The sequence below is a fragment of the Lepisma saccharinum genome, chromosome 3, assembly GCF_977018435.1.
Source record: "Lepisma saccharinum chromosome 3, izLepSacc3.1, whole genome shotgun sequence".
Classification (NCBI taxonomy): domain Eukaryota; kingdom Metazoa; phylum Arthropoda; class Insecta; order Zygentoma; family Lepismatidae; genus Lepisma; species Lepisma saccharinum.
In genome coordinates, this window is record NC_139231.1 from 2,056,615 (window position 1) to 2,185,246 (window position 128,632).

General features: G+C 40.3%; 1 protein-coding gene across 1 annotated transcript; it reads right to left on the bottom strand.

The window, feature by feature from the left end:
* Nucleotides 1-16,568: 16,568 nt before the first annotated feature.
* LOC145985694 (sodium/potassium-transporting ATPase subunit beta-1-like) lies at nucleotides 16,569-112,428 on the bottom strand. Its single transcript, XM_083119763.1, has 7 exons — nucleotides 112,237-112,428; nucleotides 108,606-108,749; nucleotides 107,123-107,236; nucleotides 70,664-70,821; nucleotides 67,584-67,664; nucleotides 58,200-58,362; nucleotides 16,569-17,115 (listed from the first exon to the last, which is right to left on the bottom strand). The coding sequence occupies exons 1-7, from the start codon at nucleotides 112,340-112,342 to the stop codon at nucleotides 17,018-17,020; spliced, it is 864 nt and encodes a 287-aa protein (XP_082975889.1). The 5' UTR covers nucleotides 112,343-112,428; the 3' UTR covers nucleotides 16,569-17,017.
* Nucleotides 112,429-128,632: the final 16,204 nt, after the last annotated feature.

Genomic DNA, 128,632 nt, shown 5'->3' on the forward strand with positions numbered 1-128,632 from the left:
ACACTGGAAAACATAAAGATCGAACTTCAAACGGATGCCCTGCACGCCGCCATCGCCGAGGTTCAAGCAAAACTCCGAACGCTGGAAAGCTTCATAGACAACCTGCCGTCGTCGGGGGAATTGAACGCCATCGTTAGAAGCGTAGCCAACATCAAACTCCAGCTCGAGACTTATGAGGATTTTGAGAAAATTCAAGGCACCGTAGACCACATCGAGGATACCTTGGTAACCATGAAAAGCGATCTCTCGAACGTTCACGAAGCTCTGGAATCGAACTCTGGCCACCGTTCAACAGCAGATCTCTCAGCTGGAAAGTCTGAACACCGAATCCGAACTTTCGCATTTCTATCACCTGATACACGACGTACAGAACAAGTTGGAAACACTGCAGCGATCGACGCCCACCCAGGACGACATGGAGCAACTACAAGATGCCATGCGTACCGTGGCGAATGCCTCCGAGCTGGATGCCGTGAAAAAGGCTCTGCAGTGGCTTCAAAATACGGTGGCCACCATGCGCACGTCGCAAGAACTCAAAGCCATGAAGAGAACCGTGAACCGAATGCTCAAATCTGACGACGTCAAAAACATCCAAGCCGAAATAGCGCAACTTTGCCCACCAATCAGAACGTCGCTGACCTTCATGTGCTGTTCGCTGAGATCAGGACCCAACTCCAAGACCTCGCAACCCAAACTTCCAAGTTGAGGCTCGTGGAAAGCTTGCAGCAGATCGTCGCGAACGTCAAGCTCAAGATCGACGCCGTCGAAGCGATCCAGGAATCGGTCTTGGTCGACTTAGGCACCAAGCTTCATGATTTGAAAGAGCAATTCAAGCAACTGTACGTCGATGTGAGGATCAAATCCGGCTACGACGAGGTTGCTCGCACTATCGGGGAACACCTGGAACCCGTGCTGAGCAGATTGGACGATTCAGACTTGCGTCATTTGTTCTCCGTCGAGATTGTCAGGCTTCAGAGCGTTCCGAATGATCGAGGGCATTGGATGTACGAAGGCGCTGGTCACATTTACAAATTGTATTCTTAGCCCCAGTCTCACGAATTTTTCCTCGACGGCACCGTTCGGTTTCTCAAATTTAGATACTAGAAAAATGGAAAACATCCCGAGGTGCCGCTCTTCACCATACAAAGAAAGGATGACGCATTCAGAGCTCTCCAAATACCAATTGCATATTGGGACGATGCGACCAACAAATATAAAATTTACGAGGATCCTTTTTTGACGTCGAAAGTGGGGACAGACTATTCTTCTAAGTCAAACAATTGTACCCCGAGGATATCCCGTTTTCCGTAATCTTTTCCTTCCGACGAAATCTCTCACTCAATGTTTAGGCAAGCCATCGTGGACGAGCTGCACAAACCAGTAAGTCGCAAATACGAACGCTTGCCGGTGGTCACCAAAGGCATCGACGATCTGTGGCAGGCGGACCTCGTCGAAATGAGCAGCGCTAATTTGAAGAATTTTCACAAAGTCAACAAGGGTCACAAGTACCTCCTGACCGTCATAGACACGTTCTCCAAATTCGAGTGGGCCCTGCCGTTGAAAGCCAAGACTGGCGCGTGCGGCGCGGAAGCCTTCGACTCGATCTTCCGGCGATCCAGCAGACGGCCACACTTCCTGCAGACGGAAAACGGGAAGGAATTTCACAACTCGACCTTTCGCGAGTTAATGCGGAAGCACGACGTGCGGCACTTCTCAACGTTCAGCTACCTGAAAACCAGCATCGTGCAACGCTTCCATCGCACGTTGAAAGCACGCATGTGGAAACGGTTCACGCTTCAGGGTAACTACAATGGGTCGACGTGCTGCTAGAACTCGTAGACGACTACAACAACTCGGTCCACCGCAAAATACGCACGAAGCCGGCGAACGTCCACGAATCCGACGAGGTACGTTTGATGTCCACCGTTTAATGTCCCAAGTAGCGACCTACGACCAAGAAACCGAAATGCAAAGTAGGAGACCAGGTGAGGATCAGCAAGTTCAAACGCACATTCGAGAAGGGGTTCACCAGAAACTGGAGCACGGATCTTTTCACCGTGGTTCGAGTCATGACGGGGACGAGGCACACGTATCTAATAAAGGATGCTCGCGATTAAATCTTGAAAAGGCGATTCTACGAGGAGCTCTTGAAGACGAAACATCGGAACGCTTACCTCATCGAGAAGATTCTGCGCAGGAAAGGTAAGAAGCTGCTGATCAAATGGCTCGGACTCGAGGAAAGAAGCTGGATCGACGCGGACGAGGTGATCGTGTGGCCGGCACATGGGACGTGGTGAGGCGACTGCCCGATTCCTCCTCGGAACGTAAGACTAGGAAAAACGGCGAGCTGCTGCCCGACAACATCCGCTGCCTCGTCGTCGGACCTACGGGATGCGGGAAGACAACGTTGGTTGTGGATAACTTCCTGCTTGTGCCCAACTGGCTGGATTGGAAGAACAAGCACCTGTACGTTTTCTCCAAAAGTTTGGAGGAACCCAAGTACAGCCAACTGGCGAAACTGTACGAGGGACTGGGCATAGCGAAGTTCGCTTCGGAAGTAATAACACTGGACTGCTGCCTCGAAAATTCGGTAGTGTTCTTCGACGACGTGATCCTGGAGAACCAGAACGAGATTCGAAACTTCTTCACCCAGGGTCGCCATAGGGGTACGGACTGCTTCGACCTTGCACAGACCTTCTCCAAGATTCCCAAGCAACTGCTCCGGTACAACACCAACCTCGTGTGCTTGTTTCGCCAGAATGCCACCAACCTCAAGCACGTGCATGACGATATACGTGGGCGGAGATTTGAGCTACAACAACTTTCCGAAATTCTGCGCTGGAACCAAGACGACTTTGGATTTGTGACGATCGATATGACAAGGAAACCGAACGACGGAAAATACAGGAACAAAATCAACGACTTCACGAACGTTTCATAAACATCGCGACGTTGTATAAAATAACATAACGTCCAAACGATGTGGAAACGCAATTCGCAGACAACCTGAAGCTGCGCGACTACCTGGCGATACGTTTCAAGGGGTGGATATCTGAGAATCGTGGAATTTACGAAGAGAAAAAGCGCCAGGACCAGCCTATCATCGATGCCATCAGCGGATTCGGTTAAGAAATCAAAGATGTCACCGAGCAAAACAAAGAGCTGATCAACGAGCTCGTGCCGCTCACTGCTTGAAATTATATCGTACCCAACACCGATATCCAGCATTCACAATACTCCGTTCGAACTCGCACCGCCGCCGAAACGTCAGTCGCTAGGTAGCACCTTTTCGGACAAGCTAGTCGAGTTGGGTACGTTGGCAAGGGATTACGTAAGCACCAAGAAATTCGACAAGGACGAGATTTACGGTTTGTATCCGACCATAGAGTTTGTGTGGGTGGATGATGTGAAGAAGCTCGTGGACAGTTTGCTGGTCATCGCAGGCGAAGAGAATGGCGGTAACCATAATTTCCACAACTAGAAGGTGGGCATCAAGCTCGCCAACTTCATCGTGAACGACAATAAAGGCATGGGGTACCTCATCAAGATCATCAACACCATACCTCTAAAATTTTGGAACGTCGCCGAGGGTCGAGGTCTTGTGAACGATATTATCAACAAGCTGCACTTCGAGATTCACCTGTCAGGTTACCAGTACTGCGGTTCGGGTACCAAACTCGAACAGCGACAGTAGGGTAATCAGGTATGTTCAAAATAACACTTGGTACGAGGCCTATTGTTTTTATTAATTTAACTACAATGGAAAACCTATTTTGATGATGTTTTTGTCGATTTTATACTATTGCAAATCTGTGTTTTTTCACCTCACACTTGGTACGAGTGTCATAATTTCTTTCGAGTTAAAGTACGTAACACCTACACCCACCTAAACCCACGCACACCCACACGCACGCACACCCACACCCACCCACGCACACCTACACCCACCTACACCTACACCCGCCCACACCCACACCCATTTACTTCCGGTCTACTTCCGGTCTACTTTCGGTCTACTTGACAGACACCTGTGGGTTTTTTCCAGTTTTTTTAGTATATAAGTACATATATTTTAGGGGTTCTAAGCCCACACTTGGTACGAGGCCTATTATTTTTATTAATTTAAGCACTATGGAAAACCTATTTTGATGATGTTTTTGTCGATTTTATACTATTGTAAATCTACAGGAGTTTATTTTTCCTGGAGGTCTGAGACTCACCAAAACTCATATAATACTAACTATCCTTATCGTTGCGATGTAAAAAGAAACATGAGTGTCTGTGTTGTAAGTAGAAGAGCCAGAAAATCGCATGTCACAACTTTTGATGTTATCTGTAAAAAGCATAACAAGAGCAAGAATCATGTCGAAAATAAACTTGTAGAAGGCGAGGATGATGAAGCCTCGAGGATGGCAGTTTCTAATTAGCTCCGTATTAACCAACTAATTCTCTTGCCTTCTTAAACCCAAAGGTTTAGCAACAAAAGCCTTCCACCTCTCAATTTTGTATTTAATTCTGTGCAAATCACATGCCTGGAAGCTTGCGTGTATCACCCTCACTGTTTATTCAGCTTTTGACCTTAACTATTGATCATGCATTTTTATTGCATGTTTCCCATGTCAACACAAAATATATATTTTCTCTTGGATTAATTTTAACAATGAGGATGAGAATTTAAGAAGGAGTAGAGAGAGAGAGAGAGAGAGAGAAAGAGAGAGAGAGAATACCATAACAAATAGCTTCTAAAATTTTAAGATGTATCCTACCATATTCTACATATTCAACGAATTAATTTGATTACAATGCAACAACATTTTATTATTACATCATATGTTTCAATATTTTCATAGTCATCCAAACGTTTGACAAAACATTTTTTTTAGTTACGAAGATAGGAAGAGAAAAAAAGAGTAGTTGAATAATTTCGAGAAGTATTTCTTAATAGGGGACAGTGTTTTTAATTTTTTTTTTTTAAATTTCTCTCTTTCGTGTAACCACTATGTTATCGATGGGAACAAGGCAAGACCAACATTACCACTATGTTATTGTGTTGAAGGGGATTTTTCCATTATCAATTGTGTCCACACACAAAACATAGTACCTGTCTGCATCCATACCTAGATCAAAAGATTCGAACCATGTCTCAGCCCTTTGTAACTTATTTAATTATTTACCCTTGTGCTTGTATTTGCTCTCTTCGGGTTTAAGAAGTCTAGAGAGTTAGTTAGTTAGTTGTTTCCCACTGCACTATTTGAATTTTGAATAATCACATGTTAGTTTTAAACGCATCGTTGACATCCTGTCTGATCATATATGTATTTGGGTTGAAGTTTCGCATCTGACCAAAACATTTATTTTCTTCTTTTTCTTGTTATCTGCTTTCTATAAAGAATATTAGAAACAACACATTTCCATTAACAGTATTTCATGTTATGCAAAACATTTAAGTTTATACACCATCGGGGGTGTGATTGCAACATTACCACTACGTCATCCGACAAAAGGCCAGAATCGGTATTGTTATATTTTATTGCTTAGGTCATTTCTTTTTTTAATATGTACAGCTATAGGTGAACATAGTAACTTAAGCCCTCAGAGTCGTAAACCAACAAACTGTTAACTGCCTTGTGTTAGGAGAGGGGGGGGGGAAATTGTAGCTGTTGGTGCAATACACTTTGAAGTTTTGTTTTATAAGTGCCACACATCAATTTCATCATAATTATCATTATTCATCCTCATCGTTGCCATTAGCCAAAATTGCCTCTTCTTTTTTACAAATTTTCGTACTGATATCCGTACCCCCTGGGCCTTAGCAGATTAACAGAAATCGTCTGAAGTTTGAACTCGTGACCCCTCCCAATACCGTTGCAAGCTTATTTGTGATTATTCTCCTCAATTATTCAAAGTGCCTTATTTTCGCATATTCAAATACACACAAGTGAAGGGGATTCATATCACATTAGTGATTTTAAATTGTATTCTTGGGGCCATGAACACACTTTCTAACATTGTTGCCTGATATTGAAATAAGCGAAAACACACTGCTATGCATAATAAAAAGAAACATCCATTCATTGCCAAATTGTACACCTGTATAGGTCGAATTTCATAAGCCTCGTCTATCTCATTCTAGAGACTGCATATTTTGTATACAGTTTATAGTGTCAACACAACGCAGGTTATAACTCATTATTAAGTCTGTTAAAAAAATCGTCAGTCCATATGAGATTCTTGCTGTGAACTTTTTATGATGTTTAACCTAAACAGGATTTGAATCCCTGAGGGAGCCAAGTACTGAGCTTTTGCATTCCATGTTAGCAAAATCTTTATATTTATAACCTCAATTTACTAATCGGGAAATTCCCTTAGTCAACCAATCAGCACATTCACGTAACCTCCTATAGAGGAAGGGGGCGGGGGGGGGTGAGCATGACATTTCCGAACCAGTATTATTGATGTGACATTCTTAACAGGTTAATGCCCACATATAGCTGTAAGTGCATCAATCTTTACGCAAACACTTAGGAATGTTTGGAATGGAAAGAATTCTCGTGACAAAACAAGTAATCGAAAATTCTTTTTAACCAAGCAATCAACACAAATCTCTCTTTTTTATAGAGAAAAGGGAAGGGCATAACATTCCCAAGACAGTATTATTGATGTAACATTCTTAACAGGTCAATGCCTTAATGTTTACACACATACGTAAGCGCATCAATCTCTACACACACACACATACATACACATACAGGAATATTTAGAATGGAAAGAATTCTCAGGAAATTCCCCTTAGCCAAGCAAATCACCAGTTACATGACCCTCTCTCTCTTCTTTTATAGAGAAAAGATAACGTCATGACATATCCAAGCTAGTATTATTGACGTAACATTCTTAACAAGTCAACGTCACGTCTACACACACGCACACACACTCGGGGAATGTTTGGAATGCAAAACTATTGATTTTGTCTGAGTAAAACAACTAGGTTACACGAGAATTCTTGCCAACATTTCTGTGTTGCAGAAGTTTCTTTGGAAAAATAATTGCAATTAAGAGATTATTAGCCCCGTCTAGTTCGCTACACTTTTAGACATATGGTGGAGTGCAGGTGCATCCCAGGGCCAGGCAAGTGCAGTAGAACTGTGTTTTTTGAACTTCTGCAACTATAAAAGAATATTTATACAATAAAATTGGAATTTAAGCTCTTGCATAAAACAAATTTTCAGTTTTTTACACTTGGAAAATCAGCTAAAATCATGATTTTCAGTTAAATTACACTAAGAGAGCTCACTATGAAATTGTTAGATTGAGGGGGAGGGTGTTTGCTCGGTCCCCCTCTCTGACTACTGAATAGCACTGCAAGAACACGTCCGCACTCTTCAAACACTCTCGCAAAACTGGCTTATCTGTAATGCAAAACCCCTTTAAATAACCTAAGCGCGGACCGCGTTGAAAACACCAGAAACATTGAGCCAATCAGAAAACACCCATCACGTCATAATCCAACCAATCAGAAAACAACACATCTGATACAGGGTCATCATAATATTGCGTAATAACTTGTTGCGCAATATGATGCAATAATTTACCCTTACGAGCTATCGCAATATAGCGTAATAACTTGTTCCGCAACATGATGCGATAGAAGTAGACCAGAAGAAGACCGAAAGTAAATTTGCGTGGGTGGGCGTGGGTGTATACTTAAAAAAACTGGAAAACTCACAAGTGTCTGTCAAGTGGACCGGAAGTAGACCGTAAGTAGACCGTAAGTAGACCGGAAGTGGACCGGAAGTGGACCAGAAGTAAATAGGTGTAGGTGGGTGTGGGTGTGGGTGAGTGTAGGTGGGTGTAGGTGTACTTTAACTCGAAAGAAATTATGACATTCGTACGAAGTGTGAGATGAAAAAATCACAGATTTACAATAGTATAAAATCGACAAAAACATCATCAAAATAGGTTTTCCATTGTGCTTAAATTAATAAAAATAATAGGCCTCGTACCAAGTGTGGGCTTAGAACTCCTAAAATATATGTACTTATATACTAAAAAACTGGAAAAACCCACAGGTGTCTGTCAAGTAGACCGAAAGTAGACCGAAAGTAGACCGGAAGTAAATGGGTGGGTGTGGGTTGGTGTAGGTGTAGGTAAGTGTAGGTGTGCGTGGGTGGGTGTAGGTGTAGGTGGGTGTAGGTGTGCGTGGGTGGGTGTGCGTGGGTGTGCGTGGGTGTAGGTGGGTGTAGGTGTTACGTACTTTAACTCGAAAGAAATTATGACACTCGTACCAAGTGTGAGGTGAAAAAACACAGATTTGCAATAGTATAAAATCGACAAAAACATCATCAAAATAGGTTTTCCACTGTGCTTAAATTAATAAAAACAATAGGCCTCGTACCAAGTGTTATTTTGAACATACCTGATTACCCTACTTCTGACTGGAGAGAGGCGACAAGGGAGTGAATCCCCTGGACTCTGCATGAAAAGATCACGATATCGACTACAATGCTCACACCGATGTCGTTGCAAGTCACGATGCCGACAGGAAGTTGGAGTATGCAACTTTCGGGAGACGCCTCGCTGGGTGAACGGGTTGCCGCGTTGGGCATGACCATCGCCATGATCACAAAACGAAGTTGGGGTGGGACTGTAAATAAATAACACCCCGTGAAAATGGCGACTCTTATAATCGATCTACCACCCGACCTGCTATGTATGATATTCAAGCGCACGTTGAACTGTGGTACAAGGATGTCACAAACCTTGTCAAGCTGGCCAAAACAACTCCGGAATTTCACTTGCCGTGCAAGATGATCCTCTTGGATCAACTCCGGGAAATAAGCGGAATTAGGTAGACGCTCTTTCGAGCGGCGGGGTAAAAATTAGACGACAGATCAGACGAACTTGACGAGTGGAGACAGGGGAGAAGAAAATTTACCGACGACTGGTACGCGTCGAACAGGGAGACCGATGATATTATCAGTCACCTTCTTCCGTTGTCCGAAGCGAGAACCTTCTTCTTCCTCTCCCGCGATATATAAATAATTACCATGAAGCCGAAGGGTGCGGTCTACCAGGTGACCTACGAAAACCTCAAGTCTCTCGGAGCTCTTGAGGGATTGCTCACCAAGAAACAGAAGGAGAAGAATCGTTCCTGCTAGGTCAAAGGTTATGCAATGAAATTACTGCTCAGCACCTCTCAGTTGAGGGGGTTGCAGCGTTCGCGAAAGCAGCAGAAGACTGGAGGTTTCATATTCAGCATACCGGCTATCCTGGCCGCTCTGGGCGCCGTGGGTAACTTGGCCGGCGGAAGCGACGCCATCGCCAAGACCGTCATCGACGCGAAGAAGAGCAAGGCTGAGCAGGAAGAGCAGAAACGTCACAACCTAGCCATGGAGGAAAAGGGGAAAGGAGTCGGCAGGAAGGAAAAGACCAATCTCGAAGCTCTGAGGAAGTTTAAAAAAAGAAGAGCCGCTGTCCAACCTCGACATTGAATCTCTGATCGAGCCTCTGGGAATCAAGAACTCCAGGGGCGTTTTCATGTCCCATTCTCTACGCTCCGTCGTGAAGAGAAGAGAGTGCGGCGTGGTCAACCTGGACACTTACGAAATTTCGGGTACTCATTGGATATGCTACCACAAGCAAGCGAACGACAATGCTTTCATTTTCGATTCATTCGGTGGTGTGCACCTGCTGGATTGGTAAAGTACCTCGGTGCTTCCAACCTCTACTAGAACGACGAACGCATGCAAGGTTTCGACGAAGTGAACTGTGGTCATCTCTGCGTTTCCATGCTTGTCTTCCTGTCTCGAATAAATAGCCCGACGATCGAGGATTTTCAGAAAGCGTTGTGGCATCTGAAACACGATGGGGGTGTTCCATCTTATTAGCGAGACTTCGGTTTTGACATCATCTATCCCAAATCCATCGCCCTTTGCTCATTCTACAGCATGTACCTGAAACCCACCGTGACAGTGCATAAAAACACCATCAAGGTCGGCAGCGAAAAAATCAGCATCACCCCCGGCCAGTACAACCTGTCTACCTTACAGGCCCAGTTGCCGAGAAGTGTGCTGCTGTAGCAAAACTCTGTGACCCACAGGGTGGAGCTGGTGTTTGCTACGAAAACCGTGGACCGCAGAGCTCTTGGGATTAGAGAACCGTAACAAGCTCGAACCTGGCATCAAGCACATCGGCGCCAACATTCCTAAATTTCTGGCCATCGAGACTCTGAACGTACACTGCAACGTGGCGGAAGGCATGAACACCAAGTCCTCGGACTGCATCCCGGGCAGCCACAAGCAGACGGGGATCATCGCCACGTTCAAAACGAACTCGGAGTTCATGGAGCCAATCATCTACACTCGCTCGTCACCGATATACTTTCCCGTGTGCCGCAACCGCATAGACAACATAGAGTTGGCGGTGACCAACGAGAAGGGCGAGGTGGTGGATTTTGCCGGAGCCACGACCACTGCCGTCGTGGAGATCAATGTGTAATAAATAACCATCATGGAGCAAATTGAAAGTTACGAGTTGCAGTCCTTCCCCCCCAACCGTCGCACGTTCGCGAACCTAAACGAACCGAACCGAGAGATCGATTCGACGTGGACGTCGGGGACGGCTTCGTGCATCCGCACAGAGGCGACCTGTACGTCAAGTTCGACATGGTGAAGAGAGACAGCGGCAAAGTTTTCCCGACCAGCGCGAACCTGAGGCTTGTGGACAACTTTGTACCGTTCCTGTTCTCGCAGGTGGAAGTCAGGAAGCATGGCACCGTCATCGATCGAGTCGACTGCCCCGGGATTACCTCGACGGCCATGCTAATGCTGAAACTGTCCAAGACCGACGCCACATACTACCAGGCGGGGGGATTCGAAGCGAGCGCGAAGATTAAAACACGAAGCCACTTGGTGCAGTTTGCCATGCATCTGCTGCCCGGTTTCTTCTCCGACTTCGTGGAGATTATGTCCAATGGCGGTTTGCGCGTCACTTTCCGCAGAGCCGCCAACGACAACAATCAGCTCAGGCGCTACAGCACCTTGTATCCGGACGGGACCACTCCGCTTCCCAACACACTACCCGACGCTGCCAAGTGGCTCGTAAGGTTCATGGAGCTGCACATGCCCGTGGTGGAATACGAATCCAACTACGCTCTCAAATACAAAGCCGACATCCTGAAAAATCCCCAAGTGCCCATCCAGTTTTACGGCTACCAGTGCGTGCAGAAACCTGCTCCCGGCAATCATTTTGAATTCGACGTGACCACGCAGTTCAACAGCATCCGGTACGATATGCCAGAGTTCGCGGCCGTGCTCTTCCAGACCGGGAGGGACGACAACCAGGAGAAAGATTCCAGCCAGTTCGACAACTGTAAGATCAAGAACGTCTACCTCAAAAATGGCAGGAACGAGATTTTCCCGTGCGAGAACTACAACCTGAACATCGCACACGACGACTACCTGAAACTGTACGAGGCGTACACGACCTACAAGAGGGTGTCCTCCGGCAATGTGGACGTGTACTACACCCATAACGGGTTCATAGCTCGCAGACCCATGTTCGTCATCAACACGTCGAAGAGGAAGCAGGTAGTGGTCAACGATCGCACCAACATCAAGATTGTGTGCGAGTTCCACGATGGTCTGCCCACCATTAAAAAAATCACAAATTTGTACTAAAACACAGCATTATTTTTTCTTCACTATAACCAAAAACTCAAAAAGTAACAATTATTCATACTACTTTTACACTATCAAATAATTTTCGTACTAATACTAAATAATTATCACTAAATTTCTTCTTACACTGACATTTTTTTTATCTAATTTGTAATTTTTTTAAAAAAATGATCTACTATACATAATATGTACAAATATAATTATAATTTTATAATTATAATTATCTAATCAAAGGCACTTATTGGCACATAGGAAGCAAAATCTTGGAACACAAGTAGGAAATATAACATGTAGCAGGAAAATCGACCAACAATGCATCAGATTGTTGAGAACATCTATTCCTGTATAAAAATAATTTACTTGTGCAAACTTAGGACCTGCAAACAATGAAGATCCAAAGATGGGGGGGGGGGGGGGAAAGCAAAGAACAGAGAAGCTTGGAGGCGATTAGTGGAGGAAGCCAAAGCCCACAATGGGCTGTAGAGTTGAATGGTAAGGTAAGTATGCAAATACATCATACCTAAGAACACTCCACATAGCTCGAATATACAGCTGTTAGCTCTAGAAACTAACCAATTTTTTTTTCACATCATAGAAAATAATAGTAGGGGTTTGTAATTGTCAATAAACAAACAATTACTTAATTTTTCATACTCTTAATTGTACTCGTCTCTCTCGTCCCGAAACAAGGACAAGTTAAGAAACTTGCTTTTGACGCATGAATTCCCCCAATTTCATCCGTGAAACTGAGAGAAATTCCCCTCGCACAGTCGAAATACCTCGCAAAAACAGGAACTTTCACACAACTCGTCTTGATTTAGAAGGTACCATTGGCCCCCTACTGTTGTCACATGGATTACAGCTTGGTGCTTATTCAATTCTCAGAAGTATTCGAATTGTACTGTGTTTTGCAAATTAACAATCTTTTCATTTTTTAAACAAATTCTTATAATTACCAGCATCATTGAACAGCCATGATAATTCTATAGTTAGAAAATAATATATTTATGAATTACATGGTGTATATTAGCAATGATTATTAAAATTAAGAACATGTCTAAATGTGAGTTAACAAAAAAAATTAATCATTTTCGCAACACGACTGCAGTCTATAAGACATCGGGACAGGGATTTAGAAGTTTAGAGCGTCGCAACGTAAGGTCTTATTAAGAATGACAGGAGCCTTCAGAACCACATCCACCCTGGCAATTTTGATGGTAACAGGCATTATTAGAATTGACAAATACATCATGAAACGAGCAACCTGCTACTGGTACAAAAAGGGGAATCAGGGAAAAAATACAAGAACTCTTGGGAGAATTTGTCGAAACCGCTAACGACATTAACTCGAGACTTCAATGTCAGTGGCAAGATGTCTACGTCACAGGGAAGGAGGCTCTACGGCTTTCTTCCGAGTGTGCAGGAGATGCTAAGGATGACCCATTTTCAGCCAACAAGGGGAATGATAAATTTTCTGACCGGACATGGCCCGTACGGACAATAACTTTCCAGATTCAACTTAAGATAAGGGGAATCACTACACTGTTTGCCCTCACACACAGAACACTCCTGAGCTAGTGGCGCCACCACAGGGAGGCAGGGGGGACATTGCCCCCAACCTCGGACCGAAATTAGTTCTAAGGGGGGCAAGGAGGGGCAAACATTGACGCCAAGTGTACCTGCAGAGGGCAATACCGCCCACAACTAGAAATTCTATACAAATAAAAAATGCTTTTCATAAAATTTTCTTACTCGCCTCGCTCGCAATGCCTCCTGCATTTCTTAGTCTTATCAAGTTCAGAACCGTAGCTAGGAGGCAGCGGGAGACGGCCCTGGGCACCGAATGGTCTAAATGAAAATAAGTTGTATAACTCATTGATCGATTTGTGGTTTTAAGTCCACTTTACGGACAGGAAGGCTAATCGAGACTGGAACCACAGTGTAAATTGGGATGCCAACCACTGTGCCATGTGCCTCCACCCAGGACCATTTGATCACAAGGCGACGATGTTACCAGTACACCATCGGGGAGGCACAAAAGTTGTAAAAGCGAGAATGCATTGGCGTCCCGTGAAATTATTTGCGCCCTATTAAATCAATATTGATTTCAGCCTGAAAGAAAATTGGATCCAAAAATTTTCTTGCTCGTTTCGCTCGCAATTTTTCATTGTTATCTGCAATGCATTGTAAATTACCAGACAGCGAAATAAGACTTGTCTTAATTGATTTTATTCTAAATGAATGAAGAATTGTTTTAAGGAAAGGGAGCGTGCACATTTGAGAGACAATTTATATATTGATTGATTGATTTGCTTTATTTTACTTCGCTTCTTGTGCCACTTTTGGCTCGTTTGCAAAGGTGGGGATGAACGATGATGTGATGAAATTGATGAATGGACACTCACAAACATCCATGCCCAGGCCAGGATACGAACGTGGGACCCTTGGCGTCGTAGCGCGATGTGCTAACCACTCCGCCACTGACAATTTATGTAATTTTTGCTGTTGGTTTATTGTGAGATAGATAAATTGGTTGTGTAATGTAGGCCAATTTAAATAATATATGATGTATATAATAAGTATTAAAGAAACTTTGAATACGTTATTTAGTGACCACGTCGCTCCATGTTGCATATGGACGTGTTGAAAAAATAATTCAAATCGTTTGTTCGAACAGAAATGCTTTAGCACCAATTTCTACCTCTTTTTGCATAATTTACGATAGTAATAACGTTTTTGATACTACTACTACTACTTCTAGTACTACTACTACTAATAATAATAATGTTGGTCCCGGGTTCGAATCCCAGCTTGGGCATGGATGTTTGCGAGTGTTCATTTATCAATTTCACCATATCATCACTCATCCCCATCTTCGCAAATTAGCCAAAAGTGGCACAAGAAGCGAAGTAAAATAAAGCAAATCAATAACAATAATAATAATAATAATGTTATAATAATAACATTATCATTACTAGCTTTATGATTATTAAAATTATTATTATTATTATTTTAGAATTATTATTATTAAAATTATTATTATTGTTATTATTATTGGTACGTTTATCCCGGTACTTGCTCCCCCCCAGTAAAAAATTCGTGGTTGCGCTTCTGTCCTGAGCATAAGCTTTTTAAGTGCCTGTATGAAAACATCAAAGTTAACCAACTAAGGAGGGAACTACCGCACCATGATATATATCGTCTGATCCGATCGGAACACCTTGGACGTCTGAACGAACTAGGGGACATTGTGTCAAGGGAAGAACAACATAGATCATACGTCCTAGAAATACGTAGGGAAATCCCAACACAAACCCGGCCTCGGCAACTCCAACAAGATGCTCCTCCAAGATCAGAAAGGATTCAACAACGCAGAAACATTCATCCATAAAAGCAAAAGGAGGTAGAAATAATCCGTACCGTTAAAAGAAGCTTCCTGCAGCAAACGCTACATTATCCCAGCTGGAGGACAATTGCGGCTCAATTGACAAAAGGAATCTGATGGCAGCCCTACAAAGAGTCGTCTGAGAGACCCATAAGATTCGAGCCCAGAAACACTTGACATAAAATAAACAATCAATTGAATGTATGAAAACAAGACCCAAAACAACTCAATAATTAATCAACAAACAAAATCTAACATCCGATTATAAAATTAAGGAACTAACGAAATAATTAACACAAATAACTAACATTAATACATAATTTCCATAATTCCCGGCATCCCAGGGAAACCCTCCCTGATGCTTACTTCCGGAAACTCACCTTTCCTTGCCGAGGCCTTCCCGATAGGATAAACATAGCTGGTTCTCAGCGGGAAAAAAGTATGTTTTTAAAAAATGAAAAAAAATAAGAAATGAAAAAAATTATAAACTACTTTCACACTTAATCTGAATCTAAACCAAAAATAAATTTTCACCCTCACTCTTAAATAACTTATTCTAGTTCATCCACTTTATATTACTTAATTTCATGAACCCAATAAATGTCACTCACAGACGCAACCATTTACAGTAATTTGTATGATGACTTATTCATTAAACAGAACATACATTCCTCATTTACGAATAACCTAAATAAACCTAAACACACATTTCTAGAACTGAAACAAAACTAAACCCAGATACTTAGACCATAATTTCAAATTTCAATTTAAAATTAGAATTAAGATAAAATAATAATAGGTAGTACAAACTGTGTGTACATATAACCGACCTTTTTCTGGATTCCAGAATAGGCCAGGAATAATTGTATTTGTATTGTATTCACTTACTTGTAAGCTCAAATAAAGTTTGTGAATAAATAAACGGGGGAACCGTAATTCAGAAAAAACTGACGCCCTGGTTTTTGTTTAAAGGCACCAGGGCATAAAGATCATACCCCTGAATGTATTCGGAAGAAGGCGGGCTCGTCTGGGGGTTCCCCCTACGTGAATTCATATACACGTATTTTAATTTGTTATCCATATTTGCATTCGTCTAAAAAGGAATTTTTAGTTCCAATTTAGATTCTTACCATTCATACACAGCAAAATATAATTTGTTGAAATTGAAAAACATATTTTTGTTGAGTTTTTGGTTACATAGAAATTATTATTTTTGCGTGCCACATACAACTATTTCCTATTTATTGTAGATTGTGACTATTGGTGGGGAACGGGAAATTTAAACAATTACGACCGATTTTGTGAGGATTATAAAAAAGTAGATGATGATGAGGAAGAACTTGTTTGTTGACTATGTTATCCCAAGATAAAATATCGTTCCCTGCTTAGTCTATCCTATTGTTAACGAAATACAAATTTAATAATAATAAACTTATTCAAAACAAACATAAAAATTCAGCTGAGCGTAAAAACGTTACAACAAACATCAGACATTCTAATGTGCCAACTATCTATTCTAAATTAATAAAAATCATACAATCACTGTACATAAATATTGTCCTGCTTCATGATGTTATCGACCTCTCGGAGTAGGAACACAAAATTGGACTCGCTGCTATTATTAAAATAGCTATCGCATTATATATGGGTAGCAATGGCGACACTCATCTTCGCCATCATACACAAATGACAGTCTCAAATATGAAAGCACAAATAGTTATACGTTCTCTTTTGGCACTTACTTTATAAGTACTAGACTTGTACTATTGTTTATTGTTTTACTGTAGAAACAATTCGTACACTAATATATCATACATGCACACATTCAATGAATGTGTTCTATAAAAAATGAAATATGTACCAAAACTATTTATACTATCGTCGTTTTGATGACATTAAAAATCATTCTTCAGTTCTCGCTGAATAATCTTGTTCACTAGGAAGCACTTAGTATACGTCAGTCTATGTGAATCGTGAAAGTTACTGATCCATCCTCCTTGAAATAATCAATACGGATATTCGATGAGAAAGCCCCACATTTTATCGCTGTCTTTCCTGAAAACAAATGCAATCATTAGCCCTTCGTATATTAGTATAGTTTTGATATCTACTCAGAGAGATAAGAAGTAACATGTCTTCGTTAGCAATTGGCAATATAATATATTTTTTTAGAAACTCCACCTACAAGCAGGCCCGAATCTAGAAATATATTTGGGTGTGTTCCCACTAACTGTCTCAATAACATCAACACGAGTAATAATAACAACAGCAATAATAATAATAATAATAACAATAATATTTACTTAAATTTAAAAGAAATATTAATTATACGTAAATTAATTAATATTGTATTGTTATTATTACATGAATAGCTAAAAAGCTGGTAAATGAACAGCACGTAGTCATTATCAAGCTTACATGTAGTTGAGATCGCTAAATTTGTATAAAAGCAACTGCCCTGTAATGTAAATAGATAAAGAATTTAATATTTGAAGACTAAAATTGGTAAACGCTGTAAGTGCCACAATAATTCAAACACCGTTTTCCACGTTAAACTGTGAAATGTGTCATGCTTTATAATGTGGTAAACGTGAAATGTGGCTGGTAGCCCTCTAAGTAGTTCAAAGGGCGTGTAAAGAGGTCACTAGTGTGATCGTTCTTACGGGCTGATGTGCGGAACGATGCGATTTCCCAACACTTTCGCTTTTGGCATTTACAACGTTTACTACTTTTAGTCCTCATTTATTGACGAAAAGTAAAATTCCTGATTAATATTTTATTTATATTATCATAAGTAGACTGCATAAACCTTCTTTGGTACAGTCAAAAGCTAAGATAATGGTAAGCAAATTATCCACCGCTATTTTCATTAAGTTTTTTATTCTACATCCTGTGTTGTTTTAAGGAATGAAACTATGTTGCTTCAAAGCAGGCATTGTTAGCTGCTTATTGACGTCTTTATTTAAATTGATGACATTGTGTAATTCAGACCGAATGAAAATGGTGGTGGACAATTCACCTCCTGTTTCTTTCGCCGTGGGGTGTACTGTCCCAATGCAATACTTGCCTTCCAATAAGTTTGGTGGAAATAAATGACCATCGATTATACCTAGCATAACAAATGATAAGCAAGCATATTTTCTCTATGTAATTTTAATACTTGATAAGTCTTTCTGTGGGGGGTCCGGACCCCCTTCGAACCCCTTAAATAAGTCCTTTCCTCCAAGCACACTAATACCTTCGTATGTTTGTGTGTAGAGGAACGTGGGAAAGACGGAATACTTAATGTATGACTACACGGAATGAATACGAGACAATTTTTTTTCGTAGATCCATTTATTGAACCCTTCTTCACATATAAAGGTAACTGAAACAGCTACAGTCGGATTGCGCACACTTTTCCGGTTTTATCAATGGTATCTGATAAGCCGTTGACAAGCTGTCACAATGTACAGGATTGCGCACAAAAAAATGAGGCGATGTTGTCAGATGTAAAATGTTCTCAAGCCGTTCTCACTTCTGTTAGTTTGTTTGTGTGTGTGTGTGTGGACTTACACGTGTTTTTGCAGTCATTAACCTAACCTAACCTAACCTAACTTTTGAGTTTGAGTAAATTGGTATGATTTACTATTGTATTTCTAATTTCTCTCTCTTCTTGTCTAAAGAGAAAAACAGTTTTGCGCACAGACTTTAAAGCTATCAAAGTGGCAACGTTCGATCAAAATCTGTGCGCAAACCAGGTCAGTGAGATTTGTGCGCAATCCTGGATCTAAAGTGTGCGCAATTCGGTTGGGGCGGACTAAAACTGACAAACGGAGCCGACCGTAGGGCACTCGTTCGAGGCCTCGCGCTTCAGGAGGTCCCGCGCCAGATAAAAAATTAATTGTTTATAGCCCCGTCTACTTCCCTGCACTTTTTTACACTCGGTGTAGTGCAGGTGTATTCAATTCCCGTCCGGGAGAGAAAATCAGCAAGTGTAAATGGTTCTAGGCCGTAAAGAACCTTTTTATGTTTAAAGTATTTCAATTCGGTCCAGGAACCTTTTTCCGGATGAATTTAAATACGGTCCAGGAAACTTTTTTCAATTAAACAATACGCAACTTGTACCGAATTTTAATTGTGCGTGAAAAAAGGTTCCGGTCCTGCAGCGGAACCCAATAGAACCTATTAAAATTTATGGATTCCTGGACCTTCAACAACCTTGGGGAAAGGGCGAGCAAAATAGAAAAACTTGGAAAAGCGTAAACTTCACGGATTCGTCTCAAATTCAACTGTTTCTCTAACACTCACTTCATAAAGCAATCATTGCATACGATTTGGTCATGAATTACAAGGTAAGGACAGTACCGAGTAGCATTTCAAAATCGGAAACAGTCAAATTGGGAAATACATGTTTTGCGTTTTCGTGAAGTGATTATGAAAGCAAGGTATACGCTATAATTATGTGCATTTCCAGAAAAAATATTCTCAGTATTGATAAAAGTATAAATTATATAATAATAATTCGTCTTGGTGTTCTTTAAAATATTTAAAGTACATGCGTAATGTTTACAATATTGTTCCTTTTAGAAGAACTATCGTAACATACCCTTCGGCATGTGGGATCGAACTGGGTGATGTAGCTCACTGATCATTCATCCTCTATTCTGGAGCAACTCGCTACGCATGGTGAGCTTGATGGTAAGGTGCGAGAGGTAACAACTATACACTTAAATGGCAAAACCTGTCTCTCACTGTGGAAGTGCTCCCTCGAAGTGTTGAATCACGAACTGCTTAATTAACGAGGTGTCCGATTGTAGTGTCAGCCTGAATGCCCAGACTCCTCTCTCCTTCTCTTGACTATTAGCTTCCGCTTCTGCCCCTCTGACCGATAGATTAGAACTGACCACTGATCTCTCTCTTCCCAGATATTTATTCAGATTCATTTTACTAAACAAATGCAGAGTCAGACCTCTGACAAGACATTTCTTAGATGGTTCTAGCAATTTCCTGTCTAGAAAAGGTGATGGCTAAATTACTGGGATTTTAGAGTTCGTTGTACGTTACATTTCCAAAGATTCTACGGATTGTCACGCTATTGTATTAAAGATTCTCTCCGTATACCATATAGCCCCCGTAGCGGAGTGGTTAGCACATCGCGCTACGACGCCAGGGGTCCCGGGTTTGAATCCTGGCCTGGCAAGGAAGTTTGTGAGTGTCCATTCATCAATTTTATCGTATCATCACTCATCCTCATCTTCGCAAATTAGTCAAAAGTGGCACAAATAGCGAAGTATAACAAAGCAAATCAATCAATAAACCGTATATCAGAACACTACATAATAACTAGGGAGACAAATTTATGGTAAATAAAAACTGAGGAGAGCGGTATATACCAGCGGTGGAAAAAAATGGCACACACTTTTTCATTATGAGAGGAAACAACATACAAAAGAGCTACTTCATTTTTATATACTGTACACATACAGAAGTACTTAGCTGTCCAACCAAAAAGAAAACATCAACACAAAATCACTTCATTTCTAAATTGTATATATCAAGTGATTTATTCATTGCATGTATTTAAAGGATATCCTTGCTGTCCAACAAATAAAATAATAACAACTGCACATACAGAAACACATGATGAAAATCACATGATGATAAACAAAATTCATTCACGACTGAACACAAAAACCATTGTTTCCCTTGATGTGCGGGAACAGACTAATCTTATCGCTGCTACAGCTAGCAAGTTCAATGAAACTGGAAGTTGAGTAGACATTCGGGGGAAGAAAGGAATGCAGCTTGACAGGAAGCGAAGTTTTCGAACTCAGATGTGCATGGGAAATCCAAATTTGCAACGTCTTCCTGATGTGATCGAAGATAAAACGTTCTTCAGCTGCACGTTGTAGGAAACTTTAGGCAAACGTATCGTTACAAATCGACAGTTTGCGCGCACAACCTCGATTGCCGTTTTTTGCGTGTTTTCTACTTAATTTGATGATATTTCACTGTTATTTCGCGAAAAAGCGTTCATTTCGTGGAAAAGCACACATTTCGCATTACTTCGCGAATAAAACTCATGCATCATTGGAGGTGTAGTTACGTGCAGAATGTTCAAAATTGCATCTTTTTTTCACATTTCGTGATTTCGCGCATCGCGAAAATTCAATGTCCCTAATAATAACCCATTGAACAGATAACTAAATAATAGCAAATGGCCATATTTTTGCCACCGGACAGTTTTGTGTTAATATAATGTAAGAGAGCTTTGCTACATGCATGGACGTTCGCAGATTTTTTTTTTCCCACGGAGGGGCAAGCAAGGCATTTTTTCCGATAATAGTAATGCCTCATCATAAACACTGCTTCAGCCTGAAATAATCATGTTCCTTCAACGCAATTATAATAATTAACATAAATTCCGTGACTGAAATTAAATTATGTGTGAAATATATAATTTTTGAGTGAACATCCATTGTCCAGGGGAAGGGGGCGTGGCCCCTTGCCCCTGTTTCCGGAAGTCCATGGCTACATGTAAGAGACAAATGAGTTTTGTTGTATACATACACATACACACACATATACACATTGTTTTTTACTATAGAACCCTTACGAGATCGGCGAGGTGCTGTTTGCGCGAGAATATTAAAAAAGGAGTGCAAACTAACCACATTTACACCAAGAAATGGGGGTACTTGCCCCTGCCCCTGCCCCTGGCGTCCAAATATATCTGCGGCTCTAAGAATAACCGTCCCAATCTGCGTATAAGAACTACAAGCTCAAACCAAGGGAGAATTTCGGCGATAAATGTTCAACAGTATTAAAGCTACGTGGCGAGAGTTTCTTCTCCATCACTAACTTAACTTACCTTCAAGGTTAGGATAATCCCGAACTTTTACGATAATCATGTTGCAAACAGTACAGTCAGTCGAAATGTTAAACTTCAATTTTCGATTCACTGTTTCTACATAAAATCTTCACCGTTAATGTAAGATGAAATTGCAACTAGACATGAAACAACTTCTTGATTTCTGCACAAGTCAAGACAAACCTGTTCACACAGTCCTACAAATGACGTCAACTGATTCAAAGTAACCTATGTACACTTCTTTGACAGTTGGAGGTGGATGTGCGACTACCTATCATTCGATGGGCTAAACGCTTCTCCCATGTGCCAGGAACCAATGATTTATGGAATTATACTTCCTACATTAGCATCCGTGGTGATCAGAGGGTAATAAAAACGGAGTTACTAGCCTGATGGAGCCGTGCAAGTACATATAAAAAAGACGAAATGGTGTGTCTCTAAAATTATCGCCATGGGATCGATATAACACGTTGCTTCCGTGGATTTATCAAACAATGTGTTCAGTGACTTCAAATCTGTTGTGGCATTGTACGTTTGTATATTAGTGGTATGCAGTTGCTAAATTTTTGTTGGATTTATGTACACTGTACAGTATTTAAGTGAATGAGAAATTTCGGGAACCCAATTCCACAAGTTACAAGCGCAAATTTTAATGGACTGTGGATTTGTTGTTGTTTTCATTCTGCAAATTTTGGGGATGAATAGTGATAAGATGAAATGAATAAAGGGCAATTACAAAGACATTTTTCAAATGTAGAAAAGACTATAAGAATTACTGAATGTATGTCTAGCTTTACATCACATAACCTTTTTTTGCTAGAGTACGACCCCTGTGTATTCCTTATAGAAACACTAATTTTCAACAACTTAAAACAATCAGAATTTATCATACATACCAAACAAGATATTTTGATTGATTTCATCAGAAATCACAAAAAACAAACCACTCAACAAACTGCATTACAAATAAACGAATGTAGCAGAATTTATGAAAAACATAAAGAAAAATGTTACTAAAATATTCATTTTATTCTGTAGTCGAATATTTTGATGCATATCTATAATGAATTTTATTCACTACAGAGCGAAGCTCAGCCTTAGGCTACTCTGTCACCTAATTCTGTATAAACTCGTGTTTCAATTCATAAATCTCTCTCTCTCTCTCTCTCTCTCTCTCTCTCTCTCTCTCTCTCTGTACATAAACACAGGCAATGTATCCTCAAGAACTGAAGTTACGTAAATATAAGTTTGCAATAATTGCTATCACATGCTGTGATAAAATGTAGGGTACACAGATATTTTGCCCAGGATTTTCGAAAGGCGTACGTATACTTTTTTAGTAGTGACCACTCATTTTAGCATCTTATCCTGCCTTTGATGTTCTTTTATATATATATATATATATATATATATATATATATATATATATATATATATATATATATATATATATATAAATCTGGGGAAAGGGGGGAAAGTTATAACCCCCACCAACCCGCCTTGGACACGCCATTGATTGTACTTTTCTTGGTTCAGTAATTCATTTGCAAGGATGTATTGCATATGTTTAGGATTTGTAAAATTCCAATTCTTAGAGAACAATACTCTGTCACTTTTAAAATGCAAAATTCTTGTATTGTTACAAAAATAGGATTTCTGTTATCCATAAGGTCAGTGGCGACGATTGGGCGGGGCGTGGGGGAGCAGTTGCTCCCACTTTTTGCCACTTTTGCCTCCGCAGTATGCTAAATCTTATCTACCAAGGAAAATAAGTTGTCCTTGCCCCCCAGTTTTGGCAACTTGCTACCCTTGTTTTGGAACCCAATCGCCGTCACTGCATAAGGTGAACAAATAAACCAAATCAAATCTATTTCTAAGACTTCTACACCAATATGTTTATATCAGGCTATATTTAGGATGGGGATATGTCCCTTAGGAATATTACGGTGAATTTAATTTTCTGAAATATAGAATAGCCTCTCGAGTGTTCTCTCTCTCTCTCTCTCTCTCTCTCTCTCTCTCTCTCTCTCTCTCTCTCTCTCTCTCTCTCTCGCTTATTTCTTGCCTGCTTCTTTGTCTCCTTCTCAATTCACCCTCTCTTACATTCGCACACAATTTTCTCCATCTTTCTCTCTCTTCCTTTCTACATATCTCGATTTCTCTATTACATTTTCCTTGTATTTTTGTCTTCTTTTGTCTTTTCTTTCTTTTCATACATACCGTATCTCCGTCTCTGCTCTCTCTCTCTCTCTCTTTTTAGTTTCTGTCTCTCTACTTTTTTGTCTTTCTATAATGCCCAGTCAAATGAGAACGGGTAACCACGCATTGAACTGCTGTTTACGAACGATACTGCCATCTGTTGGCAAGGATGGAAGCAAAGTGACAATTTGCACGTACACATTCGTTGTTTGTTTATTGCGCAGGAAGTGAGGTTAGCGATACGTGTATGGTGCCATCATTTTGACCCCAGAGTAAAGGGAAAAGCCAACAGAGGGAACACGTGGATTCTCCCCCGCCGAAGAAGTTCAGTGGTGTACATTCAAGTTCCGGGGAAGTCATGATGACGTTCTTCTACAACTGCAAGGGTGAGCTGCTTGTCGACTTTCTAAGAATGGGGATGAAATAAATAGAATGGCAGAAAAATAGAAAGATGAAAAGTAAAGAAACAGCACCAGGGGGAGAAAAGTGAATATCGCACGGACAGGCACACAGAGAGAAAGAGAAACACAGAATATAAATTTAAAGTGCCTCCCCGATGGCGCAGTGGTAGCGTCGTCGCCTTGTAATGAAGGGGCCCCGGCTTTAATCCCCGGTGGAGGCACATAGTGCTTCCGATCCCACTTTAAACTGTAGGTCCAGTCCCGATTAGCCCTACTGTGCACAAAGCGGACTTACAACACCAACTCAATCAATCAATCAATATAAATTTGATGTCGAAACTGGCAATAAAGAGTATTTGAAGAGTGGAAATACGTAATGTGAAAAAATAAAAATCGGAAATCGAAATGGTTTTCATTGCAGGCTTCTACTAGCCAGGTAATTAGAAGTTTAAATACTCATATATACCTCTCGTCAATAAATTATTATTATTTCATCAGATGTACACTTAACCACCCCCTTTCAAATGACATATGTAGGGTGACCATAATATTTTCAACCATAAACGGGACATCCCAAGGAGATCAGTTTACTCCCCCCCCCCCGCCCTTTCTGAATAATCGGTTAGGCCTCATTATAAAATTATTACTGTGATAAACGTATTGTTATATTTATTAAAGGATGAATCACATAAATGATATAACAACATTATGCCTTGTTTCCATTATATGAAAAACTCAATATGCTGACCAAGGCAGAAGTTTATTTTATTATAAAACATAAAATAAACGTAACGTTTGAACCTTCTAGCAAGGTCTTTTTTTCAGACTCTGCACCAAGTACAAATGTAACAAGGTACAAAAACAGGACGATATATATACACAAACATTACTCCCCTCCAGACTATTACATAGTTGTTCTGGAACATTCTAGCAGGTGGCTTTCCCTTGTCAACTGTACTTTCACCTAAAAGGCTAAACATATTTTCTTCCATCTAGAATGTGGTTGGACTCTTTATCTCACGCTCTTTTTTCTTCATTCTTCTTCTTTCTTCTCTCCTCTTTCTCCCTTGTCCTTTCCACTCTTTCTAACACCTTTTTCCATTCTTTGTTTATCTTCAGTCCCCCATTCCAGTTCATTGTGTCTTCTTCACCTTTCTTCTCTATTTCCTTGGCCTCCTTCCATTTTCTCACTAGTATTCTCTTCTCCCTTCCTATCTGCTTAGCCTCATCCCACTCTATGGGGTGTAAGAGGTGCTCCTTCCACGTAGTGCACCCAATGGTCAACCTCACTTCCACGTAGTACAGAGGAATTCGAAAGAAACGCCTCCCTTACGGTTATGCAACCCGGTATTTTATATCGTCTAGTTTCGCCTGGTAGAGTAGTTCCCGAGAGGAGCAGTGTTTCCAAACCTATAACCGTAGTGTTTCCAACCCCGTATTGGTTGGTTGGCTGTTGATTTGGTGTTTTAAGTCCACAATGAACAGTATGTCTAATCGGGACTGGACCTACAGTTTAAAGTGGGATCCGAACCACTTTGTGCCTCCACCGGGACCCCTTGATTACAAGGCGTCGACGCTACCACTACGCCATCCAAGCCTGTATTGCTTCGTAGGAGACGAAACTTTCACGTAACTTCTTCATTCGTGATTTACATTTGGTTTACAGACTCACATTACAGGACACTCTTTTCCTGTATTGCATGTTTTCTGGAGCATTTATTTTTCCTTCTGTGGAGAAAATTCTGTTATTATTTTACATCTTATTTTTCGCAGCTTCTCTACCATTTATTGGCTAATCGCAACAATGAGGATGAATGATGACTCGATGGAATTGATAAAAGGACAGTCATAAAGGAACCATGGGGAGCTAGATTCATATTTTTATTATTACTAATATATTTCTCTTCTTTTACTTTACTTTTGGCTAGTCGCAACGATGAGGATTAGTGTATGATAAAATTCATGAAGGAACACTCATAAACAATCATACCCAGGCCGGGACTCGAACCCGGGAATTTCGGCAGCGAGATCAAAAGCCGACGGCTTACCACGCTCGGGCACAGCGGCGGCCAATTATTATTAGTGATATTGTCTCAAGTAGTGTATTTTTCCACCATATTCTTTCACACAATCATGAAACGGATGAAAATTAAAATGTTAAAATACCTGCCTACGTTGTTTTTTTTAGCTTGCAATATAAAGCCCTACTGCACGAAGCTAAATTGTGGGAATACGAAACAGAACCAAGTTAACATATCTTGGCCGTGGAAAGTGTTAATAGAAAATCTAGAAAAGAGCCATTTAACAGTTGCCTGATTGCTTTTCCATTTGTTGTATGGGAAGAATTGTCTGAAATGTGTGTGTAGTGGCAGGCAAAAGAGAACACAAATATCTAATAGAGAGGCAACACTGTCATTGTTCTGCACTGCACAGACCACGCGTCTCATCGAGTGGGCGGGGCACTGTGGGTGCGAGCGAGCTGCTGTTGCTTCTGCAAAGAGAACACTCACAAACAACTGAATGACGCTCCGCTTAAAATCTAGTCAATCGAGAAAGGATTTGTTGAGGAAGTGAATTGAAATATAAACGCCAGAATTTGGTCTAAGCCTATAATGGTTACTAGCAATAAGAGCTGATCAATTTTTACATGTGGAATTCCGTAATGAACGAGGCAAAAGGCCGCACTCCACACCTTTAGTCTGGTAACACTAATAAATCATCTCATTATATGCGTTCGGTTATGCTGATAGTCATGTTTAATATATTACCTTCAAACATAAACAATATCATGGACTCACTCAGAGGCAGAATTCAATTTTACGCTTTACTTTCCTGAAGATATTGTAGCAATATAATCATTCCGCTCTATTTTCGTATTCTCAATTGAACTCGCACTATTTTCCCCCCTCCCTTCTCCCACCTTAAAAATTTTTGGGTGAGAGGCTACAAACTATACTAAAACTGAATTACAGACAATACTTTACGACTCAAAGTGACGTGACCTAGAACGTAGTGAAAAATCACTGGTGCAAAATTCAACGTAATGATGATAAAATGAAGGTAGGAAAATGGATGTGCTAGAAAGTTTTACATACATACACACAGTTAGCTCCGTGTAGAAGATAGTTCTTCACATTTTTCTCTTGAATTCACGAAACTGTAAAGCCATGAACGCGTTAACCCCCTATAATCACGGAGTCCTAGGTTCGATTCCTGGTGGAGACACAACTGCCTAGTGGTTCGGATCCCACTTTCAACTGTAGGTCCCACTTCGGGTAGCCTTTTTGAGCATGAAATGGAATTAAAACAAAATTGGAACACGGTAACCCATCACAACACACGCGCAGAGAGCGTTGAACTTAATGACTGACAACTACATCGAACTTTCAGCGAAGCTGGAATAAGGTCTATTTGCCATGACAAATAGTGTGAATTTTCAGTCTCGTGGTGCTTTCTATACGAAGTGCAAGCAAGTTATCTAAAAAAATTCAAATGTGAGGGTGAGTCGAGCTATGTTTCATTCAATAAGACTCTTCACTTCAAACATATTTTGCTCTATAGCTGTCGATTTCGAATGGGCATCTAAGACTGGTTGCTTAGCGGACCGGATTTGGAAAAAATCACGGACTGTCATTGTTCCAATCACACTACAGACATAGCAAAAATTGATCGCCTGAAGATGAGAGAAGAGGTGATCTCTTGATATGTCTCGAAATATATAGATAGAATATATAGTCAATCAAAAAGAAAAACAATGGATAATGTCCAATTAAGTATAGAAACGCTGTTAGAACCTGTGTTCATTCACAGAGCAGAAGGGTTATTTTGACAAAATTCTGTTTCCCGGCTGGCTGCTTCGGAGAAGAGGGCGTTGTGAAGTTGCCGCTTCTTGCCCAAGCGGTAGACCTAATTCGTTGTTTGGCCACGAGTTCCTTCGTAGGTAAACGCGGCAACAGAGGATCACTGCCATAAAGGTGGTTCCCGCGCCGGCTGAAAGAGCGACGGAAAATTAAAGAACCATTGTCACTAACTTCAGACAGACATCTAATCATTTCCTTAGGTTTCGAAGCTGATCCGAAGGGACAACAAATACCAAAAAAACGTCATGAATTAAATGATCGATTGGTCCGTCCTTCTGTTGATGGATGGCAATCCATATTAACAATAATAATCGTAAGCTTATCATTAAAGAGTCAACAATCAAAGCTAATACGCATCTATTGATCAGAAATTACTAGAGGGTTAAAGTTGTTTTTGTACCTCTTTGTTATTTTAAGTCGCTCTTCTGCCACTTTCGGCTAATGAGGATGAGTGACGATTAGATTAAATTGACACCATGATACCAATACTGAAGCCGTGACTCGAACCCGGAAATTTCGTGGTATCGGAAGTGGACCATTTAACGCGCTTGGCCACCAAAGAGAACCTTCTCTGCGGCCAAGCGCAGTTAGTGATGGACTAACAATCCAGACACCGAATGTTCCGGGTTCGAGTCCCTTCACAATCTAAGACATAACACTTTATCAAAACTTTATTCACCTCTCCTCCACCTCAAATTTAATACTCAATCTTCCCAACCAAATTTCCAAGCCAATTTTAGACTTCCTGTTGATATTGCTCCCTCCAAAAAAGCAATCTAAGACGTAATAGTAATACACAAGAGTTGGGATTCCCTGCCACCAAAATAATTATCAATCCAGCTACCTGAAAATCCCACCAACTTCATTAATCGCCCACCATAATTTCCCTATCAATCTAAGGCCTAATATGTAAGAGTTGGATATCGCCCCCCCCCCCACCAATATTACTTATTACCCGTAACAATTCCCCTGACAATCTACAAATTACTATTTGTATAACAGCAATGGCTAATTGATAACGTAATTAAACTTGTTCCCTGTTTACTCAGTCAAATTTCCATCACAGTCTGTGCCATAATGCCCCTCCCCCTGGGCACCACTGATTTAGAACTGTGACAACGTGATAGGTGTAATGTAACTAATAGTTAAGTGTTAGGGATGGGTGCATGTGTGCTGCGCATTTGAATTTTATGTGAATCATATCTGTCAATAATGTGAATATTAATATTATAGAATATAATATAATGGTGCAGGTGTGTGAAAAAGTAACCATGAGCACCAAGGTATCAATAAAAAAGAATTGGAAACATAAGCTGCATATGGAGATGTGTGTAATTAGTTTTGTTCTGGGATGTAGCAAAGAACATCGGTTAAACCGTGCGGGGTTTCAATACTGTGTCCACCCGCCGTTGGATTCAAGCACTGCATCTAGTCGACGAGGCAAGGATTCCACGAGCAGATGTTTGGTCTTCTCCTTAAACTCTCCCAAACATCAAACACGTGAAAATGTTTTCGATTGGGAGACTTCGCTGGCCAATCTACTCTTGAAATTCCTGGGTGCTGATTAAACCAGGTGGTGTTCGCTTTCGATGTATGGACGCTGCTGTTGTCTTGATCGAAAGTCACGTGCGAAATCTCATCTTCAAGGTGTCTCTCTCGCACGCTGGGAAGCGTGTGGTTTTCCAGCACTGCGACGTATTCCTGCGAATTCATTCTCGAGGACACTTCCACCAATCCACCTACTCCAGACGAACTGACCCATCCCCACACCGCCACGGATATCCTGCCACTCCTAGCATGGGTAGAAATGTTCTCGGGGCCGTAGCGAGTTTTGTTGCGCCTCCAAACATAAACCTGACCATTTTCGTCAGACGAAAATACTTTTTTGTCGCTCAAAATTACGTTCTGCCAAAATTCTTGAGGAGCTGGTAAATATTGTAAAGAAAACTGATCCGTGCTTCGTGATGGAAATGCGTCATTGCTTCATTCTTTGCCGCTCGACGGTGCCGAACTGTTGCAGCATGGCACTCCAGTTTCAACTCTTGGCGAATCTTCGTTGTAGCCATGAAGGGATTGCCCTCGCTCATCTCAATGATGCCTGCATCTTCTTCCCTGGTTGCCTTCCACGGCCGGCCTTTGTTGGGTCTTCACTTCATTCCTTGGTCACCTTCTTCCTCGTAACACCGAATCCAACGCCTGACGCATGAATCGTCCACACCAAGGGTCGTAGCAATCTGTAGTGCAGCAGATCCGCCGCACAACAACATGCGGACTATCTTCTCTCTTGTAAATTTCGAAAGTAAGGCATGATGAAATGATATCGTAAAGGAACATTCGGACCGAAGGGACATGCTGCACGTGGCACATACCTCTTGAAAACACCTTATCATTGGTGCATGTAGAGTTTCACGCCCATTCCGGTGCAGAAAGTTTCATTTTATTGGTTCCGTTGCAAGTGGCATGCTCAAGGCATAGATACGAGTAAAACTGCTGCAGGATCTCGAACGAAGCACCCACCGGGGCTCGAATTAAAGCCAAAGCGTGGTGGCAAAAGGCAACCGTGAAGTTACTGCATCTGAGATTTACGTCAAGCAGGGCCTGCGTGGTGTGTGCAAAGAAACTCACGCTTGCTTTAGGAAATAAGGATACTATTGAATCAATGCAATATAAAAAAGTATATACCGTAAAATATACATTATTATTGACTCATGCATTCCCTGAAAAAAATGCATTGTTTTCTCGCACATTTCTGCCCGCAATGAATATAAATGTATAATCTATTAAATTAAGCAGGTGCATGCAGATTTAAAAATATTGATAAGATAATTCAATTGAATTGAATTGAATTGTTTTTTTTTTAAGTCCACTTTATGCACACACAGGCTAATTGGGACTGGACCTACAGTTTATAGTGGGTTCCGAACCACTATGTTCCTCCACCGGGTATCGAACCCGGGACCCCTTGATTAAAGGTGACGACTCTACGATTGCGCCATAGGGGAGGCCCTAGTCCTCTTACGGAGATAATTCGTTCGGAGCAATAGAAATGCCCTATCAAAACAATTGGGGAATATTATTTTCAATGTGGATATTCTTCGGAAAATATGTTTCTAACAACAGTTTACCTAAATAGTGGGGACTTGGGGTGAGAGAGAGGGACGGAGTTGGAAGAGAGAGAGAGAGAGAGAGAGGAAAAGCACACAATTTTCTGTTCAGTGCGAACCTTTGGGATTGCTTTTTCCTAGCGCACCAAAAACACAATACGTATAACCCAAATACAACCCAAACCTTCAATGGCAAAATTGTGAGTCAATCACTCAACTGGAATAAAAAGTACGGATTTAAATCTAGGCCAGAAGATAGTTATTGCGCTACCATGTGCCAAAGAAATCCACTTTGCCCGCGAGAATTGTCATGCCTGAGTGATATGTAGTTTACGTTAGTTGTGAGAGTTGCTTCAATTCCATTGCCTGCCAAGAATAATGATAGCGCTGAAAGCATAAAATACAGAAATGTGCATGTTTGACGAGCTATGAGAAAAGCAGATCCTTGTGTTTTCTTTTCAAAATTTACTAATTTTATGTCAATTTTTACATATAGCCAATGGCGACAGAGGATGAATGATGCTTCAGGGAAATTGATGAAGATTGAAGAAACAACGAAAAAGAAAAACTCATTATCAGAGGCTAGGACCCAAGAACCCTGGCTACGCAGCATGTTATGATATTTAAATATATCACGGATTGCTGCTAAATCCATTCCTAGATATTTGTAATGAATGAACCCCGCCCCCGCTACGAGAAAAAGAAAGACTATAGGATGTGAAACATTCACAATGTAATTGCATTGCTTTACATCGCTCTTGGCTGTATTCCAAATGTAGTAAGAGATCAGCGATAAGTTAGATTTTTTTTGTGGCAAGGTATAAGTGTATTTGAGCGCAAGGGCTACCTATTGCATCATTTATAAAGAGTTAACTTCGTCGTTACACTAGCACCAGGCACAAATGCATCAATTTCTATTTCGGTTATTTTACATCACTCTTCTGCCTCTTGAGTTAATCGCGATAATACGGATGAATTATCAATTTATAAAATTGTGGCGGGACAAACTCAGTGATACATTCATGCCTGACCAGAGTTCGAATCTGGAACATATGACCTCGCATTGCTAGAAAGGCTGGCAGAAATGTATCGGAAAAGTGTAGGAGCACCAAGAACCGGTTTCACCCAGCACAGACAATGAAATCATTTACAGCGACTCGCTGTGGCAGTGTTGCTCGTCACCCCCTTCCCCTCACTCGCAGATAGCATAGCCTTCTCAGCACGCACCTGCTGATGGAAGAGTGGAACCACAAGCAAAACAACCTGCGCAGACCCACGACTCCTGTGCACCGTACTCCCGCGAGGAAAGGCGGGGGAGAGTGGACCATGCTTCCTTATGGCCCGAACTGAAGGGAAGAAGGGAGATCTGCGCGGGTACTTTTCGTCCCAAGGATTTTTTTCGTTTTGGTCGATCTATACTTTTCGTTTCAGGCATATTCCGACTGGAAGGTTTCTGGCACCCCTCCGCCCCCTCCCCTTCCCACCATGGTTAATAAATGAGACCCTTGCACTTTCAAAACCCTTATCGCAAGAAAAAGCTGGCATCAATTTTACACCACCATACAATAAGATTTACACGGGAAACATTTCCCAACATATTTTCTTGATTCGGACTAAGGGCAAATTAAAAATAGTCAAAGAATTAAATTACTGAAAATATGGAAAAGCGCGATACCGAAATCTGTAATGAGTGCGAAGGGAAAATCGAGAAAAGGAAAAAAAAAATAAGTATAAAAGTATTCGAATAACCAGATTAAGAGAGAAAGTTATCACTGCTCGAACAATGCAAATGAAAAAAAAAACGGGAATACGAATTGAAATATACGACAATCGGAAGTAGGCTGAAGGAAGCAAATTTTAATAAACGTGGAAAGAAAACATAATGAAAGGAGCGCTGGTTCGATTCGCGACGGAAGCTCATATTTGTTGTTCGAATCCCACTCTACACTGTATGTCCAGATGCATTTACACTTAAAACAAACTTCGTGGAACTTTTTCCACATCAGATGTCGCCAAAAATTTAAAAACAAAAAGAATAACTCTGAAGGAAAAATGCCGAAAGCGTTATTGCAAAATGAAAAAAAAAATCTTCACATATTCGTTCGGAAGTGGTAAAAGAATAATAAAAAACTCAAGCATAAATGTTAATAACACTTGTTATTATTACCAGAGACATTCTCAAAATAAACTTCTTGTCCGTTAAAATCAAATCAAGAGGAAAGCAAGATCTCCACCCGGTCGCGTGAATCTGTGGCTAGATTCAAGAGTTGGAAACACTACGCTTCTCGCGAGCTGATATTCCTGGCGAAACTAGATGATATAAAATTCCGGGTTGCATAACCGTAAGGGGGGGCGTTTTATTCGATTTTGAGTGTACACCCTGGACTGCAGACTAACGAGGCTCTAGCGACTGGCCCCATAATTTTGTTTGTGTTGTCCTGTGTTTTATCCATATTTGTTCTGAGTGCTCCTTTACAGCCTCAGCTTTTAACGAAAGTTAGAAGATTTTAATATTTTATGATTTTAGTTCTGCAACGTTCGAGTTGTTATGTGTAACGATAAGGGACTGGACCCCGTATAATGTGACGGGTGCAAAATAGCCTTAGTGCTGACGCACCCAAAATTGTAAATTCAAATTCAAATTCAAATCCCACTCTATGTCATGTCCTGTTTCTCTCGTGTGTTTAAATATTGCATGTACGACTTAAGAGAGAGAGAAATGCGATGTTAGCTCTATGCTGAAGTTGAGTAATGCCAGAAGTATTTAGCAGAACCAATCTTCTTGAGAGCAGCTTTATTCTTCACCAATCGTTTAGGAATCTCCCCGAAAAACTTAACCCAAATATGAGACACACAACTCTAGATTTTCCTTGCGAGTTTCTGTCAAGACGCAGGAATTTTAAATTATTCTTGCTGTTCCTTAATAAAGAAACTGCATGCTCATTCACTGCTCTACAAGTGACGGAACACACACAAAACAAAGCATGTTTTTTTAACATGAAATGTCTCTCAAATTTAGACTTAATTTCCAAGATAATTCCTAAAGTTTTATCAAACGGGACAAATAATGTTTTCTTTCCTAATAATATGGACGACCGGGACACGCCTCTGAAACGGGACATGTCTCAGTCAAAACGGGACGTGCGGTCACCCTAGACATTACGTAACATTACGTTACCTGCAGCATACTAATCCACTACTAAATTCTTAGCTTCCAAACAATGTACATTAAGAATTATATATTGTTCATAACATGGCTGAGCACGCAATAATGTTCAAACACGTTGCTTAGCAATTTTGTGGAACCCATTTAATAATTCAAGATAGACGCGAATGGGTGGTGAAATATTAGCTAGTTGCGTAATATATAGTTACAGACAAATTCAAGCTTAAATTGTGGATTTAATCATCGTTTTTATTGTAAAAGTGTTCTGTGTTATTACAAGACAGTACATTTATTGAAACGTAAGTTAATATTAAATAATCTTGTGATTTAGAAGATAAATCAGTGTTAAATCTGGATAGCATGGAAGGCTCTGGGCCATCCAGATAAAGTTTCCTGCTTGTAAGAAATTCAACAAATTTCATTCAAGTGAGGGAAAATGTCTAGCGAGGAAATTATTAATCAAAGCAGAGAGGACGTCCAAATGGAGATGAATGAAGTAGTGGAAGTAAAAAAGGATACGTCTTCAAATAAAAGCGGAGAAAATATGGATGTTGAATTGGTTGCTAAGCAACCAAAAAGTCAGAACACAAAACGAAATCGAGCAAAAGTTAGTGGAAAGGAGGAATCTATAAATGCTCCAAAAATTTTCAAAGCAAACGTATTAGAGCGTACAATGCAATCAAAGGACAATGTGAATAAAAATGACTTATTCTATCCTGGGCACGATGGCCCATATATTGTTCTTGTTGAAGGCGTGGAACACAATGTTGGTAGCTTTAGTGCTATTATGTTAGGTAGTCACTTAAGAGAAGCTAGAATTAAAGTGAATTTTGTTAAGGCATCAGGTCCAAATCGTGCAAAGGTTTACTTTTTAACATCCAATGATGCAAATGACTTTTACTTGAACAAAGAGTTTCAGAAGAAATATAAGGTAAATGTCAAAATCCCGAAGAGTCTTTTACACAGAATGGGACTAATATATGGGTTACCGTTAGATATAAACTTAGAAGAAGTACAAGATGAAGCAGAGGCTGAGAGAAATATTACAATAATCAAAATGGAAAGAATGAAGAAAAAGATTTATCAAGAAAATGGGGAATTTGAGTTCAAACCGACCAAATTGATCAGCGTAACGTTTCAATCACAAAGGTTGCCCTCGCATGTAAAGCTACTCAGTAACATATTTCAGGTACAACCTAAAATAAAATCTGTGATGCAGTGCAGGAATTGTTTCCGTTTCTCTCACACAAAGGATGTTTGTAAGTCCAAAGCGATATGTCCAAGGTGCGGTGATTATGAACATGATGATATATGTGCTGCAGTACCTAAATGCATAAATTGCTCAGGAAATCATCTTGCAACTGAGAGGTCGTGCAGTAAGTGGGAAGAGGAAAGAGAAATTCAGAAGGTGATAGCATATGAAGGCTGTTCATATCAAGAAGCAAAGAGAAAAGTTAGTTCTAGTAGTTCATTTATGACCGAAAGAGACGATTATTCTTATGCAAACATACTACAAGATTTCCCAGTGTTAAAAACAACTAAAGCAGAGTCTTCCTTTGTACAAGCTCCAAGTTCAGCAATTACAACAGGTAACAGATATGAGGTGCTGGCCACTCTAAGAGATGAGGAACCAGGGACATCAAGAAACTTATATTCGTGGAAATCTTCTCAACCTCAGCTTTACAACATGAACAATAATTATGCTGATCGAAGACTTGGGAAGATATTTAAAAGTAAAGAAGTTATGAAAAATAAAGGTATGCAAAATCTAAAGTCGTGTGACAATCCTCAAACCCAAAACGAACAAGAAAGACAAGATTATATTTTACTAAATTCCCAAAGCAGTCCAACGTCAGTGACAACAACGGAAAAACGAAAATTACGGACTAGCATCCCACAATATGACTCTCAAAAGCAAATAATGATTAGTTTGTTACAAGTTATGGCAAAACTAACGTGGAACATAACTGTGGATGATAATCTTCAGAGAATTAAAAATATTCTAGTCGATTGTGCAAATATTACTTCACAGTTATTGAAACTTATTGAAGAGCTTGAATCATATGAAGATGCTCAACATTAAATATAATAATCAGTAAGTTATTACATGCAAAATATGTTTTTGTTTGTGCAATGGAATTTATGCACGTTTCCTTCAAGAAAACTTGAACTCATGAAACTGATAGAAGAGCATCATCCTCTCATTATATGTGTGTGTGAAGTATGGGGAGATGGAAGAGTTTCAATTGAAATAAAAAATTATCACGCAGTAATTAATCAAAAAGGCGGAAAAGGAGTGGGTATATTTGTACATGAAAGTCTGGCATTCCAACCCATATCATTTAATCCCAATTTAGTGATTCTTCGAGAATATCGGGTGGAAGTAGTGGGAATACAAGTGCAAATTTTGAATAAAATATTTACCGTTATCTCGATCTATATACCATCTTCCTATACATCGCAAAAAATTGCAGTGAAACATTTAAGGTCTATGATTAGTTCATTCAAGACTCCATTAATCATAACTGGAGATTTCAATTGCCATCACCCATTGTGGGGTCGACAGGCAGCAGATAAGTTGGGTCGAACTCTTGTTGAATGGATGGAGGCGGAACAGTTAACTATAATAAATGATGGTTCACCTACTCATATGCCTAGAAATGGAAGTAATCCGTCATCTATAGACTTAACATTAATTTCAGAAAAGTATTGTGCAGACTTTACATGGGAGGCCGATATGGACTTGAGAACAAGCGATCATTATCCATGTTATTTTTATCTGGCTTATTGTCATGCAACAAATGAAAGAATATTAACTATTCGCAAATGGAAAGTATTCAAAGCTAATTGGTCTAATTATACAAAACTTTTAAATATTTATTTTTCAGAGGATGATGGATTAAAACCTGATAATATTACATACGAGGAGTTTGTAAAAATCATTTCGGCTGTGATGGACTTGAGCTGTCCCAGGGTGATAAAAAGTAGTCAGCAACACTTCCCAAAGATATACTGGTGGACAGAAGAGTGTGCTGAAGCAAAACTACATAGAGTCGAATTAGCAAGAATATACTCACGTCAACCAAATCCGGAGAACTGGATAGCATTCAGACGCTCTGTGGCCAAATCAAAGAGATTATGCATAAAAGCAAAAAGAAAATCATGGAAATTATTTTGTGAAAATTTACACCCAAGCATGAAATTAGGATATGTGTGGAATAAGTTTAGGTCGCTCAAAAATCCTCGTACAGCAAATGTGGTTCCTTTGAAATCAAATTGGAAGACTGAATTTATTCAGAAACTCATACCTACAGTGTCAGACGGAGTAATTGAAACACCAAATGAATTATGTAGTTACACATCAAAACTACGTTCGGCGAAAGGTTTTGCAACTCCAATTTCAAAAGAGGAAATCTATGAAATCATCGGCAACAGTAAAGAATCTGCTCCAGGGATGGATGGAATTACTTATTCGATGATTAATCACCTTCCAGATGTAGCGTTAACGGCGATGTGCACAATTTTTAATAAATTCTTAAATAATGGAAAAGTACCAGAAGATTGGTCCAAACAGTTGATTATTCCAATTTTAAAAACAGGCAAGGACCCTCAAGTAGGTAAATCATATAGACCTATTGCTTTGACGTCAGTTATAGGAAAGATATTTGAGAAACTAATACAAAAAAGAATAGAATGGTTTTTAGAAAGCCAAAATATATTTCAGTTCGAACAAATAGGATTTCGAAAGGGATTAGGATGCCAAGACGGAGTAATCACTCTTTCCTCGTATATTTTTGACTCACTGAAAAGAAATAGAATTGTACTAGCTGCATTCTTAGATGTAAGCGCAGCTTATGATAATGTAGATATTAATATCCTAATCCAAACAATACAACAGCTAAAAATACCTCACAACTATGTTTTGATATTATGGAAATTACTCAGTAAAAGATCTGTATATTTCCACTTTTTCAGTGAAAGTAGAGGACCGTATTCAGCCTGCAAAGGGTTACCTCAAGGAAGTCCTTTAAGTCCTTTGTTATTCAACATATATATGATCGGGATGAAAAGGAAATTAATTCCAGCAGTCAATTATCTTCAATATGCAGATGATATCTGTATCTATATGTCCACGACACAAATTCATACTGATTTTCCTGTTTTAGAGGAACAAATATTGGAAGTGCAAAAGTGGCTTGAAAGTAAAAAACTCTCCATTTCAATGGAAAAATCTAATATTACAATTTTTAGTAAAAAGGGAACACCTCCAATAGTTCACTCGATGTCACGAAAAACAAGAATTCCCATTACATCCAGAGTAAAATATTTAGGTGTCATCTTGGATGAAAAACTAACTTGGAAGGACCAAATTAAAGCAATACAAGTCAAATCAGAAAAAGTGCTTAATTTGTTCAAAGCAATTGCAAATACTCAGTGGGGATGTCATCCTCGAGTTATGCTTTTATTTTACAAGAATTATTTTCGGCCTATGATAGATTATTCTCTACTGGCAATGTGTAACTTGACAGAAGGAAAATTGAATTCCATTGATGTCATACAGAGGAAATTCTTGAGAAGATGTTTAGGCGTTATGAACAGCACTCCAAACGTAGTAGTATACATGGAAGCGGGTGAATGTTCCATTTCATGTAGACAGAAGATGTTAGCAGCAAATATGCTCTTCAAAGTGAAATCATATAGTGAGCATCCTTTCAACAATGTACTAACAAATATGATACACTTATATGAAACAGGAAAAATAACAAACAGAAAATCTGCTATGTGGATAGAATTGTATAATTCGTTTTGTCAAGAATACCAGGATGTTCTACAGATGCGTTCACGGCCTGTTTTTTCATTAGATTATCCTCAACAGTCTCTGGATAATATTCATTTTCCTCGTTATTCGCACATATCGGAATATTTTACTCAATGGCCAAGTTTTTATTTCATATACACAGATGGATCTAAAAGTGAGCCAGGTGTTGGATGTGCAGTGTACGATCCACAACATAAAACAGACCTATTATTTCGGCTTCCACAAGACTGTTCAATATTTACAGCAGAATCTTACGCAATTTACCAAGCTTTAATATATGTCCAAAAATTAAATTTACGAAAGTTCTTAATACTTACTGACTCGCAAAGTGTATTACAGGCTCTTAAATCTTCTTACAAGAGTCTTTACAAATTATCCCCTTATATTATAAATTGCATACAATTAGTTCAAACAATACAAAAATCTGGAAAAACCATTGAGTTTTCTTGGGTTAAAGCTCATAGCAATATTCCAGGTAATTCTCATGTAGATGAATGTGCAAAGAAAGCAGTGCGCCTTCCAAATATTACGAACTTATCATTATACTATACGGATCTTCTCCCTAGAGTAAAGAAGAAAATTCTGAATGAATGGTTTGATTGGTGTCGAAATGAACTTACAACAGTTGGAGAATCATACAGACCATTTGCTGAATTCAAAACACAAAAACCATGGTTTCATCATGTAAGTGCTACAAGAAATGTAATTGTATTAATTAATAGACTGAGAACGGGCCATTTGTGTACTAGGCAACATTTATCCAAAATTGGAATAACGAACAATAAGAAATGTGAATGTGGCTGGGAAAGTGCAGATGCACAACATATAATATTGGAATGCCCAAAATATAATAGAGAGAGAAATATCTTGTATAAAACTTTAAATAATCTAAAGGTTCAGTTTCCAACAAATTTGTTAAGTTTAGTTGTTAATCCAGATGTGAGAATTGGTTATAGTTTGTTATCATTTTTAAGGAAGTGTAACATACAATTGTAAAAGGCAAAGTGTTCTTAAAAAAAAAAAAAAAACTAATATCTGTAAAATAGGGGGGATGGACTGATAATTTTATTGTAAAACAATTGTGTGTGTGTGTATTGTTATGGACAAAAAACGGCATAAAAGCTGTTAGGTTCCAAATAAAGGAATGAATCAATGAATGAATGAATAGACGCGAATGTTGAGTGTTCCACAAAAAACATAATCTGAAAAACTTTAGCCAAAGCGAAACGCTACAATGGCTGGTTTATTCAGAGTGAGGGTAGCCGAAATGAACGAGGTTGAAGAAAAACAGTTCATGGAGTTCATGCTCAGGCTGCATAAGATGCTCTGATTCTTGTACCCGCCTGCTAGAAGTTCCACGGGTTACATAAAACTTACTACAAGTCATTCAGGTAGGTCAGCAGATGTCGGCACGAACGAAAGAAGAGAATCAAAGCGGTCGATGCCTGATCCAGGAGCTGCCGGATGAAAGTTCACCTGAGGATCACAACTCCCCAACCGAGCACCTGCTGTCCGCGTGCTTCGAATACCTGAAACACGTCGATGCAGAAGCCCAACGTTTCAGCAGCAGGAGAATCACGCAGACGGACAACCTTGGTTTCCTGCCCCAAAAGAAAAACTGAAGAAAGGAGACAGACTACCCGAGGTTCCTGCACCAGATGAATCATATCAGGATGCAAACAGAGGACAAGGTATTCAACCACGTCAAGAACAACTGAAGGAAGGAGACAGGCTACCCGAACTTCCGGCACCAGATGAACCATCTCAGGAAGCAGAGAACAAGACTATCAAGTGTTCCCCTGTGCTTATCACTACGCCATGAAGGCGTATAGGGGGTGTGGGGGTAACGCCCCACACTTTCTTGATCCGGTCGTGAGTGGGGGTGATGTGATCAGCATCACGCGCCTGACCGCCTTTACCCCCCAGGGTTTCCCCCAGGTACCCATGTTATTCGACGCTGGGTGGTCGCCGGGGCCGCTTCCATCATTAGAAAAGTTCCCGGATTTGAACCGGCCGGGGATCGAACCCGGGACCTTGAGCATGGTAGTCAGACGCGTTACCGACTGAGCCACCGCGGCCACTAAGAGACTATCAACCATTTCAAGAACAACTGTAGGAAGGATACAGACCACCCGAGGTTTCGGCACCAGATGAACCACATCAGGATGCAAACAGAGGAAAAGGGGTTCAACCACGTCAAGAACAACTGAAGGAAGGAGACAGACTACCCGAGATTCATGCACCAGATGAACCACACCAGGATGCAAACAGAGAACAAGGGGTTCAACCATTTCAAGAACAACTGAAGCAAGGAGACAGACTAACCGAGGTTCCGGCACCAGATGAACCATCTCAGGAAGCAGAGAACAAGAGGTTCAACCATTTCAAGAACAACTGAAGGAAGGAGACAGACTAACCGAGGTTCCAGCACCAGATGAACCACATCAGGATGCCAACAGTGGACAAGGGGTTCAAATATTTCAAGAACAACTGAAGGAAGGAGACAGACTACCCGAGTTTCTGCACCAGATGAACTACATCAGGATGCAAACAGAGAACAAGGTGTTCAACCATTTCAAGAACAACTGAAGGAAGGAGACAGACTAGCCGAGATTCCTGCACCAAACGAACCACATCAGGATGCAAACAGAGGACAAGGAGTTCAACCACGTCAAGAACAACAGAAGGAAGAAGACAGACCACCCGAGGTTCCTGCACCAGATGAACCACATCAGGATGCAAACAGAGGACAAGGGGTTCAACCACGTCAAGAACAACTGAAGGAAGGAGACAGACTACCCAAGGTTCATGCACCAGAAGAACCATCCAAGGAAAAAGAGAACAAGGAGTTCAATCATTTCAAGAACAACTGAATGAAGGAGACAGGCTACCCGAACTTCTGGCACCAGATGAACCATCTCATGAAGCAGAGAACAAGAGGTTCAACCATTTCAAGAACAACTGAAGGAAGGATACAGACCACCCGAGGTTCCTGCACCAGATGAACTACATCAGGATGCAAACAGAGGACAAGGGGTTTAACGACGTCAAGAACAACTGAAGGAAGGAGACAGACTACCCGAGATTCATGCAACAGAAGAACCATCTCAGGAAGAAGAGAACAAGGAGTTCAACCATTTCAAGAACAACTGAAGGAAGGAGACAGACTACCCGAGGTTCCTGCACCAGATGAACAATCTCAGGAAGCAGAGAACAAGAGGTTCAACCAGGTCAAGAACAACTGAAGGAAGGAGACAGACTAACCGAGATTCCAGCACCAGATGAACCACATCAGGATGCCAACAGTGGACAAGGGGTTCAAATATTTCAAGAACAACTGAAGGAAGGAGACAGGCTACCCGAGTTTCTGCACCAGATGAACTACATCAGGATGCAAACAGAGAACAAGGTGTTCAACCATTTCAAGAACAACTGAAGGAAGGAGACAGACTAGCCGAGATTCCTGCACCAAACGAACCACATCAGGAAGCAAACAGAGAACAAAGGGTTCAACCATGTCAAGTCCAACTGAAAGAAGGATACAGGCAACCTCTCCAAGCAACAGCGGCGCAAGAGCAGAATGTTCCTGGTTCGGAGAACACCACCGAGGACACAAACTTTACCATCTCCTCGAACGTGATTGCTTTCACCGGTGTGTAATGGAAACACCCAACGCACATCCTGGAAGATCCGGAGCAAGCTCGACGTATGTATATTCATCCTCTGCATGCCGGTTCCAGCAATCCCTTAGGACGCTGTTGAAATCATCAACAGGGATCCATCCCGCTCAGAGGCCTTCCAGGTGTATTCCTTCCATCTCGCTCCTTGCAAAAGACGTTTCCTTGCCGATTCTGCATGACCGTCCTGTGACTCCAAATGCCATCAGGTTGCTCGCAGTTCTTCAGTACATTCTAGAAGAACAACTTTTACAACTCCAAGAAGATCTTCGTCTAGTAGAGATCGTTCCAAAAAGTGTTGCCCCTGCCACAATAGGAGAGGATAAATAAATGCAAAGAGATCAGCCTCTGCTTTGGACATAAAATGATCAGGAGAGTGATGAAACGAAGCAAAATGTGTCTGTCTAGGAAAACCAAGATGTATATAAAGAACATAAATTGATTGATTTGGTGTTTTAAGTCCACTTTATGCACAGTAAGGCTAATCGGGACTGGACCTACAGTTTAAAGTGGGATCCGAACCACTATGTGTCTCCACCGGGTATCGAACCCGGAACACCTTATAAAGAACATAAAGACAAAAGTATTAGCGCAGACGTTGAAAAACAGTACATGGCGGACCTTCAACTCTTGCTGCGAGCTTGCAAGGGAATATTGCTGGAAAGGTGTTAGCTCTAGAAGTAAATCTAGTAAATCGATATTTATTTTTACCGATGTCTTGGAAAAATATGTTTATTTTTTTTTATGTTTATATTGTGTAGTAGTTGTGGTGTGTTTGGGTTTATATTGTGTTATAGTTGTGATGTGTTTATGTGTGTCTTGTGTAGTAGTTGTGCTGTCTAATGTGTTTGTGTTCGTCTTGTGTAGTAATTGTGCTCTCTAATGTGTTTATGTTTGTCTTGTGTAGTAGTTCCTCCATTCATATTGGGGGTTAGGCGTAGAGCTGACAACTCTGCACTGTAAAAAAAAAAATGTCAAGAAACAGCAATATAAGGCCATGGATGTTCCCAAGGTAAAATATTCCGGAGGTAAAATAGTCCCCCGTTCGGATCTCCGGGTGGGGACTACTTTGGGAGGTCCCTGGACTAAGGATAAGATCTACGTTAGGAATAAGGATATTAAATTAGGCACCTGGAATGTTCTGAGCCTTTACCGGCCTGGGGCATTTCAGTGTACAGTTAAAGAGATAGTTAAGTATAAATTAGATGTAGTAGCTGTCCAGGAAGTTAGGTGGCCAGGAGAAGGGAATTGTAAAACTAAAAATTATACTTTTTTCTATGGTGGTACTGAAAATCATAATTTTGGAACAGGCGTTTTCATAAATAATAGAATTATCTCAGCTCTTAAAACAGTAGATTTTATTAATTTTGATTTTTATACAGAGTTAGAACAGGTCTTTGATAAATTTTCTCAGTATGATATGAAAATTCTGTTAGGTGACTGTAATGCACAGATTGGCAAAGAAGAGACATTTAAACCCACGATTGGTAAAGAAAGTCTTCATGAATTAAGTAATGATAATGGTATAAGATTGATTACTTTTGCAACCTCAAAGAATTTAATTGTGAAAAGTACCACTTTTAAACATAAAGATATCCATAAATATACCTGGTCTTCTCCAGATGGTAAAACTCATAATCAGATAGATCATATTCTCATTGATAAGAGAAGGCATACTAGTATAATTGACGTTCGTACACATAGAGGTGCTGAGTGTGCCAGTGACCATTATTTAGTAATTGCTAAATTAAGAGAAAGACTCTCAGTGATAAATCATAAGCAACAAAATCTAAAAGTTCTAAAATTTGATACAGGAAAGTGTACTGATGAAAGAATTAAGAAAGATTATCAAATTAAACTGTCAAATAGATTTGATACTTTGCAGGATTTAAATGATGATGAAAATATAAATGAAACAGACGTAAATAAGAATTGGGAGCACATACGTAATGCAATAGAATCAGCAGCTAAAGAAAGTATAGGATACCATAAACCGAGAAAAAGTACCATGGTTTGATAATGAATGTCATAATCTAATAGAAATAAGAAATCAGGTTAGACTTAGTTGGTTAAATAACTCTGATGATACAAATCTAAACAATTATAATAGAATAAAGCGAGAAGTTAACCGCACCTTTAGAAGTAAAAAAAGAGATTACTTGAAAAGCAAAATTAACGAAATTGAAACAAGCAGCAAAAATAAAAATATCAGAGATTTATATAAAGGTGTAAATGAGTTTAGAAAGGGGTGGCAACCTAAAGTAAACTTGATAAAAGATAAAGACGGTGATTTTCTAGCTGACCCAAGCGATATTCTAAATAGATGGAAGAACTACTTTAATGACCTTTTAAATGTCCATGTAGGAGATAAATCAGAAGTGAATGAAGTACACACAGCAGAACCTTTAGTTCCAGAACCTAACTTGACTGAAGTTAAAGATGCTATTAAAAGGCTAAAGAATAACAAAGCACCTGGCATTGATTTAATACCAGCTGAGTTAATTAAATATGGTGGAAATTCATTAATATGTCAAATTCATAAATTAATTAGTTTAATATGGAATATAGAAGAAATCCCTCAACAGTGGAAATAATCCATAATTGTTCCTGTGTTTAAAAAAGGTGATAAAATGAACTGCAATAATTACCGTGGAATATCTCTACTCTCAACAACATATAAAATATTATCTAACATTCTTTTAACAAGACTAACACCATATGCTAATGAAATTATAGGTGATTATCAATGTGGATTTAAACGTAACAGATCAACTACAGATCAAATTTTTCACATCAGACAGACACTTGAAAAAAAGTGGGAATATAATCAAAATGTCCATCAGCTTTTCATTGATTTGAAAAAAGCATATGATTCGGTCAAAATAGATAAATTATATAATATATTAGTAGAGTTTGGAATACCTAAGAAGCTTGTTAGTATGATAAAAATATGCACCAGTGAAACAGAAAGTAAAATTCGTGTGGGTATTAATATGTCTGACAAATTTACAATTCATGATGGGTTAAAACAAGGAGATGCATTATCTCCATTGCTCTTTAATTTTGACTTAGAATATGCTGTTAGGAAGGCAAAAGAAACTAAGGAAGGACTAAAATTAAAAGGTATGACTCAGTTGTTAGCATATGCAGATGATGTAGACTTACTGGGGGATGATGTGAATACAATCAAGAATAATGCTAAAATATTTTTCAAAACTGCTAAAGAGGTAGGTTTGGAAGTTAACAAAGAGAAAACTAAATATATGCTTACAGGCCGAAACCAAGTGTTAGGTAATAATCAAAATCATTATTGATAACAACTCGTTTGAACCAGTTTCGAAATTCAAATACTTAGGAGTAATATTAACAAATGAAAATTATATTAAAGAGGAAATAAAAAGTAGGCTTAATTCAGGAAATGCATGTTACTTCTCTCTTCATAAACCTTTGTCTTCTCGTTTAATATCTAAGAAACTAAAAGTTAAAATATACAAAACAGTAATTTTGCCTGTAGTATTATATGGATGTGAAACTTGGTCCCTTACATTGAAAGAGGAACATAAATTGAGAGTATTTGAAAATAAGATCCTTAGGAAAATCTTTGGACCTAAAAGGGATGAGGAGACTGGTGAGTGGAGAAGGTTACATAATTTAGAACTACATAATTTGTATTCATGTCCAGATATTATTAGAATAATTAAATCAAGAAGACTTAGGTGGGCAGGCCATGTGGCACGAATGGGAGAGGAAAGAGGAGTTTACAGGAATCTTGTTGGGAAACCTGATGGTAAGAGACCTGTAGGAAGGCCAAGACGAAGATGGAGGGACAACGTTGAGATGGACCTAAGGGAAATCGGTAGGGATGGAAAAGAGTATATAGAACTTGCTCAAGATAGGGAAAGATGGAAGGCCTGTGTTGCTGCAGCCATGAACTTTCGGGTTTAAGAAGGCTAGAGAGTTAGTTAGTTAGTTCTAGAAGTAAAGATAATGAACTTGCTGAAAAGAAAATTCCGGTGCCACTATTGAACAGTTTAAATGCACGGTGTATATATACGAGTTCAATTTGTAGTGACTCCTATTGCATACATTCATTTTCGAAAGTAATGTTGTGTTGCAGGTTCAGCCACAGTGTAGTCGACTGTAGTTAGATCAGTAGTAGAAAGACGTGCTCAAGTCAAAATTTGTAACATGGAAGGGAAACTGCCATTTGACGAGTACGGCTGGTATCGTGACGTTATAGCATTGGCTCGACGAGATGACACGTGTTTTTTTTTTGTTTTATTTGACGCCAACATAAAATTGTTGCGTTAGATTATTGACGCAATAATTTGTGCTTAATTTAATTTATTTTATCACTCATGTATTCAAAGACCTTAATGAATATATTGACTTGCAGGAACACATTATGGCTGAATGCAGGTTCCAATGGAGTTTTGTACCATCTCATTCCAAGGGCGTATCTAGAATTTTCGACAGGAAATTAAGAGGCCCTAAATTCGAAGAAAACTGTTACAGTTTCTTGTTTAAGACAGAAAAGTATTGATTCATTGATTGAATTGGTGTTTTAAGTCCACTTTGTGCAGAGTAAGGCTAATTGGGACTGGACCTACAGTTTAAAGTGGGATCCGAACCACTATGTGCCTCCACCGGGTATCGAACCCGGGACCCCTTGATTACGAGGCGACGACGCTACTACTGCGCCATCGGGGAGGCCCCAGAAAAGTATTAGTATATCCTCATATTTTAATATTTATAATGGACTTTACTTTTTTTTACCTTTGACAAAACGTATTCTCGAATGACAAATGAATTAATGTTGAAATATATTTTCAAGGGTTATTATTATACGTGGGGGTTGTCGAAACCGTTTCTCTCTGAAGGCAAAGGCCCAAGTTGGCTCTAAAATGAGTCCCGAAATCTGTCTATAGTTATGTGTGTAAGGTACTGAGTTTATGCAAGAGTTGGGGGATGAACTGTATGAGTAATTTTTGACAGTAATTTATGTCAATAATGCAATGCCCTACGTAGACTATGCACACAGTACATCATAGTAATTAAGAAAACGAAACCCTTTTTAGTTTAACAAAATTGAGAAATATGTGCGCTTACATAATGACGTACTAAAAATCCAGTTCGTCATTATATGCCTACGAAAGTTGTTAAAAAATGACAGGAAGGGTTTGTGTTGATATTTAACACACTTAATTTTAAGGAATGGTAAAACAATTCTACTTCTACTAACAACAACACCATCCCATTAACAGACCTTAATGAGCAGAGCCAGGAAGTTTGACAAAATGCCTTTTTCCCCTGCTGCATTTATTGATAATTTCTTTCTTGATATACATTGTTTATGTTTGATGTTTAGAATCTTTTTCATTTTGCCTATTTAGTACCTTACTGCCTTTTTTTAAATTTTAAGGCCTGTTTTTGCCATTTTTAATTAAATTTTCGATTTTTTTAAAAAATTTATATAACTTGTTTTTCTTACAAAAACGTTATTTATTAGTCATGGAGAAATTGGTTAAAGCACCAAAGCACCAGATTTGTACTAAAATCAAGGTCTCTCATAGGTTCCATTCTCTTCACCTGAAGACGAGAGAAGAGGTTCTCTTGAAACGTAGTATTAGAATAAGTATAGGTTAAAACACTGAACCAGGTGTTCCAAAGTGGCCACCGTAGCTGGCTTACAGGGGCGCTGCGAAATGTTCCAATATTTTCACTGAAATGACACTTACTTGTTAGTATACACATGGTTTTAGAAACGGACCATCGCATGAATCAAAATATGTGCTTATTTAGTACTTTTTTACATATAAATGTTTCTGAATTTGAAATATGTGTTTCTTTTTTACTTAAGTCAGGCTACCTAACGACACTAACTGAGCGTAGCAAGTGTTAGATAGGCTTACATTCTGACTTTGACGCCGTGGAAAACATCTTGAAATACTTAGGTCGCCGTGAAACAAAAAAGTTTCGGAACTAGCCAATGGATAACGTTCAATTAACATTGCATGTGAATATTTTGTTGTACTCAAATTATTATGTACTCTAGTTACTATGGTGTAACTGAATACTAAACAAAGTAAAAGGTTTTCAATGAATTTCTCTGGAGTTTTCTTTCTCGGCCATACCCTAAGAAAGCTTCAGTGTCATCATTTGGAGTCATCATTCTCCCGACATCAGGAGCATCCGGTATAACTGTACTCGACAAGGATCGTAACAAATTACTATTTATCCTAATTAACAGAATGAGGAGAAAATCTCGTGTAAATTCAAGAGTTTGAACGGCCAATATTCATAACTTAGGTTGCTTCCTTAGAGTGTATAACAGGACTTATATAGTCTGACAAGAAAATGTGCATCCACATTAAATCTGTATGCACAAATATGATATTTGTAAACATAGGTCTACTATTTCATAAACTTTACAGCTTGACATCCTATCGCATATTTGACCTTTCGCAAATAATATAAACCTGTTTCATTTCATGACTATTTGTGATCTTTCAACATAATACTGTTTGTGTCTTTATTGTTGTAGTCTACAGAACATTTGATTAGGCCGATTCTATTCATACTGTGTACTAAAACGAGCAATAATAGTGCTCTAACATTGATCATGTCTTTTGTTTAGGTCTATTCCTCATTATGACATTAATCAAAAGAAGGTCATTGTGATCATTATGAGCACACCACTTTATATATACGAGGAGGTTTTGATAAGTTTCCGGTCTGCCAGTGAAAGTATCGGAATAGATGAAAATCCTTTTAAGGTTGTGAGTCAATGTTTCAGAACATGTTGTGCAAAATTTGAGACAGATACTGCTAGTAATACTTTTGCGTTACAAGTTTAAAATGACCATGGAAACGCAGAGTGTGCAGCTTTCCTAATTACAGAAGAGAGCTGTCATCAAGTATCTCTTCTCCAAGAACGCGGGAGCCAAGGAAGTATACGATGAATTGACGCAAACAATGTCCAATGACTGTCCTTCACACAGCACAGTGAAATTGATATATTGATTGATTGATTTGGTGTTTTAAGTCCACTTTATGCACAGTAAGGCTAATCGGGACTGGACCTACAGTTTAAAGTGGGATCCGAACCAATATGTGCCTCCACCGGGCATGAACCCGGGCCCCCTTGATTACAAGGCGAGGACTCTACCACTGCGCCATCGGAGAGGCCTCACAGTGAAATTGTGTGGGATGATTTCAGGAGAGGAAAAACAAGCACAGAAGATGAGGAAAGGCCATGAAGGCCCAGAACAGTAGTGGCTGAGGAAATTGTTGATAGTGTCAACGACCCTGCAATGTATAGCAGACACGCTAGGCATCAGTTTAGAGCGGGTGCATTACATTGTGCATTAAGAATTGGAGATGAAAAAACTTTCTGCCAAGTGGGTGCTTAAACTCTTGACAGCTGATCACAAGCGGAAAAAAAGGGACAGTGTTAAGACACTGTTGGACCGTTTGTCACGTAGTGCAGCTAGTGTTATTGAACGATTAGTGACAGTGGATGCAGGCCCGTAGCTAGAGGGGGGCAGGGGGGGCAACTGCCCGTCCCTGCGAAATATACAGAACAACAGAACACATTCCTAACTGGTATTCTCACTAATCTTTAAAATTATATCCTGCATTACTCTACCAACATAACAAAGACACTTATGGATTTTGTGATTTAATGAGGTGTGTGGGATTCCGAATAATGTCGTACTAGGATTGGGGTGGGGGGATCCCTTTCTGATTCAGACTTCGGTATCTAGAACAGTTATGACTTTTTGGAAAGTCTTATATTAAAGGTGCCTAATGTGTTTGGATGTTTTTCTTGGATGTGTTGCTATGAAGTTTGAACTACTTAATTTTTTGTTTCCCAAGTCTACCATCTAGTAATCGCGATTTATGCAGTAGAGAGAGGGAATGGATATTTACTTTTTGTTACTTATCTTTGGTTTTCTGCCACTTCTAGCTAATCGCGACAATGTGTGATGACGTGAAATTGATGAAGATCGAGGCACTCACAAATAGTGCCAAACCACAGGGGGGCAGGGGGCATTGTCCTCCCAACCTTGAACGGAAGTCCATTCTAGGGGGGCAAACATTTAAGTAAAATAAACAAGACTAGCAGAATCTAAGAATAGTAGGACAAATGGATACTCAAGATGGAATTAGTTTTTTCTTCCAGACGGCCAAGGGAACTTGCAAGGGGGGGGGGGCACAGAGGGTCAATTGCCCCCATTGATTTCAAATTTTCGCAACATTTTCTTTCTCGCTCGCAATATCTGCTATGTCAGGTCCATAGCCATGGGGCCAAAACGGTCTAAATGAAATAAAAAATGTGTTAATGAAAATGCCATGGCGCCCTCTCAAATTATTTGCACCCTATTTTCAGTTTGAAAAATTTGGATCTAAAAATGTTCTTGCTCGCATCGATCCCAATATGATTGTTTTCGGTAATGCATTCTAAATTACCCGAGAGAGAAGTAACACCAAATATGTAGTTACTTCAGACTGTTGCTGCTAAAAAGTTTTTTTTTCTCAAATGCACGAATAATTCTTTTGAGGAAAAGGAGACAAAATTGTATTATTTTTACTGTTGATTTGTTATGAGGCCGATTAATTGATTATGTAATGTATTTAATGTATTCTCATAAATATATATTAAAGAAACTTTGAATGCATACATGATTTAGCGTTAACATGTTGCATACTTATGTATTTTCTTATTTTACGTCGTTCCATGTTGCATAAATAAAATATATGTTGTACGTACATCAAAGAAATACATGTCATATGTACAAATAGAATTATGTTCATCATGCATTTTGTGTCTTTCAAAAATACAGTTGTGTGCTTGTTTTCCAGTATTAGCTAATGTGAAATTGAACGTGTTGGAAAAATATTTTCAAATCATTTGTTACAAATGCTTTAGCACCGACTTCTAACCCCTTCTTGCGTGATTTTTAATAAGGCCTTTCATGCTACGATTATTAATTCAACTACCACTATATTACAATTATTATTATTTGCACGTTTGTCCTGGTACTGGCCCTCCCCAGACAAAAATTCGTGGTTGCGCCCACTGACGTACGCAGTATTTTTTTTCTGGAGGGGCTGGAAATGTATAGGTGGATGCTTTCAGTGGCTCAAACTTATAGGGGTCCGTGGGAACATATCGCACATAAGAATTTGTCGTGTTACTATTATATTTATTATTGTTATATATTTTCGTATTAAAATCAATAAATAATATTTTTAGAATAGCGAGTATGGTGCGTATTAATATCATAATACATGGAAGGGAGAATTTGAGATTTTTTAAACTTATTAGAACCCAATGTTTTTCAAAATTTGGCATCCCTGACTGCTTTCTAGTGGGGGCATACACTATAAGATATATATTTACAACTTTCCACTCTCAAAAATGTCAACTAGGGATAATTTTATAGGTCTTGAATTTAACACTCTGGTTTTTCCCGAGTTTATGGTGATTTTACTTGAAATTGTCGATTTTTCCAAATTTATGAGGGGGCTGTAGCGTACGCCAGTGGTTGCGGATCTGCTCACAAAGAACACTCATGCCCAGGCTCGAAACTGGGACCCTTGGCTTCGTAGTGTGTTGTGTAACCATCCCACGCTAGAGGTTGGCTGGTGAAAGATGTAGGACAGCTAAGTTGGTCAAATTATTATCAAACAAGATGAAAATGTGATTGTGTTTCACATTTATTATTTTGGTTAAAAAGCGACAAAATTTGTAGTTGGATTCTCATTAGATTCCTTTGTGCGTAAAACTTTTGCATACTGGAAACTAGAGAGAAACATTATGAAGATCGATTTGTAAAGGGCTCCCTTAATCAGCTCTGCAGAGAGGCTCAAAGCTGTTGGTATATATTAATCGTCTATTAACATTATCGACCTGTAAATATCGAGTAGATACAGTCCCTACTAGACTTTATCTTTGTATTCTTTGGCAGCCCGGAAAGGTCATTATCGAAATACTGTTATTTGATGTTGCTCGAACTTTTTTTGTTCGTTGGAGTTTCAAGATATCATCCCTTTCCTGTTACTTATAGCTTTTGAAGGAGGGGGGCAAGTGCACCCTGCTATATCTGCCAATGCGACACAATATATTAAAAATTTGGACCCTCTGGGATTGACTTTCCCCCCCTACAAAGAATTCCTGGCTACGGGCCTGAGTGGATGAAACCTCATTGCATGTATGATCCTGAGACAAAATATCGATCCATACAGTGGTGCCATTGTCGATCGCAACGGCCTAAAAATGTTGCCGACAGAAATCTGCAGGATAAATAATGGGTGTGATATTTTGGGATTGTGAGGGGATAATACTCAGCGAATATTTGGAAAATGGCCCCACCTTGAATGCTGAAAGTTATGTTGTCCTGTTGGATAAATTATATTCCCCTTTGAAGGAAAAGGCGGAGGAAACTATCAAAAATCATCCTTCTTCCAAGACAATTATCTTTTCCACAATAGGCCAGTCAACAAGGGATGGTTTTGGTGTCCAATAAGGAAAAAAATCCGGGAAAGCTGGAACAAATTTTATTATCTTCCTAAAAGGGTTCTTAACAACATATTAATTTTGCACCCATCTACCACCCCTACTTAGGCCGCTACTTTGAAAAATGGCGCCCAAAATCAGATTTTTGCAAATATCTAGCTTGGAAAGCATTCTACAGCAAAATAGGTTATGACAGAAATTAATCTAAATAAAATTCTCTACAAAAAAAATGTTCTGTGCATTTTCTTCTAAGATGTGAGGGTGCTAGAGGAGCAAGAAAATACCATCATCGTCTTCGATGGATACCGTGCGAATGTGACAGAAAAAAATACCAAAGCTGCTGAACGTGCTCGTTGACTAATATTCTCTTCTAGAGAGTTCAACCGTACCTGCAACAAGAAGTAAAAGCACGCTTAAATCGAATTAGAAAAACAAGGGCGGCTCATCACAACGCTGATGAATTAAACAGACTGGCGAAGACGAACGAACATCAACACTGTTATTGAAGCATCCTCAGTGAGTCAATCTATGAAAATTGTAGGTGAAGATGTTGACTTTTCTTTATCCTGACTGCCATAGTTCGATCAAAGACAAACATATGCGTACTTCTTAAAGCAAGGAAAAGGAGACATAGAAACAAACTGTACAAGCCTAGTTCCATGAAATGCACGGAGAACATACTGTTCGTATTGCACTCAGTGAGGCTAATACTGCTGATTTTTCACGCACGGAAAACTAAAGTTTGTTAAGTTATTAGGAACAAAGTCTGTAAATATAAGAAGTTGCTTCCTTTAAAGATGCTGCTGCTGATCCTCGGAAACTGCAGAGATCGGAAGACGATGTGACCTTCAACTCTGCGGTAAGGGTGAGGGTGAATCTCTTCGACAGTTGAGACGCAGGTTTCTTTATGCCAAATCACTGTGTTAAAGTAAATTTAATGTGGCTTCTTTGTCTCCACAGAATTTGTTCTACAATACCATTCGTTTTGAACAAATCACCAATGGCCTCCCCCACGGCGCAGTGGTAGCGTCATTGCCTTGTAATCGAGGGGTCCCGGGTTCGATACCCGGTGTAGGCACAAGTGGTTCGGATCCCACTTTAAACTGTAGGTCCAGTCTCGATTAGCCTTACTGTGCATAAAGTGGACTTAAAACAGCAACTCAAAAACAAACAAATCACCAAGTACAAAATGGATGGAAATGACTTGCAATGTGGTTAGCTTACGCCATGGACGTCCGCAGGATTTTTTCCAGGGGGCAAACAAGGCGCATTTCCTCCCAAAAAGCGTTGTCTCCTCAAAAACATCGCTTCAATTTGAAATTATCATGTACATGCAAAACTTATGTGGCTGAAATAAAATTATATGTGTTAAATGTATAATTTTCGGTTGACTTTCAATTTCCAGGCGGGCCACAGCCCCCCTTTGCTCCCCTTCCGGACGTCCATGAGCTTACCCATTTGTGGTGACTTTCTATCACAACAAAGAAGATGAACCTCCAGAGCTTCTCCAGAGTGTTCAGTGATCCGTGAACACTGCACTGGCCTGCTAAAAATCTGGCAGTATTCTAGAAGATGAAGGGAGCTTTCAAAACAAAGCGACAAGCTGGACTTGTCGCTTGTCGCTTGCTTGTCGCTTGCTTGTCGCTCTGAATGGACCGTTTTTCAATACCGTTCATCGTGTTGCCTCGTCTGCTGAGTTTAGTCCACTTCATTCACAATAAGGTTAATCGAGACTGGACCTACAGCTTCAAGTGACATCGGAACCACTATGTATGTGCCTCCACCGGGTATCGATCCCGGGACCCCTTGTTTCAAGGCGACCACGTTACCACTACGTCATCGGAGAGGCCCTTGCCACGCATTTCTTCTGGCATGCACATTCAAATGTTTTGCTTTGGACTAAAGTGACCCGTGTAGCTTGCCGCTTCAGTGTTAAATCACCATGTCGATTGTGGCTTGTCGCCTGCCGCTTGTCGCCTGCCGTTTGTCGCTTAAGTCTGAAACCTCCAGGCAACTGTGATGATCTTGTTAATATGCACTTCGAATAATTCTTGCTGGTAGAAGTCAGGAGATAAAAGTGTAAGAAAATGGTTTTGGTTAATAACAGTAGTAGAAATACAGTCATTATGTACATTTGTTTTACGTGAAATATTACAAAATTATTATTTAATTATATACAGATATTACAACTTGAAAATACATTTTTTAAAAAACGTCATTGGAATATTTAGAATAGGTACACCTCTATTTTAACAGGAAACAAGAACCTCAAGTTATCGTACAAAAGGATGTTTCCTTGAGTTTCGCTCTTGCAAAATGGGGTGGAGGGAAAAAGGTGAAATTTCTCGCTCCTCTAGCACCTAAACGACACATCCTAGAAGAAAATGCACAGAACATTTTTTGTAGAGAATTTTATGTAAATTAATTTTTATCAACCTATTTTGCTGTTAAACGGTTTTCAAGCTAGATATTTGCAAAAAAAAAAAAAAAAATGGGTACCATTTTTCAAAGATGGCGGCCTAAGCAGGGATGATAGAGGGGTGCAAAAATAATACGTTGTTAAGAACACTTTTACAAAGATAATAAAATTTATTCCAGCTTTCCCGGATTTTTTCCTTATGGACCCCTTGTTGACTGGCCTACAAGGCAGGCATCACATTGCAGAAACTTCGTGATTTAAAGTATGAGTTCATTGCCCATCCCCACTTTCCCCTTGATCTGGCCCCTTCAGACTATTATCTTCTCCCCAAACTCAAAATGTACTTCAAAGGTACTGAATTGAGGGACACCAGTGACTTCATTACATCGGTAAAGGCATGGTTTGCAGACCAAGATATAACCTTCTATTGCCATAGGTTTGAATTGCTGCAGTAACGTTGTGCCAAGCGTGCCAACCTGAAAGGGAACTATGTTGAATAGAATGGAATTCATTTGCCACTGGCGCCATTTGGCCGGAAACTTATCAAAAAACCCTCGTATATGTATATATAGGGGGAAATTAGGGGCTGGTTTTCCACCAGCTTTCGCTTACCCTCTTTGGAACGCAGTGTACGCCACTGTGTATGTATATTGATTTTGTTTTGTTTACTTATAAACTATGGTTGTTTCGATCAAGTTGATTCAAATTTGTATTCACAGTAGCAAGTCCAAAAATAGGTAACAGCTGATATTCAAGACATGTGTCTTTCATGGCATTTTAATCAAAGGGTTAGAAGTCTAAAGACACTTCCCGCAATTTTATTATTATTATTATTTTATTATTTGAAGTTGGAAAATAAACCTATAGAGGGTGTCCTTTTAATGGCGCCCACGGACCACAGAAACGTATAGAGGACATCAAAACAATCAACTTTTCTCAGTAAAATTTTCTCGATTCGACGCTACAGCCGTTTAAAAAAGACCGTTTTGCCGCCTGAATGGTGGCAACCCAACACAGCATTTGTTCGTAACTGTGATGTCATTTCCTACGGTGAAACAGCGTACGGCAGTGTTGCAAGGAACATATGGATTTCGTAAAGAAAATGACAAGACTACCAACTACATTATGAGCTGTAAAATGAAGCGAGGAACGCGTCCAGTAGACCAACGGGAAGTGAACCAACGATACGAAGAATGGTAAGACAACAAAGTATTGAAAAGGAAGTGGTAATATTGCATTTTGTCTCTTACCCTACATGTCAAATATTTGCAAACCTCGTTGCAAGGGTTAGTTTATCAATTTGTCCTCTATACGTTTCGGTTGTCCGTGGGCACCCTGTATACTTACCTTTGTCAGTTTTTAAAACTCAATTTCAGTCTCAGGAAATACCCTCATTCATTCAGTTTAAAATACGAATACCCATACTTTCTGGGGGGAATAAACAAAAACTTAATTTATGTGCAGATTTTACTAGGCTCGTTTTATATTTCCGCTCTTCATTTGTCCAAAGGAAGCAATCTTTATTCTTGTATAAAACCATATTCCTTATCTCGCCTAAGAAAAAGAAACCAACACAATTTTCTCAGTACTTCTCAACTTTCTTTCTAAACTCAGACCGAGAATTTGTGTTTAGAAACTGCGGGAAAAGGAACTCTACTTGTATTATTCCTCCAGCCATGCCCCCGAAAAAAACAGGAAGTTTTATCAACCGCTAGTTATGCATAATGACATTTCGAACAAGTGTTCTCGGGTCAATGTTGGCTTCCAACGTTTCGAGAGCATACATTGCTCTCATCATATGGAGCTCCTCCGGAGTATACCGTATATCGTGTGAGTGTGTGACACCATATATAGGCCAAACAGGACGCACCATTGAACAGCGACGTAGTGAACATAAGGGCAACATCAGATTATTCCAACCAGAAAATTCAGGAGTTGCAGACCACAGCATCATATTCCGTGATGATTAGAGCAATGTATGCGCTTGAATAAATGGAAGCCAGCATCGACTTAATCTAGTTGGTAACCCAAGAACACTTGTTCGAGTCACGTCGCCAGGAAAGCTACAATTCCTTATAATGATATTTCTTGGCAATGTTATAATACTATACCAACCAACCTGGAACACTGTTGATTTTCACTGCAACCAGTGGGCTCAAATACCCCTTCTGGTTTGTGAAAGGGAAGTATTTGCCGCTAATCGCCTGATTAGAAGGATAATACTTTATCTTCAGCGTCTTGTTCTTCTCTTCGTTGTCTCGACGACATTTTATCCACACCATCTGGAAATAAATATGCACATCCAGTGAGGAAATGTGTAAATTAATATTGTTACATTTAGTGACTTTTTTTAATTATGTAACTGCATTGCTTCAAAGCACAGGTTTTTAAGTGGCCAGATTAAGGGGGAAGGATTAAGGGAGGAAAAACTTTCTACACTGTTAGAATGAATGAATGAGTTAGAATTGTTGAGTACGTCGCCACCCATTGCGCACCCTTCAAAGTATGAGAGGAAAATTTATCTTATTTGAAATTCGTATTTTAAAATTTAAAAAGGGTGTGTAAAAGAGCCCCTTGAGATAGGTTAAAATGCAAGGTTGTAAAGGATATAAACAACACATTGAAAAGCTAAGGAGACACTGAAGACTTCCTCAAAAAGCTAAAAACATTCTTAAAACACTGTCACTGATCATCACACAACATTAATGATAAACAGTTGGGAAGATTAAAAGTTTGTCCGAGGAAAGTATAATCGGCACATTCAATGAGAATATGCCGAACATCTGAAATAACTTTAAATGCACGGCACGTTGGAGGGTTCAGCCATTGCAAACTCAAACACACACACCCTTTTTTGACCAATAAGAGCAGGTCCCACAAGCCAGACCACAAGAGTTCGAGGGAACGCGTTGTTGCCAAGCCAGCTTTTCAACTGTTCCGTAAGCAGCGACAGTTTCGTTCCCGGAGCGTTGGTTTTGTTCAAAGCTAAAACAAAAACGGGAGATTATCATGAGGAAATGAACGCAGAAAATTTTCTTCAGTGGCCGAGGGAAAAGTTAATACCGGGTTTACCGGAAAGTGGCATCGTTCGTCTCGACAATGCTCCTACCACAGTGTGCGTGTAAATAAGCCACCAACAATGGCTTGTCGTAAGCCTGTCATACAGGACTGGCTACGCTCCAATAATGTTAATTTTGAAGAGGGAATGACTGAAAGCGAACTATTGTGTTTGGTGAACAAACACAAACCTGATCCCGGGTACCTAGTCGACAATCTTTTGCGAGAACATGGTCATACAGTGCTTAGACTCCCACCATATCATTGCCATTTATCACCCATTGAACTGATTTGGAGTATAGTGAAAAGAAGAGTCTCTGAACGAAATGTAGATCAGTCATCGGCTAAAATAGAAGAGTTAACACGGGATGCAATCTCTTCTATTACACCACATGAATGGATGAAGTGCTGTGGACATGTGAAAAAGTTGGAGGCAGAGTATTGGGAAAGGGATGGGTTAGTTGAACAAGAAATCGAGAGAATACTTATAGAAGTCGGAGTCGATAGTGATGACAGTATGTCAGGCAATGAGGAAGATGAAGACATGGAGGTATGGGATGATGGTAATGAAGAAGCGGATGATGACATGTCTGGCATTGACTTCCTGACTCCATCAACAACTGGACAGCTCTGATTAAGGTATTTATTATACATAATTCTACTTATGTAAACTTAATGAGAATAGAACCTTATAATATTATTATTATTGCTATTATTATTACTGTTGTTATTGCTATTACTATTATTGGCCTCCACGATGGCGCAGTGTTAGCGTTGTTGCCTTGTAATCAAAGGCTTCGATAACCGGTGGAGGCATGGTTCGGATTCCACTTAGATCCAGTCCCGATTAGTCTTACTGTGCATAAAGTGGACTTAAAACACGAAATCAATCAATTATTATTATTATTATTATTATTAGTGGACAATGTTATCTTCATAAATTACTTAAAAAGGGGGTGAAAGTCGCTGTTACAGCATTTGTTTGCAACAAACGATTTGCAAACCAACGATTTGAAATATTTTTTCAACACCTTCAATTTCAAATTAGCTAATTTTGGAAAATAAGCACACAAACTGTATTTTTGAATGGCAGAAAATGAATGATAAATGCATTCCGAAGAAAATTCTATTTAATACATTACATTGCAGAAAATTTTTAGAAATGCATTTTTAGTTGCATAGAATTTGAAATCGCAAGGGACAATTGCTCCTCTGTGCTCTCCTGCAGGTGCCCTTGACCATTAATTTGTACCCACTCGCCTCTCCTAGCAACATCAGGCTGGATCACCTCGTGTGCTTAGCAACCAGTGCTAGAGGGACGTTTGGCATCAATGTGCTGCAGACGAAAGGAAAGGAAGGACGTGTCTCTGTCGACCAGAGCACCCTACGGAGAAGACTGCAACTCTTGTCATTTTGGTCGGACTGTACTTACGTAGTAGCGAAACTATTGAGAGTATCTAGTACAGCGCCTAGAATAACGTAGTGTGGAAAACGGCATGGTTTTGCTCTCTCTCGCTGGTTCCACTCGAAAATGATCCGCTAGAGGCGCTGGTGTTGACACCGGGGCTTGGTGTTCGACTGCTTATAATGGAAGTAAATGGGGTTTTTGCTGCAACGTCTGATTCTTTTCCTTGTAACATTTCTTTGCATCAGAAAATTGTTATGATATTTAGTACAGTAGTCGCGAAAATATTAAAGAATATTATGAACCGTCGATCATGACCTGTCCTTGAGTTTTTTATTAACAATACGAAAGAAAACATATGTATGGATTGTAACACGTAACATGACAATTGCTGCGAGAATTAGTATTGTGTATGCATTATTCTGAAAGGTTCATTAATATTGTCATTGTCACAAATATTATTTTTATGGAAATTCACACAGACAATACTCGTTTATTTTAATTAATTAATTTATTTATTTTATTATTAATTAATTAAATTAATTTGCGGTTTATTTTCATCAAGTACAAGGTAGACATTTTACAGCCAAGTCACGAGTAAAAATGCACAGTCCTTAACACCAAAGTTCTACTTACCAATCGACACGAATGTAAAGCAATTTGTTGATAGAGATGACAAGTTACAGCCTAATCGGCTATTTGAACTCCATGGAATATGAAATTAAATTCTTTCGAATATCTGCATTTCGGGAAAATGACTTCATAATATGTACGCCACGAAACATTTTTTCTCCTTCATGACACTATTTCAATTTTATTAGTATACAAAAATAAACTTGTGTACACAATCCAACGTTTGACGTCCAGCCTCACATGCGATATGTTGATGCTCGTGTTGCGTTGCACATAAAACGTATTTATGTTACTTTTCTGTGTAAATTAATGCCATTTCGTGACTGCAAATCACTCCACAAATATAACTGTTTCCATCAATTCACTTACCGCCTTTCTAGAGAAACAAATCTACACAATATATTCCAAAAATTAACTAAGCCGCATTACTTTCATAACAAAATTAGCCGCTGTGTCGATCGCACTGCCATCTACTTGTCATCGTCTCGGGGAACCAGTTTCTTGGATCGTTTTCCACACTACGTTATTCAAGGCGCTGTAGTATCTAGACAACAAAAAAACGAAAGAAAGAAAAAGAGGGAAGAGGGAGCCAGACAGACAGAGAGAAAGGAGAAGCTTGAGAAAGAAAGACGGAAGCAAGTAAAGAAGAGTATGCATTCTGGAAATGAAGACAAAAATTGAGAAAGACAGAAAAGTAGAAATGAGAAAAAAGAATGCAAAAAATTGAAATATCTGAAGATTAAGTAAGTAGTGTTCTAAAATTCTAGGGGCTTTTGGCCCTCCTTGCGGTTGTCCACGAAAGTGATAGCACCTCGGTTGTCTCAAAATAATAACAAACCGTTAATTAACACAACAGAATATCAATTACTACCACTCTGTGATGTCTAAAAGGGCACTCACTCACTCTTCTAAACTTAAGGGTTCAGTGATCAGCATCTAAGAGACGAGTAAAATGACAAAAAAGTCAATGAAGCAATCGCGTGACAGTAAAAAAAAAAAGGAAGAAGAAAAGGAGAAGAAGGTTACCAGTCCCTCTAGAGATGGTCGGTAATCCGCCACTGCGTGTCAGATCACATTTTCATGTCAAAACCTCACAACCAGAAATATGGAAATATTTCGGCCTCTCCAAAGTACCCAATAGGGGTAGAGTACTATTTTTCGCCCCTTCCCAATAGTTGTCTGAGATAATTTTAATTTTCAATGGAGTACACTTGTATAGCCCCCCCCTCGTTTCTCTAAAGCAGTGTTACTCAACCGCCGGACTCTGGCATACACTTATACCGGACCGCGAGAAGTTCTCAAATTTAATTGGAATTTTTCGGTGCTCTAAATGGACAATGCGAATGAACATCATTTACAAGATTTCATTAAATCCAGTGGTTGACAACAAATTTAAACCTAATTTTATATTTGTCAACAAGGCTACAATCTTTACGATTATGCCATAATTTATTTATTATTATTGAATTTCAATGGTACATATTCATTAATATAAAGTTTAAACATTAGAAAGGTAATTTGCGGATAAAATTGTTTGGATGGGGCATACTTTTCAAAAAGACCTCGGTCCTTCGAAGATAGGGTTGGACCTGGACCTGAGCCAACACAAAAGATTGTCAAAATGTAACAGGTAAATTTTATGATAAGAATAAAATTAAGGTGTAATGGCAAATATGAGACGAAGTTTCCTTGTTTGGGTCCCGTAATAACAATTTCAATATCAATATATATTTTTATAGGAAGACCTTGCCCACACAAATTTTTGGCCCAGTCAAAACATCTGGTTCGTTTAGTAGACTGTCGAACGTCGCAGAGACAGGCCATGCAAACCAAAGAAACGAGTAAACACAAAGGATTATTTTCAAAGAACTTATTTTTAAGGCTACACCTGCATTTATAGTGTTAGTACAGGGTGTCTCACTAAAAATGGTCCCGTAAACAAACGAATATTCAAGCACTTTAGATTGACACCCACATATTTCCAGCAACTTTCCCCTCTTTGCATTTTTGGCTGTGTGCACTAATAACGGAGTTGTCCTATGGAACATACTTTTGGATCACGTGATATATATATCTGAATTGTTCACGTTTTTAAGCAAAATAACAATTAACAGGTAATTTATACGGAACCAATGACAAATTATCATACTCTTGAGATAAAAATTGAAGAAGATGGAACATAATGGTGATATGGAATTCAGAAAGTAAGAAACAAAGATGGATATACCGAAAAGAAAAGTAACAAACAAGTTATATAGCAGACACGTTCAAATACTCCATCTATTATTCAGTGCCGAATAGGTTCATATATGTTAGTAAAATTTCAAGTTTTCTTTTTTCAACCTTTCGGTTTGATTAATTGAGTTGGTGTTTTAAGTTCACTTTATGCACAGTAAGGCTAATCGGGACTGGACCTACAGTTTAAAGTGGGATCCGAACCACTATGTGCCTCCACCGGGTATCGATCCCGGGACCCCTTTATTACAAGGCGACGACACTACCACTACGCCATTGGGAAGGCCATTTCAACGTTTCGGCATACTACGTATGTGATATATCTAGTGTGCGAATTAACTGGGGGGGCATGCCAGGAATCCCCCCCCCACAGCAGAAAAATTTATCCCCGGCGAAGGAAAATTATTTTCATCCCTGCCAGGGATGCTTTTATTCCCCTCAAAGAAACTGGTGTACTATACGTATGCTTTCAATTAGATATGTAACAAATGTAATAGATATTTCCAGGCTGGAAGAGGGGGGGGGGGCACAATATTTCTCCGCAGTAAACGCTATTCGACGTAATAGCTCACTGCAGTACCATAGACGTTACGATTATAAAAATAAAATTATGCTATTCCATACGATGATAATTTTGAAATCTGATTAATGTATTTTCCTGTAAAACGTCTCATCTTGCTTGGGCATAAACTCAAGCCTCCTTGTTTTCGTGGCGGATTTATAATTCACTTTGTTGTAGAATTCTTTAGAATTCTTTCTGAGTTATTTCTTGATGGAGGATCAAATTGTACATCGCTCTTCTCCTTGCGGTGATCATATGAAAGTATGAATTCTATTGACAGCATAAAAACTCCTCTCAACTGATGCTGTTGTAGCTGGTATATTGTAAATTATGAGGGGCAGTCAAATGAAAACCGAACACCCACCATAAAACACATTCCTCGAAAAAGTTGGCAACACTGTTGTTACGTATCGATACTGCCATCTGTAGGGTAGGAGAAATGCATAGTGGAAACGCACAGGTCCACTGCTCAGGAGGTGAGCGTAGTGAAAAGCGTGTTCGTCCAGCATTGGAAATGGAGGCAAGGAAAGAAGAGCAGAGAGGTGTGGTTCGTTTCTTGGTGGCTGAGGGTGCTGGAACACGCGAAATCCATCGTCGCATGTCTGCAGTGTATGGCGAACACTGCATGTCCCTTACAAGTGTGCACGAGTGGCAGAAGAGATTCCGCGAAGGACGCACATCACTGCAAGACGATCCGCGCCCGGGACAGGCCCATTGAGCCATTACGCCCGATGTGATTGCGAGGATCGATGTTCTGCTCCGGGAAGACCGACGAATCACAGAGGAAGAAATTCGTGTTCAGGTTGGCATTAGTCATGGCTCTGTGCATGCCATTATCAAAGATCACCTGCAGTTTCGAAAAAGTCAAAAGCCATAAAGTCAAAACGCCCTGGAATGCTGTCGGAAGGAATCATCCTTTTGCATGATAATGCCCGTCCCCATACTGCCAATCTGGTGAGAGATAAGCTTCAGACATTTGGCTGGGAAACGCTTGAACATCCTCCGTACAGCCCCGATCTTTCCCCTTGTGACTTCCCATTTTTGATGACATGAAGAAAGACATTCGTGGACGTCGGTTTTATTCCGTATCATGCCGAAGGCATGACTCGAATCCGGAACCCCGGGCGCCATAGTTCGATAGTCTAATTATTTCATAACAAGGGCCCGAGTATGAAAGAAGCTGGAAAGAGCTTATTTCAAGCAAATGCCACCTGCGATCTTCAGTGGATATAAAAATCCGCTGATACGAATTCTTCCGGAATCGCAGGAAAGATACTGCAAACACAGCTTTACGCTGAAAGCACCGTTATTGAGAGAGGCGTTCTCTCAACGGCCGAAGTTCGAATTTCGTTTAAATAGCTCGGGAGAAAATTTCTTCACACAGTCGGTATCTGAAATCTATCGTGTGCACAGTAGGTGCCTCGGAATTATACAAGTTGTCGAACTAAGAAAGTTGTGGCGTGAATAGTTGTTGCCTGCGACTTAAAGTCGGATTACCGAACGTTACAAAAGGAGTTACAGCGAGTAGTAGTACACTATCGGAAAGGAGCTTTATTTCAGGAGAGTTCATCAGAGTTTCATCAACGAACCAGCGAGTCGATCGTCACTTCGAGATCTACAGGTAACGAACGTTCCTCTATCGTTGTCTATCATTGTCTCACACCCCTGCCAGACCAGTCAATTGTAGTGTTTAAAGTTAATCGTGAGCGTTGTTCTTATTTCACGGGGCTAGCCCCTTGCTTGGTTAAGTGTAGACGTAACTCTTCAGAGCAATATCCCCTCTTAGGATACACCTCTCGCAGCTAATTAACTTCGAATATCAGGCTTCACATAGCCTATCTACGATCCCTTAATCTGAAACAATCGGGTGTTTGTACGATTCGGTCGAGGAAGTGCAACAGTGGGTGAGGTTGTGGATCCGTCAGCGACCTACCTCTTTCTACAAGACTGGAATTGATCGTCTCGTCTCCCAGTGGGATAAATGTCTTAACACTTGTGGCAATTACTTTTGAATAAATTAAACTCCATTGTCACTTTGTAGCGGGTGTTCGGTTTTCATTTGACTACCCTAACCAAAAATCTCTCTTAAAAGCGTTGTCTAAATTTTCGTCTATCATAAATGCTACCCATCTACTCTGAAGATGAGTGACGTTAGCACTCGAAAGCTTGGAATCTTTTCCACAACTCACCTGGCCGATACCCGAGAGAATCTTGTCATCAAAGGAGATAATGTCTTCATTAATAATATTGCTTGAAAAGTGCACAAATCCATACGCTGTTCACACCTGCCCGGTCCCTCTCAGTTGTCATCAAATATTAGGGGGGAAAAGGTTACAAAAATACCGGGGTACCATAAACCACGACCTTTCAACCATTGCAGCGGGGGGCGAGGGGGCAAGGGAGATAGAGGCAATAATCTTCCCTTTTCCTTCTGACGGCCGTTTGTACCTGAAACTGGTGAGGCGGAGGAAACCCCAGCTAGAGTAGTAGCTCCTTCCACAGTCTTGCTCGCTCTCGCCGAGGAACGAGAAGCGCGTTTGAAAATAAGTGTTTTATGTGAACTGTGGCTTCAACAAGACAATAAATATTGTGATTTGAAAATAATTAGAGATGTTAGATTGATCTATCTCTGCTAGACTAGCTACTCCTCAGTGCACGTCACTGGATTCGCACATTTTCTGCGATGACCTGGGCGAGCGAACACCATTGCCTTCAATACGAAACGTAGCGCGAGGGAATAGCACTAGGTTCTCATTCCGATGCGCTAAACGTAGCGAATCCTTAGTATATTTCTAGCTGTTTCATGGTGTCACACGGCTTATTTCGCACAAATATGAGAATATTCTGACTTTTTTTTTTTTACTTCTTCTCTAAAATATTTAAAATGCAGTATTTTTATTATTTTGCTAGGTCATCGCCGCACCTCCAGATGTCCGGACGCCTCATCTCTCGGCCTTGTGGATTAAATGATTGATTGATTTGGTGTTTTAAGTCCACTTTATGTACAGTAAGGCTAATCGGGACTGGACCTACAGTTTAATGTGGGATCCGAACCACTATAAGCCTCCACCGGGTATCGAATCCGGGACCCCTTGATTACAAGGCGACGACGCTACCACTACGCCATCGGGGATATCCTCTTGTGGATTAAAGAAGGACACCATAGCATAGTGCTGATATTTTACATGTATTAAAGTATTCACAAGGAACTTGTAGACAGGTTAAATGGACATTACGTTTGTACTTAGGAATAGAAATTTGGTGAAGTTTTCGGTGTTAATAGCACTTTCTGTGTATTAGTTTGAGTTTTCTTACAATGTAAATAGCTATACTGTTTCTAAATTACGTATTTACAGTAAATGTTATCGTAAGATTTAATGATCTAGGTTAGAATCAATATTCTAAGATACTTGGGACTGTAAAGCAATAGTTTAGTTTTCTAATTGCCAATATATGCACATTTGGCAAAAAAGAAAACCTACCCTACCTCCGAAAGGAAATCGCAAATACGCCACTGAGTGGACATCCCCTCCTCCCCAAAGCAAGAAGCTTAATTCTCACAGTGGTTATATATCATGTAACCAATCAGAAAACAATGCATGAATTCTCACCTTCTTCCCGGCTACAGCCACATGCTTCACCGATTTTGGAATGTGCCCCTCCTCGTACATTCCTGGCTCCCAGTTAAATATCTGAAAAGTAGAAAGGAGCAAAAAATAACTGTTGATGGATATACAAAGGTTAAAAGTTGTTTATAATCTTAGATCATAATTGTTTTATGCATAGTAAACTCTTAATTAGACGAACAATGATGACCTCAAGGGCAGTTTACCAAGGACATTCAATTTCATTTAAATTTTGGAAGATGGCAGCGGTGTAGCCTAAAAAAATCTCAGGGGCGGAAGGAGCATCCAGGTTGGTTCTGCTTACGAGACACACAAGAAATACATCTGGAGCATTCGCCCAGGGTAATATATCTAAAATTAACCCTCGATTTCCAACGTACTAAATTACACTAAAATTCCAATCGATACACGTAATATTTCTCTACATAGGCTATATGTGTTTTTCTGTCTCTCTTTCTTTCTTTCTTTCCTTTCCCTCTCATCTTCTTACTCCTCATATAATATACCTAATTTCCTGACGTTCCCAGAGGCCACACACCCTGAAGCCCTATAGGAAAGCCTTCCTTCCAAGTCAATACTGAACTATTTAAATTAATAATACTTCACTCAATAAAAATTGTAACATCTTTAATTAAAAATATTACTCCTAGTAATAATAGAATTACTCTACTAATTAATAAAATAATTGAACTTATAATTGTAATAGAAAAACTAGTCAGTACCCAACTACCCCGTGTTCGTTTTCCCGCATAATAATCTTTATATCTTCACTCACTAACATAGAAACACAATCCTTATTTATTCTAAGCATGTTGAATTCATATACATTTAAATTATTTAATTTTGTTATTAATTAATTATGTGCTAATATAAAATGGTGTTCCGGTATTTCACAGTTATTGACTTGTTATCACTCATAACCATGTATATGCATATAAATTATACTTTTTATTTTTTTATTATTTTTTTTATTTGAGAAATCCTGAATTCAGAAAGAATCCATTTTATATCAGGATATGAACAGAGATTAAAATAGAAATTAACAAATGAGAAGCACGCACACATATGTAACAAGTATAATAAAAATAAAAAATAAAAATATATAATAATAGAACAATAACTAGGGTATAACAAATATTAATTACTCTTCAGCTGCTTGATGCATGCATTTCTGAAAGCCTGCTTAGATAGATGGAAGCCTGGAGGATCATTTAGTGTATTGTACCTTGTTTATTTCTTTACTCTAATTACTACTGCTAAACAACAAAACTAACTCTCTTACTCTCACTAGTTTCCACACTAAACCACTAACTAACATATTTTTTTTTTAGAAAAGGAAAGGAAATAGAAAAAATATGTATAATTACCTCTTCCAGTATGTTTCATCATCAATGAAAAATACTTAAAGTCTAGTTGTATCAATTGCATTAATTATATCAATTGTGTTATTTGTACAATCAACATCGTTGTTCTGGATCTCCGAACAACGTTGCACATGTAATGCTCATTTGAAAAAATAAAGAAATAGAGGAAAAGTAAGACGAGGGAACCGAAATTCCACGGATATGACGTCCTGGTGTAAATTTCAGGTACCAGGACAACAAGCGGATATCCCTGAATGTATGAAGGTGGAGGCTGGGCTACTTTTGGGGGTTCCCCTCTCTTATTTATTAATCTGTTCATTATTTATATGTGATGCGTTTCAAGAAAAGGCATCGTTTTCAAGTGAGGAAAAGCCTTCATTATAAACTTGGTGATTTGTGCATTTCTTGTGTGAGTAATCGCATTTTGCTGAGGTTAACTTGTGTAAGGGAGTTATGGTTTTGAGAAGTGGCTTATTCAGGTTTTTCAAAACAGCCGAGTTTAGATAATTCGATATGGATGGGAACGAAACTATCTCGAATTAGAAGAAACCTGCACAATACGGCATAATGTAGGGAAATCGGAAGAAGAGAAATAAAAAAACAATGTAATAAAAAACGTGGTGTGTGAAAAAATAGCATACACACTATTGTGAATATTATACTTAGATTGCTCAGCACAGTAGTGACAATCATTTTAGATAAAAAAGTTAAACAATATTCAATTCATACTTTAAAGAAATGGTCAAACAGGGTGTTGAGTTTTTCCGAGCAGAAATGTCAGACAATTGTCTGAATAAGAGATTGTCGTTAGTTTGGCTTTTTCTCTATGTAGCAGATACAGTCTTCAAATCGGCGAAGGTTTTTCTTTAGGGTTTTTATTAGGATTGTGCCGATACCACTTTGAATCGATGCCGATACCGATACTCTTACCGATACCCAACGATACCGATACTTTGAAAATTGAAATAAATAAAAGTTGTTCAAAACATTGATCTATATTGGTGCATAAATGTTGTACTTCAATTGTGTGCCCGATGGCGCAGTGGTAGCGTCGTCGCCTTGTAATCAAGGGGTCCTGGGTTCGATTCCCGGTGGAGGCACATAGTGGTTCGGATTCCACTTTAAACTGTAGGTCCAGTCCCGATTAGCCTTACTGTGCATAAAGTGGACTTAAACAACAAATCAATCCCAATCAATCAATTGTGTGCATCAATTTACCAAAAAAATTGCTTTAAAATATTCAAGAATTAAATCAGAATATTAAAATAGATGTTATATAACCACAACATTCAGTTTTTCATGCCAAATGGTGCAAAGTAAATAGAAAGTTTGAAATTTTCATAGCTCCCAGGATAAGCAGATGTCGCGAAATTGTCGCGCGGCTTTTTTGCGGACCCTGTGAAAGACCAAAATGCAGGAAAAGTATCGGCTGGTATCGGTAGATGAATTCCAACCAATACTTTCCGATACCGGTTCAGCCTTGGGTTTCCCCCACTCATTTTACAGAACATTGGATTATCGAGACTCCACTGTACTGACGTAACCACGAGTCATGATACGAGGCCAAAACACAGCTACTTTCGTGCGTAACGTTAGGATATACCGAGGATTCAAATTTATAACAGTCAAGTAATTTTAAACTTACATTTTTAAGTTTTACTGTTAGTGAAACTCTTTGATAAATTTCGTATGTTCTCTTACCCTGTTTATCTTGATGTAGACGCATGGTTTTGCCTTATTGTAGCCATACGGCTCTTCCTTACAAGGCCCTAGAGACTCCACGGGGAACATGCACAGCTTCCCTTTTACACTAGTTTCGCTGCAATTGTAGTAGTCTTCAGGCTTCTGATCCCTGTAAGCTATATGGAGAAGACATAAGATCTAGAAACTGAAGTGATGTAGGAAGATTTTCACAGACAAAATATGTTTTGATCCATTTTATGCTCAGATAGGCTAATGCAAACCACTGTGTAATTTTCGTACATCCGCCGGGATCGAACCATGAGACCCCTTGAATGCAAGCTGATAGCGTTAGCCGTTAGAGAGGCATTAGAGAGTATTGCATGTGCATTATATATATTGTGGACAGAGAAGGAGATCTTGAAACAGGAATGCAGGTACGACTTCCGATCGGGCAATGTCATTGCTGAATGCTGAATAATGAAAAGTGAGAGACATTGGCCGAGAGGAAGTCGTGGCTGATGGAGGAGTTGCGTTTGGGGAGTGTTGGGAGTAGGGATGGCCAAACGGATCCGGATCCGGATTCGGATCCGAAAGTTTCGGATCTGGATCCGGATCCGAGAGTTCCGGATCCGCGGATCCGGATCCGGGTCTGAAAGTTTCGGATCCGGATCCAAAAATTTCGGATCCGGGTCCGAAAGTTTCGGATCTGGATCCGGATCCGAGAGTTTCGTATCTCAATCCCATTATAATATTACCACACCTTAGTCCTACAAGAATTTTTTTCAAGTGTTGTTCCTAAAATACTTTGCTACGCATCGGCTAACACACTCGTGCACAAATGTCCGAAGTGATTTTGTAAATGCCATTGAAACGAATATGTACTCATTCGAATGTATTGGAAATGAAAACACACATAAATGTGAGACATTCCATTCCAGGATGAAACCTTTAACACATATAACAAGATAGAAATGTTATACAAAAATTATACAATTGTTCTACAGTTACAGTTTTACAAATTAAAATAAAACATTATAATATATGCAGTGTTAAATAATTACAAAGTGTAAGACTAACAAGGGAGGTTATCTAAGTGTCCCCCTCCGATTTCCATGAAACTTGGCAGGTGTATAGTGGGGCCCAATGGAAGAAATACGTGTTTCTTTGTTTCAGCTAAAAAACGGTTTTAGGGGGCAAAACCCCCTCAAATGTCAAGATGAGGACAAATTGAAGTGAGGATCTAACCCCTGTGTGTTTCCGATTTCCATGAAACTTGGCAGGTGTATAGTGGGGCCCAATGGAAGAAATACGTGTTTTTTTGTTTCAGCTAAAAAACGGTTTTAGGGGGCAAAACCCCCTCAAATGTCAAGATGAGGACAAATTGAAGTGAGGATCTAACCCCTGTGTGTTTCCGATTTCCATGAAACTTGGCAGGTGTATAGTGGGGCCCAATGGAAGAAATACGTGTTTTTTTGTTTTAGCTAAAAAACGGTTTTAGGGGGCAAAACCCCCTCAAATGTCAAGATGAGGACAAATTGAAGTGAGGATCTAACCCCTGTGTGTTTCCGATTTCCATGAAACTTGGCAGGTGTATAGTGGGGCCCAATGGAAGAAATACGTGTTTTTTTGTTTCAGCTAAAAAACGGTTTTAGGGGGCAAAACCCCCTCAAATGTCAAGATGAGGACAAATTGAAGTGAGGATCTGACCCCTGTGTCTTTCCGATTTCCATGAAACTTGGCAGGTGTATAGTGGGGCCCAATGGAAGAAATACGTGTTTTTTTGTTTCAGCAAAAAAACGGTTTTAGGGGGCAAAACCCCCTCAAATGTCAAGATGAGGACAAATTGAAGTGAGGATCTGACCCCTGTGTCTTTCCGATTTCCATGAAACTTGGCAGGTGTATAGTGGGGCCCAATGGAAGAAATACGTGTTTTTTTGTTTCAGCTAAAAAACGGTTTTAGGGGACAAAACCCCCTCAAATGTCAAGATGAGGACAAATTGAAGTGAGGATCTGACCCCTGTGTCTTTCCGATTTCCATGAAACTTGGCAGGTGTATAGTGGGGCCCAATGGAAGAAATACGTGTTTTTTTGTTTCAGCTAAAAACTGTTTTAGGGGGCAAAACCCCCTCAAATGTCAAGATGAGGACAAATTGAAGTGAGGATCTGACCCCTGTGTCTTTCCGATTTCCATGAAACTTGGCAGGTGTATAGTGGGGCCCAATGGAAGAAATACGTGTTTCTTTGTTTCAGCTAAAAAACGGTTTTAGGGGGCAAAACCCCCTCAAATGTCAAGATGAGGACAAATTGAAGTGAGGATCTAACCCCTGTGTGTTTCCGATTTCCATGATACTTGGCAGGTGTATAGTGGGGCCCAATGGAAGAAATACGTGTTTTTTTGTTTCAGCTAAAAAACGGTTTTAGGGGGCAAAACCCCCTCAAATGTCAAGATGAGGACAAATTGAAGTGAGGATCTAACCCCTGTGTGTTTCCGATTTCCATGATACTTGGCAGGTGTATAGTGGGGCCCAATGGAAGAAATACGTGTTTTTTTGTTTCAGCTAAAAAACTGTTTTAGGGGGCAAAACCCCCTCAAATGTCAAGATGAGGACAAATTGAAGTGAGGATCTAACCCCTGTGTGTTTCCGATTTCCATGAAACTTGGCAGGTGTATAGTGGGGCCCAATGGAAGAAATACGTGTTTTTTTGTTTCAGCTAAAAAACGGTTTTAGGGGGCAAAACCCCCTCAAATGTCAAGATGAGGACAAATTGAAAAGAGGATCTAACCCCTGTGTCTTTCCGATTTCCATGAAACTTGGCAGGTGTATAGTGGGGCCCAATGGAAGAAATACGTGTTTTTTTGTTTCAGCTAAAAAACGGTTTTAGGGGGCAAAACCCCCTCAAATGTCAAGATGAGGACAAATTGAAGTGAGGATCTGACCCCTGTGTCTTTCCGATTTCAATGAAACTTGGCAGGTGTATAGTGGGGCCCAATGGAAGAAATACGTGTTTTTTTGTTTCAGCTAAAAAACGGTTTTAGGGGGCAAAACCCCCTCAAATGTCAAGATGAGGACAAATTGAAGTGAGGATCTAACCCCTGTGTGTTTCCGATTTCCATGAAACTTGGCAGGTGTATAGTGGGGCCCAATGGAAGAAATACGTGTTTTTTTGTTTCAGCTAAAAAACGGTTTTAGGGGGCTAAACCCCCTCAAATGTCAAGATGAGGACAAATTGAAGTGAGGATCTGACCCCTGTGTCTTTCCGATTTCCATGAAACTTGGCAGGTGTATAGTGGGGCCCAATGGAAGAAATACGTGTTTTTTTGTTTCAGCTAAAAAACGGTTTTAGGGGGCAAAACCCCCTCAAATGTCAAGATGAGGACAAATTGAAGTGAGGATCTAACCCCTGTGTGTTTCCGATTTCCATGAAACTTGGCAGGTGTATAGTGGGGCCCAATGGAAGAAATACGTGTTTTTTTGTTTCAGCTAAAAAACGGTTTTAGGGGGCAAAACCCCCTCAAATGTCAAGATGAGGACAAATTGAAGTGAGGATCTAACCCCTGTGTGTTTCCGATTTCCATGAAACTTGGCAGGTGTATAGTGGGGCCCAATGGAAGAAATACGTGTTTTTTTGTTTTAGCTAAAAAACGGTTTTAGGGGGCAAAACCCCCTCAAATGTCAAGATGAGGACAAATTGAAGTGAGGATCTAACCCCTGTGTGTTTCCGATTTCCATGAAACTTGGCAGGTGTATAGTGGGGCCCAATGGAAGAAATACGTGTTTTTTTGTTTTAGCTAAAAAACGGTTTTAGGGGGCAAAACCCCCTCAAATGTCAAGATGAGGACAAATTGAAGTGAGGATCTAACCCCTGTGTGTTTCCGATTTCCATGAAACTTGGCAGGTGTATAGTGGGGCCCAATGGAAGAAATACGTGTTTTTTTGTTTTAGCTAAAAAACGGTTTTAGGGGGCAAAACCCCCTCAAATGTCAAGATGAGGACAAATTGAAGTGAGGATCTAACCCCTGTGTGTTTCCGATTTCCATGAAACTTGGCAGGTGTATAGTGGGGCCCAATGGAAGAAATACGTGTTTTTTTGTTTCAGCTAAAAAACGGTTTTAGGGGGCAAAACCCCCTCAAATGTCAAGATGAGGACAAATTGAAAAGAGGATCTAACCCCTGTGTCTTTCCGATTTCCATGAAACTTGGCAGGTGTATAGTGGGGCCCAATGGAAGAAATACGTGTTTTTTTGTTTCAGCTAAAAAACGGTTTTAGGGGGCAAAACCCCCTCAAATGTCAAGATGAGGACAAATTGAAGTGAGGATCTGACCCCTGTGTCTTTCCGATTTCAATGAAACTTGGCAGGTGTATAGTGGGGCCCAATGGAAGAAATACGTGTTTTTTTGTTTCAGCTAAAAAACGGTTTTAGGGGGCAAAACCCCCTCAAATGTCAAGATGAGGACAAATTGAAGTGAGGATCTAACCCCTGTGTGTTTCCGATTTCCATGAAACTTGGCAGGTGTATAGTGGGGCCCAATGGAAGAAATACGTGTTTTTTTGTTTCAGCTAAAAAACTGTTTTAGGGGGCTAAACCCCCTCAAATGTCAAGATGAGGACAAATTGAAGTGAGGATCTGACCCCTGTGTCTTTCCGATTTCCATGAAACTTGGCAGGTGTATAGTGGGGCCCAATGGAAGAAATACGTGTTTTTTTGTTTCAGCTAAAAAACGGTTTTAGGGGGCAAAACCCCCTCAAATGTCAAGATGAGGACAAATTGAAGTGAGGATCTAACCCCTGTGTGTTTCCGATTTCCATGAAACTTGGCAGGTGTATAGTGGGGCCCAATGGAAGAAATACGTGTTTTTTTGTTTCAGCTAAAAAACGGTTTTAGGGGGCAAAACCCCCTCAAATGTCAAGATGAGGACAAATTGAAGTGAGGATCTAACCCCTGTGTGTTTCCGATTTCCATGATACTTGGCAGGTGTATAGTGGGGCCCAATGGAAGAAATACGTGTTTTTTTGTTTCAGCTAAAAAACTGTTTTAGGGGGCAAAACCCCCTCAAATGTCAAGATGAGGACAAATTGAAGTGAGGATCTAACCCCTGTGTGTTTCCGATTTCCATGAAACTTGGCAGGTGTATAGTGGGGCCCAATGGAAGAAATACGTGTTTTTTTGTTTCAGCTAAAAAACGGTTTTAGGGGGCAAAACCCCCTCAAATGTCAAGATGAGGACAAATTGAAAAGAGGATCTAACCCCTGTGTCTTTCCGATTTCCATGAAACTTGGCAGGTGTATAGTGGGGCCCAATGGAAGAAATACGTGTTTTTTTGTTTCAGCTAAAAAACGGTTTTAGGGGGCAAAACCCCCTCAAATGTCAAGATGAGGACAAATTGAAGTGAGGATCTGACCCCTGTGTCTTTCCGATTTCAATGTAACTTGGCAGGTGTATAGTGGGGCCCAATGGAAGAAATACGTGTTTTTTTGTTTCAGCTAAAAAACGGTTTTAGGGGGCAAAACCCCCTCAAATGTCAAGATGAGGACAAATTGAAGTGAGGATCTAACCCCTGTGTGTTTCCGATTTCCATGAAACTTGGCAGGTGTATAGTGGGGCCCAATGGAAGAAATACGTGTTTTTTTGTTTCAGCTAAAAAACGGTTTTAGGGGGCTAAACCCCCTCAAATGTCAAGATGAGGACAAATTGAAGTGAGGATCTGACCCCTGTGTCTTTCCGATTTCCATGAAACTTGGCAGGTGTATAGTGGGGCCCAATGGAAGAAATACGTGTTTTTTTGTTTCAGCTAAAAAACGGTTTTAGGGGGCAAAACCCCCTCAAATGTCAAGATGAGGACAAATTGAAGTGAGGATCTAACCCCTGTGTGTTTCCGATTTCCATGAAACTTGGCAGGTGTATAGTGGGGCCCAATGGAAGAAATACGTGTTTTTTTGTTTCAGCTAAAAAACGGTTTTAGGGGGCAAAACCCCCTCAAATGTCAAGATGAGGACAAATTGAAGTGAGGATCTAACCCCTGTGTGTTTCCGATTTCCATGAAACTTGGCAGGTGTATAGTGGGGCCCAATGGAAGAAATACGTGTTTTTTTGTTTTAGCTAAAAAACGGTTTTAGGGGGCAAAACCCCCTCAAATGTCAAGATGAGGACAAATTGAAGTGAGGATCTAACCCCTGTGTGTTTCCGATTTCCATGAAACTTGGCAGGTGTATAGTGGGGCCCAATGGAAGAAATACGTGTTTTTTTGTTTTAGCTAAAAAACGGTTTTAGGGGGCAAAACCCCCTCAAATGTCAAGATGAGGACAAATTGAAGTGAGGATCTAACCCCTGTGTGTTTCCGATTTCCATGAAACTTGGCAGGTGTATAGTGGGGCCCAATGGAAGAAATACGTGTTTTTTTGTTTTAGCTAAAAAACGGTTTTAGGGGGCAAAACCCCCTCAAATGTCAAGATGAGGACAAATTGAAGTGAGGATCTAACCCCTGTGTGTTTCCGATTTCCATGAAACTTGGCAGGTGTATAGTGGGGCCCAATGGAAGAAATACGTGTTTTTTTGTTTTAGCTAAAAAACGGTTTTAGGGGGCAAAACCCCCTCAAATGTCAAGATGAGGACAAATTGAAGTGAGGATCTAACCCCTGTGTGTTTCCGATTTCCATGAAACTTGGCAGGTGTATAGTGGGGCCCAATGGAAGAAATACGTGTTTTTTTGTTTTAGCTAAAAAACGGTTTTAGGGGGCAAAACCCCCTCAAATGTCAAGATGAGGACAAATTGAAGTGAGGATCTAACCCCTGTGTGTTTCCGATTTCCATGATACTTGGCAGGTGTATAGTGGGGCCCAATGGAAGAAATACGTGTTTTTTTGTTTCAGCTAAAAAACGGTTTTAGGGGGCAAAACCCCCTCAAATGTCAAGATGAGGACAAATTGAAGTGAGGATCTAACCCCTGTGTGTTTCCGATTTCCATGATACTTGGCAGGTGTATAGTGGGGCCCAATGGAAGAAATACGTGTTTTTTTGTTTCAGCTAAAAAACTGTTTTAGGGGGCAAAACCCCCTCAAATGTCAAGATGAGGACAAATTGAAGTGAGGATCTAACCCCTGTGTGTTTCCGATTTCCATGAAACTTGGCAGGTGTATAGTGGGGCCCAATGGAAGAAATACGTGTTTTTTTGTTTCAGCTAAAAAACGGTTTTAGGGGGCAAAACCCCCTCAAATGTCAAGATGAGGACAAATTGAAGTGAGGATCTAACCCCTGTGTCTTTCCGATTTCCATGAAACTTGGCAGGTGTATAGTGGGGCCCAATGGAAGAAATACGTGTTTTTTTGTTTCAGCTAAAAAACGGTTTTAGGGGGCAAAACCCCCTCAAATGTCAAGATGAGGACAAATTGAAGTGAGGATCTGACCCCTGTGTCTTTCCGATTTCAATGAAACTTGGCAGGTGTATAGTGGGGCCCAATGGAAGAAATACGTGTTTTTTTGTTTCAGCTAAAAAACGGTTTTAGGGGGCAAAACCCCCTCAAATGTCAAGATGAGGACAAATTGAAGTGAGGATCTAACCCCTGTGTGTTTCCGATTTCCATGAAACTTGGCAGGTGTATAGTGGGGCCCAATGGAAGAAATACGTGTTTTTTTGTTTCAGCTAAAAAACGGTTTTAGGGGGCTAAACCCCCTCAAATGTCAAGATGAGGACAAATTGAAGTGAGGATCTGACCCCTGTGTCTTTCCGATTTCCATGAAACTTGGCAGGTGTATAGTGGGGCCCAATGGAAGAAATACGTGTTTTTTTGTTTCAGCTAAAAAACGGTTTTAGGGGGCAAAACCCCCTCAAATGTCAAGATGAGGACAAATTGAAGTGAGGATCTAACCCCTGTGTGTTTCCGATTTCCATGAAACTTGGCAGGTGTATAGTGGGGCCCAATGGAAGAAATACGTGTTTTTTTGTTTCAGCTAAAAAACGGTTTTAGGGGGCAAAACCCCCTCAAATGTCAAGATGAGGACAAATTGAAGTGAGGATCTAACCCCTGTGTGTTTCCGATTTCCATGAAACTTGGCAGGTGTATAGTGGGGCCCAATGGAAGAAATACGTGTTTTTTTGTTTTAGCTAAAAAACGGTTTTAGGGGGCAAAACCCCCTCAAATGTCAAGATGAGGACAAATTGAAGTGAGGATCTAACCCCTGTGTGTTTCCGATTTCCATGAAACTTGGCAGGTGTATAGTGGGGCCCAATGGAAGAAATACGTGTTTTTTTGTTTTAGCTAAAAAACGGTTTTAGGGGGCAAAACCCCCTCAAATGTCAAGATGAGGACAAATTGAAGTGAGGATCTAACCCCTGTGTGTTTCCGATTTCCATGAAACTTGGCAGGTGTATAGTGGGGCCCAATGGAAGAAATACGTGTTTTTTTGTTTTAGCTAAAAAACGGTTTTAGGGGGCAAAACCCCCTCAAATGTCAAGATGAGGACAAATTGAAGTGAGGATCTAACCCCTGTGTGTTTCCGATTTCCATGAAACTTGGCAGGTGTATAGTGGGGCCCAATGGAAGAAATACGTGTTTTTTTGTTTCAGCTAAAAAACGGTTTTAGGGGGCAAAACCCCCTCAAATGTCAAGATGAGGACAAATTGAAAAGAGGATCTAACCCCTGTGTCTTTCCGATTTCCATGAAACTTGGCAGGTGTATAGTGGGGCCCAATGGAAGAAATACGTGTTTTTTTGTTTCAGCTAAAAAACGGTTTTAGGGGGCAAAACCCCCTCAAATGTCAAGATGAGGACAAATTGAAGTGAGGATCTGACCCCTGTGTCTTTCCGATTTCAATGAAACTTGGCAGGTGTATAGTGGGGCCCAATGGAAGAAATACGTGTTTTTTTGTTTCAGCTAAAAAACGGTTTTAGGGGGCAAAACCCCCTCAAATGTCAAGATGAGGACAAATTGAAGTGAGGATCTAACCCCTGTGTGTTTCCGATTTCCATGAAACTTGGCAGGTGTATAGTGGGGCCCAATGGAAGAAATACGTGTTTTTTTGTTTCAGCTAAAAAACGGTTTTAGGGGGCTAAACCCCCTCAAATGTCAAGATGAGGACAAATTGAAGTGAGGATCTGACCCCTGTGTCTTTCCGATTTCCATGAAACTTGGCAGGTGTATAGTGGGGCCCAATGGAAGAAATACGTGTTTTTTTGTTTCAGCTAAAAAACGGTTTTAGGGGGCAAAACCCCCTCAAATGTCAAGATGAGGACAAATTGAAGTGAGGATCTAACCCCTGTGTGTTTCCGATTTCCATGAAACTTGGCAGGTGTATAGTGGGGCCCAATGGAAGAAATACGTGTTTTTTTGTTTCAGCTAAAAAACGGTTTTAGGGGGCAAAACCCCCTCAAATGTCAAGATGAGGACAAATTGAAGTGAGGATCTAACCCCTGTGTGTTTCCGATTTCCATGATACTTGGCAGGTGTATAGTGGGGCCCAATGGAAGAAATACGTGTTTTTTTGTTTCAGCTAAAAAACTGTTTTAGGGGGCAAAACCCCCTCAAATGTCAAGATGAGGACAAATTGAAGTGAGGATCTAACCCCTGTGTGTTTCCGATTTCCATGAAACTTGGCAGGTGTATAGTGGGGCCCAATGGAAGAAATACGTGTTTTTTTGTTTCAGCTAAAAAACGGTTTTAGGGGGCAAAACCCCCTCAAATGTCAAGATGAGGACAAATTGAAAAGAGGATCTAACCCCTGTGTCTTTCCGATTTCCATGAAACTTGGCAGGTGTATAGTGGGGCCCAATGGAAGAAATACGTGTTTTTTTGTTTCAGCTAAAAAACGGTTTTAGGGGGCAAAACCCCCTCAAATGTCAAGATGAGGACAAATTGAAGTGAGGATCTGACCCCTGTGTCTTTCCGATTTCAATGAAACTTGGCAGGTGTATAGTGGGGCCCAATGGAAGAAATACGTGTTTTTTTGTTTCAGCTAAAAAACGGTTTTAGGGGGCAAAACCCCCTCAAATGTCAAGATGAGGACAAATTGAAGTGAGGATCTAACCCCTGTGTGTTTCCGATTTCCATGAAACTTGGCAGGTGTATAGTGGGGCCCAATGGAAGAAATACGTGTTTTTTTGTTTCAGCTAAAAAACGGTTTTAGGGGGCTAAACCCCCTCAAATGTCAAGATGAGGACAAATTGAAGTGAGGATCTGACCCCTGTGTCTTTCCGATTTCCATGAAACTTGGCAGGTGTATAGTGGGGCCCAATGGAAGAAATACGTGTTTTTTTGTTTCAGCTAAAAAACGGTTTTAGGGGGCAAAACCCCCTCAAATGTCAAGATGAGGACAAATTGAAGTGAGGATCTAACCCCTGTGTGTTTCCGATTTCCATGAAACTTGGCAGGTGTATAGTGGGGCCCAATGGAAGAAATACGTGTTTTTTTGTTTCAGCTAAAAAACGGTTTTAGGGGGCAAAACCCCCTCAAATGTCAAGATGAGGACAAATTGAAGTGAGGATCTAACCCCTGTGTGTTTCCGATTTCCATGAAACTTGGCAGGTGTATAGTGGGGCCCAATGGAAGAAATACGTGTTTTTTTGTTTTAGCTAAAAAACGGTTTTAGGGGGCAAAACCCCCTCAAATGTCAAGATGAGGACAAATTGAAGTGAGGATCTAACCCCTGTGTGTTTCCGATTTCCATGAAACTTGGCAGGTGTATAGTGGGGCCCAATGGAAGAAATACGTGTTTTTTTGTTTTAGCTAAAAAACGGTTTTAGGGGGCAAAACCCCCTCAAATGTCAAGATGAGGACAAATTGAAGTGAGGATCTAACCCCTGTGTGTTTCCGATTTCCATGAAACTTGGCAGGTGTATAGTGGGGCCCAATGGAAGAAATACGTGTTTTTTTGTTTTAGCTAAAAAACGGTTTTAGGGGGCAAAACCCCCTCAAATGTCAAGATGAGGACAAATTGAAGTGAGGATCTAACCCCTGTGTGTTTCCGATTTCCATGAAACTTGGCAGGTGTATAGTGGGGCCCAATGGAAGAAATACGTGTTTTTTTGTTTCAGCTAAAAAACGGTTTTAGGGGGCAAAACCCCCTCAAATGTCAAGATGAGGACAAATTGAAAAGAGGATCTAACCCCTGTGTCTTTCCGATTTCCATGAAACTTGGCAGGTGTATAGTGGGGCCCAATGGAAGAAATACGTGTTTTTTTGTTTCAGCTAAAAAACGGTTTTAGGGGGCAAAACCCCCTCAAATGTCAAGATGAGGACAAATTGAAGTGAGGATCTGACCCCTGTGTCTTTCCGATTTCAATGAAACTTGGCAGGTGTATAGTGGGGCCCAATGGAAGAAATACGTGTTTTTTTGTTTCAGCTAAAAAACGGTTTTAGGGGGCAAAACCCCCTCAAATGTCAAGATGAGGACAAATTGAAGTGAGGATCTAACCCCTGTGTGTTTCCGATTTCCATGAAACTTGGCAGGTGTATAGTGGGGCCCAATGGAAGAAATACGTGTTTTTTTGTTTCAGCTAAAAAACGGTTTTAGGGGGCTAAACCCCCTCAAATGTCAAGATGAGGACAAATTGAAGTGAGGATCTGACCCCTGTGTCTTTCCGATTTCCATGAAACTTGGCAGGTGTATAGTGGGGCCCAATGGAAGAAATACGTGTTTTTTTGTTTCAGCTAAAAAACGGTTTTAGGGGGCAAAACCCCCTCAAATGTCAAGATGAGGACAAATTGAAGTGAGGATCTAACCCCTGTGTGTTTCCGATTTCCATGAAACTTGGCAGGTGTATAGTGGGGCCCAATGGAAGAAATACGTGTTTTTTTGTTTCAGCTAAAAAACGGTTTTAGGGGGCAAAACCCCCTCAAATGTCAAGATGAGGACAAATTGAAGTGAGGATCTAACCCCTGTGTGTTTCCGATTTCCATGAAACTTGGCAGGTGTATAGTGGGGCCCAATGGAAGAAATACGTGTTTTTTTGTTTTAGCTAAAAAACGGTTTTAGGGGGCAAAACCCCCTCAAATGTCAAGATGAGGACAAATTGAAGTGAGGATCTAACCCCTGTGTGTTTCCGATTTCCATGAAACTTGGCAGGTGTATAGTGGGGCCCAATGGAAGAAATACGTGTTTTTTTGTTTCAGCTAAAAAACGGTTTTAGGGGGCAAAACCCCCTCAAATGTCAAGATGAGGACAAATTGAAGTGAGGATCTGACCCCTGTGTCTTTCCGATTTCCATGAAACTTGGCAGGTGTATAGTGGGGCCCAATGGAAGAAATACGTGTTTTTTTGTTTCAGCTAAAAAACGGTTTTAGGGGGCAAAACCCCCTCAAATGTCAAGATGAGGACAAATTGAAGTGAGGATCTGACCCCTGTGTCTTTCCGATTTCCATGAAACTTGGCAGGTGTATAGTGGGGCCCAATGGAAGAAATACGTGTTTTTTTGTTTCAGCTAAAAAACGGTTTTAGGGGACAAAACCCCCTCAAATGTCAAGATGAGGACAAATTGAAGTGAGGATCTGACCCCTGTGTCTTTCCGATTTCCATGAAACTTGGCAGGTGTATAGTGGGGCCCAATGGAAGAAATTCGTGTTTTTTTGTTTCAGCTAAAAACTGTTTTAGGGGGCAAAACCCCCTCAAATGTCAAGATGAGGACAAATTGAAGTGAGGATCTGACCCCTGTGTCTTTCCGATTTCCATGAAACTTGGCAGGTGTATAGTGGGGCCCAATGGAAGAAATACGTGTTTCTTTGTTTCAGCTAAAAAACGGTTTTAGGGGGCAAAACCCCCTCAAATGTCAAGATGAGGACAAATTGAAGTGAGGATCTAACCCCTGTGTGTTTCCGATTTCCATGATACTTGGCAGGTGTATAGTGGGGCCCAATGGAAGAAATACGTGTTTTTTTGTTTCAGCTAAAAAACGGTTTTAGGGGGCAAAACCCCCTCAAATGTCAAGATGAGGACAAATTGAAGTGAGGATCTAACCCCTGTGTGTTTCCGATTTCCATGATACTTGGCAGGTGTATAGTGGGGCCCAATGGAAGAAATACGTGTTTTTTTGTTTCAGCTAAAAAACTGTTTTAGGGGGCAAAACCCCCTCAAATGTCAAGATGAGGACAAATTGAAGTGAGGATCTAACCCCTGTGTGTTTCCGATTTCCATGAAACTTGGCAGGTGTATAGTGGGGCCCAATGGAAGAAATACGTGTTTTTTTGTTTCAGCTAAAAAACGGTTTTAGGGGGCAAAACCCCCTCAAATGTCAAGATGAGGACAAATTGAAAAGAGGATCTAACCCCTGTGTCTTTCCGATTTCCATGAAACTTGGCAGGTGTATAGTGGGGCCCAATGGAAGAAATACGTGTTTTTTTGTTTCAGCTAAAAAACGGTTTTAGGGGGCAAAACCCCCTCAAATGTCAAGATGAGGACAAATTGAAGTGAGGATCTGACCCCTGTGTCTTTCCGATTTCAATGAAACTTGGCAGGTGTATAGTGGGGCCCAATGGAAGAAATACGTGTTTTTTTGTTTCAGCTAAAAAACGGTTTTAGGGGGCAAAACCCCCTCAAATGTCAAGATGAGGACAAATTGAAGTGAGGATCTAACCCCTGTGTGTTTCCGATTTCCATGAAACTTGGCAGGTGTATAGTGGGGCCCAATGGAAGAAATACGTGTTTTTTTGTTTCAGCTAAAAAACGGTTTTAGGGGGCTAAACCCCCTCAAATGTCAAGATGAGGACAAATTGAAGTGAGGATCTGACCCCTGTGTCTTTCCGATTTCCATGAAACTTGGCAGGTGTATAGTGGGGCCCAATGGAAGAAATACGTGTTTTTTTGTTTCAGCTAAAAAACGGTTTTAGGGGGCAAAACCCCCTCAAATGTCAAGATGAGGACAAATTGAAGTGAGGATCTAACCCCTGTGTGTTTCCGATTTCCATGAAACTTGGCAGGTGTATAGTGGGGCCCAATGGAAGAAATACGTGTTTTTTTGTTTCAGCTAAAAAACGGTTTTAGGGGGCAAAACCCCCTCAAATGTCAAGATGAGGACAAATTGAAGTGAGGATCTGACCCCTGTGTCTTTCCGATTTCCATGAAACTTGGCAGGTGTATAGTGGGGCCCAATGGAAGAAATACGTGTTTTTTTGTTTCAGCTAAAAAACGGTTTTAGGGGGCAAAACCCCCTCAAATGTCAAGATGAGGACAAATTGAAGTGAGGATCTAACCCCTGTGTGTTTCCGATTTCCATGAAACTTGGCAGGTGTATAGTGGGGCCCAATGGAAGAAATACGTGTTTTTTTGTTTCAGCTAAAAAACGGTTTTAGGGGGCAAAACCCCCTCAAATGTCAAGATGAGGACAAATTGAAGTGAGGATCTAACCCCTGTGTGTTTCCGATTTCCATGAAACTTGGCAGGTGTATAGTGGGGCCCAATGGAAGAAATACGTGTTTTTTTGTTTCAGCTAAAAAACGGTTTTAGGGGGCAAAACCCCCTCAAATGTCAAGATGAGGACAAATTGAAGTGAGGATCTGACCCCTGTGTCTTTCCGATTTCCATGAAACTTGGCAGGTGTATAGTGGGGCCCAATGGAAGAAATACGTGTTTTTTTGTTTTAGCTAAAAAACGGTTTTAGGGGGCAAAACCCCCTCAAATGTCAAGATGAGGACAAATTGAAGTGAGGATCTAACCCCTGTGTGTTTCCGATTTCCATGAAACTTGGCAGGTGTATAGTGGGGCCCAATGGAAGAAATACGTGTTTTTTTGTTTCAGCTAAAAAACGGTTTTAGGGGGCAAAACCCCCTCAAATGTCAAGATGAGGACAAATTGAAGTGAGGATCTGACCCCTGTGTCTTTCCGATTTCCATGAAACTTGGCAGGTGTATAGTGGGGCCCAATGGAAGAAATACGTGTTTTTTTGGTTCAGAGAAAAAACGGTTTTAGGGGGCAAAACCCCCTCAAATGTCAAGATGAGGACAAATTGAAGTGAGGATCTAACCCCTGTGTGTTTCCGATTTCCATGAAACTTGGCAGGTGTATAGTGGGGCCCAATGGAAGAAATAAGTGTTTTTTTCTTTCAGCTAAAAAACGGTTTTAGGGGGCAAAACCCCCTCAAATGTCAAGATGAGGACAAATTGAAAAGAGGATCTAACCCCTGTGTCTTTCCGATTTCCATGAAACTTGGCAGGTGTATAGTGGGGCCCAATGGAAGAAATACGTGTTTTTTTGTTTCAGCTAAAAAACGGTTTTAGGGGGCAAAACCCCCTCAAATGTCAAGATGAGGACAAATTGAAGTGAGGATCTAACCCCTGTGTCTTTCCGATTTCCATGAAACTTGGCAGGTGTATAGTGGGGCCCAATGGAAGAAATACGTGTTTTTTTTGTTTCAGCTAAAAAACGGTTTTAGGGGGCAAAACCCCCTCAAATGTCAAGATGAGGACAAATTGAAGTGAGGATCTAACCCCTGTGTGTTTCCGATTTCCATGAAACTTGGCAGGTGTATAGTGGGGCCCAATGGAAGAAATACGTGTTTTTTTGTTTCAGCTAAAAAACGGTTTTAGGGGGCTAAACCCCCTCAAATGTCAAGATGAGGACAAATTGAAGTGAGGATCTGACCCCTGTGTCTTTCCGATTTCCATGAAACTTGGCAGGTGTATAGTGGGGCCCAATGGAAGAAATACGTGTTTTTTTGTTTCAGCTAAAAAACGGTTTTAGGGGGCTAAACCCCCTCAAATGTCAAGATGAGGACAAATTGAAGTGAGGATCTGACCCCTGTGTCTTTCCGATTTCCATGAAACTTGGCAGGTGTATAGTGGGGCCCAATGGAAGAAATACGTGTTTTTTTGTTTCAGCTAAAAAACGGTTTTAGGGGGCAAAAAAACCCCCTCAAATGTCAAGATGAGGACAAATTGAAGTGAGGATCTGACCCCTGTGTGTTTCCGATTTCCATGAAACTTGGCAGGTGTATAGTGGGGCCCAATGGAAGAAATACGTGTTTTTTTTGTTTCAGCTAAAAAACGGTTTTAGGGGGCAAAACCCCCTCAAATGTCAAGATGAGGACAAATTGAAGTGAGGATCTGACCCCTGTGTCTTTCCGATTTCCATGAAAATTGGCAGGTGTATAGTGGGGCCCAATGGAAGAAATACGTGTTTTTTTGTTTCAGCTAAAAAACGGTTTTAGGGGGCAAAACCCCCTCAAATGTCAAGATGAGGACAAATTGAAGTGAGGATCTAACCCCTGTGTGTTTCCGATTTCCATGAAACTTGGCAGGTGTATAGTGGGGCCCAATGGAAGAAATACGTGTTTTTTTGTTTCAGCTAAAAAACGGTTTTAGGGGGCAAAACCCCCTCAAATGTCAAGATGAGGACAAATTGAAGTGAGGATCTGACCCCTGTGTATTTCCGATTTCCATGAAACTTGGCAGGTGTATAGTTGGGCCCAACGGAAGAAATACGTGTTTTTTTGTTTTAGCTAAAAAACGGTTTTAGGGGGCAAAACCCCCTCAAATGTCAAGATGAGGACAAATTGAAGTGAGGATCTAACCCCTGTGTGTTTCCGATTTCCATGAAACTTGGCAGGTGTATAGTGGGGCCCAATGGAAGAAATACGTGTTTTTTTGTTTCAGCTAAAAAACGGTTTTAGGGGGCAAAACCCCCTCAAATGTCAAGATGAGGACAAATTGAAGTGAGGATCTGACCCCTGTGTCTTTCCGATTTCCATGAAACTTGGCAGGTGTATAGTGGGGCCCAATGGAAGAAATACGTGTTTTTTTGTTTCAGAGAAAAAACGGTTTTAGGGGGCAAAACCCACTCAAATGTCAAGATGAGGACAAATTGAAGTGAGGATCTAACCCCTGTGTCTTTCCGATTTCCATGAAACTTGGCAGGTGTATAGTGGGGCCCAATGGAAGAAATACGTGTTTTTTTGTTTCAGCTAAAAAACGGTTTTAGGGGGCAAAACCCCCTCAAATGTCAAGATGAGGACAAATTGAAGTGAGGATCTGACCCCTGTGTCTTTCCGATTTCCATGAAACTTGGCAGGTGTATAGTGGGGCCCAATGGAAGAAATAAGTGTTTTTTTGTTTCAGCTAAAAAACGGTTTTAGGGGGCAAAACCCCCTCAAATGTCAAGATTAGGACAAATTGAAGTGAGGATCTGACCCCTGTGTGTTTCCGATTTCCATGAAACTTGGCAGGTGTATAGTGGGGCCCAATGGAAGAAATACGTGTTTTTTTGTTTCAGCTAAAAAACGGTTTTAGGGGGCAAAACCCCCTCAAATGTCAAGATGAGGACAAATTGAAGTGAGGATCTAACCCCTGTGTGTTTCCGATTTCCATGAAACTTGGCAGGTGTATAGTTGGGCCCAATGGAAGAAATACGTGTTTTTTTGTTTCAGCTAAAAAACTGTTTTAGGGGGCAAAACCCCCTCAAATGTCAAGATGAGGACAAATTGAAGTGAGGATCTGACCCCTGTGTCTTTCCGATTTCCATGAAACTTGGCAGGTGTATAGTGGGGCCCAATGGAAGAAATACGTGTTTTTTTGTTTCAGCTAAAAAACTGTTTTAGGGGGCAAAACCCCCTCAAATGTCAAGATGAGGACAAATTGAATTGAGGATCTGACCCCTGTGTCTTTCCGATTTCCATGAAACTTGGCAGGTGTATAGTGGGGCCCAATGGAAGAAATACGTGTTTTTTTGTTTCAGCTAAAAAACGGTTTTAGGGGGCAAAACCCCCTCAAATGTCAAGATGAGGACAAATTGAAGTGAGGATCTGACCCCTGTGTCTTTCCGATTTCCATGAAACTTGGCAGGTGTATAGTGGGGCCCAATGGAAGAAATACGTGTTTTTTTGTTTCAGCTAAAAAACGGTTTTAGGGGCAAAACCCCCTCAAATGTCAAGATGAGGACAAATTGAAGTGAGGATCTGACCCCTGTGTCTTTCCGATTTCCATGAAACTTGGCAGGTGTATAGTGGGGCCCAATGGAAGAAATACGTGTTTTTTTGTTTCAGCTAAAAAACTGTTTTAGGGGGCAAAACCCCCTCAAATGTCAAGATGAGGACAAATTGAAGTGAGGATCTGACCCCTGTGTCTTTCCGATTTCCATGAAACTTGGCAGGTGTATAGTGGGGACCAACGGAAGAAATACGTGTTTTTTTGTTTCAGCTAAAAAACGGTTTTAGGGGGCAAAACCCCCTCAAATGTCAAGATGAGGACAAATTGAAGTGAGGATCTAACCCCTGTGTCTTTCCGATTTCCATGAAACTTGGCAGGTGTATAGTGGGGCCCAATGGAAGAAATACGTGTTTTTTTGTTTCAGCTAAAAAACTGTTTTAGGGGGCAAAACCCCCTCAAATGTCAAGATGAGGACAAATTGAAGTGAGGATCTAACCCCTGTGTGTTTCCGATTTCCATGAAACTTGGCAGGTGTATAGTGGGGCCCAATGGAAGAAATACGTGTTTTTTTGTTTCAGCTAAAAAACGGTTTTAGGGGGCAAAACCCCCTCAAATGTTAAGATGAGGACAAATTGAAGTGAGGATCTGACCCCTGTGTCTTTCCGATTTCCATGAAACTTGGCAGGTGTATAGTGGGGCCCAATGGAAGAAATAAGTGTTTTTTTGTTTCAGCTAAAAAACGGTTTTAGGGGGCAAAACCCCCTCAAATGTCAAGATGAGGACAAATTGAAGTGAGGATCTAACCCCTGTGTGTTTCCGATTTCCATGAAACTTGGCAGGTGTATAGTGGGGCCTAATGGAAGAAATACGTGTTTTTTTGTTTCAGCTAAAAAACGGTTTTAGGGGGCAAAACCCCTCAAATGTCAAGATGAGGACAAATTGAAGTGAGGATCTGACCCTGTGTCCCCCTCCGATTTCCATGATACTTGGCAGGTGTGTGTATAAACGGGCCCAAATGAAGAAATACGTGTTTTTTTTTGTTTCAGCTAAAAAACTGTTTTAGGGGGCAAAACCCTCTCAAATGTCAAGATGAGGACAAATTGAAGTGAGGATCTAACCCCTGTGTGTTTCCGATTTCCATGAAACTTGGCAGGTGTATAGTGGGGCCCAATGGAAGAAATACGTGTTTTTTTGTTTCAGCTAAAAAACGGTTTTTGGGGCAAAACCCCCTCAAATGTCAAGATGAGGACAAATTGAAGTGAGGATCTAACCCCTGTGTGTTTCCGATTTCCATGAAACTTGGCAGGTGTATAGTGGGGCCCAATGGAAGAAATACGTGTTTTTTTGTTTCAGCTAAAAAACGGTTTTAGGGGGCAAAACCCCCTCAAATGTCAAGATGAGGACAAATTGAAGTGAGGATCTGACCCCTGTGTCTTTCCGATTTCCATGAAACTTGGCAGGTGTATAGTGGGGCCAAATGGAAGAAATACGTGTTTTTTTGTTTCAGCTAAAAAACTGTTTTAGGGGGCAAAACCCCCTCAAATGTCAAGATGAGGACAAATTGAAGTGAGGATCTGACCCCTGTGTCTTTCCGATTTCCATGAAACTTGGCAGGTGTATAGTGGGGCCCAATGGAAGAAATACGTGTTTTTTTGTTTCAGCTAAAAAACGGTTTTAGGGGGCTAAACCCCCTCAAATGTCAAGATGAGGACAAATTGAATTGAGGATCTGACCCCTGTGTCTTTCCGATTTCCATGAAACTTGGCAGGTGTATAGTGGGGCCCAATGGAAGAAATACGTGTTTTTTTGTTTCAGCTAAAAAACGGTTTTAGGGGGCAAAACCCCCTCAAATGTCAAGATGAGGGCAAATTGAAGTGAGGATCTAACCCCTGTGTGTTTCCGATTTCCATGAAACTTGGCAGGTGTATAGTGGGGCCCAATGGAAGAAATACGTGTTTTTTTGTTTCAGCTAAAAAACGGTTTTAGGGGGCAAAACCCCCTCAAATGTCAAGATGAGGACAAATTGAAGTGAGGATCTGACCCCTGTGTCTTTCCGATTTCCATGAAATTTGGCAGGTGTATAGTGGGGCCCAATGGAAGAAATACGTGTTTTTTTGTTTCAGCTAAAAAACGGTTTTAGGGGGCAAAACCCCCTCAAATGTCAAGATGAGGACAAATTGAAGTGAGGATCTAACCCCTGTGTGTTTCCGATTTCCATGAAACTTGGCAGGTGTATAGTGGGGCCCAATGGAAGAAATACGTGTTTTTTTGTTTCAGCTAAAAAACGGTTTTAGGGGGCAAAACCCCCTCAAATGTCAAGATGAGGACAAATTGAAGTGAGGATCTGACCCCTGTGTCTTTCCGATTTCCATGAAACTTGGCAGGTGTGTGTATAAACGGGCCCAAATGAAGAAATTCGTGTTTTTTTGTTTCAGCTAAAAAACGGTTTTAGGGGGCAAAACCCCCTCAAATGTCAAGATGAGGACAAATTGAAGTGAGGATCTAACACCTGTGTGTTTCCGATTTCCATGAAACTTGGCAGGTGTATAGTGGGGCCCAATGGAAGAAATACGTGTTTTTTTGTTTCAGCTAAAAAACGGTTTTAGGGGGCAAAACCCCCTCAAATGTCAAGATGAGGACAAATTGAAGTGAGGATCTGACCCCTGTGTCTTTCCGATTTCCATGAAACTTGGCAGGTGTATAGTGGGGCCCAATGGAAGAAATACGTGTTTTTTTGTTTCAGCTAAAAAACGGTTTTAGGGGGCAAAACCCCCTCGAATGTCAAGATGAGGACAAATTGAAGTGACGATCTAACCCCTGTGTGTTTCCGATTTCCATGAAACTTGGCAGGTGTATAGTGGGGCCCAATGGAAGAAATACGTGTTTTTTTGTTTCAGCTAAAAAACGGTTTTAGGGGGCAAAACCCCCTCAAATGTCAAGATGAGGACAAATTGAAGTGAGGATCTGACCCCTGTGTCTTTCCGATTTCCATGAAACTTGGCAGGTGTATAGTGGGGCCCAATGGAAGAAATACATGTTTTTTTGTTTCAGCTAAAAAACGGTTTTAGGGGGCAAAACCCCCTCAAATGTCAAGATGAGGACAAATTGAAGTGAGGATCTGACCCTGTGTCCCCCTCCGATTTCCATGATACTTGGCAGGTGTGTGTATAAACGGGCCCAAATGAAGAAATACGTGTTTTTTTTTGTTTCAGCTAAAAAACTGTTTTAGGGGGCAAAACCCCCTCAAATGTCAAGATGAGGACAAATTGAAGTGAGGATCTAACCCCTGTGTGTTTCCGATTTCCATGAAACTTGGCAGGTGTATAGTGGGGCCCAATGGAAGAAATACGTGTTTTTTTGTTTCAGCTAAAAAACTGTTTTAGGGGGCAAAACCCCCTCAAATGTCAAGATGAGGACAAATTGAAGTGAGGATCTAACCCCTGTGTGTTTCCGATTTCCATGAAACTTGGCAGGTGTATAGTGGGGCCCAATGGAAGAAATACGTGTTTTTTTGTTTCAGCTAAAAAACGGTTTTAGGGGGCAAAACCCCCTCAAATGTCAAGATGAGGACAAATTGAAGTGAGGATCTAACCCCTGTGTGTTTCCGATTTCCATGAAACTTGGCAGGTGTATAGTGGGGCCCAATGGAAGAAATGCGTGTTTTTTTGTTTTAGCTAAAAAACGGTTTTAGGGGTGAAAACCCCCTCAAATGTCAAGATGAGGACAAATTGAAGTGAGGATCTGACCCCTATGTGTTTCCGATTTCCATGAAACTTGGCAGGTGTATAGTGGGGCCCAATAAAAGAAATACGTGTTTTTTTGTTTCAGCTAAAAAACGGTTTTAGGGGGCAAAACCCCCTCAAATGTCAAGATGAGGACAAATTGAAGTGAGGATCTAACCCCTGTGTGTTTCCGATTTCCATGAAACTTGGCAGGTGTATAGTGGGACCCAATGGAAGAAATACGTGTTTTTTTGTTTCAGCTAAAAAACGGTTTTAGGGGGCTAAACCCCCTCAAATGTCAAGATGAGGACAAATTGAAGTGAGGATCTGACCCCTGTGTCTTTCCGATTTCCATGAAACTTGGCAGGTGTATAGTGGGGCCCAATGGAAGAAATACGTGTTTTTTTGTTTCAGCTAAAAAACGGTTTTAGGGGGCAAAACCCCCTCAAATGTCAAGATGAGGACAAATTGAAGTGAGGATCTAACCCCTGTGTGTTTCCGATTTCCATGAAACTTGGCAGGTGTATAGTGGGGCCCAATGGAAGAAATACGTGTTTTTTTGTTTCAACTAAAAAACGGTTTTAGGGGGCAAAACCCCCTCAAATGTCAAGATGAGGACAAATTGAAGTGAGGATCTGACCCCTGTGTCTTTCCGATTTCCATGAAACTTGGCAGGTGTATAGTGGGGCCCAATGGAAGAAATAAGTGTTTTTTTGTTTCAGCTAAAAAACGGTTTTAGGGGGCAAAACCCCCTCAAATGTCAAGATGAGGACAAATTGAAGTGAGGATCTAACCCCTGTGTGTTTCCGATTTCCATGAAACTTGGCAGGTGTATAGTGGGGCCCAATGGAAGAAATACGTGTTTTTTTGTTTCAGCTAAAAAACGGTTTTAGGGGGCAAAACCCCTCAAATGTCAAGGTGAGGACAAATTGAAGTGAGGATCTGACCCTGTGTCCCCCTCCGATTTCCATGATACTTGGCAGGTGTGTGTATAAACGGGCCCAAATGAAGAAATACGTGTTTTTTTTTGTTTCAGCTAAAAAACTGTTTTAGGGGGCAAAACCCCCTCAAATGTCAAGATGAGGACAAATTGAAGTGAGGATCTAACCCCTGTGTGTTTCCGATTTCCATGAAACTTGGCAGGTGTATAGTGGGGCCCAATGGAAGAAATACGTGTTTTTTTGTTTCAGCTAAAAAACGGTTTTTGGGGCAAAACCCCCTCAAATGTCAAGATGAGGACAAATTGAAGTGAGGATCTAACCCCTGTGTGTTTCCGATTTCCATGAAACTTGGCAGGTGTATAGTGGGGCCCAATGGAAGAAATACGTGTTTTTTTGTTTCAGCTAAAAAACGGTTTTAGGGGGCAAAACCCCCTCAAATATCAAGATGAGGACAAATTGAAGTGAGGATCTGACCCCTGTGTCTTTCCGATTTCCATGAAACTTGGCAGGTGTATAGTGGGGCCCAATGGAAGAAATACGTGTTTTTTTGTTCAGCTAAAAAACGGTTTTAGGGGGCAAAACCCCTCAAATGTCAAGATGAGGACAAATTGAAGTGAGGATCTAACCCCTGTGTGTTTCCGATTTCCATGAAACTTGGCAGGTGTATAGTGGGGCCCAATGGAAGAAATACGTGTTTTTTTGTTTCAGCTAAAAAACTGTTTTAGGGGGCAAAACCCCCTCAAATGTCAAGATGAGGACAAATTGAAGTGAGGATCTAACCCCTGTGTGTTTCCGATTTCCATGAAACTTGGCAGGTGTATAGTGGGGCCCAATGGAAGAAATACGTGTTTTTTTGTTTCAGCTAAAAAACGGTTTTAGGGGGCAAAACCCCCTCAAATGTCAAGATGAGGACAAATTGAAGTGAGGATCTAACCCCTGTGTGTTTCCGATTTCCATGAAACTTGGAAGGTGTATAGTGGGGCCCAATGGAAGAAATACGTGTTTTTTTGTTTTAGCTAAAAAACGGTTTTAGGGGTCAAAACCCCCTCAAATGTCAAGATGAGGACAAATTAAAGTGAGGATCTGACCCCTATGTGTTTCCGATTTCCATGAAACTTGGCAGGTGTATAGTGGGGCCCATTAAAAGAAATACGTGTTTTTTTGTTTCAGCTAAAAAACGGTTTTAGGGGGCAAAACCCCCTCAAATGTCAAGATGAGGACAAATTGAAGTGAGGATCTAACCCCTGTGTGTTTCCGATTTCCATGAAACTTGGCAGGTGTATAGTGGGGCCCAATGGAAGAAATACGTGTTTTTTTGTTTCAGCTAAAAACCGGTTTTAGGGGGCAAAACCCCCTCAAATGTCAAGATGAGGACAAATTGAAGTGAGGATCTGACCCCTGTGTCTTTCCGATTTCCATGAAACTTGGCAGGTGTATAGTGGGGCCCAATGGAAGAAATACGTGTTTTTTTGTTTCAGCTAAAAAACTGTTTTAGGGGGCAAAACCCCCTCAAATGTCAAGATGAGGACAAATTGAAGTGAGGATCTAACCCCTGTGTGTTTCCGATTTCCATGAAACTTGGCAGGTGTATAGTGGGGCCCAATGGAAGAAATACGTGTTTTTTTGTTTCAGCTAAAAAACGGTTTTAGGGGGCAAAACCCCCTCAAATGTCAAGATGAGGACAAATTGAAGTGAGGATCTGACCCCTGTGTCTTTCCGATTTCCATGAAACTTGGCAGGTGTGTGTATAAACGGGCCCAAATGAAGAAATTCGTGTTTTTTTGTTTCAGCTAAAAAACGGTTTTAGGGGGCAAAACCCCCTCAAATGTCAAGATGAGGACAAATTGAAGTGAGGATCTAACACCTGTGTGTTTCCGATTTCCATGAAACTTGGCAGGTGTATAGTGGGGCCCAATGGAAGAAATACGTGTTTTTTTGTTTCAGCTAAAAAACGGTTTTAGGGGGCAAAACCCCCTCAAATGTCAAGATGAGGACAAATTGAAGTGAGGATCTGACCCCTGTGTCTTTCCGATTTCCATGAAACTTGGCAGGTGTATAGTGGGGCCCAATGGAAGAAATACGTGTTTTTTTGTTTCAGCTAAAAAACGGTTTTAGGGGGCAAAACCCCCTCGAATGTCAAGATGAGGACAAATTGAAGTGACGATCTAACCCCTGTGTGTTTCCGATTTCCATGAAACTTGGCAGGTGTATAGTGGGGCCCAATGGAAGAAATACGTGTTTTTTTGTTTCAGCTAAAAAACGGTTTTAGGGGGCAAAACCCCCTCAAATGTCAAGATGAGGACAAATTGAAGTGAGGATCTGACCCCTGTGTCTTTCCGATTTCCATGAAACTTGGCAGGTGTATAGTGGGGCCCAATGGAAGAAATACATGTTTTTTTGTTTCAGCTAAAAAACGGTTTTAGGGGGCAAAACCCCCTCAAATGTCAAGATGAGGACAAATTGAAGTGAGGATCTGACCCTGTGTCCCCCTCCGATTTCCATGATACTTGGCAGGTGTGTGTATAAACGGGCCCAAATGAAGAAATACGTGTTTTTTTTTGTTTCAGCTAAAAAACTGTTTTAGGGGGCAAAACCCCCTCAAATGTCAAGATGAGGACAAATTGAAGTGAGGATCTAACCCCTGTGTGTTTCCGATTTCCATGAAACTTGGCAGGTGTATAGTGGGGCCCAATGGAAGAAATACGTGTTTTTTTGTTTCAGCTAAAAAACTGTTTTAGGGGGCAAAACCCCCTCAAATGTCAAGATGAGGACAAATTGAAGTGAGGATCTAACCCCTGTGTGTTTCCGATTTCCATGAAACTTGGCAGGTGTATAGTGGGGCCCAATGGAAGAAATACGTGTTTTTTTGTTTCAGCTAAAAAACGGTTTTAGGGGGCAAAACCCCCTCAAATGTCAAGATGAGGACAAATTGAAGTGAGGATCTAACCCCTGTGTGTTTCCGATTTCCATGAAACTTGGCAGGTGTATAGTGGGGCCCAATGGAAGAAATACGTGTTTTTTTGTTTTAGCTAAAAAACGGTTTTAGGGGTGAAAACCCCCTCAAATGTCAAGATGAGGACAAATTGAAGTGAGGATCTGACCCCTATGTGTTTCCGATTTCCATGAAACTTGGCAGGTGTATAGTGGGGCCCAATAAAAGAAATACGTGTTTTTTTGTTTCAGCTAAAAAACGGTTTTAGGGGGCAAAACCCCCTCAAATGTCAAGATGAGGACAAATTGAAGTGAGGATCTAACCCCTGTGTGTTTCCGATTTCCATGAAACTTGGCAGGTGTATAGTGGGACCCAATGGAAGAAATACGTGTTTTTTTGTTTCAGCTAAAAAACGGTTTTAGGGGGCTAAACCCCCTCAAATGTCAAGATGAGGACAAATTGAAGTGAGGATCTGACCCCTGTGTCTTTCCGATTTCCATGAAACTTGGCAGGTGTATAGTGGGGCCCAATGGAAGAAATACGTGTTTTTTTGTTTCAGCTAAAAAACGGTTTTAGGGGGCAAAACCCCCTCAAATGTCAAGATGTGGACAAATTGAAGTGAGGATCTAACCCCTGTGTGTTTCCGATTTCCATGAAACTTGGCAGGTGTATAGTGGGGCCCAATGGAAGAAATACGTGTTTTTTTGTTTCAACTAAAAAACGGTTTTAGGGGGCAAAACCCCCTCAAATGTCAAGATGAGGACAAATTGAAGTGAGGATCTGACCCCTGTGTCTTTCCGATTTCCATGAAACTTGGCAGGTGTATAGTGGGGCCCAATGGAAGAAATAAGTGTTTTTTTGTTTCAGCTAAAAAACGGTTTTAGGGGGCAAAACCCCCTCAAATGTCAAGATGAGGACAAATTGAAGTGAGGATCTAACCCCTGTGTGTTTCCGATTTCCATGAAACTTGGCAGGTGTATAGTGGGGCCCAATGGAAGAAATACGTGTTTTTTTGTTTCAGCTAAAAAACGGTTTTAGGGGGCAAAACCCCTCAAATGTCAAGGTGAGGACAAATTGAAGTGAGGATCTGACCCTGTGTCCCCCTCCGATTTCCATGATACTTGGCAGGTGTGTGTATAAACGGGCCCAAATGAAGAAATACGTGTTTTTTTTTGTTTCAGCTAAAAAACTGTTTTAGGGGGCAAAACCCCCTCAAATGTCAAGATGAGGACAAATTGAAGTGAGGATCTAACCCCTGTGTGTTTCCGATTTCCATGAAACTTGGCAGGTGTATAGTGGGGCCCAATGGAAGAAATACGTGTTTTTTTGTTTCAGCTAAAAAACGGTTTTTGGGGCAAAACCCCCTCAAATGTCAAGATGAGGACAAATTGAAGTGAGGATCTAACCCCTGTGTGTTTCCGATTTCCATGAAACTTGGCAGGTGTATAGTGGGGCCCAATGGAAGAAATACGTGTTTTTTTGTTTCAGCTAAAAAACGGTTTTAGGGGGCAAAACCCCCTCAAATATCAAGATGAGGACAAATTGAAGTGAGGATCTGACCCCTGTGTCTTTCCGATTTCCATGAAACTTGGCAGGTGTATAGTGGGGCCCAATGGAAGAAATACGTGTTTTTTTGTTCAGCTAAAAAACGGTTTTAGGGGGCAAAACCCCTCAAATGTCAAGATGAGGACAAATTGAAGTGAGGATCTAACCCCTGTGTGTTTCCGATTTCCATGAAACTTGGCAGGTGTATAGTGGGGCCCAATGGAAGAAATAAGTGTTTTTTTGTTTCAGCTAAAAAACGGTTTTAGGGGGCAAAACCCCCTCAAATGTCAAGATGAGGACAAATTGAAGTGAGGATCTAACCCCTGTGTGTTTCCGATTTCCATGAAACTTGGCAGGTGTATAGTGGGGCCCAATGGAAGAAATACGTGTTTTTTTGTTTCAGCTAAAAAACGGTTTTAGGGGGCAAAACCCCCTCAAATGTCAAGATGAGGACAAATTGAAGTGAGGATCTAACCCCTGTGTGTTTCCGATTTCCATGAAACTTGGCAGGTGTATAGTGGGGCCCAATGGAAGAAATACGTGTTTTTTTGTTTTAGCTAAAAAACGGTTTTAGGGGTCAAAACCCCCTCAAATGTCAAGATGAGGACAAATTAAAGTGAGGATCTGACCCCTATGTGTTTCCGATTTCCATGAAACTTGGCAGGTGTATAGTGGGGCCCATTAAAAGAAATACGTGTTTTTTTGTTTCAGCTAAAAAACGGTTTTAGGGGGCAAAACCCCCTCAAATGTCAAGATGAGGACAAATTGAAGTGAGGATCTAACCCCTGTGTGTTTCCGATTTCCATGAAACTTGGCAGGTGTATAGTGGGGCCCAATGGAAGAAATACGTGTTTTTTTGTTTCAGCTAAAAACCGGTTTTAGGGGGCAAAACCCCCTCAAATGTCAAGATGAGGACAAATTGAAGTGAGGATCTGACCCCTGTGTCTTTCCGATTTCCATGAAACTTGGCAGGTGTATAGTGGGGCCCAATGGAAGAAATACGTGTTTTTTTGTTTCAGCTAAAAAACAGTTTTAGGGGGCAAAACCCCCTCAAATGTCAAGATGAGGACAAATTGAAGTGAGGATCTAACCCCTGTGTGTTTCCGATTTCCATGAAACTTGGCAGGTGTATAGTGGGGCCCAATGGAAGAAATACGTGTTTTTTTGTTTCAGCTAAAAAACGGTTTTAGGGGGCAAAACCCCCTCAAATGTCAAGATGAGGACAAATTGAAGTGAGGATCTGACCCCTGTGTCTTTCCGATTTCCATGAAACTTGGCAGGTGTATAGTGGGGCCCAATGGAAGAAATACGTGTTTTTTTGTTTCAGCTAAAAAACGGTTTTAGGGGGCAAAACCCCTCAAATGTCAAGATGAGGACAAATTGAAGTGAGGATCTAACCCCTGTGTGTTTCCGATTTCCATGAAACTTGGCAGGTGTATAGTGGGGCCCAATGGAAGAAATACGTGTTTTTTTGTTTCAGCTAAAAAACGGTTTTAGGGGGCAAAACCCCCTCAAATGTCAAGATGAGGACAAATTGAAGTGAGGATCTGACCCCTGTGTCTTTCCGATTTCCATGAAACTTGGCAGGTGTATAGTGGGGCCCAATGGAAGAAATACGTGTTTTTTTGTTTCAGCTAAAAAACGGTTTTAGGGGGCAAAACCCCCTCAAATGTCAAGATGAGGACAAATTGAAGTGAGGATCTAACCCCTGTGTCTTTCCGATTTCCATGAAACTTGGCAGGTGTATAGTGGGGCCCAATGGAAGAAATACGTGTTTTTTTGTTTCAGCTAAAAAACGGTTTTAGGGGGCAAAACCCCCTCAAATGTCAAGATGAGGACAAATTGAAGTGAGGATCTGACCCCTGTGTCTTTCCGATTTCCATGAAACTTGGCAGGTGTATAGTGGGGCCCAATGGAAGAAATACGTGCTTTTTTGTTTCAGCTAAAAAACGGTTTTAGGGGGCAAAACCCCCTCAAATGTCAAGATGAGGACAAATTGAAGTGAGGATCTAACCCCTGTGTGTTTCCGATTTCCATGAAACTTGGCAGGTGTATAGTGGGGCCCAATGGAAGAAATACGTGTTTTTTTGTTTCAGCTAAAAAACGGTTTTAGGGGGCAAAACCCCCTCAAATGTCAAGATGAGGACAAATTGAAGTGAGGATCTAACCCCTGTGTGTTTCCGATTTCCATGAAACTTGGCAGGTGTATAGTGGGGCCCAATGGAAGAAATACGTGTTTTTTTGTTTCACCTAAAAAACGGTTTTATAGGGCAAAACCCCCTCAAATGTCAAGATGAGGACAAATTGAAGTGAGGATCTGACCCTGTGTCCCCCTCCGATTTCCATGATACTTGGCAGGTGTGTGTATAAACGGGCCCAAATGAAGAAATACGTGTTTTTTTTTGTTTCAGCTAAAAAACTGTTTTAGGGGGCAAAACCCCCTCAAATGTCAAGATGAGGACAAATTGAAGTGAGGATCTAACCCCTGTGTGTTTCCGATTTCCATGAAACTTGGCAGGTGTATAGTGGGGCCCAATGGAAGAAATACGTGTTTTTTTGTTTCAGCTAAAAAACGGTTTTAGGGGGCAAAACCCCCTCAAATGTCAAGATGAGGACAAATTGAAGTGGGGATCTAACCCCTGTGTGTTTCCGATTTCCATGAAACTTGGCAGGTGTATAGTGGGGCCCAATGGAAGAAATACGTGTTTTTTTGTTTCACCTAAAAAACGGTTTTAGGGGGCAAAACCCCCTCAAATGTCAAAATGAGGACAAATTGAAGTGAGGATCTGACCCCTGTGTCTTTCCGATTTCCATGAAACTTGGCAGGTGTATAGTGGGGCCCAATGGAAGAAATACGTGTTTTTCTGTTTCAGCTAAAAAACTGTTTTAGGGGGCAAAACCCCCTCAAATGTCAAGATGAGGACAAATTGAAGTGAGGATCTAACCCCTGTGTGTTTCCTTTTTCCATGAAACTTGGCAGGTGTATAGTGGGGCCCAATGGAAGAAATACGTGTTTTTTTGTTTTAGCTAAAAAACGGTTTTAGGGGGCAAAACCCCCTCAAATGTGAAGATGAGGACAAATTGAAGTGAGGATCTGACCCCTGTGTCTTTCCGATTTCCATGAAACTTGGCAGGTGTATAGTGGGGCCCAATGGAAGAAATATGTGTTTTTTTGTTTCAGCTAAAAAACTGTTTTAGGGGGCAAAACCCCCTCAAATGTCAAGATGAGGACAAATTGAAGTGAGGATCTAACCCCTGTGTGTTTCCGATTTCCATGAAACTTGGCAGGTGTATAGTGGGGCCCAATGGAAGAAATACGTGTTTTTTTGTTTCAGCTAAAAAACGGTTTTAGGGGGCAAAACCCCCTCAAATGTCAAGATGAGGACAAATTGAAGTGAGGATCTGACCCCTGTGTCTTTCCGATTTCCATGAAACTTGGCAGGTGTATAGTGGGGCCCAATGGAAGAAATACGTGCTTTTTTGTTTCAGCTAAAAAACGGTTTTAGGGGGCAAAACCCCCTCAAATGTCAAGATGAGGACAAATTGAAGTGAGGATCTAACCCCTGTGTGTTTCCGATTTCCATGAAACTTGGCAGGTGTATAGTGGGGCCCAATGGAAGAAATAAGTGTTTTTTTGATTCAGCTAAAAAACGGTTTTAGGGGGCAAAACCCCCTCAAATGTCAAGATGAGGACAAATTGAAGTGAGGATCTGACCCTGTGTCCCCCTCCGATTTCCATGATACTTGGCAGGTGTGTGTATAAACGGGCCCAAATGAAGAAATACGTGTTTTTTTTTGTTTCAGCTAAAAAACTGTTTTAGGGGGCAAAACCCCCTCAAATGTCAAGATGAGGACAAATTGAAGTGAGGATCTGACCCCTGTGTCTTTCCGATTTCCATGAAACTTGGCAGGTGTATAGTGGGGCCCAATGGAAGAAATACATGTTTTTTTGTTTCAGATAAAAAACGGTTTTAGGTGGCAAAACCCCCTCAAATGTCAAGATGAGGACAAATTGAAGTGAGGATCGGACCCCTGTGTCCCCCTCCGATTTCCATGATACTTGGTAGGTGTGTGTATAAACGGGCCCAAATGAAGAAATACGTGTTTTTTTTGTTTCGCCTAAAAAACGATTTTAGGGGGCAACCCCCCCTCAAATGTCAATATGAGGACAAATTTAAGTGGGCATTTGATTTGTGTGTCCCCCTCCGATTTCCATGAAACTTGGCAGGTGTATAGTGGGGCCAAAGGAAGAAATACATGTTTTTTTTTTGTTTCAGCTAAAACACGGTTTTACAGTGCGAAACCCACTGAATTGTCAAGATGAGGACAAATTGAAGTGGGGATCTGACCCCTGTGTCCCCCTCAGATTTCCATGAAACTTGGCAGGTGTGTGTATAAACGGGCCCAAATGAAGAAATACGTGTTTTTTTGTTTCGGATAAAAATTTGTTCGAGGGGGCAACCTCCTCTCAAATGTCAAGATGAGGACAAATTGAAGTGGGGATCTGACCCCTGAGTTCCCCTCCGATTTCCATGAAACGTGGCAGGTGTATAGTGGGGCCCAATGGAAGAAATACATGTTTTTTTGTTTCAGATAAAAAACGGTTTTAGGTGGCAAAACCCCCTCAAATGTCAAGATGAGGACAAATTGAAGTAAGGATCTGACCCCTGTGTTCCCCTCCGATTTTCATGAAACTTCGCAGGTGTATAGAGGGGCCCAAAGGAAGAAATACGTGTTTTTTTGTTTCGGCTAAGATACTGTTTTAGGGGGCAAAACCCGCCTCAAATGTCAAGATTAGGACAAATTGCCGTGGGAATCATCTGACCCCTGTGTCCCCCTCCGATTCCCATGAAATTTGACAGGTGTATAGAGAGGCCGTATGCCCCCTGTTTCTTCCTATGCCATATTTACGTGGTTTCGGGGACAGATCCCCACTTCAATTTCTCCTCATCTGGACATTTGAAGGGGGGCTCTATACACCTGCCAAGTTTCATGGAAATCGGAGGGGGAGACTTAGACCTCCCTAGTAAGTAAGTGTATTAATTAATTACAAATCGCGCACGCGAGCACACACACTATATATATATATGTGTATGTATATTATATATATATGTATATTAGCAGGTAACAATATGTTATAAGCACATTCTTACTTTCCAAAGAAGCGCATGTGGGATGGCAAAACGGATCCGGATCCGAAAATTCCGGATCCGGATCCAAAAGTACCGGATCCGGATCCGAAAGTACCTGATCCGGATCTGAAAGTACCGGATCCGAAAGTTTTGGATCCGGATCCGAAAATTCTGGATCCGGATCCGAAAGTTCTGAATCCGGATCCGAAAGTTCTGGATCCGGATCTGAAAATTCCGGATCCGCGGATCCGGATCCGAAAGTTCTGGATCCGGATCCGGATCTTAAAATTCCGGATCCGAAAAATTTTAGGATCCGGATCCGGATTTCGGATCCGCCAGGATCCGGATCCGGATTTCGGATCCGCCAGGATCCGGATCTGGCCACCCCTAGTGGGAGAAGGTGGTGCCAGAGAGAGAGAGAGAGCGGCGTTCTGGAAGTGAGGAGGTACCAGGGACGCTTGAAGTATCTGGGCGACGCTCGCTGCGCAAGATTTTCGCTCGTTGAGCAGACAGATCATTTGCTTGACGGTGGTTGCTCACTGCTCACCGAACAAAACATCAGGGCCATCGTCTGTGATTGCGCGTTGCAAAACTAATATTATAAAAATTATTGTATCTCAAAACAATGATGGATGCTAATGAATGAGAACCAAATCAAACATTTTTCACCAAACGTTAATAGAAATTTTCGTTTTCACACATTTGCACGACTTTGCCAAAACTACGGTGTATGCAACACTTTCATTTTCACAAATTTTTATAAAAGTCCACGTGTTTACTTCGTTACCGTCCAAGATCTGAAGAGAGCTGCCGCCACGTACGTGGGTGGGGATAAACAGCGGGCGAGTTGTTTTCGTCCAAACACACTCAACCTTCAGTCAATGAGCGCAGCTGTCATTCTGCTCGTCTACTCCACGTGAAGTCTGTCACATGACTGCGGGTACGCTGTTGCCGTACTTTGCAACTTCAATGTGGAGACCTTGGGAAGGTGCTTGTGCGCGGAGGGACAAGGTGGCGTAGAGTAGATGTGTGGCAACACTGTGGGTTGAATGTGATTGTTGCAGCTGGTAGGCGCGCTCCGTGGACTTCAAAGCCAGCCGGTCGTTAATGTAGCTAGAGCGTCGACTATACCTTCTGTTACTTGATCTTCCTCTGTAATTACACTAATTAGTGAAATTACGCCATATTGCAAGCCGTTAATCACAAAATGCTTCTTCATTAGCCGCCATCTCACGAGATCGAAACACAAGATGCTATATTCTGTGCCTTAACCTGTGGCGAGCAACGTTCAAGCTCGCTCAGGAAGCAAGTCAGCAGCGCTCGCCGTACAACGCTTATTTGGCCGTCAAGTAGCTGAGCGATCACGTTGCTCGCTGAGCGCTCAGATACTTGACGCGCCCCAGGAGAGGAGAGAGAGAAGGAGTTATGTAAGTGAGAGGGGTTGTCTTCTAGTCTTCATGTTCTGGGTGTCATAATAAATATTGGTAAGAAAGTAAAGCGAGTGTGTCTACTGCTATATCCCCGTACTGCCAATTAGGCAGTTCAACAATATACAGTGTTTTTTTTCTGGCTGCAAGCAACGCACCTTATCATAGATAAGGCAGTAACTAACAACATGTTATTTTAACTAAAGAAATAAGTCTGTGTGTAACTAGTAACTACATGGATACACGATCATTTATAAACATACCACAATATTTAGATTAGTTCTTACAACAATAACAAACTAACTTGAAGAGTACCGGAACGTTTCTTCCCAGTAAAAACAAACAAAAAAAACAATGTGTTTGTTGAATTGTTGTTTTAAGTCCACTTTAATCACAGAAAGGCTAATCGGGACCGGACATCGAGCTCAATAGTGATCCTAAGTCCCGTATCGTGGCCGTGGGGTCTAAGGCGTCTTGCTTTGGGCTCCGGCTACGGGACGCGCGCAGGTTCGAGTCTCCGGAAGCAAGCGTAACAGCTTTTCTCCTGAGATGTCGGCCTGTGTATGGGACCGGTGGCCACCCACCAGCGTGAGGAAACTGGCGAGCCACGAATGAGTAGCGTAAACCGTTGACGGAAACCTACAACGACTGGGGGTTCTTCGTGCTGATCACACGTCACCCCGTAACTGGTCGGTTGATCGGTAGGTAGGCCCTGGCCCTCACGGCCTGTTGCGCCACGGGTTATTTAATAGTGATCTGCGACGTGTTCGGACACATAAGAATCTGTTAAAAATGTTTGCAGTGTGTGTGCCACGACCACAAGAAACCTCTTTGTGAATCTTGTGTGGAAAGAGAATAATAAAAGTAATATTCTAAGGTACCTCTATTTTTGTTTGGCTTCATCTCATTCAAATGAAATTCACTAGATTTAGTATTTTCTCTCTTCTGTAATGTGTTGAGTGAAATAAAAATAACTTATATTTTTTTTAAGTGAACCAGGATACTTTAAAAAGGATATTCTCGCTACAAAACCAGATAAATTTAGACAAGTACTAATAACGATAATATTCGATGGATCACAATAGTGATCTGCGCGAACAATGACAGGTATTTTTTTCCGCGCGACCACTGCAGTGCTATTAGGGATTAGATTTACTGGACACTTAAATAAGACACCGGAAATCGAATCCGGACCCTGTTGTTACAAGGCAATAACATTTACTGATGGACACAAAGCGAGAGCATTCTAAACGTACAGCCATGAAAATAGGCGGCTGGGGAGAATTGCCTGGCTGCGTTGCCTAGTTCGAGCGTCAGACCGACTTCTCTCCGGGCACTTTTATGTCATCCCTGACCTTTCGAGCAAATACTGTCAGTTTGTATCACATGGCTTACAAAGACCAACTCTACAACGAGATCTTGCATTCTCTTAAACCTCCGAACACACGGGGTTGTGCTCCGACGTGGCAACAGCGCGAACTTCAGCCACCTAATTTCATGGCCGTGTGCTTAGGTCAAATATTTCCCATGTTTGTGACAGTTTTGCCTCAGGAAAGGAACTCTCGACCTTCATCATTTCCGTAATTATTGTTAATGCAAACAAGAATATTTACTAATGCTAGTACCTTATAGAAGGAGCCCTTTTTGTTTCTTAGTTCGTTTCTCAGTGGAGGTACATTGTGATTGTACATACTAACAATTCGTCGTGTGAGAACCAGAGGAACGTAATTCCAGTTTACCAAATTCTTAAGGATATGGCTGACCCTTAAAAACAGGGTTGATTAAAGGTCCAGGAATTTTAAATAAATTCAATTCCGGTCCAGGAGTGAAAATCAGCAAGCGTAAATGGATTCTGGACCGTTAAGAACCTTTTTATCTATAAAGTATTTCAATTCGGTCCAGGAACCTTTTTTCCCGATAAATTTAAATACGGTCCAGGAACCCTATTTCTGAATGAATTTTAATACGGTCCAGGAATCTTTTTTTCTGAATGAATTTTAATACGGCCCAGGAACCTTTTTTCCGGATGAATTTAAATACGGTTCGGGAACCCTCTTTACGAACAAATTTAAATTCGGTCTGGGAACCTTTTTTTCAGGAATGAATTTAAATTCGGTCCAGGAACCTTTTTTCCCGCAACAATTTAAATACGGTTCAGGAACCTTTTTTCAGGAATAATTAAAATACGGTTTAGGAACCTTTTCTCAATGAAACAATAAGCAACTTGGACCGAATTTAAATTGTGCGAGAAAAAAGGTTCCGGTCCTACAGGGGAACCCAATAGAACCCATTAGAATTTATAGGTTCCTGGACCTTTAACAGCCATGCTTAAAAGGAGTCGGTTAATTGGAGATATGTGACCCCACTTTGCTGCTAAGGATTAGAAGTGGGGATGTGTCAATTTCACTCCAAATAGAGCCCTTCATGGGATATGCGTTAAACAAAACCGTAAACTGCATTTTTGGAGTCTCAGTCCTCTGCTTTTCACACGACAAATTGATTATGCGGGCGATTTGGCTTAGTCTGAAAGTAAAAATGGATAGTTCACGACCCCTCCAAATTTGGCACTACAGGGGTCGAAATTTGAGACCTTCACGTTACGTGTATATATTTATACTTATACATTTTTTCATTTTATATGTTTTCACGATTCTGGGCAAGGTGATTTTTCCTACCACCTTCTAAACTGCCTCTGTTAGAAGATGTGTTAGTGAGGAAAGTACGGTCTAACCCAAGAATCAATCCGTGGCGCAGTGGTAGCGTCGTCGCCTCGTAATCAAGGGGTCCCGGGTTCGATACCCGGTGGAGGCACATAGTGGTTCGGATCCCACTTTAAACTGTTGGTCCAGTCCCGATTAGCCTTACTGTGCATAAAGTGGACTTAAAACACCAAATCTACCAAGAATCAATCCGTCACTGTACTAACTACTTACGCTCAAGGAATTTGTTTATCTTGTCCACCCATTTTCTGTAGGAGTCCTCACTCTGGCCAAATTCTATGATAGCATCGTCACCTGTGAGTCTTTTAAAAGGCCGGAAAGATAGCGCTGCAGAAAGAAACATGAATATTCAGTGTGTTATTTTAAAATTCCCAAGTGGATTGAATTCCACCGGCCATTTCTTGTTGAAGTTAAGTCTTACGACACACACATAAGACGTGTATGTATGTGTGTATACATGCATACATACCTACATACATATACAGGGTGATTCAGTAAAAGCGTGCACAAACGAAAAAGGAAAGAGGTGATGCACCACTGAACAATTGCGATAGGGACCTATATGGTCGGAGAAACCAGCTTACCGAGATAAGGAGCACCGGCTCACTTCAACGTGGATGTCCGCAACAATATGGATGCTACCTTTCCTGCTCGCTGGATTAGACGGGGAGGCCTGCGGGTTCACCCGACCTGAATCCATTTGACTTTTTTCCTCTGGTGATATCTCATATCACTTGTTCATGAGACCCCCAGTGGACACGGACATGGAATTAGTTTCCAGGATTGTCGCCGCCTGTGATGTGATTCGCATCACGACAGGATATTTTAAACGGTTCGGCAGAACCTCGTACGCCGCCGTTATGCTTGGATTGTGGTTGGCGACCCTCATTTTGAACAACTGCTGTCAGATAACTAATTGTACGTTGTTAACATCGGTTTTTAAGTCCTATGACACTAATTTTCAAATGTACAAGCATGTAATTCATTCGCGTAAATCATTGTCGATAACATCGTAGCCTTGGATTCAAGGGGTCCCGGGTTCGATACCCGGTGGAGGGACATAGTGGTTCAGATCCCACTTTAAACTGTAGGTACGTAAATTTGCCTTGGAGCTGTCATTCAAACCATATGATCACAATATAGCCTAATCCGTGTCTTCCAGTACGTTCGGCTAAAATAAATAACCCTAGATTACACAACAAATGCTGAACAAGTATATTTCTATTATTTAATTTTACTACTTGGTAAGTTTTTTAGGGGGCGGGGGTTCGGACTCCTGGACCCTCTTGCTAAATAAAATACGTCCCTGCCAGGAACATTCCTCGAAATGGTACACATTTACAGCAACTAACTTAAATTCCAAAGTACGGTATTTCAATTTATGTAAATATTTGAAAAAATAGATTCTTCTAATCTACATTACTCATTGTTTTGTGCCAGCATTAATTATTTCGTTTGTTTAATTAATATGTGTGCACAGTGGCGGCGATTAGGGGGCGAGGGTGGCAGTTGCCCCCCACTCTTCGCCATTTTTGCCCCTGCGCCATGCTTAACCTTATCTACAAAGGGAAATATACTGTCTTTGCCCACCCAGTTTTGACACCCAATCGCCGCTACTGTGTGTGCAATATCTTTCCTAATACAAGGAGCTTATTTAAATATGACTAATATTCTGAATAAGTATTTTAGAATATACCTGGGCTTGACGTAATGAGAGAGTCTTCCAGTTGCCATTTGGGTTCACTTTTAGGAATCGTATATTTCACCATTATTGTAAGGTAGGCATGGAAAATGGCAAATACAACTGAGTAGAATATGATGTAGAAGATAATTATTCGACCTGAAATAAATTTTAAAAATATTACAGTATTTGAAATAAGTGTATGGGTTAAATGTCAAAATACGCAAGCAAACTGTGTCCTTAAAAATTCCAAAATATGCACTTAAACACTTCTAAAATTTACAAAATTTACTTTAAAATATATTACAAAATGCAAATATCCTTCTGTACAAATATTATCAGTAGTGAGTGATAACACAATAATCATGTTAGAGGTGCTGCAGGGATATTTTAGTGTTCTTCATTTGTGTGTTAAACTGTGAGTATTCTCTATGCACCTTGAGTAATTTATTTGATATCGGTGTTAAACGATGCTTGGGAATAGTGAATGTTAAGGTGGAAGCTGACGAATTGAAAAAATAATGGCCTTTTTTTTCTTGATGAGGACTTCCGGTGGCAAATTTAACCTGACGAATTATTATGATCGAGACATTAAGACCCAGACTACCCCATCCACTTTTTATGCATAAATCGTCCATTGAGAATGTAAATGTTCTGTCTCCAAATTGTAAACAAATCGAGATACTTTGGCTGTGGTCTCTTTTGGATGCAATTGTTTCATCTCTGCTATCGTTTGATGTCTACATACAACCAGTGGCGTAGCGTTATAGTACGCCCGTACGCCCGGCGTTCCCAGATTTAAAATTTCAAAAATGCTTAAATGCTGTGATTATAAAGTAAAACGTGACTAATTTCATATATGTTTGACCTTCATGGCATTATAATAGCTATTTTTCGCGATCCGCTTGCAACGCTCCACTCTCAACACTCGTTCTAGCATCTCTTTTCAATGCCTTTCCCGGCCGGACGCCGAGCAGGTTCGGCGTACAGGACTCTATATTCCTTGCTGCCGTTAGGAGGGAAAGCTTCGATTTCTACAGCACGCGCGTAAATGCTCTCTCGTACGCCAGCGTACGGAGCAGAGAGGTCTACCGTGATTGGTTCATGTGACCCTTACTGCTTTCTGAAGCAGACGACAGCGGTAGAATTCCTACCCGGTTCTTCGCTCTTCGCGCTCATGCAACTCGTGCTATGTGATGCTACAATACGCAATATTGACTGACGTAGCTTTACCAATGTCAAATATACTGCTTCTTAATGACCACTGCATTGTATAATTTATCGCACGAACAGCTATGTGCATTAGAAACTAAAAGATCAACACAGTTTTTGTCAAATAAGTTGGTGAAGTCTTCGTGGTAGAAATTCAGCCTGTGGCTACTCTACCACTTAACCCGCAAAACTATGATTTTTTTATTGTATTTTTTCGTTATTATCTAACTACTTAATATTGTGTCAATTTAAATGTTTAGCATTTATTTGAAAACTCTTACCATCGAATAGTCTCTGGACAAAATTATTTTAAAATGTTTATCAGCATTCTCAAGATGTAATAAACAGTGGTCTGAATTACTAATCGGCACTGTTACGTCAGTAGAGTGTACGATATTTGGATCATCCACTCTGCTTTGCACAGTGCGCCAAGACGACAGAGGTCCCTGGTTCGAATCGGGGCGTGAGCACGGGTGTTATTTGTCATTGTTCCTTCATCAATATCATCACTCATATTCATATTCGCAATTAACCAAAAGTGGTAGAAAAGCGAAATAAAATAAACCAAATCAATCAGTAGTTGGATCATCCACAACAATGACGTCTACTGTAGTGCAGAGGCGCTTATGATTCAGGTAGGTTTTTAATGACTTGCGTCATGCAGAAAGGTATAAAAAAAGGTATAAAACACCAGAGTTCAAAACATTTGTGGCATAGTGAGGCATCTAATTTTCTAGCTAAAACATGCATGGGTGATGTTTTATTGAAAACCCAGCTGACTTCAGGCAAATAAACAATACCTGTGGCGACTAATACCATAAGTAAATTATTAAGCAAGAAAGGGCCGACCCTTCCTTCGGACTTGGCGTTCCCACCCGAAATGTCAATGCTACGCCACTGCATACAACCAATATTGATATATTGAGAGTCTTTTTGCTCCATGTACAGAATTTGAAAGCAGCCACGAGAGTGCAAACTCCAACAATCAATGAAACCTTACAAGCACCATCCGAGTATGATATAAACCACTTGCATTCTAACCTCAGTCACTTGTGGGAGATTCCAATTAGCCTTAAGCCCCTGTCACAAGGAACTGGATATCTAGTAGGAATGCCCTAGTTGGCGCTGAACTGGCTTTCTAGTCTACGTATACATCATGGCCGCCTGGCTGACTGCTTGAATGGATTTGGAGGAATAGTACATGTTCTAATTGCTACTTGCTTTCCTCGACTGGATTCTGTGGAACAGCCAATCAGAGCAAAGATTCGCCATGTGAAGATAATCTGTATTGTGCAAAGAAGCGTTTTTGTCTGTGGTTTCCGAGTGTTACTCCACCAATGTATAACTTATACAGCATGAAAAGCACGTCGAGTTACACCATCTATGCTGAGTGCACGGTGTTTACATTTGAAACAACTAAAATATTCTTCCATATGTGTACAGTAAACGTTGTAAAGTATGTATTTAAGCGGCGCCATTGTTTTGTACCTAATAACATTTTATACGAAACGTTATTCCTATCGGTTGAATAGTTATCGGCTATTAAAAATATGAAGTGATACATTGTTTACATCTCACGCGGCCGCCATTACAACTTCACTCGTGACCTCTAGATGGGAACAAAAGTCTATCGACAAGTACGCTGATAGGTATCGTGTGAGGCGAAAACTAGCAAATGAGTAGCCAGTCCAGCGCCAACTAGGGCATACCTACTGGATATCCAGTTCCGTGTGATGCGGGCTTTACTGTGCATAAAGTGGACTTAAAATACCACCAACTGAACTTGTGGGAGCTGCTTAGCAGTAATAGTAGTATTCGGTTCTTACTCCTGTTGTTAACAGGCTAACATTTTGAATAATAGTGGAATCAAAGTAGTTGATTGATTCCCCAAAATATGAATTATTTATTTTACTTTGCTTCCAAATCACAAATTTATAATGAAATTGTTTCATCTCCATCTCGTTTCCAGAATGCAGTGTTCTATCTGGTAAATAGAACACTGGTACTCTCAAATCAAAGCTAGTGTTGCGTGCAATTGTTCTATCTGAAATTTCAATTATAATTACAGAATAAATACCTAACCAAACAACTACTTCTTTTTGGAGAGGCTTTAATACATCAATCAGCCTTTGCAATGATACAAACTTTCAGCGCAATGGTCACAAAGATCCAAGAAATATATCATATCAAACTTTAAAGGTATCTCCTGAAAAAATAAAAAAAATGGGCATAGAACATTTACATTCTCAGTGGAATGTCAACAGTGGCTCTACATTACTTAGCACAACTGACAAGAATCTGATGAAATTCCAAGTTGAAGAATTATTTTAATTACGACCTCAATTACAGAAAGTCAAATTGCGCTAAGTATTATTGTACACTTGTCTAGGGAATATTACATAACACATATAATTATAAAATTCTTAGCACTTACACCATTTCCATGGAGTGCGTCCCAAGTAAGAGCCCTTCTCTTTGTTATAGAGAAAACGTTTAAAACGTTGACATCTTGTTAGCTTTCTTCTTTCTCCCGTTTTCATTATGCCTTACAATTATTAACTTTCATATGTGATAATATCCAGAAATTCATTTCTTCAAGACTGGGAATAACCTGTCCTTTCCTGTGTCATCATTGCTTTATTTATTGAACTTAAAATTTTTGGCCGCTTATGCCCAATATGAATGTTGATCTTCTTCTTCTTCTTTATCATGACCCTGTCAACCAAATCCTGTCGACTTTGGACATCGTTTCTGCTATTGAATTTGTTTTAATGTTTTTCTTCTGAAGTTAGTAGTTCACCAGTATCATGTACGATTATATGAATAAATCACTTTTATCTTTTTGCTGTTTTTTTTTCTTAATAAAAATCATAATTCAAGTCTACATTTTCGAGCATATGCATACAGAAGGCATATTAGTGAGAGTGATATTAGAAATGAAATATTTAAACGTTGTATACCTTTATAGAGTGTGATTTGATGATTTGAGAAAATAGGACATTCTAGAAATAAATGTTGCGCATTAGGATTTCCATTACCACATTTGCAATTTTCTTGAGTTGAATCATTTTTCTGTAGCACTCAAAGACAAGATAAACATATAGAGGTCGGTCCATCAGGATATTTGCTTAGAGTATGGAAGGTTGTAGAGAGAGCACGTAGCCAGCGAAAAGGATTTTCGTTGGCTACGGAGAGAGCATGTGTGACGTCAGCTGAAGCCAAAATAGCTTGCGGGCTTGCGGCTGCCATGATCGGTAGCACCACCCGCCTGTTGCGTCCATTTGCTCATTCAGCGAGAGGGAATTTCGTCGGGGAATAATGAGGCTGCTTATTATGTTTCCTTGCGTTTACATCGTGAGAAATATTGACACAAAGTTCTTAGCAACTAATTTTGATGGAAAAACAAACAGATCAAGACATTTTATACATTGTGGTATGTTCGTTTAGTAATGCTGTATTATACATGGTGGCCATAAAGTATTTTCCTTATTTCAAAAATGTATTTAAAAGATCTATTACAGGTACAGTCCTATGATTTGCTGCAAACGAAAGAGAAACTTATTAAGTTTTTTGACAATGTCAAAACACTTCCACATGTGCACTGTTTGTTGCCAGCAGAACATCTAATCGATATTCGATTTCTCGCCATGTATTCTCCAACTATTCTTGGGTGACACCTGTTTTCTTTCCCGGACATGTGGAAACTCACACGCTGCAGGTAATTATTGTTCTCATCGATCCTTTGCAAAATCCCGGTCGCAAAATCAGCTCGACGAGAATGTTCTATAACCCTGTTATTGTTAATAGCGCGTATCCAAGGTAGGGATCAGGGGCTCGAGCCAACTCTCCACCCCAGGAAATTTTTCCGTTTACACTAGATAAAATTAGGTTATTGGCTTCTTGATAATGTGACGATAATTTAAGGGGGAAAATAATTATCGAGGCAAGACGGAGAATGTTCTATAAACTTGTTATTGTTAATAGCATGTATCCAAGATGGAGATCAGGGGGCTCGAACCCCCTTCAGGAAATTTTCCAGATTACGTTAGATAAAATTAGGTCATTGGTGCTTGAATAATATGATGATAATTTGAGAGTAATAATTATAGACGAAAGACGGAGAATGTTCTATAACCATATTATTGTTAAAGCATGTATCCAAGGTGGGGATCAGAGGGCACGAACCGCCCCTTCAGGAAATTTTTCAGTTTACACTGCATAAAATTATGTTTATGTATTCTTGAACTGTGACGATAATTTAAGTAGATTCGTAATTATAAAGAAGGAGAATGTTCTATATAACCCTGTTGTTGATAATATTCCATGTAAACTTTCCTTGCGCTTTCGGTGTTGTCGCACTTTTGGAACTTTTTGGAAGCTGCACAACAAAGGTAGCGCCACAAGTAGGACGATTCGTTGTAATTTTTAATCTCTGAAAAGCGCGAGAGGGAACGTTCTTGAATAAGAGAAGGAGTCGAACTACTGGCAATATTAACGAATCGTTTTATCTGCGGAACGTTCTAGAATATAATGAGGATATAAATTTGCGGCTTCAATTTACCGGTTGATCTGTACAACAGAATCGGGTAATGAGACTTCAGAATTTTCAGAGTATGGAAATTCATTCAGTCGATTAGTGATCTGTGAGTGTCCATTGCTTGCTTTGTAAGATCTAGTGATTCGAAATTAAAAAGGACTGAATATCGTAAAGTAACGAAGTCTACTATTTTGTGTTCAAAGCTGAAGACATTGACGACAGCGGAACTTCCGGAGCCTCAGTGTAGTGCATCTAGTTCAGGTCGAGAGCCGAAGAGATCGAAGGTCTCTCTCTCTAAAGTGAATATTTCAGCGGTTTATTAAAACAGAAATAAGCTTCACAGATCAACTGAAAATCAAAGTTTTGAGTGATGATTTAGTTGTGCCGAACAAAATTTCATGTATGCAGTCCGAGAATTTCATGGCATAAAGGAAATAATTTTGTTTAAGCCTACTAGGTTCCCACACACTTAACTACCATGAAGGTACAGCCGAAAATTTTATGAATGTCGAGAAGAGAAAGCAATAAGATGTTGCATATGTAGTTATTCTAATGGAAATTGCAGGCTTTACCAGGACTCGAATCAGGGCTCTGGCATACCATGCCATTGCTCAACCAACTGAGCCACCGAGCCACCCTTGACTTCGATTGAGTTTGCGCTAAACTGTATAGGCTACATAGTACATGTTCTGTGTATGCCAAATTGTAAGATGTTACCAGTTTTATTAACAAGCACAGAAAATAAATGAGAAAGAAGAAATGTGAGGGGCATTCCCACCGGTTGAGGAGACATTTTTCTTCGGTGGGCAATACGAGAAACCGCTTCGAGGTGACGATGACAGTGGCCTACTGAGGGAGATTTCACACTGTGTTGCCTGAGGATTTCACAAGTCGAACGTTGGTTTGTGAGGCCTTTTGTGTCGCTACGGTGTGAAGCGGTTTTGTTGATTGGCTCATTTCATACGTCATGTATTGCGTATCCCTTTGGTCTGAAATCTATTTAAGCCTTGAAGATCCAAGTCACAAGGATGGAAAATTAGGGCTTTGTTAAGGTTAGGTGCGAAGGCAGGCGAAAGCACCCTAAAGGATAATATCCAAACCTGCAGGAAGAACGCACTTTACCTAAGTCTCGAATACGAAATGATAAAAAGTTCTGGTGAGTTGATTTTAAAAAATGTGTCCGAGATAAAGAATGGCGTGCCCAGGATTATCGGTAGGGAGACGGGTTACGAATACTATTTTTGGTAGTCAGTCTTCATTTTACCATATTTTCCTGTCTTTGACGTTCCTTTTTTAATGAATACTGGATCAAATGGGGTTATGACCCCACCAATCCTCCCTTGGGCACCTCACTAGAAATAAATAGCCTAAGTAAGCATTTGATCATATTGGGAGACGAAACATTAGATGTGTTGGGAACGGAAGGGTTTTCAGAGGACTGAATATGAACAATTTATTGGGTTTCGGCTTTTATAAGAGCTGCAAACATGGGAGGACAAGACGCAGTAGTGGTGTTCAGGTTCGAATCAGAGAAATATTCGAGAACTGTCTGCGTCCACCTCGCAGCCCACAGTTCGAAGCTTGCGTTGTCGAGTGAATTGTCCATCCCGTGCGTGTGCAACAGCTTCTTAAAAAAACTCAAAGACGCCATAGATGTTTTGATGCCTGATGAGAAGAAATGGACAAACACACACACTCAGATGATTCTGGCACACAATGTTAATGCATGGAAACAGGGGAGTCGAGTGGTAAAAAACGTTCCGATTTCACGTTCTGATTAAAATGGCAGCCTTAAACAGTGACAACCATTTAGGGGAGAGTTGCTCCCCATTTTTTGCCTCTTAATCCTAGGCCTTGTCTATCAACAGAAAGTAAACTTTCCTTGCACTACCGCACCCCCCTTTTTGGAACCCAATCGCCACCACATGCCTTAAACATACAACTGTGAGGTTCTATCTATACCCCTTAAAAATATGATGTTCAGCCCCCCCCGAAAGGAATTCCTGGATACGTGCCTGCATCCTGTATATTTAACTAGTACACCGGAAATAGCCACGGAATCAAAATAGGAGTTACATTACAATTGTTACATTCGAAAATGCATCACAAAACTTTACTAACATGAAAATATAAGTTGTGTACAGATTATTAGGACGATTAAACAACACATACGCCACGTCCTCAGTGGTCGAGCTCTTAGGGAGATGAAACAAACAACAAAAGACCCGGGCCCCTTCCATCTATGCAGGCCCGTATTCAGGGGGGGGCAAGGGGGCCATGGTCCCCCTCGAGCCATGAAATATTTTGATGCAAACCTACAAAAATAACATGGGTAATTTTTAAGATTTTGCAAGAATTTAGATTTTCTTCTTGTACCTATAAATGAATGGGTTGTCTCTGGAGAGAGGCAGACTCCAGAAGTCTGCAGTCTACTATATTTAGTAATTTTAGTTTTATAACCATTTATGCGAAGCTATTAAATGTTCCAATTTGGTTATAACAGTTCACCATATTTACTCCGTGTTTTGACTTATTTCGAACTACAGTCTTGATGAGGAATGTCCTCTTTTTGTGGTTAATTCACATTCAGACATGTTCTTCATTATAAGGATAATTCCATAGCGTTGGTGGTCACATTCAGGGTACGAATTCCCATGGCGGAAGGGGGATCTCCCACCGTCCTACCAACGATCTTCTTCTATTACAACTTTCCCCCCAATAAAATTTTCCGAGGGTAAGAGTGTGAATGTGGCATACATCTCTTGTTCTCTCTCTCTCTCTCTCTCTCTCTCTCTCTCTCTCTCTCTCTCTCTCTCTCTCTCTCCCTCTCTCTAGGGCTGGTAACAGCATAGGGTAAAAACGTACTTCTACAGTCATAGATAGGATTTTAAAATTATATCAAATTGGATTAGTAAGAAATAGAGCCGTAGCTGCGAAGGTGGTTGTCATTGTCACCAGGCCCCTAGAACGTAGAAATTAGACCGACCTGTCATTTCTCCTCCATTTCTCACCTCATTTCGTCGAGAATAGAACATAGCACTTAAATGTTAATTTAATAGAAAACTAATGTCTTCTTAAAGTTTCTAATTTTTTGCCCTTCCACCTAGTTATCTTTCATTTGCAATCGATTTTGCAGATGTGAACAATAACACACCCTGGTTCAATGAAGCTGGTGTGGGATGCACAACTGACTGTCGTTTTATTAGCCACATTTCTTGAATGCTAAGCTATCTTTTCATAGGATTCAACGGAAAAGAGTAAGTACATAAAATTTCAACAATGTTTAAGTATGCCAGCTACATCTAGGTAAAAGGGGGGGAGGTAAATTCGGTGCAGGGAGTGAGAAATTCATTATCGTCCTGGGCGCTGAAATCTCTAGCTACAACTCTGATAAGGAAATATTTCCTTTGGAGAGACTATTAATAGATTTACACCATTATAAAAACATAACACAATAAAAGTATGAAAATTTAATTATCATTTTTAACAAAAAGCAATAATTAAATAATGTCTAACACTTATTAAAAACATTTCACCTATCTTATAATTTCTTGACATTTTTAACCAGTCGTTAAAGGAATTAATTTACTAGTTTATAAATGTAGCAAATTAATTTGTTTATTATGTTTATAAATATAAATATAAATAAATAACTTAATTATGTTAATTAATTATTTAATAATTGACATAAATTTCATGACAATTCTATATATACATATATACATGGGTACAGTAGCGGCTGCTGCCTATTCGCACCCTAACACGTGCACATTCATTTTTATTATATTTATCCATTGAACGTCATTTCTTCGAAACATCAAATGTTCCCAGGCTTCCATTTACTTCCTGACTTCAGTGTTTCTGAATTCTCTCTCTTCCAATGAGGTTCGAATGAGCAACTTTTCAAAGTGAACCGCTGTTTTCAGCGACGAGTACAGAAAGCAGAAACACAGATAAGGGTATGTGGCAGAAAGGCTCTTATGGCTTGGATCAATGTGGTTTCGGTCTCGCTTCTCACGAAAAATGGAGATCTAGTACCAACAGGCATGCGCCGACTTCCTTTCCGTGTGACGGAGTCTAGAGCAACCAGGGTCGCCGTTAGGGGTGTGCGACGCGTGCCACCGCACAGGGCCTTGCGCTTTGCTCATATTTTGTGCAAGCGCGATTGCACTCGAATAGAAGGAATAAAAACATAATTGTTGTGAAAAGAAAAATTGCGTCATTACAAAGTTGTATTTCTGGTAACGGACAACTATGTCCCCTCTTCTCAAGCCACCAGCGAAAATTCACCGACAAGGATCAACTAACTACCCATTTGTGACTCCAACTTTCCCTGATTTCCAACCTATGTTCGACCGAGGACAGGCATCATAAAATGGACGGGTTAATGTTACAGTGGTGTGAGTCACTTAAAAAAAAGACTTAGACACAGAAACCAGATCTATATAAGTCAATCTGTTAACAGAAAACGTGAAGTAAATCAGAGCTTCATTCAACTGTCAACAGATGACAGTTTAAGGTCTAGTGATAAAGGAAACAGCTATTGTGTCGATCAGCAAAGTGCTGTGAGTCAGACTTATTTTTCTTTTTAAGAAAGTGACTTACACCACTGTAACTTTAACCCGTCCAAATGGTTATTTGTCTGGAAAGTGAGGACCAACAAATATGAGGGTATGATAAAAAATGCATTTCTCTGTTTTCTGGCCTGATCGTGGCGACGATGATGAATGGTGATTAGATGAAATTAGGAGAATGTTATTTTATATTAAAGAAATAAATTTAAGCGTAGACTACCTATTACTGTGAAGAGGGCTCCCACGAAGTCTACTGGTTAGCGCTCTAGATTTTGGTGCGAGTGGTCCCGGGTTCGATCGATTCCTAGTACGAACTCTCAAAATTTCGGTGTTAACCCAGCATCGTGAGAACAATTAAGGAGCTACTTGAAAAGTCTCGAAAGCCAGAAAATAGCGACGATGGGATTCGATGCGCTCACCACGGGTCACCCAAAGAAAGGCTGAGTGGCAGGCTGTGCCCCTAAGACGGCTCTTGCGCCACGAGTTGTTTGTAGCAGCATTACTGTGAAGAATTTCAAGATTAAAGATAACATAAGTTCAGTTCTTTTGCTTCACTCATATCATCCCATTTTTTAATTTCTACTATTCAAATATCTAATTCTCAAAAAATGCACTCGCTCGAATCCTGACGTGGGCTCGGATGTTCCTTTGTGAGTGTTCCTTCTTCAATTCTATATAAGCGTAATTCATGCTCATCGTTACGATTTAAGTAAAGAGGCAGAAAAGTGACGTAAAATAAGGAAAGTAGACATAAATATCGTTTTAGAACAGTCCCATTGCTGGCACAATCAATAATATGTCATTCACTTTTATGCACTGAAATGTGACTGCAGTATTTAAGCAAACTTCAGTTTACAAAAATTCATTTTCATTGTGTTTTCATTTTAGCTTCTCTGCATGTATAATAATTTCACGATTTTTTAGGCAAGCAATTCGCAACACAGGATTGGCGTCAAATCTTTTGTCCCTTATTTGGTGATATTCCAAGCACTTCAAATTGTAAATAGCGCTTGTAAATAAAATGAACAGCAAATTTAGAATTTGACACGTCAAATTTGTCTTCTTAATAATTTTTCGAAACTCCCTGTCGGAAGGGAACAAGGAAAACAATTCATTTTTTTAATATTTCGTTTTACTGTACTTGACGACAGTATTTATGTCTCAAACTTAGATATGAAATGAGAATCGTACAAAAATAAATCATAAGGAACACACGAATACAACATAAATTACACAAGGTTATTTCACTTTTTAATGAGGGGTGTACTGTGTTTTCTTCCGCAGCCTTCACACCCCTCTGACGTCAAACTTTACAACTTCATCCATTTCCAAACAGGAACTTCAGAAACAGGCCTCTCAAGGCAAGCGGTGTGCAGGTCAAAGGACCTTGGGTCGGCATATTGCCCCCACAGATGAAATGGAAGTAAAGATCTGGAAATATGAGTACTTTATTTTTATTGCCTCTGAAACCCTCCCAGAGAAGGAAGGTTTCCAGATTTTGCCAGATATTACAACCATGCCGAAGTGTCAACAAATTTCAAGTCATTCTTGTTTGCCTCTGAAACCCTCCCAGAGAAGGAAGGTTTCCAGATTTTGCCAGATATTACAACCATGCCGAAGTGTCAACAAATTTCAAGTCATTCTTGTTTGACACAGTAGTGCGTGCGGGCGTGTAGAATCGCGATTATAGGAATTTGGGACAAATTTCGTAAATTTGAATGTGGATTTTAAGAAAAAGGACGCGTTTTTAAAAGTCAGAAGGGTGCCTTCGAGAAAATCTTGCTGCCTGTAAATACAGTTTCGATTTCAGATTTCGCGACGATAGTAATAATGTAGATACACTTGACGTCAAGTGTTTTAGTTTTAGTGTTGATGGTGGTGTTACGGAATGTGTTCGTGATATAGTCCAAGTCGTATGTACCAGTGGCGGCGGTGACCTTAAATGTAGCTCGTCTGTGAACCAGGTGCCAAATGTAGGAACTAATTCCGAGGAGGAGTATGTTTCATGATCATCTTCTGAGTCTAGTAACAAATCGCCTCTGCTTTTAGATCCAGGTGAGTGGACGTCAGTTTTAAACAGTTCCGAATTTCATTCAAGCATTCAAAAGGGCCCTATTCGCATCATAAATCATGATTACCCAATTAATGGCGATAATCGATACTTTTCAACTGGACATTATAAGCGTGTTATGCAATATCAGAGGGGGCCACTCCGGGACTTGCATGTTATTGGCTAGAGCTTGTGACGTCACCAAGAGGACACGAACGGAAGAAAGCTATGCGTAGAATGTAGCAGATGGCACATGAAACGCTGTTTTTTCATGCATCTTTTGATATTATACACCAAAGCTGTTAATTTAATTTGACAACAAGAGATCAAATACGCGATAGAAGACTACACTTATTCCGAAACAATGCATAGTTTATTTTTCAGACATTATTTGCGTGATATCTTGTCCCTGTAGGCTGTAGTCCACTGCCGGCTTTTCTTTCCAGCTAACCTATTGCATTTATTTTAAATGTATAATTCTAGGGAGAGTTCTTGTCCGGGCATATTCTGATATGAATTTTTACTGAATATTCTGGAATTTCCCTTTAATATTTTTACGTTACTTTTCAGATTCTCCAGTTGATCGCCACGATGAGGATAAATTTGTTTTTGTTATTTAGCGTCTTCTTCCACTTTTGGCTAATCGCGACGAACAGGATGAGTGATGTTTAGTTTAAATTGATGAAGGGACACTCGCAACAGGCACGTGTCCAAGGGGGAGCTTAGGGGGCTCGAGCCCCCAAAAAGTTTTCGGTTTACAATAGATAAAATGAGGTTTTTGGTTTCTTGTGGTGGGAAATAAAATAATGTGACGATAATTTAAGGAGAGAAATAATTATCGAGTCAAGCACGTATCCAAGGTGGGAATCAGGGGGCTCCAGCACCCCCTTCAGGAAATTACGCTACATAAAATTAGGTTCATGGCTTCTTGAATAATGTGATGATAATTTGAGAGAAATAATTATCGAGGCAAGACACAGAATGTTCTATAACCCTGTTATTATTAATAGCGCGTACCCAAGGTGGGATCAGGGGGCTGGAGTCCTCCCCTTAATATTTTTCAGTTTACACTACATAAAATTAGATTTTTGTTTTCTTGAATAGTGTGCCGATAATATAAGGAGAGAAATACTTACCAAGGCAACACGGAGAATGTTCTATAACCCTGTTGTTGATAATATTGCATTAAAACTTTTTTTGAGCTTTCGGTGTTGTCAGCATTTGGAATCTAACGCCACACGTAGGGCGATTCATTGTAATTTTTTTAATCTCTGGAAAGCGCTAGAGGAAACGTTCTTGAATAAGAGAAGGAGTCGAACTACTGGCAACATTAACGAATCGTTTTATCTGTGGAATGTTGTAGAATATAATGAGGTTAAAATACGCGGCTTCAATTTCCAAGTTGATCTGTACAACAGAATCGGTTAATGAGAATTCAAAGGTAAGTGTGACAGTCAGTGTCCATTGGTGGCTTTATAAGATCTAGTGATTCGAAGATGAAAAGGACTAAATACCGTAAAGTAACGAAGTCTACTACTAGTTTCAGTTGGGGTCCAAAGCTGAAGACATTAACGACAGCGGAATTTCCGGAGCCTCAGTGTAGTGCTAGTTCGGGTCGAGGGCCGAAGGGATCAACAACAATCCAACAACCAACAATCTGTGTATTACTCTGTACTGTTTGTGATCCACATGGATTTGTGATAATCTCTTCATCCATTTCATCTACTCACTATTCATTTTCATCTTTGCGATTAGCCAAGGGGTAAATTATACTTGAAATAAAACAAAAGCAATACAAATACAAAACAAAAATAATGGAACGATTATGCTATTACGTTTTCCTGTATTTTAGACACGTCACATTTATCAGCCAACAGTCAGAGATTGCTTTTCGGTCGAATGATACTTCTAATAATCGGAGGTAAATGCAAGCTGAGAATTATAATTTGGTCTCTTATCCACCTGAGTTGAGGATCTAAATTTTTAGATTTTATTTGTAACAATATTTACTACTGCGAGGAATTAAAAAGAAACTTACGGCTAATTTCGGCACTGGCTTCCTATTCTATAATAGTTACATTTGTTGTAAGAACATAATACATTAATTTACTTTGTATAAATATTACATTATCCATCGCTTTTCCTAATTAAATCTCATACCATATCCAACACACACATAAAATGTGTTTTACTAATAATACAGTGCGCAATTAGAAAATAAGTCTTGTAAAGCAACACAAATATGGCTTGCCCGATGGCCTAGTGGTAGCGCCGTCGCCTTGTAGTCAAGGGGTCCCGGGTTCGATACTTGGTGTAGGCACATAGTGGATAGGATCCAACTTTAAACTGTAGGTCCAGTCCCAATTAGCCTTTCTGTGCAAAAAAGCGGACTTAAAAAGCCAATTCAATCAAGCAACACAAATATGAAATATTAAATCTAGTTGGGTTTTTTATTTGGTTTATTTAATTCACTTTTCTGCCACTTTTGGCTAATTGCGAAGATGAGGATGAGTCATGATGATGAAATGGACATTTCCACTTTGACATGAAAAACGTTTTAAATCCATTCATTTTACAGATAATGACACAAACATGAGATGTGCAAAATTTCTCGGCGATATTTGTTTCGGTTCTTGAGAAACACGCCTTCAAACACCGCTGAAATTCACCTACTACGTCACGGATTTGAAAACGTCCTCTCCACAGACAGAAGGTCCTCTGACGTCATCACTTAGAAATGCGTGCAGGCGGGGCTTCTGCTCGTCCCGACAACTTAGCATGAGACGCGGAAGCGACAGAAAATTCACCTGCTACTGTGTAAAACAAGTATCTTACAACTTCCAGTGCAAAAATCTGTGCTCCATTTCTTGGAGATGAATTATGCCCTAGCAGTATAGTAGTATTTACTATAATTCAGCCACTCGGTAGAGGGTTTTCCCATTAGGGTGACAAAGCAAACCTTGTAACAGTCAATGGCTGAACACGTGAACAGCCTTGTTCATTTCGAATACATAGGTTAGTTCTGACTGGCAAGAACTTAATATTATAAGAATGCCTTTTCTGGAATTACAGTTATTTTCGTCATAATATTTTCTTCACAAATTTTAAGATAATACTTTTAGAACATACTGGTTTACACGCCAATTTCTGCAATATATAAGAGGTGATACGGTATAAAAAGGTACGGTGAGTTTTTCAATTTCCTGCAGTAATTGATAGTTTTCTTCAGTTAATATATATTGCAAATTTTTGTATTTAGCCTACTTTTACGTCGCTTTTCCGTTCAATTTGTTTAACCACAACGATGAGAACGCATGGTTAATTTATTATAATTTATTTATTAATTATCATCTCTAACATCACATTTCTTCCCACTTTTGGCTAATCGCTACAATGAAGATGAATAACTACAAGCTGTATTCGAAGTCGGGGTGCAGGAGTACATCCCCCCCCCCACACACACTACCGCCAACTGCACAATCTAAGTATCACCCAATCTGTCATGATAAGAGACGAACTTTTTCTTCTGTCCCATCTCATTTCGAAAACATTCACTTATCCCATCTCCTTTTATGAGACGAGACGGAAAAAGTCTCGTCTCGTGAGCAACACTAACATTAACAATAGAAGCATCCCCTTAGCTGTTCCCAAAGTCTCGAGCAAACATCCTCCCATGTAACAATTTCCAATTCAATGAAATGTCACTCATAAGGAAACAGTCATGTCCAGGTCGAGAGTCAAACCTGGAACATGTGACTTCCTCAGATAAATCATGAATTTTGTGTATAATAATTACAACGCCAGTTCATTCCTGGTAATTCTGAATCTGCAGTTTGGTTTGCATATATGAGCAGGATAATATTTAGTTTTCGAGGGCTGTACCGTCGAAACGAGGAGTCAAAAAATAATAATAATAATAATAAAAAAAATATTAAGAAAGTTTTTTTTTTGTATTTATAATGATAAGCCTCTCCATACGTTGTTAATTCTATAGACTTGAGACGAGAACGAGAATTGCCATCCCAAACCGAGACGGATGTTTATAAATTGAGACGAGACTGTCAATGAGACATTTACGAATAAACACGAGACAGACATTTACAACTCTCAACGAGAACGAGACCAAGGCTGCCATGTCTCGTCTCGATAGGATCCTTAGTGGTGAAGTTGTGAACCAACCAATTAATACGTCCGGGGTAACGAGATGAGGCGGCTTTTTTCGCAGTACAAAATTCAAAATAATTATATCGTACCATTTCAGTATCTGATATTGTTATAAACATGGGCGTATATATAGTTCACGGGGGGGGGGAGGTATGGATCAACTTTTGGTATGATTAGGGTTGCTTTATTTCGTAAGTGAAAATCCAGGACACTGCTGGCCCGAAGCTTGTTGGGGAGCAAGGGGGGAGGGGATGTTGGACCCGACAAAGTTGTGTGTTTGTAGTCACGAAATATTGATTCTTTTCTGTTCATCTTGTGTCACTACGTTTTTAAGAACCAAATTTCTTTAATATGATTCGAGGGGGGAAAAATAACTGATTTGATAGTCTCAATGCAGTTTCAGTTTCCGAAACTATCAGGAAATTGCAGATATTGGTCTGCAGTCCCATCTGGTGTGTGGAATTACGAAATTTCCTTCCCATCCGTATCCCGTCCTATACGTCTCTAATTTAAGAGAATGAAATACGTCCGAAGGAATTTTTTATGAACAAGCGGATAGAACAAGGAAACTGGTAATTTTAGTGAACCAAAAAAAGAGAGGGGTTGGACCCGTTGAATCCCCCTTAAATACGCTCAAACACATTATTTTCTTGTAATAATTATACATAAACTAAGTACAGATATGTACTGTGCAACTAATGTAATCTTCTCAGTGTATTTTCTCTTATCTGCACAAAAATGTTTGACCATAATTTGCGCAACAGAAATGGAACACAAACTGAAATTGCTTTATGGAAAAGAAAGTTAAATAGGCTTTATAAATAAAGTGAAGAATGTGAAAATTCCTATTTTGCACTACATAGGTTACGGTAAATATCGATAAATATAAGTTTAAAAAATATTTTTGAGTGTCTGGTCAGCAACCAATTTTATAAGCAATATTTTTCGCATGGCCTGAGAACACACACGCAGCTGAACCCTTTCATTCATCTTGCACGTGAGCAGCACGGATATTTCATAGAAGAATGATCACTACAAAACATAGCTTTCCTTTCTCCCATCGCTCCTTCTTCCATTTAAATCGGTACAGATTTGTAAAACTGCTGCACGTGTTCGCTCACCGTGGGCTACCCATCCGGAACTGGACGCTCCAAGCAGACGACAAACGAGCTCTCCCTAAGGAGTGACGTAGTAACATGGCGGCGCCGTGTTTTCAGCGCAACGCTAGCCTCCCAACTTTGAAAGTCTCGTTTCTGCCATAAACTGGACGCAGAGAAACGCGAGAACTTGCAGGGGTCATTTTTCCAGGGTGTAGTTTTTAAAATTGTTGTAAAAAAATTTAGTGGAAATGTCCATTGATGAATGGACACTCACAAACATCCATACCCAGGTCGGGATTCGAACCTGGGATCCTTGGCGTCGTAGCGCGATCTGCTAACCACTCTGCCACGGATGCCGGCTATTAAATCGTTATGGAAATAGTTTCTGCAGTATGTTTGAGTTGAGTCAAACAAATTTCCTATTGTGTATTCTCGCGGCATGTATTCAAATGTGCACTAATACAGGGCTAAGGCCTACCTACCGACTGCCGGCCTCATTTCCACCTGCCGAGGCGGGAGATCATCCAACCTGTTACGAGGTGGCGTGTGGTCAGCACGACGACCCCCCGAGTCATTTTTGTAAGTTTCCATGGCCGGATTACGCTACTCATTCGTAGCTCTACAATTTCCTCAGAATGGTGGGTGGCCACCGGCCCCATACACAGTCCGAAACCTCAGAAGGAAAGTTGTTACTCTTCCCCTTGGAGACTCGAACCCGCGCGTTCCGTAGCCAGAGCCCAAAGCATGACGCCTTAGACCGAACGGCCACGGTGTGCGACTAAATATGCAGTAAGTTTTAACTTCATGCCATGAATGAATATAGGGATTATGATTCACAATCCCGGCCATTTATGAAGGTGGTGTTAGCATCACGTTCCGGCCCCAAAATACTATTTTTTTAGACCCCTGGTGAACCTCAAAACAGTTTTCATGCAAGGACGTTGCTGAGAAAATCCCCCTCGAGACCAACCACCCTGGGAACAGAATCCTCGTCTTCAGCGTGACAGTCAGATTATTTACCGACTGAACCAACGAGGCTTTTTAAAGCACATATAAAATAAATTAAAGCCAGCAAAATAGTATTATATTTGTAAGATATCTTTAAATTATAATATAATAGACGTGTATACAACACATTATATTGATAATACAAAAATCATTGATAAAATTTTCCTTGCTTTGATAAGTATGCTTTATATTGAATAGCTTCTTTGGGCATTATTTACATGAGAAAGAAAATTTTTAGATGCAATTTTTGCAATTTAAAACAATATTGATTTAATAGGGAACAAATAATATCACATGTCGCCAAGGCATTCTCTCTTTCACAACTTTTTTTTTTTTAAATTTAGATTATTTGGCGCCCATGGCCGACTCCCGCCGCCCCCTAGCTACGGCTCTGAACTTGACGAGACTGAGAAAAGCAGGCACTGCAAGCGAAGCGAGCAAGAAAATTTTACGAAATGTATTTTTATTTGTATAAAATTTGAAATAGAAGGGGGCAATTGCTCCTCTGTGCCCCCTGCAGGTGCCTTTGGCCATCAATGTTTGCCCCTCCTAGAATTGACTTCCATCGAAGGTTGAGTGCAATCCCCCCCCCTGTGGTTGCACCACTGAGTAAGTCCGAAATTTGGAGGAACAAATTGAATCAATCCTGCTGCAGCAACTTGTTTTTTTGCGATGATCACTTTATTCCAGGCGATTTTCTTCTATTATTATTGCACGTGCCAAGAGCACAAACAGGGTGATTTGTTCTCATTCCACCGGCATTCAAGAAAAGGTGTGCATAAGTAAATAATCGACCCATTTATCTCAAGCTTCCGTATACACTAACGAACTAAGTTCCATTCTGTCCTCTTAATGACGTCATAGCGCGCACAGAATCATGGGAAAAAATCTCGAAACCTCGGGAATGGCATACCTAATAAAGGTACCTTGATGCAAAATGAGGAAACGGTCGACAGAAGGTAGTTGGTACTCGAAGAGGAAAGATAAGATTTTCTGTTTTTGTTGTAATCTGTTTGGGAAGAAGGGTGGTAAATGAAGGCTGCGATGATTGAAGGCATTTAAGCTATCGACTACAAAACCACGAAATATCAGAAAGTCAAATTCAATGCCTTATAAATAAAATGGACAGAATGTGAATTTAGACCGCACAAAAACATAACTCTTGATAAGCAACAGGGACTGTTGATTTCACAGAAAAAAGGAGCACTAGCGTGAGGTCTTCAATCGAATACTCTGTATGTCCTTAAGTATTTGGCAGAGCATAATCTTGCATTACGGGGCCTGGAGCATAAATATTTGCGAGAAGTATAATTAATTTATTTTTTAAAATTTTTGTTCCTTAGTTCTACAAAATCATAATGTAAACACTATTACACGTTCCTCTGGTTTTCATTCTG

Coding starts and splice junctions, on each gene's coding strand:
- LOC145985694 (XM_083119763.1), bottom strand. CDS start 112,342: ATGAAAACGGGAGAAAGAAGAAAGCTAACAAGATGTCAACGTTTTAAA. Junction 107,237..108,605: donor TCTCATTACGTCAAGCCCAG/GTATATTCTAAA, acceptor TTCTTTCTGCAG/CGCTATCTTTCCGGCCTTTT. Junction 70,822..107,122: donor GATAAACAAATTCCTTGAGC/GTAAGTAGTTAG, acceptor TTCTCCATATAG/CTTACAGGGATCAGAAGCCT.